At 36.0% G+C, this 144,179-nt stretch overlaps 2 protein-coding genes across 4 annotated transcripts; both read left to right on the top strand.

The window, feature by feature from the left end:
• Positions 1–47,039: 47,039 nt before the first annotated feature.
• On the top strand, positions 47,040–57,736 carry LOC129256784 (protein ENTREP2-like). The gene is made up of 2 exons (XM_054894947.2): positions 47,040–47,369; positions 55,887–57,736. Exons 1-2 carry the CDS (start codon positions 47,268–47,270, stop codon positions 56,298–56,300), a joined length of 516 nt encoding a protein of 171 aa, XP_054750922.1. The 5' UTR covers positions 47,040–47,267; the 3' UTR covers positions 56,301–57,736.
• A 1,992-nt stretch (positions 57,737–59,728) lies between these two features.
• Positions 59,729–124,064, top strand: LOC129256785 (uncharacterized). Of its 3 annotated transcripts, none has more exons than XM_064097627.1 (2): positions 59,729–60,600; positions 118,738–124,064. In XM_064097627.1, exon 2 carries the CDS (start codon positions 119,089–119,091, stop codon positions 120,865–120,867), a length of 1,779 nt encoding a protein of 592 aa, XP_063953697.1. In that variant the 5' UTR covers positions 59,729–60,600; positions 118,738–119,088; the 3' UTR covers positions 120,868–124,064. The 3 variants fall into 3 exon arrangements, with proteins under 3 accessions (XP_063953697.1, XP_063953696.1, XP_054750923.2); XM_064097626.1 differs by lacking the exon at positions 59,729–60,600 and adding an exon at positions 100,105–100,510; XM_054894948.2 differs by lacking the exon at positions 59,729–60,600 and having other exon boundaries at positions 118,669–124,064.
• Positions 124,065–144,179: the final 20,115 nt, after the last annotated feature.

Below are 144,179 nucleotides of genomic sequence, written 5' to 3'. Positions count from 1 at the left end.
AGTATAGAGTTTGTTTACCCCAGCTGTTTGACAGTGTTTACAAGTGTTTGCCACTTTCCAAAAAAGACAACACAACATCCTGTTTTCTCATCCTTTCTCTGAGAGGAGGAGAATAGCCTAAAGACTTTTAGTAAAAATGTGAGAAGATTGTTTTTGATGATGCATCTATAAAGCAAAAATTGTCTGCTCACAGTTTTTAGGCTCTTAAAGGGGAAGTTCACCCTGAAGAAAAGTCTGTTGTACAAACATCAGGAAAAATAAGAAAAAATATGAAGGTTCGGGGAAATTCTATTGAAGATTAGGAAAGTTATTGGAATTTTAAATTTTGGATTTGTGATGTCACACACACACGAGCAGCTGCCCCATATGTTATTGTAATGTACCATAAAATGCATAAATTTCAATTTCAAATTTTTAATTTTTCAATGGTTTGTTATGACTTATTTTTGTTTTCGTTTTAGAAACGGATGTGAAATGATTTGTCTATTGATATACTGAAGGTACAGTAAAAATCATTTTCAATTTTCTTATAAAATGATATTTCATTGATTTTTTACCATACGATATGTAGTAAAGCTGCTCACATTTGACGTAAAAAATTAAATAATCAAAATTCTAATAACTTTTTTTTTCTTTAATGGATTTTTTCTAAACCTTTGGCAATATTTTTTATCATTTTTTGTGCAAATTTTACAATGAACTTTTTGTCAGGGTGAACTTCCCCTTTAACTTCGAATGATGATATAAGATAGAAAGAAGTAAACATTTTCTTTACAAATAATTTGCATCTGACAAATTCTGTAAAGTTGTCCTTCAGCAGTAATTCCTATGAATTTCAGTCAATTTCATGATATGTTGAGATCATTTAGTGTACGATCTCTATAACGACAAAGGCGATGACTGTCTGGCATTGACTCACACTTGTCAAGTCACGTGATACTATACCATACAATTTTTTTCCGAGGGGTGGAGCTTAGTAAGCATGAGAACTGCAAAAACTGGCTAGTTTTCCATTTTTAGCTAAATTTAGATAATTTCTGGAAAAAAAATCAAGGCTGGAATAAGAGGTGTTTCAATTTTTTCAAAGCCTATGTTAGTTTAGTTACTTGGACCCTTTAACTCATCTGTTTAGGTATATAGCAAGATATTTGTCTTTAATAAAAAAAAAAAGAAAGAAAAGGAACTCATGTAGGGGAGACCGGGGTTAGTTGGAACATGGGGTAAGTTGAAACATTGTAATTTTCTTTAACATCTTTAAATAAATTTCTGCAATACTGCCCTCAATTTATTGTCATTATCAACAGCCATCCACCATATTACAGACAACACATGTGCAACAAGCCTGGTGAAGTTAGAAAGGAATTTTTGTTTTTTTTACCTTCTGAGTAATTTGTTTCTCTTTCAGAAATGTTTGATTATCTCAGAGTTTATAGATCAAGTTGGCCAGTTTGGGGGTATAATAGACACTTAATAGACACTGTATAATAGAAAACATAAAGTTCAACAAATCCATACTTTAAATTTTGAATTTTAAATAAAATACAGCAAATAGGCTAAAACCATGTAATATTACAGTTTTAAGTAGTTTTAGTATAATCAATAGCTCTATGGTATAATTCTTAATTGACCATGCAGTGTTCCAACTTACCCCATACCATTTTCCAACTTACCCCGTATTGGGGTAAGCAGTCAGTCCGCAAGCCCCTGTGTTAATGAGCAAATGAGCAAGATTTATCCAAGTCCTCTCGTGGCTGAATTCATGTCCCTGCAAAATCTCGTGAATTGTGAGACTTTCTTTCTCAAAGAATTTAACCACTTTCTCCCTGAGTAATATTGATTATTTTTGTACCATGGGCAAGAGTAAATGTTACCCTTTTATATTGGTCATTTCTTTTGAATGAAATATTTTGATAAATAAGTGAATTTTTTACCTGAAAAGATGCATCAAACAGAATTTTCTTCCTCTGTTTTCACTTGCAAACTGTGCAACATTTTGTGTTTTAGGCACCAACATTATTTATATCATCAGAAAGCTCAAACTCTATACTTTCTTACAATGTCACTCTTGATATGTGGCATCTTTTAGATGGGTCAGCAGCCAGTTATTTCCATCAAGATGCAAGACGAGATTTCTGAAATTTCTGAGTAACATAAAATCCAGAGTTCTGATTGGCTGAATACTGTTTTTAAAACGAACAGGCCGGGTAATTTGAAGAGATTACCACATGGTGAGTGTGACCTTGCAGAGGCCAAGTGTGGGGAACATTGGAATTTGCGTGGGCGTGTGGTCTCTATGACCAATCAGAGCGCAGTATTCTTGTTTTTGAGCTGCAAAATGTACTTGGCCTATGAAAAGCTGGCTGCTGACCCATCTAAAATACATCTTCTTATAAAAATTATATCATATTAAAGCTTAGATCTTCAGCTTTATCATGATCTAAGAATCATTTGTGCCCAAACAGAAATTAAGTGTGAAAACAACAACTTTTGTTGCATGAAAAAAAATATTTTGTTTCATGTTTTAGATCAAAAGTTTTTCCTATATTACAACATTCTTTTAAAAATCCAAACACATGACCTAAAAGAATGATTCTTCTTCTTTACAAAGATACCAAAAACATGAAATTTGGTCAATATTTAGAGCAGCAATGGCGGAATAAAAAGAGGTGTTTTGGTTCGCACCAAGCTCATTAACTATGCAAAAACCCTCTTGTCATGAATATCACTTGGATAAAAGAAGCTACTTTTTCAGGGCTTGCGGACTGACTCTGACTGTAAGTTGGAACGTTTGTGATGGTCTTGTTCAAGGTGGATTTTTTTCAGTAACCATAAGAGTTAAAAATTTTATGGGGTACATTTGAAGCCCTTAGATATATGCTTCAAGCTGATATATTGATTGTTTCTCGAATAAAATTTATTTAGATTTTATAGCCATATTTGTCAAAAATGTTCCAACTAACCCCGGCCTCCCCTACTATTTCACTGCATGCATTCTAGTGAATGATATATTTTGCAGACTGTTTTCAAGCTATCTTGTCTGGGTTTTAAAGCAAGAATGTAAGGTTGTTTTGATTGGACTATGCATGTCTATCATGATGTAAAGAATCAAATATGACCTATACCTTCCTGTTCCCACACCCTTCCTAGACCTTCACACACCCCTCTCCTTCCCCTTCCCCAAAAATACATTTATCAATAGTTCCTCATAACTCCCTTGATTTATCTCCCTTTCACTATTTTCCTTTTATATCCCTTGGCCTGAGTGTCCAGGGGCCATATAAGCTATCTGTAAAGTACACATGACTGGTGACTCTTTCAAGTTGTGCTAAATGACATGCCTTAAAGATAGCATAATATTAACACAAGTCAACTTTTCATAATTCTAATCAAATTCCTGAGTCCCTCCCTGCTCATGATAAGTAAAATATTGAGAAGGAATATCATGTTGCTAAATATTGAACAACTCTCCTTTAAACTTATATGTAGAGAAAAGATGTCTGGCATTGAAAGGTCATGTGTAACTTCATTATTTTACAGCAAGCTCAAAACAGGCCCTTCACACCATACTAAAATCTTAAAAATTAATAAATGTGGGATTATCAAGTACTTTTCAGTCCCAAATCCTAGGTATCAGCACCTATTTCTGAGGGCAAATTTGATATGATGACAGAGTGGACTTGGTTTTTGGTTCAGGTAAAGAGGAAACTGTTTCTTCGTACATTTTAGAATTGGCTTATTTCTTATTTCCCTCGCTTCTCTGAGAAGGGGATGCTTCCAATATTCCCTCACTATTATAGCCCCACTTTTCCTGCTTTGATTGTTGCATTCCTAGTATCAAGCAACAGAAGATTGTGAATGGGTCTTGATGTAATTTAGTTTGTGAGCAGGCTCTAGAGCCCCTTTCACAAGTGGTGGTGCGATTGCTTACAACTGTTGCGATTGTGTGCAACATATATTGGGATCAAATGATTGTAAATGATTGCACAAGCAATTGTGAAAGCCCCTTTAGGTAATGCTTCTTTTACAAAAGATATATTAGTGTACACATAGGTTGAGATGTGACTGAGAAATCTTAATTTTTAGTAAACATTTATGCAGATGAGAGCATCAGACGTATGACCCTTCATGCACCTCTAGCTATGTATGTACCTCACACAACAGTATCACCTAGGGATACATCTAAATTAGATTAGAGAGTATGGGAAATGAAAGGGTAGGAGGCCCTTGTTAGAGGCTTGACTGATATAGGTCCTACTTACAGAAAGGATTATCATAATGTAAAGTTTTGCTTTAATATAAGCCGAAAAGAATGGAAATTGTTAGTTATATTTTGAGTGAATCTTTAGCCATGACTGATACTAAGAAAATAATGTAATATTTGTGAAAAATAAAAACAAAAGCAACCCTGGATAAGTCATGATGCTATTTGTGCAATTGTGACCAACTGAAAGCTCAACTCGTGAATGATTAGAATATTTATGAAGTGCTAAAGGTGTGACCCATTATTTTCCTGGTGTATAACAAAGTTTGACATGTATTTCGAGTCTTCAATTCCATTGTGGGAAAACAACAAACTTTTATACCTACTGCTAAAAAATCTCTGTTTATAATAAGAATGTTTAAGTCTGCTTATTTTAACTTGAGGAAATGTGGCTGAAAATCATGAGAAATCTTTACAAATTGCCCAAAAGTTTTTAAGGCTTAAAGGGATGCTCCAGGCTGAAAATATTTTTATCTCAATAAATAGAGTAAGATTCACAGAGCAAAATGCTGAAAATTTGATCAAATTTGGATAACAAATAATTAAGTTATTGAATTTCAAAGATTTGCACTATTCTGGTGAAACAGTTCTAGGCATGTCTTGATGAATATTCATTAGGTGGGCTGATGATGTCATTCCCACAAATCTCTCTACCAAGAACTAAAACAATTGGATTGCCAACTGATTAAGTGCATTAGTTATTTATTGCTGCAACTTATATCACCATAATGGAGACACATCACTTACACATTTATGAAAACATTAGACAATTATGATTTCATGTAATAACATAAGAAAAAGGAGAGTAGGGATGTGCCGCACCGAGCCCTGCCGAGTGGAGCGTGGGAGCCGGTATGAAAAAATGGGGAAAATATGTATGTAGATTTGATGTTTGATGATAATTTTACACAAAGGGAAAAACAAGTCAGTTATATTTTAAACTTAATCCTTTATTGAATTTTATTCATATTTATTCTAACGTTATGGTTTTTATATGCTTGGTGTATGGAATCATGTGCGACTGTCAATAGTAATGTGCATCACGATAGAGGTATACAAAACATTATGATCACAAGTGATCTGATAGCCCCGTTCGTCGGATATCTATCACGTTTACAATTATTTCTACGGCTAGTAATTTCCCATTTCCAGATTATACATTGAAAATTGATGGAATTGCTCAGATGTAGCATTTGAAATGATGACAATAAATCCATGATTTAACACTCTTGTACTTGACAAACCATGCTTTTAATCAACAACTTGGACTCCTGGCAAAGCACATCAAATTCTCCATTCTTCTCATGATATATAATTATATAGATTTAATTATTTTTAATTATATTGATTATATTGATTTAAATTTGACATGCATGTTAACTTTTATTTGAATCACTTATTAAATATGTATATATATCATTTATTCAATGTTGACTTTTGTTCATGCTTTTATTTAAATTGAATTAATTTATTTTGTATTTATTTGTATTATGTTGAAGAATGAAAAAATAAATTGAATTGAATTGAATATCATATCGGAAAATGTGGTGACATAATATATACAGATATAAAATAAAGTTCTTAATTTGGGTATTAGTGTGGCATCACGAAAAGTAAGTCGGGTAAGTTTTAACCATCAAATAATGTTCACAGAAGTTAGAAGTTTTAGACATATTGAAAATCAGAAACTTTGTTTCCGAAGCCGATTATTTAAAATCCTAGGATGTGAAAGAGAAATGCTGCAATTATGGTATTGCCTGCTGTGATGTGTGCAAGCCCTCGTGAACTAGCGGTATCACTGGTATGCTGTGAAAAATCACTTATCATTTGAAAAATAATAAATTGTTTAGTTTGTTTGCATTTGTGTTTCTTGTGTTGATATTAATTAGATCCCCTCTTGGCCATTTAAAAAGCCTCATATTCCAAAGCTTCAAGGGGCTCCGCCCCCTCGAGCCCACCAGGGGCCCCTCAGCATTATTTCGGTCGTTAGCGCTAGTGGAGCAGTACAGATTCTCGACAAGAAATGTGGCGCTTCAACAAAAGTAATTGAGAATGACTGGTATAGACACAATTTGCTGGTCATATGTACTGTAATGGATTAACAGTCTTGAGATAGCTTCAAAATTTGTTATCCATGCTTATCAACTTATTTCCTTTTTTGAAATTCAAACCTGAGGTTATGTCTCCTTAAGTATTTGAAGCTCTCTCATCTGATTAATCTTTGAGCAAGCTAATTGGCTCTTCTTGAGGCCATCTGCATATCATTATCATAGAGGAAATTACCATCCATTATGAACACATATGCACAATAGATGAGCAGTGTGTAATTTGCAGTTAGCGTATATGGTTACTTCTTCCAATTTGATTCTCATTATGCAAACATCATGCAGTTAATCAGGTTGTTTATTAGTAGTGACCTGCTATAGGTTCATAACCATTCATTATATAACCATGGTTAGTGATAGATGAGAGTTATGATTGTGTACACTTTTAATCAAATTGTTTCTATACTCTTTAAAATTCACAGGTGTTGAGTTTTGTTAAAGTCAATATGAGGCTGTAAAGACATTCATCAAGCTTGATTCACAAGTACATAATAAACAAATTTATGGTAAATAATCTCTGCTCTAAATGTTTGTATATTTCAAACTGAAATTTTTTATGACAATCCTGGCTATCACCTTCTTCCCCATGAGGCAAAAATATTCATTTTACTCTAGCCATTTCAATATTACTGTAATTTCCCCTGGCTTATTTGGAGTCAGAGCTTTTTCTTAACCAAAGGTAAATTGAGCAGCTACTCTAATTTGCCTTTTCTGTTCAATCCTTCAAGAAACCTGAGAACTGTCTGTCATTGTTACCCCTTTAAGAGCCATTCAGCATCTGTCTTAACTCATTGATTAGATGTAGAGTGCTTTCAGGTACATAGTGTAATGAATGTTGATGTTAGTATGTCTGGAGAGTAATGAATGAGGCACTCACAGGCAGATGAGAATGATGCGCTCCATTATCTACCTCCAACTTAGTAACGAATATTCACTTTTAAAGGCCATAAAACATTTTTATTCTTTCCTGTACTGAATGGAATAGGAATAAGTTGCACAAATATTTCTGAAGCCTTTTTAAAATTATTTTGATAATCATGATAGTTAATCAACAAATTTGTAGTCTTGCCTTTGTTTGAATTTAGATCATTGGAACACATGTTTTGAAATTGTCAAAGTAAACTTCAGACATCACTTATTGCAGATAATCAGGTTGTTTATACATGTAAGTCATGTAGTAAGCACATCTTTATGAAATACCCCCTGATCCATGATACCATATTCAGGTTCACTAAGGTGTAAATGTGCTCGACACAAGTGGTTGCACTTTTACATGAAAATACTCTAAATTGTATTAACACATGTCTTTGCTCTTCATTAAATATCTCGAAGACATATTGTCAAAAATTGTTTTTTATTTCCTTGCAAATTGAATGATGTCATTACATTACCCCCTATATGGTAACATGTTGTGGTTGGGTACCCCATAGTAGCTACCTAATGTGTGTAAGCAAATCTTTGAAAATGTAATTGTACCTACCTCAATTTTGGTAGCCATAAAATAGAATTGAACGTTCATGTACTTCCTATAGTCCCTGCACATTCAAAAGGGATCAGATAAATGATATTAGATACCGATGTAGAGTGCATGCACTTTTAAGGGACATTCCTCCTGCCAGCTGAGTTGAGGAAGTAGTTATTGGTACAATATATGGGAATAACACTGAACTTGAATTTAGGGAAAGCAAAAAAAATGTTCACTGTTTCCTGCCAAGCTGGTCTAATGAGAAATTTATTTATAAACACATCTTTTCAAGAATTCTTGTCATTTAGGTTCTTATTTCTTTCATGTTTTTTAGTTTTACATTCATGTATGTATACACAGGTGTTCTTTATGATTGGCAATTCATTCATTCAAGCATGTAAAATAACAAATTTGCCATTGCATTTCTCACTAATATTAATTCTTCAGAATAAAATATGTCCTGGAATTATATCATTCAGCTTAACCACTGCTTGACTTCTTCAGAGTTTGTACTTATCGCTTTCATTCTGTTTTGTTTGAAGCTTTGAACTCTGTCAAATTAGACATTTTATTGTATTGAGAGGAAGACCAAGAGAAGTAAATTTTAGCATCTATTCCTTCAAGATATTTTTCATTACCTGCATGTATATTTAAAAAGCTTTAAAGTAGAAATATATTGAAAATCATAAAAATGAAGAATTATATATCAAATTAAAGGGGAAAATAAGAAGAACACGATGGTGTACATCATTTATCATGGAGACCGATGAAACTCACTTAATTGATAGTTTAAAGTTCTCTCTCTGAACGCTTCAAACACTCTCAATTACGTCCGCGAAATTGGGTTTTTTTGATGACGTGTATAAGTGTACGTGAGACGTGATTGGCTCTCCCACGTCAAGCTCCACTTGCATGCAAAACCTGTTGCGAGGGTTTGTTTTCTCAACACTGTCACTGAATACTTCGATCACGAAATGAAAGAAAACCCAGAAGTTTATCTAGATTTTGGATTTTCAATTTGATGATTTTGAAGATGAAGAGAATGATGATGAAGTTTCTAGCTCTAGTGACGTGGATGAGGTAAATTAGGGGAATTACGTCTATGATGAGTCAGACAATTCAACTTGCATGCTGGCCGATTCGCTACCAACTCATGCACCTGCTAGTGCTAGCTGCACGTATGCCTACCGTGGGCCAAAATAAATCCATGAAAATTCCAGCCTGACCATCCATACAGAGTCTCTTCCCTCTGTCAAGGCTCTAAAGAAGGAAAATAATGATATAACTGTACTTACAAACGTGAAGTGAATATATCCGAATCTGAAGGCAAATCAACTCAACGAATAGCAGCAGACGATATTCACCGACGATAAACTTCACGTGGCCGTGGCTGGGATAAATTGTCATTCGTTCTGTTAGATATAATTACTACCTCATTATTTTGACAAAAGTACGAAACTCAGGGAATTATTTATCTATATAAAGATATAGTAACACCTCGTACTATTTTCAAATTACAATAAAACCTTTTTTGAAGCAAAAAGTTGAGGTAAATTAAAATTAGATGTGAAAGATCATCCCCAACATGCGTAGCTCGTATGTGATTGTAAACAAACCATCCAAAATGCTGATTGAGAGCTGTGCAACACGTGCATCTACTCTCTCAGCCAAGGCGAGCAAGCAATGTGTGTTTGAAGGTTTGTTTACAATCACATACGAGCTATGCATGTTGGGGATGATCTTTTATATCTAATTCTAATTTACCTCACCTTTTTGCTTCAAAAAAGGTTTTATCGTAATTTAAAAATAGTACGAGGTGTTACTATATCTTTATATAGATAAATAAATAATTCCCCGAGTTTCGTAATTTTGTCAAAATAATGAGATAGAAATTATATCTAACAGAACGAGTGACAATTTATCCCAGCCACGGCCACGTGAAGTTTATCATCGGTGAATATCGTCTGCTGCTATTCGTTGAGTTGATTTGCCTTCAGATTCGGATATATGCACTTGTTTGTAAGTACAGATATATCATTATTTTCTTTCTTTAGAGCCTTGACAGAGGGAAGAGACTCTGTATGGATGGTCAGGCTGGAATTTTCATGGATTTATTTTAGCCCGCGGTAGGCATACGTGCAGCTAGCACCCTAGCACTAGCAGCTGCATGAGTTGGTAGCGAATCGGCCGGCATGCAAGTTGAATTGTCCGACTCATCATCATAGACGTAATTCCCCTAATTTACCTCCATCCATGTCACTAGAGCTAGAAACTTCATCATCATTCTCTTCATCTTCAAAATCATCTAATTGAAAATCCAAAATCTAGATAAACTTCTGGGTTTTCTTTCATTTCGTGATCGAAGTATTCAGTGACAGTGTTGAGAAAACATACCCTCGCAACAGGTTTTGCATGCAAGTGGAGCTTGACGTGGGAGAGCCAATCACGTCTCTCGTACACTCATACACGTCATCAAATTCGAGTCAATTTAGAGACCGATGGGAGGCGTATTTCGGAGAGGCATTTTAGCGCTTTTTAATTGGCGATTTCCACCTTATGTATTACTTTCGTTATTTTTGAATGACCAAATGATAATCCCCACATCATGACCTTTCCACTGATATATAATAAGGCCATATTCATAATCAATATATTACTCCTTTAAGAAATTTTCTTTCTAAATGAAAAATCAGCTGCCAGCAGAGTAGTCTATGTCACCTTGAAAGAAATGACAAGTTTCCTTGCAGGTTTATTTCCGATCAACATTTTGATGCAAGAAAAAAGATCTGTCTTTGGTATTCCATTGAGATTGCATTTTTAGAGGAAGCATAAAAACAGCAGGCCAAATGTTTGAAAATGTCCTGAGTGAAAGTCTCTAACCTGATTTCCATGTTTGCCAACCTAAGAGCCAAGGGAATTAATTCATTCTTCCAGCAAGTTGGTTAAATAACTTGAATCTAGGGGAGAGGGGAAGAAGTCTAACCAACAAGCTGATACATCATGCATGCTATAAGAAGAATTCTTTGCTTCGTGCTCACACATTCAATTCAGTAGAGTCTCATCTCATCTCCCTCTGTCTCAATACCTTGAGGGTGGGAGATGTTACGGTCAATTCAAGCATATGAAGACCTCTCTATACACTGTGCATTGCCATTGGCTATCTGTCTACATCTTTCACTCAATACAAGAGGCATTCTCTGGTAATGACAAAGGCAATGTTTAATCACATGTTGAATTAATCATTTTGAAATATGAATGCAGCTTGTGAAATTGAGAGACGATGATGTATGCAGGAAGAGAATGACTGAGAGAAGAAGTCAGTCAATAATGCAATGAGATTCATCCTTTTCTATATGAGATTATTCATTTCCTGCATGTTATACTGTTAGGATATGAATCTCACTGTTCATGTTGTGTAATTTAGTGAAGTTACATTGATTTAATGCTTAGATTGGTCTATTTTTAGCATACAAATTACTGTCAAGAAATCTGTAAGTTTGCCCAGGTTATTCAAGGAGATACAGCCCTACACTATGGAAGGATTCTGCCAAGAACTCAAACAAAATCTTTCCGATGAAGTGACATTCTAAAACTCTAACAAATATTCTGAAATTATTCTTTTTTTTAGAAGGTGTACTTTATAACAAAAATACCTATACATTTACGATAGATCCTAATTCCTGCTGCTTAGCTTTAGCAAAATATTCTCTAGAACCAGTAATGCATCCTGACTGAGACAAATCACAGCCTCTGGATCACAGCCTCAGGATAGAAAACCGTGGTAAGATTTTAGATGCCACCATGATTATTCAGAAAGGACTAGAGCAAAGCCACAACTCTGTGCCATGAAAGCCTGATGTATCAATGTTTCCAAGTTCAGTGAACTAGAGAGCAAGTACATGGGACTATATCAGGTGTCTTTGATTACATTCAAATTTATTCCAACTTTGCAACCCCTCAGAGGCAAGAATGCACTATTGACTTTCAAGGCAGTAAATGATTTCCTATATGTTTTACTCCCATCGATTATGTCACATGTAGTCAAGTTTGAGGTTGAATTCACTCCCCGCAGCAAATGTGTCTTCATGATCCTCATCCAGTCGTTCCTCAAACTCATCTTGCGCCTAGATTTGCTGTTGTGAATACATTATTGAAATGTGGTGCCTACATGCATGAATATTCTGACAGATTCCATAATATATCATCCACAATTGAGTTAACAGTAAATCAAAGAAAGACACATTACTGATCTTAAAAATTCAAATTTGGCAGTAATTCTGCATTGTATTACATGTATGCATGTAGAGATGAGGGAGATTAGAGTGCCTAATGAAATTAGTCACATATTCCAAAGAAAAATAACACATACTAATGAAGTTAAAAAAAAAAGAATTTTTCAATCACAAAATGGTATGATCTACTTGTATTAGAAAATTATGGCATGTGCATTTTGTTCCAAACCCTGACCAGGAACTAAAGTGAATCCGTCTTTCACATTTGCAATCCATCACAAACCTTTGTGATATGTGACTCAGGGCAAACTTTTCAGTGTAAAATGGGGGTAGGTTTCTACGGCAATAACCAATAGGCTACATCAATCCTTCAATGTCTCGTAGCCATGTGTTAGCAATACAAGACAGGCTATTAATATACCTCCTTTAGGGAGAGAGCGAGTGTTATCATCCTTTATTGCTTTCATCCTATATACCTCAGGTGAAAATTCATTATGGATACCCTTGCCTTTATTAACCTCATTGAACTTGGGGGCTAAGTATTCTTCACAGAAAGCAATATCCTATTGGTCAATGTCATTAGGTCTAAACATTTGCTAAAGGTTCAACGATTTGAATAATATTGGAGTATTCCTAATATGAGCACATTTATAGTTTAAAGGTCAAGTCCACCCCAGAAAAATGTTTATTTGAATAAATAGAGAAAAATCAATCTAGCAGAACACTGAAAATTTCATCAAAATCGGATGTAAAATAAGAAAGTTATGGCATTTCAAAGTTTCGATTATTTTTTCACAAAACGGTGATATGCACAACTCAGTGACATGCAAATGAGAGAGTCAATGATGTCACTATTTCTTTTGTTTTTTATTGTTTGAATTATACAATATTTCATTTTTTACAGATTTGACAATGAGGTTCAACTTGACTGAACCAAATAGTATTAAACAATCCTAATTCCACATGTTCAGGAGGAATTAATCTTTGTTTCACTTGACAATGAGGAGAAAATTAGAATATTTCATATTTCATATAATAATATACAAAAGAAATAGTGAGTGGATGACGTCATCAGTCTCCTCATTTGCATACTGACCAGGATGTGCATATAACTGTTATGTGAAATTAAGCGAAACTTTAAAATGTCATAACTTTCTTATTTTACATCTGATTTTGATGAAATTTTGTTCTGCTAGATTGATTTTGTTGGGGTGGACTTGTCCTTTAATAGGACTCACATAGTCATATAATGTATCAGTAAACTAGAATAGTGACAAAACACTTAAGGTAATTTATAAAGACTTGAGAAGCTTTAAGAGAATCATTTTATTTAAGACAAAATCACCTTCACCTGAGTATCTGAGTGGATTTGTAAACAAATTTTTGGCATTACTCCTATGTGTTTTAGATCGCATGCTCGATCTGTAATGAAAAAACACATAGGAGTAATGCCGAAAATTTGTTTACAGATTATAATTTCTCCTATTAAAGCCTCTTTGTTTACTATCTGAGTGGAGTAAAGATAGTCCATGAGATTTTAGATGATTTTTATTTACATATTTTCTGATTGGACCGCTTGTTTAATGTGAAAATGACTTAATCAAATATTAAAGACAATACACTTGAAGCAGAAACTTGGTATAATGATGATCTTTCAGATGCTTTCTATCCACCATCTAAACACATCTTCTGATAAGCCTGATATATTGCATACACTATAAGGTATGAAAGTTTCAATCTTCCATCCATGATTTCCCTCATCCTGTTGTAGAAAACGATTTGTCATCCAGTGTCTTGCTCAGAGCAACATTAGCCAGAAGACATGAACCTTAAGAGATATAGGTTAGATGATCTTTGTACATGCATGTATGTGGGTTTGTCTTGGATTTCTTGCTAGAATAGATGAAATAAATCTAGTTTGAATTGAGAGAGATTTGGGTTATGAGATCTTTGATATCATAGTGCATTCATATCTTATGATGATAAATATCACAAAGCTCTGCAGGATGTTTGTTTAAAAATTACACTAGAATATGATCTTTTTACAATCAAAGGAGAATTAAATTGTTAGTTTTGCATATTTTACCTACTTAAGCTCTGTTCTGTACTATTATGTACTTTCATGACCCCTCCCAATTTATTTTGTTTTTACTTTCAGATAGGTACCAGGTTGATAATACTTGTGGCAATTATTCTTTTGGCCAATTTCATATTTGACAATTAAGTTCTTGGATATTTTTCACGTTATGGCATGTAAAAAAGTTAAAATGACATTTGATTTGAAAATCCAGATCCAGACTTGTAATATAGTTACAATGTGTTGACATGCCCCCAAAAATGAAAAACTCTAATATTTTTTAAGTTATTGTATGCAGAAAAAGCAATTCAGCTGTGGAGTGATATAAGGACAACAAAGGGGTTTAATGCCACCTCTAGGCTTGGTCTGTATACTGGCACAACAAGTCTAAAAACATGAAATTTGAAAAGATTTTCAATAGTGTAATACAAGTAATGGAAATTTTACACCTTTTCAGCTAGTTAAGATTTTGCAGACATGCCAACCGTTCCCTTTTTTCCTATAAATACACCAATATTTTTTCTGTATGATTTGTTACTTTAATTTCTGATTATGGAGTATGTATTATTTATACACAGAGCGTGATACTAGCGCCGGTCCGACAGTCACATACTGGTTAAAATCACTGTCGGGCCAGTAACTTGTTGCATAAAAAGAAAAAGTAAATTCTTGCCAACGAGCACATGTTTAAAAGGGTGAATTATCAAGTTTTCAAGTATAGTCATTTCACATGTTTTTTCACCGATCTCACTACAACAGGCTGGGGATTGTTACATTGAGACAAACTTTTTAAAAATACTCTTTTTTTTTTTGGTCAAAAAATACCTTTTTTCCTGATAAGAATACTTTTTTTGGTTGTAGAAGGTTGGCAGGTCTGATTTTGATGTTTGTTCAGAAGTAATGCTGAGATCTGACATTGAATGAGTGATAAGACATAGAACATTTAAAGGTCAAGTCCACCTCAGAAAAATGTTGATTTGAATCAATAGAGAAAAATCAGACAAGCACAATGCTGAAAATTTCATCAAAATCGGATGTAAAATAAGAAAGTTATGACATTTCAAAGTTTCGCTTATTTTTAACAAAATAGTTATATGAACGAGCCAGTTACATCCAAATGAGAGAGTCGATGATGTCACTCACTCACAATTTCTTTTGTTTTTTATTGTTTGAATTATACAATATTTCAATTTTTACAAATTTGACGATTAGGACCTCCTTGCCTGAAACACAAAATGTTAAAATAATGGAATTCCACGTGTTCAGGGAGGAATGAAACTTCATTTCACATGACAATGACGAGAAAATAAAAATATTTCATATTTCATATAATGAAATACAAAAGAAATAGTGAGTGAGTGATGTCATCAGTTCCTCATTTGCATACCGACCGAGATGTGCATATAAATGTTTTCTGAAATTATGCGAAACTTTAAAATGCCATAACTTTCTTATTTTACATCCGATTTTGATGAAATTTTCAGTGTTATGCTTGTTGAATTTTTCTTTTTTTATTCAAATCAAGTTTTTGTTGGGGTGGACTTGTCCTTTAAGTTCAAATGTAATTGCATAGTAAAAGTGATTCAAGTAAACTTGTTACCTTTCTCTCCATGTTTTTTGGTGCCTCAATTGCATTGCAAATCTATGTCTTTCATTCCGGTTAGCAAGCTTATGTAACTAGGTCAGAGTGTATAAAGAGAGAGTCTCTCCCTTTGTTCTCTAGTAAGTCAGCTTTAAGGGACAAGTTGTCGACAGAATTCGGTTGTTGGAGAGCTTTGTAATATAATGGAATGAAGCAGAAACTGACCCTTAAGTCTCATCTGCATTTGCAACCATTTTGTAGATCATGAGCATTGAGAGTGGATGGAAGAATAGATTACCTTGGTTTGTAAGACAGGTTAGATGGGAATCCAATGATTGCTGCCTTCTCACTATACTTACAAGATAGCAAGAAGGCAGAATTAGCCCATCTTTGTAAATGTCAATTCCATCTTGTAAACTCTTTCTCTCTCTCTCTCCCTGTGTACTGTTTGTCCTTCACTGGGTGCCTTCACTTTAACCAGCTCTAGGTTGTTATTACATGATATTCCCCTGTGGAAAATATGATGTTTCCTTTCATTTTCCACTCGGTATTGATGGTGACATTTTAATATCACATGTATTTTAGGAAAATGTCAAGATATTGATGTTAAAGTGATTAAACCATGACTCTTGAGGGGAAAGTTGAGATCTGTTATTTTTATCGTTAAATAGTTCAACAATTCGTGGTCATCCGAACTGTAGTATTGCGATACGACAGTTTGAAACACATTTCAGAGAAAATCAACTTCATAGCACTCGTTCTCCAAAGCAGTACAAGATTTGTATTGCTAGAAAAATACATGGTAGAAAAGACCAAGACAAGTGCTTAACATTGATACATTTTATTTTTAAACATAACCAAGAGTTACATAAAAAGAGCTACATACTTGTAATGATACAACAACCCCGACCGCAATTTTAATGCGTGCGATCAGTCAAAACTTTGTATTGCTTTCTCACTTGCAAAGTCAATGCAGTGCCAATACGATGTGTGGAAGCGCCGTGGTGTAGCGGTTCTGACTCTCGCCTTGTAATCAGAGGGTCGTGTGTTCGAATCCCACCATGGTCTAGCGTCCTGTGGCAAGGCGTCAATCCACACTTTGCCACTCTCACCCAGGTGCTAATTGGGTACCGGTAGGAAACAACCGTCATTGTGGTTGGTTTAGCAAGTTTGCGCCTAACAGGCTGCTTGAAATGCTATGAATCCAGTGACCGGGTAATAATAACAGTCGTACATGTAGATTGATAAAGCGCTATATAAATGCCAATTATTATTATGATGCGATGGTTTGGCTGACCGCGCATTTGCATATTAAGCACACGCAGCCATTGTTTGCTTTGCTGTGCTACAGTACACGTTTCAATGGGATTTGTGCATTTTATCAACAATTTGTATGGCATTGCCTTGAAAATCCCCTCATATCTCAAACACTGAATTAAATTGCTGCCTAGAAATTTACTTATGTATAGAGTGGGATTTGTACTTTAAAAATCTCAAAATCGATTTCTATTTTTTTAACCAAAATTTACTGATATACGACCGTTCGGATGAACGCTGACAAAAGAGTTGGTTGAGAGTTGAAGAAAAATATTAGGATAAATGGTTCATACAAAGTTTGAATGCTCTGTTAGTAGTAAGCTATCCATCTTGCCTTCTCAGAGGGGGGGGGGTGTCCTGGTTCCACTGTAAGGGAATGTGAAGTAAACACATAAAAAAAGAAAGATAGATAAAAAGACAAACAGGACATCGAAAGTCTAATTTAATGAACAACGTGTTTCAGGATTTGGTTGTGTACACATTTAGCGTGATTTTAGCATTAGACCAGAAATGGGATGCTTGAAGAGGTGTCTGTACCAGCCCCATCTAAAACAAAACAATGGATGAGGTTCAGATTTTATTGCTTGTCCCGGTCATGAAAATGCCTCAGATATCTTCTTAAAGTTTCTTTGAGATTTGTATGTAACAAAAACAATTGTTATACCTAATTTCATTTAGCTTGTCTTAGTAACAGGTTGATGTTTCTAATTTATTCCCATGGCTACAAGGGTGTGGTGGCATTCGACTGTCAAAACTAATCATGTCAAACAAATACAAGCCTCACTCTAGGATGTGTGTTTGAGACGAACTTAAATCTAATTATTTCAGGTCTAAATGTCCCTGCTTCTTTTCGAACAATGTGTTCGAGATCAATTGTTTAAAGGTGAAAGAATCTTGACTTGAAAAAGTCCTGCTAGAAAGTGTTGGCAAATTGCCTTATGCACAAGTCTTTAAATTGCACTGAATTGTCTATAGTTTTGAGAGAATTCATTCAAATTAATGTTTTTTTCATTTTTGACATGACTGTGAGTCAATTGCCTTAAAAAATAATTTACAATGATAGATTTTTTAATCTTCTTATTGGTACTATCTTTCTCACTCGCTCACCCACCCACTCTTTATAGTTTCCATACATAAATTATCTTTCAGTTTCATGCTCTAACATTTCTTTTCCTATTGTCTCATGGTTATACGAAATCTAATGAAGATAGCTTTTCATGGTTGTGTCTACTCTTCTTACCTTTTATTAAGTCTTCTACTCATCTTTTTTCTTTATGATTTCAAAGAATTATTGTTGATTTATTAATATATTTTCCTCTTGAGCCCCTCCATCTGTCTCCCATCTCTTGGGTGCCTTCAAGAGAGAAATCCATAAGTCTGGCGCCAAACCTCACTCAAAAACTAATAACATTCCACTTCACAGGTCTTCCACCCAACCTTTACCAATATGATGAGGCCATTCTAAATACCTCTAATTTTTCTCTTGCTCTGCAAGATCATGATACGATTTAGAAAAGCATGAAAATCATTAACACTATCACTTGAGTTAAGATGAACATTGTTGTAACTCTTAAACTGTAATAATGTTTTCAGCTTTTATCGCATCTTGCAGCTTGTAAGTGACATTAGTATCGCTTTATGACATTCACAAATATCACTGTATAGTCTAGAGGATCTTGAGTTATTGGAGTCATTATCCTGGATGATTTAAATAAAATATATGACTGCTAATTGATTGTCCTGGAAAAGGAAATGATACAGTACTCCTGATTGATGAAGATTCCTGTATGAGAGGCATAGTAGAATTATACCCCCAAACAATAATAAAAAAGATAATAAACAAAATATGTGAATGAAATGATAAATATAAATATATTACTTATATAAAGAAACAAATAATTCATAAATGATATGAGTAAATAGTTTTTTCTAAAGTTAATGGGTAAGCATTATTGCATAAGAATTAATTGATGAATAAATGAAAATATGTTGAAATGAGACACGCACCTCTTATTTAGAATTTTGTTTTTGTGAGAAAATCCAATATTTTTTATCCTACTTCCTTGTGAAGATAATGGATGTATTTGAGTGCTATTTGACCATCTATTCTTAGAATACTGCATTATCTTAATGACCTCTTAACTCTCCTTTCACCCATGTGAAATTGATGGGAGGTTGGTTTACAAATGACCTTTACTTTAGAAAGAAGATTCGGATGTAGTTTGAGTTTGATGTCTGACAATAGATGTATAAAAATGGTCATTCTGAAAAAAAAATAGAATTGAATCTTTTCAAATAATGGACGGAAGAAAAATATTAGATTTAGTTTATCAGGGTACTTGAAGTTTTGAAAATTTGTTTTTATATTCTGAGATCCATAGTACTGAATTGATAATTCTAGGTGTGTTGAATTAGCTCTGTAAATTTCAAGTAAGAGTCTGCAATTAGAAATTTGGAACAGATCTCACCAAGAAAATATTAAAAAGGGTGAAGTCATCCTTGCCTATCCTATTACTGCAGTCAAAACTTTTTTCCTCCCAATTTAAAACAAAAATACTGACTTCTAATCCTACTCTCAAAAGGTTATTTTAGTAGCGCTAGCAATCAAAATATGCATTCATTGACAAATTAAATTACAGTGGAAATTGTTGTACTCTCTTTGAAAGGTCATAAACTCCTATTATGCTGTAATCCCATTCTATCATTTCATATACATAGCTTTCCTATTTGAGTAAATTATAATCAGATGGGTTTGCACTGGTTCAAGATATTAATGACTTCTGACCCTGCTGAAAAGGATATAGTGTTGCACTATAGTGTTTTCACAGTGTGTTTTCAGTGTGGACTATGTGAAGATGTGATCCACACACTACAATGCTCAAATCTGGCAGTGTGAATATCACTCTGGACATCTCAACAGTGTGAGTATTCACAGTACATGTATGTTCATATCGTCGGCGTTCATCCGAACCGTCGTATCAGTCAATTTCAGTCAAAATTGATTTTGAAATTTTTGCAGAAAATGAAAGTACAAGTCCTATTCCATTTATAACTTAATTTCTAGGCAGCAATTTATTTTAGTTTCTGAGATATGAGGGGATTTTCATGGCGATGACATACAGTTTTTTAATAAAATGCGCAAATCGCATTGGAAACGTGTACTGTAGCAGAGCGATACAGGTATACAACGTTTTGACTGACAGTGATTTCAATTCGCGCGGTCAGCCAAACCGTCGACACTGCATTGACTTTGCATGTGAAAAGCTATACGACGTTTTGACTGACCGCGCGCATCGAAATCGCGGTCAGGGTACAGGGGAAATCTAAACCGCTCAAACCGAAATTATAAACATGGAGCTCTTTGGCGATATTTTCTCTGATCCTTGGTTTTGAGTTAAAATGAGGATACCATTGTCAAGCAATTGTCTTGGTCTTTCCAACCATGTATTTTTCTAGCATTGAATATATTGTAAGGCTGGGGAACTAAGTGAAAATTATAGTTAACTTTGAAGTCGATTTTCTCTGAAATGGGTTTGCGCCGTTATATGTGTGATATGACGGTTCGGATGGCCACCGACTATATATGAAAATGTGATTCATGTTGTCAACAGTCTCAAATATAACATTGCGAATATGATTTCACATTTTGTTCCACACTGTGATTACACTGCTAACACATTGTGGCACACTGGGGAATGATACTGAATATATATTCACTGCTGCTGATATATGTTGCAATACAGGGATATATATACTTTTTAAAAACCTCTGCATAAAATTCCCTTTTATATTTAGAATGTAATATTGTGATCACAATTTATATTCTGATATTAACTTATTATTTTCCCTGGTTGTGAAAACACATTTGGTTTGTTTTATCATCTCTTCAAACTGATGGATTATCCACAAAAATAATCTTCTTTTAATTGATCATTTTGATTACTAGTAGCTCAGACCGGGTCAATACTTAGAAATCTGTATTGCTTGGATGTTTTAAACAGGCACTTTGCCAGGTCCTAATAGTGTGTTATTACCTGTGTATATAAATAGGAATCACTTTAATAGTATCATTAGAAATAAGGTGATTTAGACTGATCTAATCAGAGAGATACTCTATAAATAGAGCTCTTATACTTATCAAACCAAAACTTTGAATCTGCTGTAGACAATAATAGGTCAAGATTTTAGCTTTCTTTTGGCATTCAAGTTATTAGCTCTCAAAGAGTAAAGTATTAAATGTTTTCTTTGGATCATACTATTTTTTAAATCTTGCTAAAACCGAGTTGATCTCAGTTAAGAGAATAGTACCTGATCATGTTTAATTTACTTGAAATTTGTTTGCATCAAGGATAGAATTTATTTCAAGAGCAACTTATCACGATCATGCTCTCCTTTAAAAAAAAATGTATAGAAATGAAGGTAGGATATCTGTGATGCATGCATTGATTTAGTTACTGAGATTGAGAGTGACATCCATATACCTTCATGAGCACTGTTTCATTTCTTTGTATGACCTACTACTTGCTTGGTATGGAGATGGTAGATGCATAGGAATTCACTAAAATCAATTCAATTATGGGATGCTGTGAGGCGCTGTATGTAGCACCATGGTAGCTTTCCTAGATTCTCAATTGGCCCATGTGGTCTATACTACCTGTAGCAAGTCCTACTCTACAGAAATTGTACTGCATGTCTTATGTGTTTTTAACACTTTTCTTGCAAAAAATAGAATTAGATACAATACATTTTTTTTACTTGATCTATTTTGGATTCCTTCATCCAAATACTTGACAGATTCTGTTAAAGCTGGGATTGATTCCACATTTGGTTTTGATGATAGCAAATATGTCATCCTAGTATTCCAGTATTTTCTTGAGAATGCAAAGGATAAATACTTGTTGGAGCAATTGAAAGATGGATTAAAGATGTACATAATTATGAATCAGTTAAGGCATTATTTTATCAAGATTTTTGTTTGTTGAGGTATACATGTGGTGTTGCATCTATTCACTACTATCCGAAATAAGACCTTGCCTAGTAAAGGGTTGACATATAGAAATAATAACTTGAAAACTGACAAGAATTTAAAAAGTTTTGTAAAGTTTGAAATGGATATTCAAGCTTCACCCTCATTGTATACAACATTTTATTGAAGAGGTTCATGATCACCCTCCAATTTCCACTATCATGTCAAATGCTCCTCGGTCAGCCCACCATGATGAGTCTATCTTTATTCTTTTATTGATATAAGATTTGAAATATACTTCCATGGAGTCTATTATATTCCACAGAGAGTTTGGTACTTGGAAGTATTCCAGTGAAGAAAGGAAAGGAATTGAGGAAATGTGCATTTAGTATGACAGTCACAACTTCCATTTTATCATTGGGAATGAGAAGATAGCAGATTATACATCCTGAACATTCTGATTTCATCAAGATACTGAGACCTATCAGGCAGACTTTATTGATAGTCAGGCATTGATAAGATCAGTCAAGAGATGATAACATGTGATTATTAGTGGCGATAGTGATTAATGAAGCCTTCAAATTATTGCATGATGTTTGGAGGAAACATATATTCTTGACTGTTGGAAAGAACATTCTGAGTCTTAATTTTGAGTGCACAAATGGAATGAATCATAAAATTATAATCTTGTTATGGTTGGTAAAATGTTGGCACTTTGGGGTGTATTTAAAAAATTCTGAAGTCTCAATTCAAGGCAGTCATCTGCATTCAGTGGTTTGCTTGTAATTTGAGTTTGGCATATTTTAATCTTAATTTTATATAAGTATATTTTATAATCTATAAAATGCAGTAAGATTCACTATGGTTTGTGAGTCTCCAAGGAAAGTGACGAATGTGTTGTCTCAAAGCCAATGTATTTGTCATTTCCTTTTTCATTTGTCTGTGTCTCCTAGGCAAGTCTTGCTTGATCTACATTGGTGTGTCATGCTCACAATTTGATAATTCCACAGTCTGGTATTAGTTTGGCATCTTTAAGGTGCATTTATGCACCACTTTTTTAACCCTAGAATCATGAATTGAAAAAAAGTTTTTTGCAGAATCTTGATCTGGCACTGATTAGGCTATTTAGTGTCAAATTATTTGCCTAAAACATAAAGATATGAGAGTGAAATCAACTGATATTTCACTTAACATTTCCAGTGAATTTCAATATATTTCTGTAATCTTAGCAATTTGCAGTTAGTGCTCTTGACCTCCACCGCTGAATTTGCCCCTGAGATGATGGATGTAATGATGGTTTTAGTGATATTAGGCAAAGAGATATTCTGTTTGGCTGGCTATTCTGATAGTGCTATTAATTGTGATTGGCACCATGTCTGTAAAGTCACCAAAGGCGGTGCTGCACCATCCCGAGTATGCTCAATCTCGAGATTTTAGCCCGATCGGCCCACTTCGCGATTAATCTCGAGATTCAAGAAACCCCGTCTGCACCATCGCAAGACAGCGATTCCTGCTCGAGCGAGGCAACAAACCCGATATTCCGAGCATGCGCACTTTCGGATCTTGGAGTTTCAACGGCCCGCGCTTTTGAATAACTTCCCGCGATATATGCAAGCAATGTACTCATTTCACTAGCACTTTCGCCGAATTCGACTGGTGTTATGCAACAATCCTCTCAGCTCAGCGAGTGAAGAAGTGATGTATTCTTCGTTAAATATGATGGCGGAGTAGGAGGCAACGACAGAGAGAGAGAGAGAGGGAGAGAAGGAGGAAAGAAATGCTATTTGCTCACATTTTGCGAAGGAATAAGACGACACTGCTGTCAGTTGTTGTTATTGAATATGACCATCGTCGATGAGCGCCTCCCCCTTCGGTCTGGTCTCTCCCAAAATCCATTCACTAGTGGGACACCATCGTTGCTGATTAGGCAATTGATGAACGCTATTCGCGATAAATCTATTCGCATGTATAAAGTTGACTTTCGCACGTGTTTATGTTTTGACCAAGGCGGAAGTGGAACGTGAATTGCATTATGGACTGACGTCATGAATAAATTACCCTGAGTCCAATCTCGAGTGCGTCTGCACCTACGAATTAGCGGGATAATTCGTAAAATAGCGCGCTATTTTGCAAATAAACCCGAGTTGACTTGGGATTGCAATCTCGAGATTAATCCTACGAACTAGCGCGATAATTGCGTCTCCACTGCAAACTATCTCGAGATTTTTCAGATCGGGATAATTTGCCGGATCAGAAATAGCGCGCTAATTTGAAAACTCGGGATGGTGCAGACGGCCCTAAAGACTTCAAAAACTAATTTCATTCTTAAAGACTAATTATCTTGTAGTTTAAAGCTTGAAAATTTAAGAATATGAATTCATGTTTGAGTCATATGTATTCCTTTTTGCTTTAGAAACCTGTAAAGTAGGCCTACCTCATGATTTTTTTTTTAGTTCTTAGCTTGTAGATCCACTCTTAAATTGTGTTGCTTTTAACCATTCTGCTGGTGATGCTTCATTTGATAGTTTAAAGGAGAATGAAACTCTTGGAGCAAGTTAGCTTTTGTGAAAGCAGAAAAATCAAAGAATAAGATCAACAAAAGTTTGAGTAAAATAGGACTAGCAATAGAAGAGTTATGAGCATTTGAATGTCGAGATCACTAATGCTATGGAGATCCTCCCATTGGCAATGCGACCAAGATCTATGATGTCACAGATGAACAACTCTCCCCTTTTGGACACTGAAAATATACCCCAAAACATCTCTTTTTGCTCATTCTAATTATATGACAAACGATTCATCAATGATATAATGTTGTGAAACCTCTGTACTTGTCCTCTCATAAAGAGAACACCTCACCTTGTGATAGACTCTATAAAAGTGAGAATATAAGTGAAATAAGTACTAAAGTAATGAGGGAGTTGTTTGTGTGTGACATCACAGATCTTGGTCGCATTGCCAATGGGAGGATCTACATGGCATTAGTGATCTCAATATTCAAATGCTCATAACTTTCTTATTATTCATTCAATCTTCCTCAAACTTTCAACAATATGTTTCTTTTATTTTTCTCTTTGATATGGATTCAGCTGGTTTCAAGGGTTTCATTCTCCTTTAATGGTGAGAGAATAGATTATTTTCTCTGAAGTCAGCGTATTGCATGAATCCAAAATACTCTCTGAAAGAAACTTTTATACGTGATTATTTTCAAGATTCTTTAAAGGATTGATTGAGGTGTGAACAAAGCTTCGTTTGTCCATCGATTTCTTTTGTATGAATGTTGAATAGTTTTGAAAGCATATAAATTATTCTTGCTATCCTAAGGTCAAGGGTAAGAATCTTCTATCTAGATGTCTTCAGAGATTTTTATTGTCAGGAGTTGACAGTTGTGCCATGAGTGCTAACCATCAATTACTGCTTCATTCTTATATCCTCATCATCAAGATATGTCTGTTTCAAGTTCTGCAACTATTTAACATTGGCCCACTCTAGCAGCTGCATCCTTTTCAAGTATGTGGGACTACATAGATCAATCTTCATGGGTGAGCTTTGTGACAGTTCAACAGCTGTGTGCAATAGGAATTAGCATCTAAATTAAAACTGACGTAATTATTAAAGACATTCAATATAAAAGTGATTTAGAACTTATTTATGGTGATATATCATTAATTTGTTTGTTGTTACTATTACCTTTTGCTAATTTGTTAAACATCTAGTTTTGCCCTCCACTGATTTAGTGAATTCGATTAGCCGAATATGCATTCAAAGTATCAAATTTTCGCTTTTTAAGAGATTTAGAACAATTTTAAAAACATGTTTTCATAATAGAATTGTTGATTAATTTCATTGCATGTAGGCCAATAGCCAAATTATTATTTTTTTATTAAAGTTCAGAAGATGTTCAGAGACAGTTGAATTGAAAAGCCTTGAAATACTCTTTATCTCACTTACGTGCTATAAAGAAGTTGAGGGATCATGTTGAACGGCTTGTGTACTATTTGAGTTAATTAAGTAAATCTATTAGGACAAGAATATGGTTTAAGGCAGGAAGATACATGATATACCTCACCATGTTTATAATCATTAACTGACCAACTCTACTGGGAATTATATGTCAAGGGATATCTAATAAGTAATGCCCTGTTCACATTTCAAACCTAAGGCTAATAAACAATTCATTTTACATAAGCAAGTATATCAGTTTACATGTGTTCTGGCTCAGTGATCATGTCATCAAACAATTGCCTTTATGTTCTGCTTAAGCATTTACATCCACTTGCAAGAGATGAATCTCATGCTTTGTATATAAATAGTTTCAATGAATATTTGAAAATAAATTTAGTTCAGTTCAATATACATTTGCCCTCACCACATGCATAGTAATTACTTTCAGTGAGAAATTTTGAATGTAGAAAGCTCGGGAATTTTATGCAATAGAAATAAAAACTGAAAGTCTAGAATATATTCTTATATGTCTCAAAAATTTTAATTTCAAAATTCTCACCTTCACTAATAGAATTCAAGATTAATTTTGACTAATTCTCACAGTTTTCCAAATGTTAAATTCATTATTTGTACAACTGAAGTAATGTAATGAATATTTTATTGTGTCATACATGTAATTTTAAGGATGACACTTCTGGACTAATTTTTACTCTTTCTAGAATGTGTAAGGGTTGATTATTAACCATATTAATTTTCTAAAGTTCAGTGCTACCCTTAAAGATCTGCCATTGTAAAGCATGCCTCATATGAATTATATTTTTATTTATGATATCAAGTGTGTGTAGTAGAGAGTATTGTGAACAGATGATATTTGTTAGCAAGGGTTTGCTGTATTGTAATATCATATAGGTTTGATGTGGCTTGTTTGTCCAGCATGTAGAAACCTCTTAGCTATATAAGCTTCTCTTAGAATATCATCTTTCATGATCGATGTCAGTCTCTTCTGCCTCTCAATTTTAAAGATTCCTTACTGTAGCATAGATAGGCATATGAGTAGCTTTTCTCAACTTGGGCTTAATGCTAACATACTTGGGAAAATAACCATTTGTATGTACATGTTGAGGTATATGTAATGGATTTGTTTTCTAAGGTTGATTTAAGAAATTTGCACTTTTTCAATATTTTCTTTATTGTATGTTACTATAGTTATGTCAAACTAATTTATGTCATACATCATTTGTTACTAATTAATGAAATTGATATTGTTTAATTTTCTTTTACTAAGGACAAAAAAAATTAGGGTAGCAGCCTAGCAGGATATAAAATGAACTACTCCATTTCATAGAGATTGTAGCAAGACGTTGAAAAATAATGAAATAAGAGGGATGCTATGATGACAGAAGAGATTCTGGTTGTTTTACAGTCAAAGATGGACAGGACAGATACTTAAGTAATATCATCATGAATGAAAGAGAAGTTTATGACACATTTTTTTTTACCATTAAGTGTTTGGTTGGAGACATAATTGCATTAAAAGAAATGAGTTTATCTGATAGGACAATGACAAGTTTTCTTCAATAAACTCTTTACTTTCCCTGTCAGCATTTTGAATCCAATTATTTGAATTCTGGGTCATTAATACTGGAGGCCTGTAATGGGAGAAAATGATGAGCATAGAAAATCAATATAGAACTAAATCTCTGATCCTTTAAGTGTCTCATTATACCCACATCCCCATCAATCCAACATTAAACTCATCTAAGGACAGCTAAATCAATTTTCATGGCGCCAATCTATGATACTGTATGGCTTCTTATCATCATCAGAGCAATCGAAAATGGAGATTATTTTGCTGATGACTGACCGCTATTGTGCAAAAATTTACCATCCATATTTATACTTGTAAAAATGTTCACAATATATCTATGGTCTTTGTAGCATCTGGAATGATATTGAAAATACTTTGTTATTATCCTCCTCTTCATTTATTGAAAATTTATTATCTGATATGATAATGATAATTAGTAATAGTGCTTTGATTGTCTCAACCTGAATCTGGTCTTATTCTGCTGCAAATATTGATGCTTCACTTGGCACATCATCATCATCACCACTATACAGCATTGAATGACTGCTATTGTTTCCCATTCCTCATTTCAGAATGTTTTTTTGTCGCTTCATTTTAATATGTTAAAACTACATAAGATATAATTATATTATTATTATTAATCATTTGTTTCCACATAGACAAGTCCTTTCCACCATATGGTGTGAATGCTATCACTCAAGGTAGTAAAAGGTGATGACAGGTTATCTTGATGAATGACTGGCATCTTATGACTCATCTGAATAGAATCTCATCTCTATATCATCATCTTTCATTCATCCTACCTCTATATCATTCTCTTCTCTCCTCCATATGTACAAATTTAAATGGTTAGGAAGCCAAGAAGAAGCATGAGCTTGTGGGTATGGCTCTCTATATTATTTTTTAAATTCAAATTAACCTGACCGGCAATTCTCTTTCTTACCCCTTGAAGGCATGTTTGTTAAAAACTACCGCTGCTTAATGTTTATTCCCGAAATAAATTGCATTCTTTCAGTTATTATTCAGAATTCCATACAGTTTCAGCTCCACGAAAGAAACACTTGATACCAGTTTTATACTTCATTCAAGCTTGTTAGTTGATATCAAATGTGTTTATTATGACCCAATAGAACTACTCAGGGAATAGGGATATGATTTATTCATTTCTCACCTCTCAACAGTTGCCAGTGAGTAGTAATAACAAAATGGATATTGTTATAGTACCATATCATCATTTATATTGATTGATAGATGGATTGAATTGAGGGGTCAAAATGTCATTTCATTCAATGTATGGTTAAAGTTTTATTGGAGATAGACATGCCAAGTTGTCACACGAAGTTCAATTCTGTGTAAAAAATAACATAAGGTACAAGACTTAGTGATATCTTTATTTGGATTCTGTTAGGGTTGTCACTGATGATTTGTCATTTAATTATTGAGTTTCCAAGAATAATGGTTTCAATAAATGCATGATTACACTGTACTTGAGTTCACTCAGCAGTGTCATCCTCTGGTCAGCCAGAAATCCACACCCAAGTGTACTGTTTAATGTAATCCTTGAAGGATGCGAAAGCCTTTATGTCAAGAAATTGAGTTTGGAAATTCTTGTTGGAATCAGTCTCCACATGCAGGAGTATGGGGCAAGCCAGGATCAGATCACTCGGGTAATATGTAGGGCACTTTGAGATGTAATATGGGTTGTAGCAATTAATTATTTTTCAAATGTTTGAATAGAATATTTCCAAGGCATAAATGATATAATAGTTACAGTGAATTGAAAGTGCAAGCATATTAGTAAAGAGCTTACCAATTGCAGAATTGGACATTTGACATGAAAGCGGATAAGATAGCATTAAGCAGGGGTACTAATTATTCTCTATCCTTGACAATGTTAAATGACTTGAATAAGTGCAAGGAAATAAAGAGATCCAATATTTGTCTGTGACTATACATAATAATTGTAACAATTTCTTTGCTTCATAGCCATTGCAGCTTCTGTTGAGGTCAAACACTTCAAGAATTGCCATTGGGGATAGGGGTGACCTGTCATTAGCAGAGGGTATCTAATCCTTGCTCTAAGCCTCTTTAATCCAGCTAAAATCCATGCAAAGCATATATATGAAAGTATTCAAGGAAATGTAACAGTTAGTTTGACCAGGGTCCATGGTTTGACTAGGAAATTCTTAGTACATCATGGGTATTTTTAGGTACTTTCAGACCTACTCAATCATCAAAATTTATATGAATTGACGAGAACATGCTCAAGCCACAAAATACCTGATAATCAGAGGGGGGGGGGGGCAGTCAAATGTATTGCTGTACACTAAACAAGTTTTTCTCTGTGTGCAAAATAACCCCCTAAACAAGTTTTTCGCGGGACTTCATTTGCACAATTTGGCCCCAGAAAAAGTTGTTGCCAGAATATGACCCCTATAAACAAGTTTTGTCTTGGGCCTGAACACTTATCAGAAACGAGGAGGAAAAAGCCCTGGGGAAAAGGCTTGGGGAGAAAACATACCCTAAACACGTTTGGCTGGTCTTAAAAAAATACCCTAAATACGTTTGACCCCGCAATTGACCAGTCTTTCAAAACCACCCTTTTTTTGAAAATCTGTGCATGTGTGGCCCACGTCCAAAACTGAAAAAAAAAAACCCTTTAGATGCGTTTTTTTATATATATAAATATATAAAATATATTTGACTGCCCCCCCCCCCCCGGGCTGATAATTCTATTCTGCATTAATTCAGACCTTTCAGTGTAAGCTCCTAATGTAATGAACATTCTTCTTCTTCCAGAGTAAGTGCTGCTTCAAGGTGATGAAGATAAACGCACTGGTTGTGTATGTTTGGAACTTTTCACATACTGTTATTTCATAATAAATTGTAATCCAGGTGCGAATATATACATGTGTAAGTAAAAACATTCTTGTTTGTGGTGTTTACTTCTGCATTTGAGCAGCAGACAAGGCATGTAATTTCAAATGAATGTGAGAATATTCAGTACCTTGGAAAAATCGCTGTGAAAGTTCTTTGATGAGTACCTACTAAATTGTGGTATTTCTTCTTGGGGTAGTAATTTGCTTTCACTCTGGCAACCAGGTAATTTTGGTTTAGGATTGGGTGTGAAAGTACCTCTTGATTCTTGAATAAATCTGATTATGGTCTCATTTTATACAAAGAAAATATTTTTGGTTTTATATATTGCTTATTTGATGGTGCATCATGTGCATGTACTGCCATCTTTCAGGTGCAATTAACACGGGGGAAACGCCCGATATGTTTTGAATTTCTAACCGTCAACCACGCATGTATAGACAGAATTCATTTTTTCATGAAAAAATATTAACGCTGTATTTAAACGAAATTTTCTCAAATTTTCAGGACTTATCCAAAATGATATATCTTCTTTCCTGAAAAAATTATATCAAACAATCAATTTTTAATTTCTCGCTTACTTTCATTCTCATTGTCTCCAAATAGTACCCTTGAACTTTTTCCAGAGAACATATCTATACCCCGCATCAAGAATCGCTGTGCATATTCATGAGATATGTATGGTTTGCATGCCAAGTTTTTGCTATGCTGAAGACTTATTTCTTGAGAAATAACTGTATGAAAATGGGGTTCTGACACATTACAAGGAGTCTTTTACTTTATCAACATACGATGATCGTAATCGGTGATGAAATGAAGCTTACAAAAAGCTACATTTCAATGGTCAACTTGCTTATACCTGTGCTGCAAAACCAAATTCTTGTCAATTTGTTCGATTCATGAATAGGGATTTTGCACCCTCTGGCATGGCAGGTCAATGACTGTGCTTCACCGTCTTCAGAACAAACAAAAAAGTGAGTATACCGGACTGTAGTTGGGTGATGTCATCGTTTTCAGTGGGCTGACTCGGTGTGAAAACAAATTTCTTGGGTTGAAATTCACAGAGTTAGATTATTTCCAGACATATCCGTACCCCGTGTTTACAAGAACTGATTTTCACATAAAGTTATTTTGATAGTTACTTTCTGACATATCTCAATTTCAATTATGTTGAAGCTCTGATAATGTGAAATTTAAGCGAATTCTTTAACTAATTATTTTGATTTTTTAAGGGGAGTTGTGTGACATTTTTTCATATTTTTACTCCACAAACAGCAAAACTAATGAGATAAACAGGCAAAGTAATCATTCTTCTTTCCAATAATATAAATATCACTCAGATTCATGGTCATTAACAAAAGTTATGGCAGTTTTACTGTGACTCTTTCTCAGCGGTTTCAGGAAACCCTCTCGTTAACTTCTGAGCGTTTTCAAGGTCAACTCAAAACAAAATACGACCGATAATTGCACCTCTCCACTACGCCTGTATTGGTTAGGTTGTCATTGAGATTCATAAGTGTGATTCTACCTGGAGATTCTATACAATAATATACAAAATCATGCAGACATGAAACCAGACAGTTTGAGATCAGTGAACTTTCAATGCATGTATGGTCAGTCAGTCATCAATGGTCAATAGTATTGTTTACTCTATCACACTGTAAGACAGTCAACAAGTGGTACTGGATGGATATTGCTAAGGCCTAAAAAATATTTGTTTGCTATAACCATGGAGTTTTTAAAAATGGGTAGGATGGTTTTTGTCTCACCTGCATAGCAGTTTGAGACTATAGGCGCCGCTTTTCCGACAGCGGCGGCGGCGTCAACATCAAATCTTAACCTAAGGTTAAGTTTTTGAAATGACAGCATAACTTAGAAAGTATATGGACCTAGTTCATGAAACTTAGCCATAAGGTTAATCAAGTATTACTGAACATCCTGCCTGAGATTCATGTCACATGACCAAGGTCAAAGGTAATTTAGGGTCAATGAACTTAGACCATGTTGGGGGAATCAACATAAAAATCTTAACCTAAGGTTAAGTTTTTGAAATGTCATCATAACTTAGAAAATGTATGAACCTAGTTCATGAAACTTGGACATAAGGTTGATCAAGTATCACTGAACATCCTGCATGAGTTTCACGTCAAATGACCAAGGTCAAAGGTCATTTAGGGTCAATGAACTTTGGCCAAAATGGGGGTATTTGTTGAATTACCATCATAACTTTGAAAGTATATTGGTCTAGTTCATTAAACTTGGACATAAGAGTAATCAAGTATCACTGAACATCCTGTGCGCATTTCAGGTCACATGACCAAGGTCAAAGGGCAATGAACTTTGGCCGAATAGGGGTATCTGTTGAATTACCATCATAACTTTGAAAGTTAATGGATCTGACTCATGAAACTTGGGCATAAGAGTAATCAAGTATCACTGCACATCCTGTGCGAGTTTCAGGTCACATGATCAAGGTCAAAGGTCATATAAGGTCAATGAACTTTGGCCAAATTGGGGGTATTTGTTGAATTACCATCATATCTCTGTAAGTGTATTGGTCTAGTTCATAAAACGTGGACATAAGAGTAACCAAGTATCACTGAACATCTTGTGCGAGTTATAGTAGGTTTCAAAGTCAGCACTGCTGCTATATTGAATCGCGTGATGCAGGTGAGACTGCCAGAGGCATTCCACTTGTTTTTTTTATCCTTCCCATGTCATGGATGATGTTTAACTGCGTCATTCTCCAGTAACAGAAAGGTGGCAAAACAATGAAAATAAGGGTCGTTTGGCACATCCTTATTTTCTTTAGAGAGGTCAAATTTGAATGAAATGAAAATTAAAAGTCTGCAGGTATGATGACAAGGGTCAGTTGAGTTAATTACTGCAAATTTAAACAAACATGCCTTACCAATGAATTAATCATGAAAGATATGTCTAGAGAGTTCAGATTCGTATAGTTTTTTTAAAAGGTATATTATAAAACTACAAATTGTGACATTTTTTATTAAACTTTAAAGGAAAAAAGAGTTTTTTTATGCTAAAATGATATTTTAAGAGTTTGAAGTTAAAAATGCAGTAGATACATGAAAGGCAGAGTTTAGAATTTGTTTTGTAAGTAACTGAAGTTTGAAATAGGAATGTTTTAGACTATTCTGTGTGTAAGACATGAATGCCATTATCCTTTCAGTTTTATAGACAGATGTTACTATTAACAAGCAAGTGTCGTCTGTTCCAGTTTTAGACAATTAATGTAAAGAGACACAAGAGGGAGCTCTTCAATATTTGTTCTTTAAATCCGAGTGGTTGATTTTCACAGCCTTTGTTTATTCATGAATTTTACGGCTACATGTACATCAGTTTACTGTCTACATACTTGATTTCTGTTTGTGATAATATAAAGATAACGTATATTTGGAGGTTCTGTGGTTGAGTGGGTTAGGGTCCTGACTACATGATGATGATCCACAGTATATTGAGCCAAATTTCTGTTCAAAACATTCATATATATACAGTAATAATCAAAATATATTATAGCATCGATATTCTTTTTTGAATGAACACCAAATGCCAAACATCAACAACATATAAGTCCAGGCTTCAATTCCATGTGTGTGTGCGCCCTTGAGCAAGTCATTTGATCTAGTCATTGCTCTGTTGCCATTCAAGATATAGTTGAGAAACAAATCAATAATCAAATAAGTTTGACCAAAAAAGGATATAAGGATGGTAAACACATGTTTTTGTTTAGGGAAGTGTGCATGAATGTCTGATTTCATATCAAATGAATATAGGTAAATTATTCTGAAATTTTGCTTATGGAATTCATAGTAAAGGCACATGACGTATGATAGAGGAGCTCTTGATTGAAATCATGAAAACAAAAATGTACAAAAACTTATTTCTTTTCCGTTATATGTCTCTTATTTTCTATGTTTAATTGGAACCCACTTGACAAAGTTGATTTCATTCAAAACTTTGATCAGAAGGGACAGAAGAAGCTAATGGAAATGTCTATTTCTAATGTTCCCATGTTAACTGATTTTCTTCTCTAACAATTACACAATTTTTCTTTTACTCACTTCTCACAACTGAAAAATTGCAAAAGTTTCTTCATTTCGTCAGGATAATGCACTTTTATGTCATAAGACAATTTTCTTTCCCTCAAAAAAAAGTATCAAGAAAGTAGATTCTAATTTGCTTTATGTACCGAGATCATTGACCATTAGAACTGGATGTACTCTGTAACCATATAGTAGAAGATCTAAGAAGACGTATGTAATCACATATGAAAGCTTTTTGGTAATGCATGTGGCATTCACAAATGTAACTTATTTAGAAAGAGAATTATCAGGAAATGTATTTGACAGTTCTTGAGCAAATATTTGATAAGGATGGATAGCCTTGTAATTGTACCTCCTTATATTTTGGACATGTGCATTTGTGTCAATAGACTTAAACATCATGTTGGATTCATATTTATTTTACAGTTCATTAACTTTGAGCTTATAACTTGCTGATATTTTCTTGTTTTATTTCAAATTATATGTTTTAAACATCCCTCCTGCCTTACGTAGAGTCGGAAGGAGGATTTTGCTAGTTTTAGGAATTTTACATTTCTTTTTTCTTCCAGGCAATTCTGGAACTGGAGTGGAGGGATCTTTTTCATTCTGCATTACTTTGTAATCTCATCATTCTATGCTTTTCTCTTTGCTGTTTGAAATGCCAAATAAATAATGATAATTCAATTTATTAGTTCTGAGTTATCCATTGAAATTATTTTGTAAAATGTTCCCTGGTGTTTTTTTTTTATTATTTCATATTTGGTAGATTTGAAAATAATGATATAAAAAAAACCTGAGAGAAGTATATTGCTCTGGCTGGGATTTGAACCCAGGTCCTAGGCTTGCATGAGCTGAGCTCTACTTACTGGGCTATCAAGGGCAATGTAAATATATTTGTATAGTTAGCATGACCTGGTGAAATATACTGAAAATATGGCAAACAAAGTTGATTAACAATATTATTTTACTATAAACACACATTTTGTAGTACGGAGTGTATCATTTGCAACAATTATGAATGGAAGTTCTGAGATAATCCTGTATAAGCAAGTCAGGAAATACATAAGGTAAACCTTTTGATGCATTGAATTTAGCAAAATCATGTGTAACTATATGAAGATTGAAGAGCTTCATAAAAACACCATATAATATATGCATTGACATGTACATTGAAATAGATCAATGTAAGAGAAAGGAAAATAATTCTGAACTCTTTACCACCATGAAGGAAAAGAAAAGTTTAATCCACAAGGTCATTATCATTAGTATTACTAAATGCAAATATTGGAGCACTGCCCTCAATAAATGATTGTAACCACTTAATGGGCACTGAAAACATTTTATGAAAACATGCCTGATTGTTATGATGTGCAGTGATATGCTATGACAACCACAAATACATGAAATAAGGTTAATATCGATGACTCATGTTTAAATGGGTATTACCAAGGGAGGGATAATAACAAGTTTGTGTTTGGCATGTAAATTACATCTTGGACATACTTATGTATTTATGTAAGCCAATAGCTGAGGTCTTAACTCAAGAGTTTCGTCTCCTGGGGATGGTGGATGTATCATTAATAATGTGTCATTATAGACTTCCAGTTATTGACTGAAATGTATGAAGCACATTACAATCTCAATTCATCATGCAATGCCATTCTTATATCAGGTCATACCATCAAATAAATTATATTGATTTACAATAACATTTAATTATATTGATGAATGGTGATAATCATTGACATCAATGTAAAAACAAATTTAGATTAATTATTATACTTCTAAATAATTTTCATTGTCTCCTTTTTCTTTCTTTCTTTCTTTCCTTTCTCCCTCCTTTCTCTCAGCCTCTCCCCAACCATATTTTGGTTTTGTCTCTACCAATAGTTGCTTTCATGTTACCCAATCACAGAAAATATCTGGTATTTCCTGATCAGAATTCACAGATATTTTGCCTGAGTGAAATAAAAATAATTGTGATACTGGAAAGAAAAGTATGCAAATAAGTATATATGTTTTACAAAATTAAACTTTTGCGCGAATTCATCCAAAGCACAATAATGCAACCAAAAGAAATATGTGCAAATAGATACTTTTCAAAATTACATAGTAGTATTGCATTTTGTACCATTGATTTGATGAAATATCAAATTTGTCGCACCTTATCACTCACTGTTACCATGACAATAATCCAGACTTTTCCCTTGCTGCAATTGTAAAAAAAAGGTTGGACTATTTCTGAATTCATGAGTGCCATTGTTATTACCAGGTACGTACTATTCTGATCCGGACCAAGTCCAGATTATTTAAGGATGAATTCATGAATGGGGTATTAGATTGGTGTATGTTTTGTACTAGGCTGCGTTTATGCGACCTCAAGCCAGAATCATGATTTGAATCATGATTCAAAACACAAACATGAATCACAATACCACAGAATCAGCGTTTAGACAAACTTCATTTCAATGCTGTTTCTCCTCGGATTCGGGTCGATCCAGTGCGCATCACAGTGCGCAGTTTGCATGTGTTTCGACTTGAGAAAAATCAATCTGTTGCTTCCAGAATTCAGTCATACCTCATTTTGTTTACTTCTATTCGTCCAATCGGTTTATCGAAAATGGTGTTTGGAAGTGAATTTCAGCGTAGATCTAATTTAATATTGACACTGTTACTCAACAACAACTGAGATCATTGTCTGTCCTGTTAGTTCATTTACTAGAACTTGAAGTTGAAGACATGACAAAAAAATGAAAAGCAGTGGACGATGCGATGACCAACACAGAACTTAAACATGACAAGAAATGCATGTACATGTATAGCACATTATGTACATACACTGAGTATAGGGCGCGCATTGAGCTTGGCAAGGGTCAAACCGAAAGTAGCCTGACACAGTGATGTCATAGAATCATGATTCAAATCATGATTGCGTTTATACAACCTTTTTAGTTCGTGATTTTGTAGAAACGTCTTTCCAAATGCCCCTTTTTCTGTGTTTCATGTTTGTGGTTTGAAAGACGTTTATTTTCACTTTTGACTAAACGTATTCGTGATTCTGCAGAATCATGATTTGAATCATCATTAAAATCATGATTTTAGGGTAAAAAAGTAGCGCATAAACGCACCCCTAGAGTGCTTTGTTGATCAATTGCTGTTCGTGCAGAGGCAAAGGTAATGTAGATAGTCCAGATGGTATATAAACTAACAAATGACTGCTAGACCCATCACAGCTGAATTAGTCCAAAGGGAAATTAGTTCCACTAGCTCTCTCTTCACCATGCTCTAGCTAAATTGATATCATTAGATGGAGCTTATTTTGCCATACGAGGAGCATTAACTCATCGCATGTCACAGTTATAAATATTAATAACCACCAGGGTTATGATGGTTGCAAAAGAACTGATTGACTTCTTCAGTTCTACTTCAATCTTTAGAATTGCTTTTTTGATTCCATCTGTAAAGGTATATAAAAGCCATCAAGATACTATTCTAAAGTAATTGGGATTTGGGGGTTTAAAAAATTATTTTGAGTTTCAGTGTCATATTGGAAATGCTTGGCCTATTCCTTAGAGATGGAATTTTCAAGACTTGCTTTGGAAGTTATAGTAATATGACATTTCTAGCTTTCATCTATTAAAAGTATTCATTTTAATTTTATATTGGTGAATTGAACAAAACAAGGTTGTAATGTAAAATTAAGGTGATGATAGCAAAATGACAAGAAATGGTGATGATGATTATTATAATAATGATATTGGCACTGGAGATGTTCATGATTGTGATGGTGATAATGTTGATGATGATATCGGTTTATTCAAACTGAAAATTGATAGAAATCTTTTCAAGTTTGAAAAAATGGATTTACCTGTCTGGTCAAGACTGATAAAAAGAAAATAGAGCTCTGAAAGCATTGATGAATAGCCCCCTCTTGTGACCACCTAGCATTTGAGCTCTACTAATTCCCTCAATGAAGACAGAATGATGAAGTCGTGTACTGCCATCTAGTGCTAGAATATGATATTAGGGCAAAGTGTTTGCAACAGAAAAAATATATATTTAAATTACACTCACGCAGACAAAGATGTATCAATATGAGAATGATACACCTGTATTACTATTAAAATGTTATTGAAATTTTTCTATTTACTATCAATAAATGGGATATACTCATTTGATTTGCTAGTTCATTACGATTAACTTGCACGCCGAATAAAAGTACACAGTTTTTCCTGCGCGCGTGCAGCATCTCCCTACGCACGCACTATCCCAAGATCATCACGCAAATAGGCGTCCATTTCCTCTTATACTTTCGCCTGCCGCTGTGATCAGACGTATAGCTAAGTACACTCCCACTTTGCCCCTTTTAAAGTGTCCGTTGTTGACATATTTATCTATATTTTTACTACCTATTTCAATCCTTTGCCCTTCGGCTTCTGATTGATTTCATTTATATCTACTCTGCGTGGAGCTTTCGTGTTATTTATTCACGTTTTCTTTAATTAAATTGTGTGAGTTCTGAACCGTCAGTTTTGTTTTGCTCACAGACGGGTTGCTCTGCTTCCCTTTCCCATAGCTCCACGCTCTACTGCGTGCCGTGGGCATTAATGCGACGCTTCACCTTTCTTTATAATTCTTTTAATTCTTGACTTGCTCCTTCGCCTCGTCTTGAATTGAATTGATTTTAATTCCCTCTCCACAGCTTAGGCTATGCTGGACAGGTAGGAGCGTCGCCCTTTGTTTGTTCTCTTATGTTTCAATCAATCTTTTGTTCTTAATTAATTGATTAATTGATCATTTGTTTAATTAACCTTTTGGTTAATTGTTTAATTATTAATTAATTTTAATAATTATTTTGTATTGAATTTTTTGTTGTTGACTTTTTGTCTTAAAAAAAAAAAAAAAAAATATCTTAAATTTTTGGGAAGCCCTCCTGTTCTTTTTTAGCGTCTTTGTTTTTGCATATTAGTTTTCGGCTTCCAGTTTAAAGGAAGTAAGCCCTTACTTCTTCCTTTCAGATCAGCTTAGGGCGTCTTTTTTGCCGCCTATTACTTGTTTTCTTTTTCGACCTTTGTCAAAAAGAACCAAAAAAAAAAAAAATCCTTGTGTTTTTTTTTTCCTAGCTGATCCTGCTCTTCGTCTTGGACTTAGACGTTTTCTGTTTTTAATTAATTAACGTCATGTCGAGCCCTGCCCGCTCATGTAATTAATAAAAAAAATAAATAAATAAAAAAAAAAATTACCTGACTTATTAATTTTATTATTAATAATTTCTGGAAGGGACCTTGTTTTGTCACCTTTCTTGCCCACCCACCCCTCCACCCCCTCTCTGTTTTCGCCCCTACTTGTTCTTTCAGGTTAAGAACTTACCAGGTAGATGAGCTCTTCGACTCATCTCTTGATGACTCCAACCTGCCGCTGGGAGAGAACCAGACATGGTATTGTCCCTGTGATCAGCGGCTGTGAGTATGAGGGCAAGAGAGTGAGACCCTTTGCATAGGGCTCTATATAGGGTGGAACCGTGGTTTGCGTCCACGTGCCCTGGAAAAAGAAGGGTGGAACCGTGGAGTCGCGTCCACGTGCCCAAGAGGGTGGAACCGTGGAACCGCGCCCACGTGTCCGAGCGTTTTAGGGTGGAACCTTCGCGTGCCTGAAAGGTGATAGCCAAGGCTCCCTCGACGGGACCTGAACCTATTCGGGGAGTGTTGTACTAGTATAGAAAACCTCACTCCAGGGCTGCTTGACCCACCGGCTATTGGGTCCGACAAGTCCGGGTTAAGAGTGTGGGACTCTTTTCCCGGCACAGACTAGGCTCGATGCTTTGTCAGTCTCTGTCAGGGAGCATTAGCAAAGGGCTACCAGCCCCTAGTCACTAGAGACACGTGAGCTCGACCCCGTCAATCTCACGATTAACTGATCAGGGTGGAACCGTGGAATCGCGCCCTTAAAGGTGCATGGAACCATGAAATTGCGTTAATGTGCCTGAACGGCTTGATCAGATTTGGGTGACTTTTCTCATGCGAGATATCACGTCCCCCTCCCCGTCTCTTGTGCCCTCTTCTGCCCCCCCCCCCGGCGGGGGCCGCACAGAAGAGGAAGAAGAAGAAATTCTAGGTCGCTAATCCCGCTTTGCGGGCAGACCTTTCTTTCTGATTCTTGTGCCGATGGCCAGGTGTCGTAACTTCATGTTACAACAGAACACCCTCGAGTATCACAGATCTTTATCCTCATGCTCCCTGTCAGCTAAAACCGCCGTGTCGAGCACCGGGTAGGTCAAGCAGACATTCGCCATCTCACACCTCGGAGAGTCACCGGCAATATAATGATTCGCCGGCTCACGCACCTGCAAGGGAAATCCCCGCTAATACACAGGTGTTATCGACATATGGACGTAGCCCCCCATTATGTCACCAGACTCCCGATAATTGTGGGTCAGGCGTCGCAACTCTCATGTTGCTTCACACATCCACGAGCAGTGCGGGTAATTCCCCCACGTTTCATATCAGCTTCAGCCGCCGTGCTAAGCACTGTGCGGTTAAAGCAGTCACCTGCCCTCTCACGCCGGGCATTTATTGAAACGCTATTCACCTACACGGTGACCCCCGTTTCTATGCAGGTGCTTCCGAAATACGGCTTTCAAGCATCAACATGTCGGCAAGCTCTAGGTGACCGACGGCTGGACGTTGCATCCGTACAGGTTGCATCTATACGTCCCCGAGCATTACGGGTTCTTACCCTCGTGTTCTCCGTCATTATAAGACCGCCGCTACGCGACGGCCGAGCTTTATCAGCAGCCTCGCACCAACCGCCGGCTCTTTTTTATGAAATTGCCGGCCCTTTCACCCACACGTGTGAATTCTCGATATGTATAGGTGCTGCCGACGTATGGGTCTCACCCAGTAAGTCGGCAAGCTCCCGAAATCGTTGGTTGGACGCTGAAGCCGCTTTGCTGTTTTTTGTCGGTCTTATTGCCGGTGTCGGGTATTGAGCGGATTGAGATTTCTCCCGCCAACCCGCACCCCGGGGAGCCGTCGGCGAGTTCACCTGCATGGATATCCCCCATTAATATGCAGGTACTCCCGAATTCGCCCTCTACGTCAAGTTTCACTTACGGCGACGGCTCTTTCAGCGGTAACTCTCTCCATTCTACCCCCTAGGCGGGCCTGTAGATTGGAGGTAAGAATTTCTTACATACCGCATACCGTCCTTCTCTCGTGAGAATGTTTGGCTGCCTTTGAGAGGGCAACCTATCACGCCCGCGGACCGTCCGCCCAGGCGACGGGACCGTCAGCTTTTTGCCTGAACCTCACTTTCTATACGAAAGTAAGGGAGCCCTGTCTTTACCTTTAAATCCTACTCTTGTAAGGTTTGAGTCAGGGCTAGTACAGACACCAGTCCTCCAGCGATCGCCGCTGTAGAGAGGGCGACTCCGATATTAGCACCATCACCGCTCAGCGGTATGTCTCACTATCTCGTAGCTCTCCGAGCTTATGAGCATGAATATCGGATCTGAATGTCACGGCGATTAATAGTTCACCTATACTTAGTAATCGCTATGCCTTCACCACCCAGTGCATTATGGTTATTTTTAACCTATTTATCTCATATTCGGGCGGCTCGTACGAGCCCTGCCCGAGCTGCCATCATCGGTCGTCCCCCGGACCCCGCCGGCAGCACCCGCACCGAACACCTGGAGGGAATCGGCTATTTATATGCTAGATACCCCCTCCTATTGACATTCATAGCTTCTTCCCCCGAGTCTTTCCCGGTCGGGTAAGCATCATCTCGGAAGAAAGAAACAGCCGTATATCTCATTAGATTGTTGGCTGTGTACGTGCGTTCAGGCTTGTTTAAAGCCCCAGGCTTTTCTGTCGGCATTTCTATGCCTACTTCCTGGGCGCACCCACCGTGCCGGGTCGGCGAGTTTACACCAAACTGTCCGCCGCCAGGCCATCGGTCGAGCTCTAACAGTCTATCTTATAGACTGCCCTCTATGTGGGTCAAGCTTGCGGGCGTCTCCGCCGTCTCCTCCTTGTGTGGAGTGGGCTACGGTCGATGCATTTACCGTGCCCGTTTGTCGAGTCGTCTTCTTATTTAGAAGCTTTTTCACTCGGCACACTCAAGTCGCCTCGCAGGCTGCTTTCATCCTCCTTCCATGCAATGTATGTGGCCATGGTCACTGCGCGACCGAGGATGTTGTAAACGTGGATAGATGTTGCGTGCATGCATATGGATATACATTTATGTATAAAATGTATGCGTGTGTGTATGTTTACTTATACCTGTCTAACCACGATCACCATGACCCGCTTTCTCTCGGGCCGACTGTGGATGAGTCCCTCCATGAAAGTGATTTACTTCACTGGAGTTCTTCTTTTTAGAAGCTTAGATTCTCATCCCCCGCTGCTTAGGGCGTCATTTTTGCCGCCCCCCGCAGCTTCTCGGAACTCCTTATCTTACCGATATCGGACTGTTCCATGCTGTCGCAACTGGCGCCGGGGGTGCTTGCCCTTGCGATCACCAGAGAAACCAGGCCTTGTGGCTGTTTTCGTAAACAACTGGTTCTCATCGCAGACTGAGGGAAATATTGGTGATTATTTTCCTCAAGTCGCCTTTCTCCTCCGCTTGTTTCGTCAAGCGAGGACTTAGACACTCTTAGCCAGTTTCCGTCCCTAACCTTGATAGGACAGGGCCGTTGTAACCTCACTCGATTCCGTCGGGAACGTAACTGTTGAGGTATCATGTCTGGCGATGTCTGTTGGTTCGGAACATCTTGACCGACATCTCTTGATCATCGTTTACACGTAAGATCATGACAGAGACATTGTTCGCCAGCTCACCTCTGGCGTACGCTTGCTGCGGCTAGGGATTGCTCCGCTCAGCGGACATCCATCGCAGCCTAGCCTTACGGGCCCTCTCGGCGATGGTGGCTTCAGCCAAACCACCTCCCGCCGCGGGCACTGCACCCTCGGGCGGTTGTTTTATTTAGTACGGGAGAAAGGGGATCCGGGGTCCTCTCTCGATCGCTCTGTCTATCACACTTATTATGTCGTGATGCGTGCCACGTTTTTTCTCCGACACGCCCGTTTGAGCTGTTTTGACCAGACTGTTCTATTCTACATAGACAGCAGGTCCGTGGCATTTTCTTATTAACAGGATGGCACTCAGTCGCTTTTCTCGACACATTGACTGCCTTACGAGTGGTTTACTTCAACCTTACTCTCTGTCGTTCCATGTCCTTATCGGACCGCTGGAAACGTCCTGCCACAGCTCTCTATCAGAATTCTGCAGATGTTCTGCCCTCACGCATTTGAGACAGATATCGAATTCTGGGCGCTTTCTCCCACGCGGGGGCTTCTGAGATATCTCGCATTCCTTACGTTTGCATGGTTGCGGCTTGGCTTAAATTATTAAGCCGGTGACTTGACCGTGGCTTTTATTAGCCCCGCTGTTGCCTTCTCAGATTGATTGATTGATCACTTACTGAACCGTACAAGTTTCAGTCTTCCGATCACGATTCTTGTCAAAATTTTCAACAAAATCGGATCGTTTTTTTATCATCGGCAATTATCATCCCTCCGGTTACGGATGATTAATACCTTCAATCCAAATCTTACAACCTCTTGAGTTCTTCTCAAACGTTGATCTTGTATGGCTTAGTCCGTCATGGCACCTGTCGGTCGTTCTTGACGCTTGACTAACTCCTTCTTGGGTCGGTATTCAGGGTATCTTTTGTCTGTCTATCAGTCGAGATCCCTCCTGTATCTGTTTATATATAACCATTTACAGTACAAAGCTTTGCATACTTATGCATCGCTCCCGGACCGTTGCCGGGATTGGCTTAGATTAGGTGTGACTTCTAACCCTTGTCTTTGTTTGCCATTCTTCAGACAATTCCCAACTCTGTGCAGTTGGTTGTTTTGTCGCGCGAGCCGTTTGCGGCAGCTTCTCGAGACATCTTTTCACGCTGGATTGTTGAAACGATCAAGTCAGTTGGTGATGATGTTCTCCTTCTGACACTAGGCCGAGGGCCCATGATACTATAGTATCATTCTTCTTGGGCTCTTTCTATGGAATCGTCGTATACGACATCTTGAGGACCGCATTTTTGACGCTCTTCTATTCCTTCACTTCCTTGCTCTTAAGGACTTTACTTCGCATGAGGCCTTATTTGCCTCCTCTGTCCTTAAGGCAGCGGCCTTCGTGTCTTCATCTCCCTATTTTTTACGCACTTCTTAGTCTAGACATGCCTCCCTTCACGTTGAATCCGTGTTGGTCTAGCAAATCAAATGAGTATATCCCAGTTATTGATAGTAAATTATGAAAATACTTACCATGATATTCTTATGTACGAGATAACTGGATATACTCATTTGAACCCCCCCACCGACCCCTCGCCTTGCATGGCAACATGTCCTGCGTTCAGGCTCATAAGAGGAAATGGACGCCTATTTGCGTGATGATCTTGGGATAGTGCGTGCGTAGGGAGATGCTGCGCGCGCGCAGGAAAAACTGTGTACTTGTATTCGGCGTGCAAGTTAATCGTAATGAACTAGCAAATCAAATGAGTATATCCAGTTATCTCGTAAATAAGAAAATCATGGTAAGTATTTTCATATTTTGTGTCAGTTTTTATTTTGCAGTCATATTTTGTTTCTCATTTTCAACAGAACAGCATAAAAAATCCAAAGAAATACAATTAAAATAAAGAAGGGAAGTATAATACACATGAAACAACTTGGATGAGACCCCAGGATTGGTTTGTAGCACCTCATAGTGTTTAAATTGTTATATTTTTTTAATCCTAAAGAATATTGAGATGCAATATTTTTAAAAGATTATTGTTAACTTGCTAATTCCTATTTCTGTTTAAATTGTATTTTGACAAGTCTTCTGCAATTGCTACTGTGCAAGTGGTGTTATTCATCATCAGTACAATGAAGCAATCCAAAACTGTTATACCCATTTAAAACAAGATGAAACAGGACAAGGAAAAAGGAGAAAGTTTTCTTCTTTCCTGTTTACCCTGAGATGAGATTCAATTTCAGACCTGGTTTCTTTATTGACTTCTTGGGGAATGAACACATGTGCCAAGTCACATCTACTCCTTATGAACTCTTCCCTATTTGCTCAAGTTTCACCAAAGTGCGTCTGCTCCTGTTTAATCAGTCCATCTGCACCTTGTTTCCAATGTTCCCTTGCTCCTCGATCATGAAAGCAGCCGAGAAACAGCCAGAAGCACTCTCCTGTGATTGAATATCACTTCTATGATATACAGCCTTGCTTGGGAGTGAGGTGGGGAGGGTATGGAGGCCAAGCAAGATGGCCAAATCATATGCGGGTGCACATCTGATTATTTTAGACAAATTTTAAGGGTAAAGTTGAAGTGAATTGATGGTATTATGTTTGCGATGGGATTATAGAGGGACAGCAACCCTTGTAGTAAATGGCTAATTTTTTCATTGTCTCTTTAATTCAAATATTTTTTTATATAATGATGTTTGTAATACCTTTTATCACAGAAATTCAAGTTTGGTTTCATACATTGATATTGTGTCAAAATGTATCACAATAAAGTTAGATTGGGGTGTGTCATGGTCTTAGAAGTTCTCTTGTCTTTCAAATGAGGGTTGTGGGTGCGAATCCTAGCAGTGGTGTGTTTTCTTTCCGCAAGAAATTATCCACACTGTGTGCTGTTCTTCATCCAGGTGATGTGAATGAGTACCTGGTAGAATCAGTTCCTTGATTGCAAAGAGCTGATAAATTGGTCACTCAAGCTAATGTTTATGCTTTGTCTACTCTGGCAAAAAGTGTACAATCCAGCTAGTAGTAGTATATTATTGTTATTATAAGACACATGAATTTCATATGTATGTGCACACTGTAGGTGATTGCGGGAGGCATTATATATTTAGAGATCTTCATCCTTCCTAATTTCATTCTTGCGATAATTTCCATTTGCCGGATCAACCTCAAACTTTTTTTCTCAGGCAATAGGTGGTTTCAAACCGGATCATAAGAATCCCCGTTAAATTACGAGAACTTTTTTTAGGCTAAAAAATACCCATTAATTATTCCTGCATTCACACTGCCCCGAAACATACCCTTCGGGATAAGTTCCTGAAGTTACGAGCATGCGCAGTATGGTCTGATAAGCAGGCAAGGCGCGAGATTCAAAATCACTAGCTCAGCAGCCACCCACGGCGCCCGCGCCCAACTACACGCTGGCTAAAAGTTCCAGTCAATTGCTTTCACATTGTCAAAATACCTGCGACCTTGGAAAAATCCCAGCGTAAGTTCTCGTAATTTTGACAAGTACCTACTATTTAGTGGGTATTTTCTTTTGGGGAGATTACACGTAATTTGCTTTCACATTGCCAATATTACCAGGTATTTTCTGATCGGGGTAAATTTCCTGATCAGAAAATACCTGGAACTGACGAACTTCGAGGCGGTCTGAAACCACCTAATGTTCACTTGTACAACTGTTAATTTTTAATCGTGTTCTAAATTAACTTTATTTTAAATTATCTCTTTTTTCCATTTTATTACAGATAAGTTTCTTCACCTTCTTATCAGCATTATGTGTGGTTCTTCATCTTGTAGCAACGGCCCTGTCAGGTCTAAGCTGTGCAGAGCTTCAACTATTAACAGGATGTACAAAGCATCCTGGTACCTTAGTCTGTTACTGCTGTACCTCATCACTTCCATGTACCCCCACCGAAAACGCAATCTCGGTAGAGGGTGTCAAAGATTGTTCCATTATCTCATCTACAATACGACTTGTGATGTTCGTCATCTGTGTCGCAAATATAGTAGCATGTCTCATCTGTATAGCAGCTACTATTGTTGGATGTGCGTATATTGTCAAGAGGCATTCTAATAGAAGGGTAAGATAAGCTTGTCTGGTTGAGCTGTATGAAATTATTTTACTTTATCCCTTGAGTAGGCTGATTTATAATTGTCTTTATGATCCCGATCGGGGGGGGGGGGGGGCACTTCCATTGACGAGTGGATACCAGGTGTGACCAAAGAAACGTGTGAAGAGGATCTCTTTTTCAAGATTGGACACGTTTTATACGTAATGTAATAAGGGTGTCAAAAAAAATGTATGATGATGGACAAATTTGCGAGGGTATAAAAAAGACAAATGCTTTATAAGGTATGTACTTTTTGCCCCAACACTCCGTGTTTAGAGTTTGATTTGAGTGAGGTGTGAGAGTTTGGGCAGTCCTAAACCAAATTTAAGTATAGGTAAAGCCGACATCCTTGATCACGTCAGTGACATAATAATTAAAATATCACTGTACTTGTTTAGGGGGTCAATTCAGGGAATATTTGTCAAGGGTACCGTTTTGTTTCTGATACTTGTTAAGGATAGGGTTTCACATGCCACTACTTGTTAAGGGGTGTATTTTCAGAATATGGAAAATACTTGTTAAGAGTGCTTTTCGAAACCCTGTGGTCACGCCTGGTAGCCACTCATCAATGGAAGTAGCCCCCCCCCCTGGGTTTATGCCCGGGGGGGGGGGGGGGGGGCACTCCGTATATAATGCATAGTGGGTATGTGCCGCGGAGGGGACCCCCGTTTTTACACTCAAATTTCCGTTTCAAGGCATAGCATTTTTGTCTTATTGAGAAAAAGAACAAAGAAAGCCGCTCCAAAGCATAGAATTTTCTTCTTATCGAGAAAAAAGAAAAAAGAAATCCGCTCCAAAGCTTCGCATATTTTCCGTTACGCTCTTCCGGCCGCGTTGATCTGCTGCAATGAGCCGCAATTTTGGTAAAAAGCGGCCGCAGAGCGCTGTCCGACCATCGCCTCTGCGCTAGCGCACCCGGCGGCCGTGCTGCCAGGCAAGCTGCATGTACGTTCCATAGGGATGCATACGCACTCACACGCAGGCGACCCGTTCCAAGGACCCCCGTTTTCACAAACATTTGTAGTTCCGAAGCCCATTCCGAGGACCCTCCTCTTTACAATAAGCCCGCTCCAAGGCCCCCGTTTTTTGTCTCACCCGCGGCACAGACCTACTCCTTTTTTTGGTCGAGTACCCCCCCCCCCCCCGGGGGTTTATGATACACACCTTCACACATTTGATATAATAATGTGAAGAAAAAAATCATAAGAATAGTCTGTCTGTTCCCATTTTCTCTCTCCTGCTGCAATCTTTGTTCATTGTTTTTGTGTTTTTTTTTTCATCTCTGTCTTTGCCTCTCTTTTCATTTATTCATTATGCATATCTTATACTAGTAGTCTTATTTGTAAGTTATTAATATCATATATCATTAAATCAAGATGCTACCTAGTTATCTTGACATCCTTTGATCTCCATTAAAGGTCACCCCGAAACCATTTGTTCATAAAGAGGAAAAACAAAACAAGTATGAATGTTAAAATTTCTTCAAAAGTGATTATTGAAATAAGTGAGGGAAGTTTGACTTTAAAAAAGACCCAACATTGTGATATGCTTAAACTGATCAGTTTGCAAATGAGAGAATTGATGATCCACGTTCATTTCTTCTTCTGTATTTTGTAACATTAAATTCAAATGTTTCAAATTGTTCCCCCAATAATGCAATTTGTGCTTTTACTCCACATCAGTAAAGATATTTTTTAAATAAATAATCCTGGTTAGATTATATCCTTTTTCATCTGAAAACTCTGTGAATTAATATAATTGCATATCCATAGGGGAAATTAACACAAGTACTTACTTTTATATAAAAGGCAAAGAAACTTCTCTCACGTTCCTGTTGTGAATGTGATTAGGCAGGAGGAATGATAATTGGTACTTACAGATTGTGCAAATATTCATGTGGATGTAATTCCGCCATTAGAAGATAATGGGCTATCATTGATATTCCCCCAGTAGTGCCATCTTTATATATATCTTTTGGTAATTTTCAACTTTTTCCAATGAATACTAATCACCATAAATTGACAATGTGCTTGAGGCACGTCTTTACTCCAGATTCTATATGCTGCTCTTTGAAATGCCTTGTAATTTGCAGCCCATTGACATTCCATTCCTTTTCTCATGTTCATCTTTTATCATATTACACCTTCATCTTTTCCTTTATCACTTCTCACCAATCATCATTCAATGACAGCAACACTCCTCTCTCATATTGCAACAGGGTTTTGACAATACCCCCATTTGAAATCGTCACAAAAGATTATTATTTTGATGTTATTGAATGCTCCTACGTATGCTTTTGAATATCCCGGACGTTTTCATGAAAGGAAGATGATTTAGTAAAATTAGGTCATTTTTGTAATCATCTCTTTCGTTCTAAGAAATATGAATATGTCCTTGAACTATGTCATGTCATGAACTTGACTTCATTGATAACTAGGTTAAGTTAATGATTCATTTAAAGTTTGCGTGATATCTTCAGTCCTTTTTTTTATTAACATGAAAATTTCTCAGTCGTGTCAGTATAATCATGCAACAGAGAGTATGCTTGCAAATAGAATTTTCAAAACATTTTATGTGGGAAAGTTTTACCATCTGCAAAAAATGTAAGTATATCACATATGAAATTTTAACAGGATAGAAATTGTGCCCCATCCCAATGAACCAATATGCACCTGATTTTCAGTAGACACCCCATATCATTCTACAAGTCCAGTGATGATATTTCAGACAAGTTAAATGTCACAAAATACTGCAGCTTACCTGGTGGGTGTTTCATAAAGCTGTTCGTAAGTTAAGAGCGACTTTAAGAACGACTGGTGATCCTTTCTTGTGGTAAATGGTATATTCATTGGCGACGGTTTAGCGCATAAGAAATGATCACCAGTCGTTCTTAAAGTCGCTCTTATCTTACGATCAGCTTTATGAAACACCCGCCTGGAAATGTACTGTAGACATCCTTGTTTCTTCCCTCTCTGTACTTGTAACTTCATCTTGTTGAAATGGCAAAAGAAATGATAATAGAAAGAATGAATACTTGTTAGTAATTAGCCAAGAGGAGCATTTTATGAAAGGACTTCTTTGATGTTTTAAGCGACAAACTTGTTTTATATAACAATATCCATAGAAACTCTGTTTCTCAGCCAATTAAATCAACTTGCCAGATAATAGTTGATAATGAAACACTTTCATGATGATAAACTGCTTTAGGCCATTTTTAGGGGATGTGGTAATGAGGATTGATACCTTATGAATAGGAACTAGAACATTAACTGAGTTTTGAACCTGGGTCCCTACATCATAATTCTCTGGCACACTGATACCCTTTTTACACACGCTAAAATTTCCTTAACCCCGTACTATAGGTGGGGCTAAATTGCCATTTAGCCCCACCTATAGTACGGGGTTAAAGATAAATTCCAGTTTTGGTAACGATCTAAAAATGACTTTTTACAGAATCTAATATAATGACCACCTAAGTGTCTGTTTGTATGAATAAAAAATATGTGCCAAAGGATTCTGGAAGAAATTGTGTGATTGCTGAGAAATAAGCAAAATAAGCGCGGATTCGGTCACTTCCGTCGGGTCTTTATTTTAGCAATAATAATACACTGTCCCACGTGTGCCTATCTGTGTTGGTGATCTTCAGTGTGAACATTTTTCAGCGTAGATTTCAAGATTTCACAAAGTTCAGTTTATGTAACTGTACCAGATCTAGATCCTCGATGATATACTGACAATTAAGCCTTGTTTTACAGACTTTCTCATGAAATCAGTGTTTACTGCAAATACTGGAATTTCTCTTTAAGCTTAGCCCACTTTCTTTTTACACAGCATTTTTGCAAAGTGGGCTAACCCCACCTTTAGTACGGGATTATTTGGCCCTGCAAAAAAGCAGGGTTATCCCAGCAATTGCGGTGCTAAGAGCGATAGTATGGGGTTAAGATCGCTAGTGTAAAACGAAAGTGGGCTAAGCGCTCCCATTTATGCCCCGCAACAGAGCCGGCCCTGTTGTCCAATCAGAGGTAAGCATAATGAATATTCATGAACAGCGAACACGGCGATGAGAAATTCCGAGTGAAGTATTTGTACTACGATCGAATGATCGACAAATGTATTTAAAGCGCGCGCGATTTTGGATATGACCTGAATGACCACTCAGTGCGCTCGTGAATATTCATGAGCTACCACTAGTCCGGGGTTAGCGAGTTTCGTGTGTGAAAAGCAAGCATTCCTTATCCGGGGTTAGCAATAACAATTTGGCATGTGTGAAAAGGAAAAAATATAGTACGGGGTTAAGGATAGTACGGGGTTAGCAATAGTCCGGGGTTAAGAAAATCCTGTGTAAAAAGGGTATGACTGAACTATAACACATCCTCTTACAATTCCAAGAAAAGAGGAAGTTCCATTCATCTGATGCATTTTTTTAAGAATTGGACTATTCAATGTTCTATCAAAGGTTAGGAGAATGAAAGGGCACCATATGTTCTATAATGACCCACTTGATCACATTTGAAGGTTGAACAAGATCCAAATCTGTTTAAACCTTGAACAAAAAAATTTGGTTTTGCTTAATCTTTTGTGTGCACTTCGGCTTGGCATCATAATATGACAATATGTCTGGAATGTACAAAGTAGCTTCTGCAAACAGAATATGGGTAGGTGAATGATGTCAATTGTAGGATAGATTTATAATACTCATGCAACCTACAATGTGACGTCACTTACCCCATGCCAAAGCTATTTCAGTATCTTTGTATAGACTTCTATTATGATGGTTCTTTGAAAAGACATTTAGGTTTATAAGAGGGTGTAGCACTTCAAAAGAAGAATGATGGTATGAATAGAATAGAGTGAAAAATGATGGATCTTCTCCTTTCTTATAGTATCCTGCTGAGATAATGAAGGGATTGATCCTAGATGAATTTGAAAGGCTTTGTTCTGCTTGATCAGTAGACCTTTATTCCATGTGCGCTAAATGATTACTAAACTGGGTAAAATTCTAATTCTTAGATGCATCTATAGGTGGTTTTAGACCGCCTCGAAGTTCGTCAGTTCCAGGTATTCTCTGATCGGGAAATTTACCCCGATCAGAAAATACCAGGTATTTTGGTAATGTGAAAGCAAACTACGCGTAATATCCCCGAAAGAAAATATGCGCTAAATAGTAGGTACTTGGCGAAATTACGATAACTTTCGTGGGGATTTTTCCAAGGTCGTGGGTATTTTGGTAATCTGAAAGCAAACTACGGGAACTTGTATCCCATCGATCACCATGATAAGTGAATTTCCGGTTCATAGCCCGCGCTGTTTGACATGCATGGATATGCGAGGCTAGCTGATGCGAGGCCTACCGAGTGAGCAAGCCAGCGCCAGTGCATGCAGCGATAAACATACGTACACTTTTCATGCGACGTGACTCGGGGTTCGACTTTGACTAGGCGGTTGATTCTTCTTCTTAAAAAGATAGTTTTAAGAATTAAGGGTGATATTTACCGGTATTCTAAATTTTCATACCAGATGACTTCGCACTGGAATGAGGAGGCCACCAAGGCCTTAATTTCAATGTGGAGAGAAATCTAGTGCAATTGCAGATGATCAAGGGAACAAATGATTTGCGCATAAAATTGAGTATAGTTTGTACGTGCTAGAGCTAGGCCGGCCACAGGTGGATTTCCCTCCCCGGCCGTCCCCCTATCGTACCGCTAAAAGCGCGCGCTTCTTCGTCTGCTACCAGACAGTACTGCGCATGCTCATAACTTCGAGAAATTTCCCCAAAGAGTGTGTTTCGGGGCGGTCTGAATGTGGGAATAATTATCTGGTATTTTTTAGCATGTAAATGTTCTCGTAATTTAACGGGGATTCTTGTGATCAAGGCGGTTTGAAACCATCTATTGAAGTACAATCACAATGGCTTTACACCAAGGTTGCCTTCATAAGGGATTTTTTAAAGTAAGGTGTATGGTATAGTTTGATGTGAGCAAGTTCAGATTGAGAGACAATAGGTGGTTTCAGACCGCCTCGAAGTTCGTCAGTTCCAGGTATTCTCTGATTGGGAAATTTACCCCGATCAGAAAATACCAGGTATTTTGGTAATGTGAAAGCAAACTACGCGTAATTTCCCCGAAAGAAAATACCCGCTAAATAGTAGGTACTTGGCGAAATTACGAGAACTTTCGCGGGGATTTTTCCAAGGTCGCAGGTATTTTGGCAATGTGAAAGCAATTTACGGGAACTTTTAGCCCATCGTGTCGTTGGGCGCGGGCGCCGTGGGTGGCTGCTGGGCTAGTGGTTTTGAATCTCGCGGCTTGCCTGGTTATTAGACCATACAGGGCATGCTCCTAACTTCAGGAATTTATCCCGAAGGGTATGTTTCGGGGCGGTGTGAATGCAGGAATAATTAATGGGTATTTTTTAGCCTAAAAATGTTCTCGTAATTTAACGGGGATTCTTGTGATCGAGGCGGTTTGAAACCGCCTAATAAGTCAATAAGTACAAGATTTGAGGAAATTGACCTCTAGAAGATCAGATTCTTCTTGGTTTATATATACATCACAAATTATTATTTTTGCATTATAAGTACATTGAAAGCTTAATGACACACAATGATTTTTATTGCTTTCAAATTTCATTATGTAAATAAATTGATTTTGTGATATCTTTTTGACATGTGAGTTAAGGACTGTACTAAGAATAGAAAATTAAGGACAGTAAGCCTTTAAAACATATGCCCTTGACCTTTTCTTTTACATCATTTACCAATATCAATGATTATAGGGCTATCATGATACATTTATCATACTTGACCTTTGCCCAAGAATTTGTTTTGGTTTTATTAATGACACCATCTTGGCACGGTATATACATTCCATTAAACATCCCTGTTCTGACATTGGGCCACCTGTTTTACTCTATTTATACTAACAAAAAGTTCAAAGTTTCAACAGATAAAACCAGAATGGAAAAGAGAAAGAAAGACAAATCAGTGTCATACATGAACACCCAAGTTCAATGACAGTTAGGAATGCGGAATGAATGGAAGATGTGGTTTCATTTCATAAATCAAAGGATTGCGGTTTATAAACCCACCATCTGATGTTGCGCAATCTTGAAACAAGGAATTTTAAGATTTTCCCTCAAAGTGAATAAAAATGCCATGTTTCACTATTTTTTTTTAAATGTCATCAATAGGCATACTTTCTTTGGTATCCAAATCCATAATGATGAATTATTAATGCAGTGAATAACACTGGTTTGAAATCCACATGCTGTGATCCTTTAATATCTAAAAATAAGAGATTAAAGTATTGATTGATTATGTTCCTCATCCAATGTAAGCTACTTTCATAGAAACTGAATCTATTGTAACATGACATGGCAGCTGTTTATTCTAATAAATGAACTACCTTTCGATAACATGGTTTTATCCTTATTCATGTGGATGTTTCATTTTGTGAATTTGTGATATGCCCAGTCCTTATCCACCTGCTGTTTTTTTTTTTAAAGATTGGTGGATTAGAACAGGAATATTGCGTTACTGCTGAACATTGAATTGTATAAATTCTGGAAGAATTTCCTTGTAGAATGATATACTGTAGACCTATCAATGTTTTTATGACATTCTTTTCTAGAGTTTGCATTCTTTACTATATGATTTTTTTGGTCTTATTTCATGAAACCAGGATATATTTGTTCTTAAGTAGAAAGAAATTCACAGAATGGTCTTGAAATGTGGCATTTATTCACTGTGGGATACATTTTTGAAATTCTTTATGATCCCAAGACATTCCTCCCACTTATGCTATTTATGAAATCAAGAATCTCAAAATATTTAGAGAGAGAGTTTTAGTTTTATTCATGGTAAAAAAAACCCCACAGACATCTTGACAAAAGGATGGATGGTCTGATATTAGGAATGCCTGATATATCATTCAAGATTGGTAAAGCAGTGAAATTAATCATCACTACATTTGATTCCATGAAATAAAACCGTGTAGAATTGAAAAGAAATGGTTTAAGTATTAACAGATTTGTTATTTTAAGAATTTTTCTTGTTTGCTGTTAACATCACACCTATAGTTTGGTTTCCACACAGGCTTGAGGAGTGATGGATAGAGATTATTGAAATGCATTATGGTTCCCAATTATTTCAATATGAAATAGCCATAAATCACTTCAATTTTTATTTATATAAAAAAAATGCCTCACTCATTTTTTCTTTTAATGCACTAGTGGGTATTCTGTTTAGATTGAGGGAATAATGTTAGCATGGAATCAATATGAATTAATGTACATAATAAATGTGCTCTATACTAGCTAGTCTGTTGTATTTTTCCCCTTTTAATATTTTATATCTCAATTGCAGTAAATTTGGATATGATTGTTCAAATTTCTTTTCAGAGAATATTTCTATTTTCAGACCATTGTATAGGACAAAGTCCCCAGTTTCATTCTTTATTTCATTTTTCTTTTCATGTTTATAATTCACAGATGGTATTACGAAGGCCTCACCACACAGGCAGTATAGCAAGAGATTCTTATATAAGTGACATAGGGGGTGTAATAGACCCTGTGTTTACCCCTCCTTTGGTACCACCACCCCCATACTCCCCACCTGAATACACAGAGATCTCAAATGATCCCATCATCATAGAAGGTCCAGATTTCTTAGATGATCTCTCAACACCCACACCGGTCCTACCTGTAGCGCCTCATGAGATGCCCCCTCCGTATTCAACAATCAACATCCTTCCTGGTACAACAATAGAATGTTCCGTTGCTCAGGAATTTCAGGTGACAAATGAAGAGGTAGGCAATCACTTTCACTTTCTTTCAATTTTCTTATTGTCACAGTTTTGGTTCCTGAATAAACTTTCAACATTCTTTTTTTTTCATGAATGGTAATTTAGCATCATAAAGGCCTGATATTTGTTCTCCCACTTAAAGGACAAGTCCACCCCAACAAAAAGTTGATTTGAATCAAAAGAGAAAAATCAAACTAGCATAACACTGAAAACTTCATCAAAATCGGATGTAAAATAAGAAAGTTATGACATTTTAAAGTTTCGCTTAAAGGGGTGGTCCAGGCCAGGTTTAATTTATATCCACTAGATAGACAAAAACCTTCTCTTTCCTATACTATATTTTTTTTAAGAAATAAGAGGCACAGTTATTTTTTATTGAATTTTCAATTTTGCCAAAATCATATTCTGGCACGAGTCTGTACGATCCCAGAATGCAATGCGCAGCTTTTTCTGTGACGTAGCATCTCCACTTTGGCTTCGCTGGCTGCTGCTACGAGCGCGAGCGAGCTAGCTAGCTAGCTAGCTATCGCTCGCACGTATGCGTATTGATCATCAGCGCCGGCTGCATACGTACGGTATTAGCTACATGTAGTTTTCGACTTGCATTGATTGTGGCCACCGTCGACCCTGTAATTCACAATTTGTTTGTTTCTCGCCGTTTATTTCATAATTTGAACAATTAATATGTCGGGTCCTGCGGGATATGCATTCCAACCAAGGTGGAATGCGGAAGAGTTGGAGAACCGTCGAAGAATAGAAGAAGAAGAGGTCGAGTGGGGAGAAATGACTGATGTCGGTGCGGGAACTGCCCGGTGATGCCGACGGCCAGAGAGAGCATTTGGTCCTCGCAAACGACTCTACTCGCGTTATATTTGTATGTTTTTATGTCAAACTTGTCAGTCCCAATAATTTTATTGTGAAGCCACTGGGCACATCTCTCTCGATCTCGGATCGGATTTGGTATAGAAAACGCACTTTTATGGTTATTTTCTCCCGGCCGAACCGAGCAGCCGTATGCCTGACACATAGGCATATTGCAGCTGTGCAGTGAGACGTCGCGCGCTGGATTGTTGCGAAACCAAAGTGGATATGGTACGTCACAGTCACGTGACCGATCTCGCTACATGTGCGCGAAATTTAATTCTTTTTGCCCCAAATAACCGTTACAAGAAATGCTCTTAAAAATCTTCAAAGTCGAGTAAGGAGATAATACTTTTTGAAATGGCTCCTGTAAATATTTACTACGGGCTAAATATTTTTTGGAGCTGGCCTGGACCACCCCTTTAATTTCACAAAACAGTTATATGCACACCCTGGCTGGTATGCAAATGAGGAGACTATGACGTCATCCACTCACTATTTCTTTTGTATTTCATTATATGAAATATGAAATATTCTAATTTTCTCCTCATTGTCAAGTGATACAAAGATTAATTTCTCCCTGAACATGTGGAATTAGCATTGTTTAATACTATATGGTTCAGTCAAGTTGGTCCTTATTGTCAAATCTATAAAACATGAAATATTGTATAATTCAAACAATAAAAAACAAAAGAAATAGTGAGTGATGGACATCATCGACTGACTCACCTAGTTATGCATATCATTGTTTTGTGAAAAATAAGCTAAACTTTAAAATGTCATAACTTTCTTATTTTACATCCGATTTTAATGAAATTTTCAGCACTATGCTAGTTTGATTTTTCTCTATTTATTCAAGTCAGCATTTTCCTGGGGTGGACTTGACCTTTAAATACTCCCCCAAGGAAGGAAAACAGTTTGTGAATTCACTTTTATATCTCACTTATGCATATCCAGGAGGGTAAAATATTATCATTGTCCGAAAGGATAATATGATGTAAATATATTTTTTCTGTTCAAGTGCATTCTTGTAAAAAAAATACTCCTGTCTCTGTAAATGGAACTGTAGACAAAAAGACACAAAGTATAAGTTTGGCCCATAACAACATTTCCAGGGCAAAGATTAAAGTGGCAAACAACTGAAGTTTAATACTTTGTGTAATTAAGGTCATTACAAAGTCATTTATTTTTCAATATTGATATTGTTGATACAGTAGCAGAAGTTATTTGCTTGTTTTTTTCAAAAACCCTCATATAGCAGATATATAGGTCAGTTTAGGTCAACAGACTTCAGCTGTATTCGTGGCTTATTGTCTATTCATAGTTATCAAGCATGTTAAGGGCTTTTATGGCCGAGTGCTTTTGCATGTAAATAAAACAGCAGGTGCAAAATAGATTTTCTTTCTGTACCTACTATATAAATGTTGAAATATTCAGGTTTTACACCCCCACCCACCTTTAATCAATGAAAGTAATTTTAAACTAAGTTTCCCCTAAATCAAAATTATATGGATTTTAACCAAGATGTTTGAACAGAAGATCTGAAGTTTTCCAGCACTATAGTCATGTATTTATACTGGATTTTAAATTGAGACTGCTGTGGAATGGCCATCCTAGTGGGCAATAATACAATGCATCAATGCCACATCGAATAGCCGTGGTGTATTTATACTGGATTTTAACTAAGTGTTTCAGCTTGGTGGTATTACTCCAAAGTAGTTTGATGGGGGATGCCATATTTATACTGACTATCATCTTGCAAGCAACTTCAGAGCAACTGTGGAGTTGCTTTTAGTCAAGACCTTAGCATGAATGAGCTTAATGTTTTGCATAAGTAAACACACATTAAATGCAAAATTGTCACTTTTTAAATTTTACAGGAGACAGTATTTTTAGCATTATTGTTCATTCACCTCAATGTTTGCTCAATTTTTTCTGGTAGCAAAATTTGATATGACTTTTTTTGCTACCAGAAAAATTGAGCAAACATTGAGATGAATGATAAGTTATGCCAAAAAAATATGATAATTGTTTGAATATACTGTATGTTAGTGGGTCTCGCAATGAATGATAAACATTAAACAACTGCTTTTCTTGAAAATTCACTGTAAGAAGAATTTGTCAAAATGAATTCTGAAAATATCTCGTATTAAATTCAAAGTGACAATTTCACCAAAAATTTGTGCTACCTCAATTCCTCAATTTGACTTTTAAACAGAAGTTGAGCAATGAGTGAAGAAATACATCTTTCAAGTTTTTTTTTACTAAATTTTTTCCATTATAAAGTTATACCCATTTTGATTTGGGGGACCTTCCTTTTTGTGTTATGTTTAGATATCTCATTATAGGAGAAACTTTACCAGTCTTGTTGCCACTAAGACTAAGAGCCAGATATTTTATTGTTTCCAGATTTTATTTCTCATTTAAACTAGTTATACTTTTCATCTTTCATTCTACCTGTATTCCTGTATGTGTAACATATCTCAATGAAAAGTGGGTAGTTCTTAATAAAATTCTATTATTTCTAAAGTAAGATGCCGTAACTGCAAACTTTGTGAACATATTAAAACTGCACACATTCTCATCGGTATTCGGTGATCAGTCAATCAATTTAAAACTGGGATTTCAGCCTCTCTACCTACACCAGGTGCACTCTGAATAGAGTTCACAAACAGTCGACTGTCACGCGGCGTGTCGGTATATGTTACTTTCTCTCTCTTCCCACTCTGTCACACCCTTGGCAGGGAGTCTGTCAGAATCCTTTGTCATCGAGGTACATTACTCACCTACCTTCATACCCTGGGTTTTAGACCAAATACAATATATACCCCTATGGTATCATCTATAGGCAGATTTTTATTTGGATTCTTCTTGGCTGCAGATATTCAAATGCTGTTCCAAATTGCAGATGTCAAGGTTCTGCCATTTTATTTGATTGTGAGAAACACATTTGACAAACTGCTTTAACAGCCCTCCAAGACTGCAGTGGGAGGTTTTTTGTACAATATAAAGTAAGGAAGCTTATATATTTCTATTTGAGGATCTACAAGATAGAATTGAATCAGAACAGTTTGTGAAGTATGTTGATTAAAGATACCATCCTATAAGTGTAATACGAAACTTGATCATCTTGAATCCGCCTTCAGCATCGGAAGAGTAGCTACATAAGACACCTTGGAAAAATCTTGAAACGAGCAGACAATTGAATAATCTCATGAAATGGTATCAGCAGGATAGCTCACACTTTGCTTAGGGGACTTGATATTGAATATCTCATTACATATTCTGTACTTCTTGAAAGAATCATCTGACATCTAATCCCATCCCAAGTCATGGACATTGAGGCTATGGTGGGTGCGAGTGGGAGACAGCAAGCTATCACATGAACTTCCAACATGAGATATTTTATTGAGGAACTGAGAAAAGAGAAAGTTTACTTCGTGTCTGGATCGCTCACAGTAATGTGAAAATTACTTAGCTGTCTCACGCTTTTGTCATTCACGGCTAATTTGAAGGCCTGATGATCTCCCGCTTCCCAAGTAAGTACACATAAAGACCCTGCATTTGGTCTATTGTTGAAGTAAACTCTTCTATCAGATAGTACTCTGATATTTGCAGAACATGGCCATAGACAGGTTGCTAAGGCATCATCACCCGTTACTAAGGGCAATTTATAAGTGAGGGGATGCATTGTCCTGTATTTCATCTCATTTATATCAATTTACATTGTATTCATTCTGCTGGTTGTACTTTATGAGATATTTACCAAGTGACACTCTGACTGTAAACCTTTGGTCAAATAATTTGCACAGGACTGCTTGTCAACAGACTGATGGTGTGAAGAGGCCTTTTAATCAATTTATTCAACAGGTACTCTACTTAAAATGTAGAGTGTGTACATTTACAGAACAGAATGTAAAGAGTCACAGAAAAATGGTGACAATCACTCTTTGTTCCTTTTTATTGGATTAATTTTTGTCTCACCTGCATAGCAGAGTGATACTATAGGCGCCGCTTTTCCGACGGCGGCGGCAGCGGCGTCAACACCAAATCTTAACCTAAGGTTAAGTTTTTGAAATGACAGCATAACTTAGAAAGTATATGGACCTAGTTCATGAAACTTGACCATAAGGTTAATCAAGTATTACTGAAAATTCTGCCTGAGTTTCAGATCACATGACCAAAGTGAAAGGTCATTTATGGTCAATGAACTTAGACCATGTTGGGGGAATCAACATCAAAATCTTAACCTAAGGTTAAGTTTTTGAAATGTCATCATAACTTAGAAAATATATGGACCTAGTTCATGAAACTTAGACATAAGGTTAATCAAGTATTACTGAACATCCTGCTTGAGTTTCACGTCACATGACCAAGGTCAAAGGTCATTTAGGGTCAATGAACTTTGGCCAAATTGGGGGTATTTGTTGAATTACCATCATAACTTTGAAAGTTTATTGGTCTAGTTTATTAAACTTGGACATAAGAGTAATCAAGTATCGCTGAACATCCTGTGCGAATTTCAGGTCACATGACCAACGTAAAAGGTCAATGAACTTTTGCCATAATGGGGTATTTGTTGAATTGCCATCATAACTTTGAAAGTTTATGGATCTGATTCATGAAACTTGGCCATAAGAGTAATCAAGTATCTTTGAACATCCCGTCCGAGTTTCAGGTCAAATGACTAAGGTCAAAGGTCATTTAAGGTCAATGAACTTTGGCCATGTTGGGGGTATTTGTTGAATTACCATCATATCTCTGTAAGTGTATTGGTCTAGTTCATAAAACGTGGACATAAGAGTAACCAAGTATCACTGAACATCTTGTGCGAGTTTCAGGTCACATGACCAAGGTCAAAGGTCAATGGACTTTGGCCATGTTGGGGGTATTTGTTGAATTACCATCATAACTCTGTAAGTATATTGGTCTAGTTCATAAAACTTGGACATAAGAGTCATCAAGTATCACTGAACATCTCATGCGAGTTTTAGGTCACATGACCAAAGTCAAGGTCATTGAACTTTGGCCATTTTGGAGGTAATTATTAGATTGCTGTCATAACTTTCAAAGTTTATAGATATAGTGTATAAAATGTGGATATAGGAGTAATCAAGTATCACTGACAAGTTTTAGGTCACATGATCAAGGTCAAATGTCAATGAACGTAGTATTGTATCATTATATGAATGGTGTATTTTGTGAAAAATTATTTTATAGTAGTTTTCAAAGTCAGCACTGCTGCTATATTGAATCGCGTGATGCAGGTGAGACAGCCAGAGGCATTCCACTTGTTTTAAACTTCTAGTTCTTTCTTGAGATGCATTGTGATTTATATAATTTTAATGTTACTGATAATTCTTTTGATACATGCTAATGAAAGATTTCGCTATTAATTAATTTCATATAGACAGCTAGCACACAGTAAAAGAGCAATCTCTTCAAAGAAAAAAATTAGAAAGGTTTGAGGTTAAAAAAATCAACCTCAATCTCATTATAATAAATCTAATGTCTAAAAGTGAACCATTTTGGGTTTTAAATAATTTGCTAATACCATCTCTTACATCTTTCTCACTTTATTTTTTATGCTTAGTTGCTATCATCAGTAAATACCCCCTTTATTGTAGAGGGACATTGATCATCTTGCATTTAAAAGAGGGGAAATAATCTCTCAGTCTATACAAATATTGATCTTATTTTTTTTTTATAGATAAATTTAGTTAGTATCTTGAAATAAGCTCATCTTCCAAGTGAAGAGGGAACAGACTTGTATACACCATAGAATATTTCAAATCAGATTGGTAACACATGATTTAAGATAAGATGGAAAGATCATAATTTGTATTGATTTAGCACTGTTTATAAATTGGTTGTCACTTATAACATGATTGTTTATTCTTTCTGAAGTTCCAATGTGAATCCTCGTGGCTGTTCATAGCAGAAGTAAGGGTCTTCTATCTACCTTAATGGCAACCTACTCTTTGGAATAAGTTGATCAATGCAATTTATATTTAGGATGTTGATGTTGATGATGATGATGATGATGATGATGATGATGATGATGATGATGATGATGATAATGATGATAAAAATGATTAAATGATGATGATGATGATGGTGATGGTGATGATGATGATGATGATGGTGGTGGTGGTGTTTGTGTTTGTGATGTTTGTGATAAGGGATACTTGATTAAAATGCTGATCTTTATTAGAATCATCAATATTATCTGTGGTAGAAATACATTTCTTCACCCAGGCTTTCTTATGATACTGTCCGCTGTCTGACCTTGTCTGACAACTCCAAGTATTCAGCACAGAAAACTTAGCTGTGAGAATATGAGGCACATGTGTTCTCAGGATGCAGTGAGGCCCTGTTATACCTGTCAAATGATTCGATAATTAGAATCTTCTAGGGGCTGTTCCGAAAGCTCAGTTCACTATTTTTTTTCGGTGAGATTTATTTATTATCTCTGCCTACTATGTATCTCATATTACTAAAGATAAGAAGTATCATATATTTCTATATTATTGAATATATACAAAATTATACTATAGCAAGAGCACCCCCCCCCCCTAAAAAATAAAAATCAGACAAAAATTACCCCTACTTAATTATGGAAACGTTCATGTCTGGTGTTGGGGAATTCGAAAGTTTTGGACTGCTGGTCTCCATCTATTTATTTTTGACTGTCTTATTTTTCTTCCCTATATTTGATTTCCATGGTTATCATTTTGATAATGATGATGGTAGTGAAGATAATTATGAAAGTGATGATATGATGCTTAAAGGGTCTAGAATTTGATATTGACACCCCTTATGATTTATGTTTAAAAAAAGCAGACTACTAAAAACTCAAATTTTGTGTATTCTAGTATCATCCTTCTCATCCATCTTGATCATTTCAACTGATTCCCTTAAATAATTCATGACAGGGCAAACAAATGAAAATATTTCCTTTTCCCTCAGGTGAAGTATGAAAGTAAGTTGTTACAGTCGCCCATAAATTTGATATTTACTAGCATATTTGGTGGATGAGATAGTAGTTGGTTTTAATCTAAACTAATGTACAGTCTTACCCTGCTAGGCTCATGGATTGTGACACAGGGTTAGAAAAAATATAGGGGTGAAGGGGGGGGGGTAGAGAAGAAGAGAAACCGAAACAAGAAACCGACTGATGCAGTGATAAAGATGATTGAATTGAAATACAAAGAAAATCATGCTTTCCAGTTGGGAGAGAAAACAAGAGATAAAACAGTGAACTAGAGAATTATAGGGGGTGGGCAAGAGAGGGAGTGTAACTTTCTGGAAGTCATCATGTGATGTGACAGATATCCCCTGACCTCATGGGGACAAGGTCATAGTTTCGTTGTGAAGGGGGTAAAGATAAATGGACCTATTTATCACACCCCAGGGACCTGCAGTGGTAGAACTTGAAGATGACAAGCCTGACATACTTTATGTTACAATACAACACAAGAGGAAATTTAATTCTTTACTCTGTGGACAACCCATGATTGTGAAACTGAATTGTGAGAGTGTGATTATTTTTGTATTTTTTGGAAGTACTGGATCCTGTCAATAGTTATCTCAAGTTTAAAGAGGTGATGTGTTAGTAGACATAGGCCGTGTTTATGCTTCCACTTTTCAGGTCAGAATCAGCGTTTCCATACGTGATTAGTCCAAAACTCGGTAGTGTCCTTGCTTACTTTCATTTAAACGACGTTTCAAAACGATCGTAAACTCACAAAAAAGGTGCGTTTGTATACGTCGTTTGACCAGAATCAGGCTTTCTGGGGAAGTATAAACAGAACCAAGATCGTAAATGTGTTTAAATGACGTCATTTGGTACATGCTTCCAGTGAGATGAAAATCCGCGGGCAAATACAGTCGCATTGCTCCATGGTCGCATGTCCACGGAATTACCTCTCATCTCCCTTGTTACATTCGCATTTGTGATAATTGATTTAAGTACTATCACTAGTATTACGCTTCCAATTTGTCATCATGATGAATGTTGAGGGATTTACACCCAAAAAAATGAGGAGACATCGCCAGATGCCCCAGTAGCATAAACAAATATATGTTTTATTATTTTATTATGTATACTTTAATATTCTTTATTTTTTCTCACAATTATCCTCACCAAGGTGGAAATTATATGGCTATGTCAAGTAGCTCCATGCAATGACTAAAATATCGGAAATTGTTCGATGTTTGAATAACAGTCGACCTACCCTCCCCATAACAAAACACCCAAAAAAAAATTTTGAAAAAGGGCGCGCCCAATTTGACCTCGCTTTCCTGCTCAACGAAAATTACGATGCGAAGCCAGCTGGAGTTTGTGATTTCGCCTCTGAAAAGTTAAGCATAAACAGCACTCCCAGAACCATGTTTACGATCGGCGTTTTGAAACGATGTTTGAAAACGCTGATTCTGCCCTCGCAATGGAAGCATAAACACACCCATAGACATTCCCAACTATATATAGGCCTATCATTTTGTTGAAACACTTTTATAGGCACACCTGTAACTTCTTTTAGTACCTTAGTTGGTTGCTTGATTCTTGGGGAGCTGGATTGGGTCAGATTGATTAATTGAACATTCATGTGCATGTGCACTCATGAAACCCCATGAACTCCAAGCTAACTCTTCAAGTTTTGGTGAAACTTGATCTTAATAAATTATGGGACATAAAGAGAGTGATGACATGTCATTCTTCACACCTCTTCCAGGGTTACCCATTAGTGTTCCCAAACCTTATGACCCAGAGATTATAATGCTCCCACTCTCTAAAACATTTCTTTTCTTTCTATTCACCTTCCTATTCAAAGGTAACTTAAAGGTAGGCTCATTTAGAAAATGCATACATGTATGCTTAGAACAAATAGAAGAAACTACCATTAGGCCTATTCATTTTATTAGACTGCTTGGAAGTTATAGGCAAGTATTTCTTAGAAATTTACTTTATACAAGAAAGATTGTATGAAGTGGAATGATTCCAAATTTCCATCCTCGTCTCGATTTCTGATTTCTCTTGCATGATTTGTAAATGTGACATTATTGATAGATTTACAACTATGAAATATCAGCTCATGATTTTTTTCGTCGTCCGTTATTCATTAGAACCAACATCATTTTCCTCTGTTCATGTTGATTAATAGGCAAATTAATTTCACCTTTGATTATACCTTTAATATGTGTATCAAAACCACATGATATCCCCCAGACTATGTATTGTTATGTCTCGGGATGTGATAAAGGTTCTCATGCTGCGATGTTTTCAACAGCTCCCAGGGTGCACTAGGGGCACAGCAGCTATTCACCAGGAATGAGAGAATTAACAGTTTCATGAGAAAAACAGCCTTTGTCTGATAATGTAAAAGAGCTAAAGGGGGAGCTTTTGAATGCAACCGGAGACTTGTTTGTGGATTAAAGCTCATGAAAGCATGGTCCAATTCAGTCCAGTCAATCATTCTGTATAATAGCATGGATGATTTGTATACAAGAATGAACCATCAATTTGTATTGATCATATTCTCACCTTCCAAAACAGTTTTATACAATGAGAGAAAAATAGTATTTCTCCTGAGAGAAATTGAATGTTGTGATGGTTATTGCAATATCTTCAAAAGTTCTAAATATAATGTTTGCTTTGAAATCAGACAGTCTATCTCCTTTTGATATTGTACATCTCTCATGTTGACTTGTAGCATGCATGAGACACGTATAAACAAGATATTCTCCAAGCAATCATTCTAAAAGGCCTTAGGTGATTCAATGTTTGCTGCTAAACATGAGTTCTTCTGTTTATTCACATGTTAGGGTTCCATTGTTGTCTCAGTGTGAATTCAACTCCCTACTTTACCCACTCATTTGGCAATCTGGAATGAAACTTATATCAAATACAGATTCTCAACATATGAATTTTTCACTTGGATATAAATTTTAATTCATAAACATTATTTGGATCAGCAAGTTTAGCAAAATAGAAAAGGGTAAATCAGTGTACTGACAGTAACAGGCATAGCTCACTAAATAATGTCTGTTTCTGTTGGATAAATCCTAGCACATTTCATTGCAATTTTTTTTCAAATCTTACTATTCATTAGATACCCCATGGGCGGAAAATCCCAGGGGGGACAGGGGGTACGTGTCCCCCCTTCTAAAAAAAGTAGGGGGACAAATGTCCCCCCCTACTATTTTTGGTCTTTGATGATGGTAAGAAATACATCACTCAAAATCGAAAAAAAAAATGTATTTTGGGACGAGATGACCTTACTTTTGGGATGACAACCTTTTTTTCCCCCTTTTTTTTTTACTTGTAAAATTTATTTTCGTCAAAATGACCTTAAATTTGGGGTGATAACTTTTTTTTTTTTTTGCTTGTCAAATTCCCCCCCCCTACCTTTGGGAGAGATTTCCGCCCCTGAGATACCCATAGAAATCGTGTAAAATCAGTGGTAATGTTTGAATTGCATGATATTACCAGAATGAATAGAATAGTTTGTAAAGTTAGAAGATGTGATTGATTGTATATCCGAGTGAGTTATTGTGTTATAACCAAGTTAGCTGTTCTTTGTCTTCACAAAATATCTGTCCCCCCCCCCCCCCCCCCGCATAACGACATGATTTATTGTCTCATACTTTCCCAGCATTCTATTCAGTCAGAAATGGAGCCACATTTTAGTGTTGAAAGATGGCCTTTGGCTTGGCTCTCTTATTCATGCAAAAAATATGCCTGGTTTCCATTCTCTTAAGATTACAACCCCTGGCTTGAATTTCACAAAAATATTGACATCTCAGCTCTGAGCTTTACACATAATCCCCCTTCATGTTCCTTCTCTTTCTTACCTTCTATGCCTTTACTTTCTTACCTTCTATGCCTTTACTTTCTTACCTTCTATGCCTTTACTTTCCATCTTTTTTCCAGCTCTATAAGAATTTGTTGAATTCCATCATGTCTTATGATAATTATCAGAACCTTTGAGGGTCTTGGCTGCTTCCCTTGATTCTTAAATCAGAAAACTGTTTGCAGATGTGATTGCGCTGTTGGGACAAAATACATGCACGATAAGTTATCATCTCCCCCCCCCCCCCCCCATATTCTGATTTTTTTTTTTTTTTAATTGTCTGCTCCTACTTTTAAGCAGATACTTTTATCACCTGGTCTGGATTACAATATATTGTAAAATGTAAGTTTGTGTTTTTTTATATTAATAACATGTATTGTTTGTAGACATCTTTTATATCTATACCCCAACATACCTCATTTCACTTTATCCATGATTTTATTGACTCAACATAAAACTTAATTAGTCTTTTTAATTCAGTCAAATTCTGGTACAAATGAAAGTCAGTGTGGGTACTGCTTTGTTCTAATGATAACTGAGTGGTTTTAGGGGACCTGATAAAGCTTGCATTCATACAATCTTTAATCTCATCTGAAGACTAGCATCAATCTTACCACTCAATGATGATGAGGTTGAAATGAAAACTGGTCAGAATTCTTATCACCTAGGAAACAGATGAGATAACAAGAAAGAGTAGGTATCATTCATCTCTTGTTTCGAGAAAAGAAGGAAAGATGATGTTCATTTGGATTCTCTTCTGTATTTAAAGGTCAAGTCCACCCCAGCAGTATATTGATTTGAATAAATAGAGAAAAATAAAACTAGCATAACACTGAAAATTTCATCAAAATCGGAAAATAAGAAAGTTATGGCATTTTAAATTTTCGCTTATTTTTCTCAAAACAGTGATATGCACAACTCAGTGACATGCAAATGAGTGAGTTGATGATGTCCATCACTCACTATTTCTTTTGTTTTTTATTGTTTGAATTAGATAGAAAGATAGATAGATAAATGGTTTTATTGATAAAAATCACATATGAAAATACATTCAGGCATGGTAGTGTAAAAAAAAAAACTAAATTGCGTCATGAATTTACAATAAAGGTAAACATTGTATATTATTTGATGGAATATTAATTATCACAAAAAAATCATTTAAAAGAAAATACAAAATAATTCACAAGGACACACTCATTAAACATTCATACCCAAGCATGCACACACCCTCTCACTCACCCCGCATCCAGACACACACACACACACACTATACAAACAAAAGTGCATACTCAAATTTACATGGGGTGCATAAAACCAAATCATTAGTACGGTTATTAGGCTGCGTTTATGCGACCTCAAGCCAGAATCATGATTTGAATCATGATTCAAAACACAAACATGAATCACAATATCACAGAATCAGCGTTTAGACGACCTTCATTCCAATGCTGTTTCTCCTCAGATTCTGGCCAATCCAGTGCGCATCACTAGTGCGCAGTTTGACAGAGGAAGTTTTTCGCACGTGTTTCGGCTCTCGAAAATTATTTTGCTTCCATCAGAATTCAGTCTATACCTCATTTTGTTTACTTCTATCATAAAGGGTCCATATGCTTCTATTCATCTTGTTAGTTTATCCAAAATGGTGTTCGGAAGTGAATTTCAGCGTAGATCCAATTTGATATTGATACTGTATACTCAACAACAACTGAGATCATTGTCTGTCCAGTTAATTCATTTACTAGAACTTGAAGTACGTTGAAGACATGACCAAAAAATGAAAAGTAGTGGACGATGCGATGACCAACACAGAACTTGAACATGACAAGAAATGAATTCATAGTACATAGTCATGTACATATAATGAGCATATAGAGCGCCTTGAGCTTGGCAAGAGTCAAACCGAAAGTAGCCCGACACAACAGTGAGGTCATATAATCATGATTGTAATCACGATATCGTTTATTCGAACATTTTCGTACGTGATTCTGCAGAAACGTCTTTCCAAACGCCCCTTTTTTCGTGTTTCATGTTTGTGATTCTAATCATGATTATATTCAATTTCGACTAAACGCAATCGTGATTCTGCAGAATCATGATTTGAATCATGATTCAAATCATGATTCTAGGGTAAAAAAGTGGCGGATAAACGCACCCTTAAACAGATGGGGGGGAACACTGCATTGCTAGAATAATACCCCTTTCATAAACCTATCCTCCAATTAGCCGCCTAATAGTAATTCGGATAATTCAATAAAAATTGCGTTCACAAACTCCGAAAATTATCCGCATTATTTTTACGAGCGCCCGTCCTGAAAAAGGCGGATAATCGTCACGACAACTGGACACGCCCCCTCCGATGCAGTTGTGTTGGAAAAGGGTGACCTTGTGACCGCACCATGGCAATTATCCGCATTATTTGGAAATACGTTCATAAATTCAAAATCTTGTCCCGATGCTGCTATTATGCGGATAATTGCAGCATCAAAATAATGCGGATAACTCTGGTCCTCCTCCGATTTTACGACCAAATTATGCTGCTATTAGCCACATAATTGGGTTTATGAAAGGGGTATAAGATTCAAAGGAACAGATGTCAAGATATTAAATTTAAAGCGTATGATGAAAAACAGAAAGATATGTAACAAATTTATGAAGGTTGGGTAGGGAGACATATGAAGGTCTCCAGATTTCAAGTGTATGTGTGTATACAATATTTCATTTTTTTACAGATTTGACCATAGGGACCGACATGACTGAATCATATAGTATTAAACAATGCTAATTCCACATGTTCAGGGAGGAATTAATCACTGTTTCACTTGACAATGAGGAGAAAAATTCATATAATAAAATACAAAAGAAATAGTGAGTGGATGACATCATCAGTCCCCTCATTTGCATACCAATCAGGAAGTGCATATAACTGTTTTGTGAAATTACGCAAAAGTTTTAAAACGTCATAACTTTTTTATTTTACATCCCATTTTGATGAAATTTTAAGTGTTATGTTTGTTGGATTTTTCTCCTTTTATTCAAATCAACTTTTTGTTGAAATGGACTTCTCCTTTAATAAGAATAAAAGTAAAAGTATTTGGACATTGGAAATAACATTCTACTTACCCCCTTTGAGATAAGGAAACTTGTTTATGACATTGCACTATTCAGAATAGTTTTAAATAGATAATGTAAAGAAGAAATATGATATGGATGTAGTTAAGGAAGTTTTTTTTCCAGAGAGTTGTTATGGGGAAGGTACGTTGACTGTTATTTAAACATCGAACAATTTCCGATATTTTAGTCATTGCATGGAGCTACTTGACATAGCCATATATTTTCCACCATGGTGAGGATAATAGTGAGTAAAGTATACATAATAAAATAATAAAACATCTATTTGTTTATGGGCATCTGGCGATGTCTCCTCATTATAACTCATGTTCCAGGTTTTTTTTGTAAATCCCTCAACATTCATCGTGATGACAAATACTAGTGAAGTAGTGATAGTACTTAAATCAATTATCACACATGCAAATGTAACAAGGGAGATGAGAGGTAATTCCGTGGAGGTAACATGCGACCATGGAGCAATGCGACTGTATTTGCCCGCGGATTTTCATCTCACCGGAAGCATGCACCAAATGATGTAATTTAAACACGTTTACGATCGTGGTTCTGTTTATACTTCCCCAGAAAGCCTGATTCTGGTCAAACGGCGTTTACAAACGCACCTTTTTGTGAGTTTATGATCGGCGTTTTGAAACAGCATTTAAATGAAAGTAGGCATGGACGCAACCGTGTTTTGGACTAATCATGTTTGGAAACGCTGATTCTGGCCTGGAAAGTGGAAGCATAAACACGGCCTTAGAGGGTTATCATGTCAGCCATTCCAAGGACACATGCCTTTATTAATTTCCATGGAAGAGTAATTTGCTATAGGAGATGTTATCAAAGAAAATCTGCCTGCAGGAATGGTATTAAATGTGGTCTCAATAGGTGGTTTCAAACCGCCTCGATCACACGAATCCCCGTTAAATTACGAGAACATTTTTAGGCTAAAAAATGCCCATTAATTATTCCTGCATTCACACCGCCCCAAAACATATCCTTCGGGATAAATTCCTGAAGTTAGGAGCATGCGCAGTATGGTCTAATAAGCAGGCAAGGCGCGAGATTCAAAACCACTAGCCCAGCAGCCACCCACGGCACCCGCGCCTAACGACACGCTGGGCTAAAAGTTCCCGTAAATTGCTTTCACATTGCCAAAATACCTGCGACCTTGGAAAAATCCCCACGAAAGTTCTCGTAATTTCGCCAAGTACCTACTATTTAGCGGGTATTTTCTTTCGGGGAAATTACGCGTAGTTTGCTTTCACATTACCAAAATACCTGGTATTTTCTGATCGGGGTAAATTTCCCGATCAGAGAATACCTGGAACTGACAAACCTCGAGGCAGTCTGAAACCACCTACTGACACTACAATTATTGTATAATGATTGGGATGGATTTACCATGGACCTACTAGTAGGTCCATGGATGTACTGAGAAAAAAAACACCAAATCTTTATCTTGTGATGATTCATGATGTGGCCTAACTTTTTGAATCTTTAAGATGAGTTCTCTAGTAAAAATTGAAATCATAGATTCAGATCTTTGATAAATTATTTTTTAACAAAAGGAACACTGCATATTGTTGCTGATTTTACCTACCGCCACTAATTTTCTGTCATTTTTTTTTAATTTGAGACTTTGGCATAGTCGGAATGCCTGTTTATGACTATTGATTTATCAAATTAAAAAATATGCACATGGTATGTATGGTTTTACGATGTGACCTAGACTACCTGTTTTTAGCTCATCCGGCCCAAAGGGCAAGATGAGCTTATGCCGTGGCATCCGTCCACAATTTCAAAATGCTTCTTCTTATTCGCCATTTCAAGTCCGATTTCAATTCTGTTTGCTTTATATGATAGCACTAGGTGGGGGATTTAAAACTTCTACACAGAATTTTGAAACTCATTAAATATGCTAATTTATGCGCATTTTTCAAAATTCACAAAAAATGCTTCTTCTTCTTTATTTATCGACTGATTTTGAATTGTTTGCTTCCATCTGGTAGAGCTTTATAAGGTTCAGCAAACTTGTACACAGAATTTTGAAATTTTGACTAGAACAATTTTTATGCTAATTTATGCGAAATTAATTTATGCATATTTTTAAAAATTCACATAAAATGCTTCTTCTTCTTTATTTGTTGACCGATTTTGATTTTTTTTTTCCGTCTGGTAGAGCTTCATGAGGTTCACAAAGCTTGTACACAGAATTTTTAAATTTGGAGTAGAAATTTATTTATGCTAATTTATGCGAAATTATAAATAACAGAAAATGCCTCTTCTTTATTTGTTGACTGAATTTCAAAATTCCTCTTCTTTGTTATTTCAAGTCTGATTTCAATTCTGTTTGCTTTATATGATGATAGCATTAGGTGGGAGATTCAAAACTTCTACACAGAATTTTGAAAGTCATTAAATATGCTAATTTATGCGTATTTTCAAAAATTCACATAAAATGCTTCTTCTTCTTTAATTGTTGACCGATTTTGATTTTTTTTCTTCCATTTGGTCGAACTTCATGAGGTTCACCAAACAATTACACAGAATTTTGAAATTTTCAGTAGAAAATTATATATGCTAATTTATGCAAAATGTATTCACAAATCACAGAAAATGCCTCTTCTTTATTTGTTGACCGATTTTGATTTTTTTTTCTTCCATCTGGTAGAGCTTTATGAGGCTCACCAAACTTGCACTCAAAATTTTGAAATTTTGTCTAGAAAATTATTTATGCTAACTTATGCAAAGTTTATTCATAAATCACAAAAAACGTTTTTTCTTTTTCACTTATTGATAAATTTCAACTTTGTTTGCTTTATATGATAGCTTGAGGTGAAGATACAAAATTTCAATACAGAATTTTGAAACTCATTAAATATGCTAATTTAATCATATATTTTCAAAACTCACAAAAAATACTTATTTATTTGTTGATTGATTTTGATTATTTTTGTTCCATCTGAGAGCTACATGAGCTTCACCAAGGAGTTTAGAAATTTTGACTAGAAAATTATTTATGCTTAATTTATATGAAATTTATTCATAGATCACAAAAAATGCTTCTATGTCATTTCTTCATCAATTTCAATTCTATACATGTATCCTCAATTTATGTCACCAATGTAATTCACTACAGTGTCAACTGGGCTGAAATTAAAATTGTGTTAAATTTCGTTGCGAGATGCCGGATGAGCTCCACATCATTGATGTGCGAGTTAAGTAAGAATAAACAGTTTCTGAAATATAGTCTACCTGGGCTTCATTTGAAATGTTGACAAAATACTAAATTTGAATTATGAACAAAATTTTGCTTATTATGTATTGATGGAATATGCTGTAAATTTGTATAAATAATTTCTCTGGTTTCCTTCAAAGCACGAAGATAGGACCGTTTGAAAAACATCAAAATTGAGGATAAGACTATCTGAAAGAACATCCAAACTTTTAACATGATTTTTTCAAAATTGAGTTTTTTGGAGACTAGCCAAAGTTTAGGCAGGTTCCACAAAATCACTGAATATATTTGAGGAAACCAAACTACTAGTGAGTTTAAAATTGAGATATTGGTCTGTTGTCATTCAGACCGACAAAGCTCTTTGAAAGGTGGTAGTGTAAGCTTGAAAAATATCTTTTCACAAGGGTTTTAGATGAAATACATGTGTATTGGAATCTGGCATATGACATAAGTTCAGCCTGATGAATGATCATCCAATGAAAGGAAAATATGGATGACTCAGAATCTAGGAATGTTTCTTTACATGGCCTTTGCCTTCTTCTCTCTTTCTCTCACTTTCAAATTTGACATCTATTTCTTCTCCTTTATGTTTTCCATGTTTTTATCCTCTATTTCTCAGTGGAAAGAAGTCACCAGGCATCCATTACCATCCAAGGGTAATTCCTTCCAATTTAGCATGTAGACCTACTTGAATTTTGAAATTGGATGTGCTGTAGGATGCTCTAATGTTTGACATGTGTCAATATCCTAGGTTTTGCTGCAAAGTTTGCAACCATTATTTCATGGCTTTGCCTTGGAGTGGATGGTTTAGGTCATTATCATGAAATTCCAACTTTGCTGCACATGTATTAATTTAACAGAAGCAAATGTCCTACACTGTTTCTGTGCTCCTATATACAATTGGATGTGGTAATATAATATCATCCAGTTATCAGCTAGAACTGCTGTTACTCTCCGACCCGTTCTCATTACACTTTCTAAAACTAGTACTGGAAACCGGTTCAGGAAACCAGTTTGGAAGATCGCTTTGCTCCCATTTGATCATCCAAAAATGGTTTTCAAAGTCACTTCACGTAAAGCGATCTTGTTGCTACGGGAACGCTCTCAGTGGGTCGACACGTTTCGCGCAAAATTTGAAACCGCAGCACAGGCATTCTACGCACATTGTGTGAACAGTGTGTGGAGAAGCTCGCTCAAAATGTGCAAAGATTGCTTCCCGAAGAATGGTTGTGTCCTCACACTAAATCCAGTTTAACGAGGCAATGCGATCTTGAAAACAAGCACATGAACCACTATTTTTAATGTTTGCAAATTTTAGGTATACCTTCCTCTACTGCAAAGTTTGGTGAAAATGACATGGGTTTAGGATAAAGTGCAGCATTTATTGTACTTCACAAGTTTGTGATTGAAATTTCACATTTTTGAGATTGAGTTTTTGTTATGTTTCACACCATTTTTAATAACTGACAGTGATGCTAGACAAGAACAAACAAATAGCAATATAAATAGATTCTCCATATTAAGGATACAATAACTATATTGCAAAATTTGATTAAATTTTCATGAATTTTGACTGAGTAATAAAGATTTAGACTTATAGTTGTGATCATGTTAGGTCTAAAAATGCAAAATTCTTTTGAATGCACAATTCTTAAGAACATCCATTTCTGTGAATTTTGCAGCTCTATAGCAAAAAATCAAGCACATGGACACGTTAATTTTTGCATATTTGGAATATTCAGGTGCTAAACTATCTATGCAAAGTTTGGTGAAAATGACATGGATTTCGCTTTAACTGTAGAACGTCTTTAAATCTTCATATCCAAGTAAATTTTTAAGTCGTGCATAGCTTTATGAACACCCCTCCAAAAAGCATGCAAGAGAAGAAAAACTCAGGACAACTTACTATGCAACTACATGGAGTACCGGTAATGAAGAGAATGGATGGAGAATCTTTTTTAAAGAGACAATAAACATTGGTCAAATCCCGAGTAAGTGATGGTGGTATTTTGTATCTTGGTCAGGATGCATTAGTATGATAGAGGTGAGAGAAGTCGTGCAGCGGAAAGCAAGAAGATTGTGAATCAATGTTAATTGCATTGCTGGATTACTAGATTTCATGGTCTGACTAGGTTTGGTCTTCTCTGTCATCATCCTATCTCAGTCATCATCTTACATCTGTCTTGCTATGTAAGGAGGTATCTTTTTATGTCTTCTTATTTTCTAGATGTCTTTCTAATGAAAGTTTTTGGAGTTGCAACAATGATGTTGTGCTATTTAGCTTATTTGAGTTCTATTCTGGAATTCTAATTAATTTGTGAAGTACATTTAGGAAATATATCCATAATTGAATTTGTGAAACATTGAGTTTGAAGTATAGAACAAGTGCCCATATTCCTTTGCAACCTTGAAAAATGAAGATATGCATTTGATCATATAGAATTGTCTTCTAGATTTTTAAATAGCCAGCAGTACACAATAAGAATTTATCTCAGTTTATTCTAAATGACACCATACTATGATTGAGTAATACGTTCATTTCATATTGAGAAACCCAAACATCATTTATTCTTTACCTGTAAATGTCATATTGTACATGCAGGGAAAAAATAATGAATTCATATTAATTTCATGAAATAAATGGGTTATGGTAAACACCTTGCACTATTTTGCACTATCAACAATGTGTGAAAGAAATGGAATCACTGATGTGACTGTAACCATGGCGATGCTGTACATTGACAAAATGAGATATGAATGCTCTCTCTAGACAGAGTCTATTTATTTCTGTATCAGTCAATGGATGATTTATTTATCTTCCAGGACAAATTGTCAATTTGTGATGTTCTTTGTCATGGATAGAATTGACAGCAGAGTGCTAGAGAAAGGTAATCATCTAGAGTGTCCTGGTGTAGCCACCGAAGCATTTCATCTTTAATTTCTTTAGATATTATTCATGATGCTCACATTGATGGTCTTATTTTGATAATGAAATTGTATTGTGAATGTTTAAAGGGATATTGATCATCTAGCTTGGTCTGAAAATAGAGTGTAAGATAGTATGCACATGAAGAAGTGATTAAAATTATGTTGAATATTATACATAGACGTTCATATGATGAACATTGGAAAGTTTATTTAATTGAAGGAAAACAAATATTTGATAGAGTTATTAGAAGAACAATCCAAAATTGTCTATAATCCAAATCTTCAGAGTAATTGTCTAAAGTTATACAAATATAAAAGAAGAATAGTAAGCCATTATTTGAACTGTGTATTCAATGAGTCAAATGCTTGGCAGACATTTATTTTCCCATTGTCAACAAGAGTTAAAAGCAAACCTTTAAATCGAATGAACAATAACCCATCGATAGTCATTCAATCAGAGATATAGATCATAATGACCTGAGGATATTATACTTGTATGAATTACCTTTGATATTGATCTCATTTCATCCCCCCCCCACCCTTAAGAAACAGGGTTTTTATCACCTATTTCCTTGCTGATATCTCTTGTCATATCTTTACTTCTAGGCAATATACCTGTCATGAATAATTTCAGTTGCAAATGCTTCTTGATTATTTTTATTCAATTTCAGATACATCATATCACAGTGTAATAGTGTCCTGTATGTCTAAAGCTTTCCCAATGATCATAGCATTGTGTTTGAGAATGAAGGATAAGAAATTCACCATTCAAACATCATTTTATACATGTGTTAAGGCCTACATTGTACTATATCATTTTCATCATAACCACAATGATGGAATAACATTGCATGAATCTTTATTTTAATGTTTTACGTTTTTAATATGCAGTTGCTTTAGAGATATGAAATCATTCCTTGTATGATATATTTTGCTCAACTTGCACTTAATCAGATTCCAGGATATTTTGTGCAACAGAAATTGATGTATTTTTGCCATTCTGCTATTTTGCTATTCAATTCAGGTTCAATTGTTCTATGTAGGATGAGCAATTGGGCTTTGCTTTTAACATCAGCATAATTTACATTCCTTACTGTTATGTTGAAAATAACATCAATTGATTCATGAAGAGAATGTATCGTGCTATAATTTGTAAGACATTGAGAGAAAAAAACTTGTTTTAGAGAAATGAAAACGAAATTATTTTCAATATTTTTTAAATGGTATGAATTGTTTCATTTAAAATTTATGGTTTCTATGAATAAAAGTTGAAATTACTCAGATAGATTAGATATTTTCTTGATATTCCCCAAGTAGCTGGTCTATTTAGCCCAATTTCAAATTTCATGCTCCATTGTCACTGTCAATAGACTTCTATGTCAAGGGGATTCATTGATCAGATCGAGTGAAACTTGGAGCTTTAAAGAGCACCTTTGGGTGCTATCCTTTGCCTTTTCTCCCCACCCCCTCATTCTGTTTTGGGCCCAATTCCTTCTTGGCCTTTTCCCTGAGTTTAGTCTGCTTTATATAACAGCAGTTAATAGTCAGGGGCAATTCTATAACCCCCATTTTTATGATTTCCTTTTTCAAATCATATGTGTCAGTCATCACAAGACAGACGGAGGAATTTAAGTTTCACCATCGTTTTATTTTCTCAAAGTTCTTCCAGCTCCCCTTTCTAGTCCTGTACAGATGAATTTTTAGGATGTATTTTAATGGATAATCTAAATACTTCAAATAAAGAAGAATCTTATCCCAATCATATTCCTTTTTTTTGTATGTAGGCCTACTTAGTGATTTCATGTAGATTTGGGAAAATTTATCATTTTTGTTTTGAGTGAAGTCAAAACGTTTTACCTTTCCACATGTTCAGAATTATTTGCACTCATCGCAGAAAATACCAAAGACTCAAAGTCGCTCAAATATGGTAAGTGAAAGGTTTGTTGATAATGAAATATAATGAAGAAACCACCCAAAAGTCTCTGATCCCTTTCCCTCTGCAAGAAGTATTCTTTGATATTGTATTTTCTGATGGACATATATAGACACCATTCTCACTACCATCCTAAAACTAGTTTAGTGGAAACTAGGAAAGCGTGATGAGAATGGTCAAAGCGGTCTGGGAAGCGATCTTCCAAATCGGTTCAGAAAACCACCTCGCGATGCAGTTTTGACGATCGCTTTGCCTCGTTAAACTGGTTTTAGCGTGAGGACACAATCGCTCTTCGGGAAGCGATCTTTGCACATTTTGAGTGCTACTCCACACACTGTGTGTAGAATGCCTATGCTGCGGTTTCAAATTTCACGCAAAACGTGTCACCCCATTGTGAGTGTTCCCATAGCAACAAGACCACTTTTGTTTTTGTTGTTATGAAAACCACTTTCGGGTGATGAAATGGGAACGCTAGCAAAGCGAGCTTCCAAACTGGTTTCCTGAACCGGTTTCCAGTAAACTAGTTTAGAAAGTATACTGAGAACGGTGTCATAGAAACTTTATCTTGACATAGTAGGTCTCAGCATTGAGAGAAGCAGTAACTGAAGATGATGCTTTTATCATATTCATTCATTCATCGTGATGACAAATTGGAAGAGTAATACTAGTGATAGTACTTATATCAATTATCACACATGCAAATTTAACAAGGGAGATGAGAGGCAATTCCGTGGAGGTAACATGCGACCATGGAGCAATGCGACTGTATTTGCCCGCGGATTTTCATCTCACCGGAAACATGCACCAAATGACGTCATTTAAACACGTTTACGATCGTGGTTCTGTTTATACTTCCCCAGATAGCCTGATTCTGGTCAAACGACGTTTACAAACGCACCTTTTTGTGAGTTTACGATCGGCGTTTTGAAACAGCGTTTAAATGAAAGTAAGCATGGACGCAACCGTGTTTTGGACTAACCACGTTTGGAAACGCTGATTCTGGCCTGAAAAGTGGATGCATAAACACGGCCTAAGAGGATTAAACCTAACTGAGGACAAATTGGACAAGCACTTGTATTTTTAATATACAGTCATAGATAATCCCAACCTTTATTGGCACTGTAATACTGTTCATTTTGAACTCTTTCATCTACTAATTGGATGTATAAATATATTTGATGTTGCAGGTAAACAACATAAGTTTCTCTTTTGATGGTATGTGTAATGCTTGCGATCTCCACACTAATGCACCTTTAAAATCCATTCATTCAAAATAGATTGTAATGCTATAGTAGGCTGATCCATCACCTAAGATGCTACATGAAGCAATATGATCAGACGATCAAATGATGAGAGCTCTGACAACCTCTGCCCCAGTGTGTCACTCACTTACATGAAATATGATGCACCTAAAATCCTTCTGGATTTGAGGTAGACATACCTGTGAATATCAATCCTAGATATCAAATTTTAACAGTCTGCCTAAGTGTGAAACTTACAAGATTATTTTCTGAATTTATTACCATTTGTTTATAATGTATATCTTATGCTGTCAGTATTTCAGTTACACTCGCTGTGAAATATGAGGAATAGTAAACTGAAAATTGTCAAGAGTGTAAAAAAGGCTTACTTGCAGAAATAAGATTGGCCTAAGGCTCCTGCTAGACATTTGAAAGTCTGGGATTCGATTCCCGGCCACGGCACCTATGCCCTTGAACAAGGCATTTCATCAACAGTGCCCTTTTATCCTAGATGGAAATGCTGTATGCATTCTTGGTAACTATATAGTTGTGCACTTGTTTAAAAAAAAATGTGCTCCCTAAGTAATACCCAATACTTAAAAGAAAAACAGATATGTAATAATGACAAGAAATTTACAAATTTTGTGTATTGAATTTCATTGTAATTTTATTAAGGCCTATTTATGTTTTTTTATTGTACTAATTTCTGCCTTCCATCTGTTATCATATAGCGTATAACCATTTTGGTGATATTCATAACTCATTAATAAATAGTAGTAGGACTTGGAAATGGAATGAACTGAAGTAAAGAACACTCAACCTTCGATGAAGAATGATCCCATAGTGTAAAAGCCTCAAAAGGTCAGTGTTGTTGGACTTGTTTGTTCTGATTTCTGATTTCATTTCAGTTGTGTCTCCAACAACTTGTATGCCATGGGGCTTAACAGGTGTGAACTTGTTACTTATCAAGGTGGGTTTTATATGAACTTTGATCATTACCATGAGACATGGAATAATACCCCTTTAGGGGTGCTTCAATACTACTTTATTTGTTCCAATATCCATAGTGATATCTTGATGAAGGAGGAGGGTTTGGAGTCGGGAAGAAGGCGTCAAGTAGGTAAGAAAAAGGTCAATATTGCAACCGGCTACTGCATTGCAATCAAAAAGGCGGGTGCTGAATTTCAAGCATCATTGTGCCTGCTAGTATGTAGGTTTATCTGATAAACATGGCAGGAAGGTGTGTGGCCTTTGCATCTATTTCCTTTGCTGATATAGACAGTGTTTAAATCTCATTATTACTATCATTTCATTTCTTTGTGTCTCATACCTTTTTATTTAGAATTAACTAAATACTACATGACATGTTTCATACATTCATTATAGATATAATTGCACAAGATACAGATCATGTGTAATAATATGTTTATATTTAAATAGCACAGTAGATTATATTAATTAAAGGTTAAAAACCAGTAGTTGCAGCAAACAATTTTTTTCCATGAGAAAGTCTTTTAAATCAAGGTTAATTGTCAAAATATTATCATACATCTATTTCTGGTACATTGATGTAAACTTATCTCTGTAAAATCATGAAATCTTAGCTCAAAATCGATTATTCTGATGATCACTTACACAGAAAAGCATATGAGGGACGGTGTATTAATATTGCTTCGAAAAATACCCGATATTTGATGGAAATCTGTGCTTATTTTGCTCATTTCTCAGCAATTACACATTTTCTTCCAGAGATATTTGGCACATATTTTTTATTAATACATACAAAAAACTTTGGTTGTAATTTCATAGGATTCTATTCAAACTCATTTTGAGATTGTTATCACTGCTGGTATTTATCTTTAAGGTGGGTGCATGGATGGAGGAAGCATATCTTTTCAGAACCATTTGTGGGTCATGGAAAATGTAATTAAATTGCTACCATTTTGTAGAACAGGCAATGGGTTGAAAAGGAATGATTAAATCATCAAATAATGGATGGTTTCTATGGAGACTAGTATACATACAAACCTTTGAATAACATAAAGTGTTTTTAGTACCATGCAGGTCAATGTTAATTGTTTTCATAGCTGCCCAGTATCAAGTACAAGGAGTTTGATTTGATGTCTTTAAAGCTCTTGTTTAGTTAGTCATGATATATCTGAAGGTTATTAATGATAAACAATACATATAGGTGTCAGATCAAGGACAGTTAACAACAATTAAACATCACTAAAGAGAAGACCTCAAACTATGTGACCCACAACAGCGATTTCTGGGGGAAAAGAGAGCTACCAGAAATATACAAGGATAAAAGAATTGTAAATATGTCAAAATCAAATATCAGCGGACATATAGAAAAATATGCCCACTTGCAAGAGTTGCAAGACTTCTTGTATATACTAGCCTTAAGAACAAAAATACAATCACTACATGTAGACTAACAACAGGTGCGGATCCAGGGGGGGGGGCACGTCCCCCCCCCCCCCTTTGAGAAGCAAAATCTGAAATTTGTAATGTAAAAATGCCATGAAAACAGAGGTGTGTCCCCTCTTTTGAACTTGAAGACCTTTTTTTTTTTTTTTTTGCTTGTCAAATTTTTTTCAAAAAAATATGCCCCCCCCTTTTGGAAAATCCTGGATCCGCCCCTGAGTAACAGCTATGACTTTCAAGAGATTATTTGCTTTAATGGTATTGAAAAAGATCACAGAAATGTTAACATGAAATTGAAGCAATAGCTTTAATAGTAGCTGTGTAAAAGTAAGTATGAGTGCTTAGATAATAGATTATGATATCTTACATGTATGACTTGCCTAGGCATACAATTACAAAATATTATGTCAGTTTTAATTTCATAAACAGGATGTCTCGGTCTTCCTCATATCCCCTGTCTCTCTGTCTATCTCTCTCTATGTTAATTAGGAGTAAGATAACATGTGATGATAATAATTAATAACCAGGCTGTTATCATGTTCAATTATTTAAGTGCTTCATACTTAACATGTTTGTTCTTTATCATAATACATGTCGGTGAATCTACTTCAGAAGACATTACCATCATCACATCAGGATCTATTAGTGGGCTTTCATTGATTTCACTACATCTCTTACATAATACTGACAATGCGTGATGAAGGACTAGTTAAAATCACAAACTGGGTCTAATGCCCACTTATTAGTGTTCCCATTATGTTTACCAGTTTGTACAAAGGTCATGGGAGGTATTTTCATTCATTACGAAGCTCCTCTCTGGGTGGTTTCAGACCGCCTCGAAGTTCGTCAGTTCCAGGTATTCTCTGATCGGGAAATTTACCCCGATCAGAAAATACCAGGTATTTTGGTAATGTGAAAGCAAACTACGCGTAATTTCCCCGAAAGAAAATACCCGCTAAATAGTAGGTACTTGGCAAAATTACGAGAACTTTCGCGGGGATTTTTCCAAGGTCGCAGGTATTTTGGTAATGTGAAAGCAATTTACGGGAACTTTTAGCCCAGCGTGTCGTTGGGCGTGGGCGCCGTGGGTGGCTGCTGGGCTAGTGGTTTTGAATCTCGCGCCTTGCCTGCTTATTAGACCATACTGCGCATGCTCCTAACTTCAGGAATTTATTCCGAAGGGTATGTTTCGGGGCGGTGTGAATGCAGGAATAATTAATGGGTATTTTTTAGCCTAAAAATGTTCTCGTAATTGAACAGGGATTCGTGTGATCGAGGCGGTTTGAAACCGCCTTCTGTCTGTCTTGATTTCAACTCAAATAAATATACTGCCAAACATTAAAGGAACAGAGCATGGATGACTGTTTATCATTGCAGGTCTATCATGATCATGTTTGATGTAAGACTCATAGGTAACAGAAATGAAATGGTAGTTTCTTTTAATTTAGGGGAAGGGAGCAATGTGATAATGAACTCTGGTATACATGAACCTTCATAAATCGAATTCATAGTGGTTTAAATCAACAAAAGCTCCTGATTGTGGTTAGATATAATAAATCTTAATTGTCTGGAGCTGTCTCATAAAATGTTTTACCTGGTTTTTGGAGGAGGTCAACCACCTTCCTATTTTTTGTTAATATAGCTTATTGCCAAGAATGAAAGAATTAGGGAAATGTGAATGGGTCTATTAATTTAGTGTAGTAGAGTTTTATCCCAACTAGGCTGTACCTTGGTGCCAAAATGCTAACCATCTCAAGCTATATGATAACCACAGATACTAATATATTTCCCAGTTCTGTTTGAATTTATTTTCTTTGCTTCACTATTACCATTATCTACAATATATTCATGATTTTCTCATAGATCGTCTTGCAAATTTCATTTAAAAACTTTTCATAGTTAATCTTTATATTTCCTATGTCTTATAATCACCTCATCCTTACAGTAGCCAAAGATTTAGCAGTCTACTCCATATTCTTCCAGACTGTACCTTCTTAAGGGCCATCTGCACCATCCCGAGTTTTCAAATTAGCGCGCTATTTCTGATCCGGCAAATTATTCCGATCTGAACAATCTCGAGATTATTTGTAATGGAGACGCAATTATCGCGCTAGTTCATAGGATTAATCTTGAGATTGCAATCCCAAGTCAGCTTGGGATTATTTGCAAAATAGCGTGCTATTTTACGAATTATCCAGCTAATTCGCAGGTGCAGACGTACTCGGGATTATTTATCCACGGCATCAGACCATAACGCATCGATGCCTCGCTCGAGCAGGAATCGCTCTCCTTGGGATGGTGGAAACAGGGTTTCTTGAATCTCAAGATTAATCGCGAAGAGGGCCGATCGGGCTAAAATCTCGAGATCGAGCAAACCCGGGCTGGTGCAGCACCGCCTTTAGGGTGGAAGAAAAGTGTGCTTATGCGGTTACATCTACCTGGCTTTTTTGGTTTACACATTAAAACCACAGACTGCATTTTGGATTTAGGTCTCTTCGGTAATAGTCACCCAAGTTCTATAGATTATACAGTTTTTGGTGTGGTATCTTAAGTCTAAATTCTGTGAAAACCCATCCTAATCAAGTCATGAAATTCAATGACTTCTATTACATCCAGTTGATTTGTGGCATATTCTAAGAATGATTTCCTTGGATAAATAACCCACCTTATAATTAAGTTGTTAGAATGCTGGCATATGATTGAACTTCATCTCACTGATCACACAAACGTCTACACCACATCCCTATCCAAACACTCATTTTCAATACTAGTCTACTTCTCAAATATGATCTTATCATCAGCGGTATGATTTCATCATAACCACTGGCTTCATGCACTTCCTTCATGCGCATGTCAAATGTCATAGCAATTATCTCAAATTTCTTGTCTGCTGTTTTTTGAGAAATGATGCCTTTCAGTTTCAGTTTTCTTTGTTGTTATATTAATATTTGCAAAATAAATAAAACATTGACTCTTTTTTTGTTTATTTTTTATGTTACAGAGGTACAAGATCTCTTTGCATTACTGATATAATAAAGCATAAATTATCTTATATGTAATAAAAAAAAGACATCACTGATAATCTAACAAACACAAATTGTCCTCTTTTTTTTTGCAGGTATGTTTAGTTTTAAACATACCCTGTTGGTTTTGCCATCCATTTTAAGGTTTGATGACAGTGAAATACTATATACATGGGAAATTTCACATCTATCACCAAGTATTACTCCAGAGCTATGGTGTATACCAAGGAGGAGGAGTTGATGATAGAAGAGGAGAAGAAAAGAGGGTGATGAAGAAGGATGTAGGGGGAAGGATGTGAGAAGCTATGGAGGAGGGAAAGAGGCTGATGGAGAAAGGAAAGGGAAATAGAAGATGAGAAATCTGTAGAGGAGTGATCCAGTTTGCATGTCAGGGTTCATGTCTCTTGTGAAACCATCTATAGTTTCGCTATTTTCTGATAGATTTCCCAGGGTGATGTATCTGAGTGTTTACATGATGCTCTTGTGATTTAGATTACAGAAATGATAACAAAACACAACTTGGATTATATTCCTGCATTGATGTATTTAGACCAGGTTTAAATCCCAGGTTTCTTTTCTTTAAATAGGCAATTGTGAATTTAAACAAAACTAATTTTATGTTACTGAAAGATGTTGATTCAAGTCTCCTTTCTCAGATGACATGGAATAGCCATGTCATGTGTAATAACTTTGGTTTTGACATGAGAACTTGACATGACATTTTTACCTAAACAAAATACCCCCAAAGAAGTAGACTCGTCAAATAGACATGCCAGTCTTTCATCTAAGAAGAAAAATCAAAATTCATTATTTTCATGTCAATAATTGCCCAAAAAGCAATATCTTCCAGCAAATGAGTATTTCTTCACTCTCCTCTGCCCTTTTTTCAAAGTCATATTCATGGAAAGACTCTTCTTAAAGGTGAAGTCCACCACAGAAAAATGTTTATTTGAATAAATAGAGAAAAATCAATCTAGCAGAACACTGAAAATTTCATCAAAATCGGATGTAAAATAAGAAAGTTATGGCATTTTAAAGTTTCGCTTATTTTTTCACAAAAAAGTAATATGTACAACTCAGGGTGCGTTTATCCGCCACTTTTTTACCCTAGAATCATGATCTGAATCATGATTCAAATCATGATTCTGCAGAATCACGATTGCGTTTAGTCGAAATTGAATATAATCATGATTAGAATCACAAACATGAAACACGAAAAAAGGGGCGTTTGGAAAGACGTTTCTGCAGAATCACGTACGAAAATGTTCGAATAAACGATATCGTGATTTGAATCATGATTATATGACCTCACTGTTGTGTCGGGCTACTTTCGGTTTGACTCTTGCCTAGCTCAAGGCGCTGTATGTACATGAATATGTACTATTTCTTGTCATGTTCAAGCTCTGTGTTGGTCATCGCATCGTCCACTACTTTTCATTTTTTGGTCATGTCTTCAACTTCAAGTTCTAGTAAATGAATTAACTGGACAGACAATGATCTCAGTTGTTGAGTATACAGTATCAATACTAAATTGGATCTACGCTGAAATTCACTTCCGAACACCATTTTGGATAAACTAACAAGATGAATAGAAGCATATGGACCCTATATGATAGAAGTAAACAAAATAGACTGAATTCTGGAAGCAAAAGATTTTTCGAGAGCCGAAACACGTGCGAAAAACTTCCTCTGTCAAACTGCGCACTAGTGATGCGCACTGGATTGGCCCGAATCTGAGGAGAAACAGCATTGGAATGAAGGTCGTCTAAACGCTGATTCTGTGATATTGTGATTCATGTTTGTGTTTTGAATCATGATTCAAATCATGATTCAAATCATGATTCTGGCTTGAGGTCGCATAAACGCAGCCTCAGTGACATGCAAATGAGAGAGTCGATGATGTCACTCACTCACTATTTCTTTTGTTTTTTATTGTTTGAATTATACAATATTTCATTTTTTACAGATTTGACAATAAGGACCAAGTTGACTGAACCATAGAGTATTAAACAATGCTAATTCCACATGTTCAGGAGGAATTAATCGTTGTCTCACTTGACAATGGGGAGAAAATCAGAATATTTCACATTTCTATAAAATACAAAAGAAATAGTGAGTGGATGACGTCATCAGTCTCCTCATTTGTATACTGACCAGGATGTGCATATAACTGTTTTGTGAAATTAAGCGAAACTTTAAAATGTCATAACTTTCTTATTTTACATCCGATTTTGATGAAATTTTCAGTGTTATGCTTGTTGGATTTTTCTCTTTATTCAAATCAACTTTTTGTTGGGGTGGACTTGTCCTTTAAAAGGTTGATAATTCAATCAAAATCTTATTCATTATCTAGTCATTTTCATGTGTGGGGGAGGGGGGGGGGTAATTACACATTGATAATTCTCAGCTGAGCAAAAAAAAATTAAATATTGATACATAATTGTAACATAATCATCAATGAATGCAAAGAGCCACTTATTTAATTCAGGGCACTCAATTCAGATTGCTCCTTTTATCGAGGGAATTTCCATCATTTTGGCAAAATTTTGTGACATCCTAGACAAGAAAATTGTCAGTGTTTGCTCAAGTATGAATGAATATTTGTATTTTTGGTTTGTCTCATCTGAGAGAATACTCTTTTAAGCATTTATCAACACTAAACACTTTTCTTTTACTTGATAATATTAATGGACAGTTTGCTTACTATAACAGAAATATATATCCTCTAAAAGAAGTTTGATTTCTTCAATTTTGAAGTAAGTCTTAATTATTCTTGACTTTAATGCATTGTGCTGTCCCAATGAATATGCGCTCCCTCTTTATTCATCCTGAATGTTCTTATTTCATGATGTGTCTTTTCTTGATCTTCAGCAGCAGATTGGTATTGTTAACAGAAAGACTTGGTGTGTCTTGATTTACTAGGCATAATGATACAAGAAAGAGAATTGATTTAATAAATGAGCAGACAAATAAGTTTCGACATGTTATTCTAGTTGTGAGTTTCTCCTGGTTTGCAAATAGAATCAAGGTTTTTAAAACATGACTGCATTGACTGGTGTCAAAGTCAATCTTTCTGTGTAGGATTTTGTTTCCTTTACATCTGTCTCTTTATGTGGGTTCTGATTCTAAAAGGGCATCATTGAGATGCTCCTCTAATATTTGAGCTGTAAAAAAGTATTTGTCATAAGGACTTTTTCATGTTATTTCTTTATACATTTCTATACAAAACAAAGTGAAATAAGTGGCATGTACACACATGGAGTGTTTCTCGCTCTGCTTTATATTTTTATTGTTTCTTTTATTTCAGATATATTTGATAAAAAATTCCCTGTCAATGAGTTTAACATAATGTATTTTAGTGTGATTAGTGTTCTATAATGCATTATCTATTCTGATGCCAAGAAGATAGGTTCAAACAACTAATCTTTTTGCCTAACCTTGAAAACATCTATGGCAATTCAAATCATTCCTAGAATTGTTTGAATCATCAAGTATATATATCCTACAGGGCAGAGATCAACTTTCACTTCTACTTCATTCTTCACAATGTGACGTACCGCAAGTATGAAAATATTGTTATGTTGTGTGAGACAAAGCTATAGTTTCTCAGCTGGTGATTGGTATTTTGGAATGTTGGACATGAAAATAGAAGAAGGCAAAACTTGACAGGTACCAACTGTGTGTGTCTTTCATACCTATGATACATTTCTAAACTGATTCCATCAACCAGACCCCAAATGTTTCATGGGTAATAATATTGTTTGATCCATCTACTGTTGCTCCTGTTGTGTGGCTAAGATATGACTTTTAAAGCTGGTGCAAATACAAATTTTGCTTCTGTACAGTTGCTGGATTTGATGGAAGAATACATGTATGTATCGGTTATTGTGATTACTCTGTATTTCTTTCTAAGAATGGGCTCAGTTCAGTAGTAAAATACTTTGTTTATGCGTACCTAAAGATAATTTCTCTCATGGTGAAGGTAAGATTTGAAATAATTTTATTTTGGTTGCATTAAGTGTGGAGAACATTTTATCTCTGTTATTTTGTTTCAATCCTTAACACTTGCTCATGAAGAAATATGTTCATTACATCAAACTGTTACATAAACCCAAAATCTGCAAACCTATAAACGAATGCTAATTGTAAGTTGGAATTTAAATATCCTATTACAAACCTAACCCCTAACCTCATTTTTGTATTCTGGGAAGTTTAGGCAAGCTCATTCTGAAGTGCCTTTGTATGTTCATCAGATAATTAAAATAATACTTTTACAAATTATCTTTGTATATTATCACATTGTGAACATACATACATGAACGAATGAATAAAATCAATAGAATCTGGAGCAAAAGTCACAATTTTGTCAATTTACCTATTAAACTTTGATAATGATATGGTAATAATTCGTCGGCGTTCATCCGAACGGTCGTATCAGTCAATTTATTTATTTTTTTCTTTTTCCCCTCCTCAGGGATTTTATTGGCAATCAAAAGTCAATAGATACAGAGTACAATGAATAATACAATCACTGATATAAACAATGAACTGACAAGTGTAACAAAACAATTTTGGTCAAAAAAGTGATTTTGAGATTTTTGCAGAAAATGAAAGTACAAGTCCTATTCTATTCATAACTAAGTTTCCATGCAGCAATTTATTTGATTTTTTTAGATATGTGGGGATTTTCACGGCGATGTCATACAAAGTTTTAATAAAATGCGCAAATCCCATTGGAAATGTGTACTGTAACAGAGAGATACAACGTTTTGACTGACCGTGATTTCAATGCGCGCGGTCAGCCAAACCGTCGTATCGGCACTGGGCACTGCGTTGACTTTGGACGTGAAAAGCGATACAATGTTTTGACTGATCGCGCACATTGGAATCGCGGTCAGTCAAAACGTATCGCTTTTTCCTATGGCGTTTTTGTTCAGGGAAAATCTTAGCCGCTCAAACCGAAATTACAAGCATGTAGCTCATTTTCGATATTTTCTCTGATCCTTAGTTTTGTGTAAAAATAAGGATACCAATGTCAAGCAATTGTCTTGGTCTTTCCAACCATGTATTTTTCTAGCAAGTAATATATTGTAAGTCTGGGGAACTAACTGTGAAAATTATGGTAAACTTTGAAGTCAATTTCTCTGAAATGGGTTTGCACCATCGTACGTGTGATACAACAGTTCGGATGACCGCTGACGAATTCACTGGAGCAACTGATTTTAGATATACCTTGTTTGAACATTATCACATTTTATATGCTTGTGGAGTGAGCTGTGAGATGAGTCCATCTTCTGGATACAGTCTTTGTCCAAGTGTTTTTAATTTGTCTAAAAGTCGTCTTCAATCTATTACTCTAAAGCAAGTGTGTTTATCTGTCTCAGGTCTGTTTCTCAACCTGTAACATTGATTAGGACTGTTTGCTTCCTCTCAACAAATAAACAATCATATAATGTCTTCATCAATAACAAAAACAAATGGTGGAGGCCGGGGTGAAATTGAAATCATCTCTTGATTTGCATAAAACATTTCCCCCAATCCCTTTTAAAGTTTAAATTTGAAGTGATGTTTTGATCAAATGAGTACTGCCAGTATGCACTCACATGTAGTATTAAGTAACTGAATCTTATGATGGCTTAGTTGTAAAGCAGATAAAATAAAGTAGTTATTGCTGAAGAGATGGAAAGATTATATTTACATATGATTTTCATTATTGGTTGATTTCAAATTTCAAGTTACTCAGATAAATTTCACTGTGGAGAACTTATCATTCATTTAACTGTCCATGATTATTTCCTTCTTGGTAGATTTGCTTCTATATTTCGTCAGTGATTTTACGAACTGGCTCAAAACTAATTTTTGGTCAAACTTTAAAAAAAAAATTTGCATATTCTGAAAGCCTGTGATTCACTTTATTGTTTTGCAAAATTTCATACAAAGTTTGAATTATTTAAAAAATAAGAGCGTATTTAAATTTCTTACGAACCGGCTCATCCCCTTACTTTGATATTAAAATCTGGCTCAAACTATTCTTTGTGTACTATGAAGTCTCTGGAACAGCGCGCACAGGTCAAAGACTTGACCTAGATGCAGTGCGTATGTGGTTTGTGCCTCTTAAAAAACATGCGCATCGCATGAATGATTTTACGAACTAGCTCAAACCGTTGTTTGCGCAGGGTTTGTGTCGCTACAAAAACTGCGCATGGTGCGCCATGCGCATGATTTTATAAACTGGCTCTAACCCCCTGATTTTGTCTCGCCTGCATAGCAGAGCGAGACTATAGGCGCCGCTTTTCCAACGGCGGCGTCAACATCAAATCTTAACCTAAGGTTAAGTTTTTTAAATGACATCATAACTTAGAAAGTATATGGACCTAGTTCATGAAACTTGGACATGAGGTTAATCAAGTATTACTGAACATTCTGTCTGAGTTTCAGGTCACATGACCAAAGTCAAAGGTCATTTAGGGTCAATGAACTTAGACCATGTTGGGAGAATTATTTTCAAAATCTTAACCGAAGGTTAAGTTTTTGAAATGACATCCTGCCTGAGTTTCAGGTCACATGACCAAGGTCAAAGGTCATTTAGGGTCAATGAACTTTGGCCAAGTTGGGGGTATTTGTTGAATTACCATCATAACTTTAAAAATTTATGGATCTAGTTCATGAAACTTGGACATTAGGTTAATCAAGTACCACTGAATATCCTGTGCGAGTTTCAGGTCACATGACCATGGTCAATGGTAATTTAAGGTCAATGAACTTTGGCCGTGTTGGGGTATTTGTTAAATTACCATCCTTACTCTGAAAGTTTATGGACCTAGTTCATAAAACTTGGAAATAAGAGTAATCAAGTATCACTAAACATCCTGTACGAGTTTCAGGTCACATGACCATGGTCAAAGGTCATTTAAGGTCAATGAACTTTGGCCGTGTTGAGGGTATTTGTTGAATTACCATCCTAATTCTGAAAGTTTATGGATCTAGTTCATAAAACTTGGGATATAAGAGTAATCAAGTATCACTGAACGTCATCTGTGAGTTTCAGGTTACAAAACCAAGGTCAAATGTCAGTTAAGGTCAATAAACTTAGGCCATGTAGGGGTAGTTGTTGAATTGCCATCATATCTTTGAAAGTTTATGGATAGAGTGAATGAAATGTGGACATGGGTGTAGTTGACAAGTCTTAAGTCACCGTTCAAATGTCATTTATGGTCAATGAACGTGGTATTATGTCATTATATGAATGGTGTTTTTGAGGCCGTTCTCATTACGCTTTCTAAAACTAGTTTACTGGAAACCGATTCAGGAAATCACTTTGGAAGATCGCTTTGCGAGCGTTCCCACTTGATCACACGAAAGTGGTTTTCAAAATCACTTCACGTAAAGCGCTCTGGTTGCTATGGAAACGCTCTCAGTGGGGTGACACGTTTCGCGCGAAATTCGAAACCGCAGCATAGGCATTCTACACCTGTCGTGTGGAGTAGCGCGCTCAAAATGTGCGAAGATCGCTTCCCGAAGAACGGTTGTGTCCTCACTTACGCGAAAACCAGTTTAACGAGGCAAAGCGATCTTGAAAACTACATCGCGAGGTGGTTTTCCAAACTGGTTTGGAAGATCGCTTCCAAGACTGCTTCGACCGTTCTCACTACGCGTTAAGCTAGTTTCCACTAAACTAGTTTCCAGTAAACTAGTTTGAGGAACGTAGTGAGAACAGCCTCTTTGTGAATGATTATTTTATAGTAGTTTTCAAAGTTAGCACTGCTGCTATATTAAATCGCGTAATGCAGGCGAGACTGCCAGAGGCGTTCCACTTGTCAAAATAAGCAGCTTCTAAAACCCATACATGCGCTTTATTTCAAATATTGAAAAAATGAATTCGAATTACGGACAGAATTTTGTATATTGTAAAACAATAGAATGTATGCTTTAAATTGGTATGAATTATTTATCTGGTTTCTCTCGAAGTACAAAGTTATGAGCGTCTGAAAAACATCCAAACTTTGAATGCGATTATCTCAAAATCATGTTTTGGAGACCAGCCAAGGTTTGAGCCAGTTCGTAAAATCACTGACCATTTATCAGATTGTAATTAAATTTGAATAAGAATAAAAGGGTGTGTACACACTTTTCTGCGTACTAAGCATTCTTATATTTTACACCATTGAGAAATATGAAAATTATACTTATTTGAAAATTATTCAAATATGCGTTAAAAGAGAAATCTTTGCTTCATCCTAACAAATGAAGATGTAGCATTCAGTGAAAAATTACTTAGCTTAAAATCAAGGAATAAAATGTAAAAATTTACAGTAAAGCCATTGTTCTGACATACCAACCTTTCTCATCCCACATCATAAGAAAATTAATGATTTTCCTATCAATTTTGTTATTCAAAATTGTTTTGATGAATTTCCCTTAAGGTGCTGGCTTTCTTGTAATCAACTTCATTTTAGTTAAAATTTTCCTTTAAGAGTGAACTAGAAGAGTAGGTTAATCTACAAGCCACATGTACGCAAACATGGAAAGTACATTACGCAAAGTTGCTGAGAATGATTGTCTGGAGAACAAGAGAAAACAAAAATGTCTCCCTCCCACGTCTCTTCTTCCGGATTTGTATCTCCAGTCTATGTTAAATGGTTTAAGATGATCTGTTTATAATTTAAAATTTTTATTGAGGGAACAAAATAATGATATTCCATGGTCTAAAGGCCTGGTCCCATTAGCAGACGGACACAAAACGTACTCATAACGGATACAGCAAACTTTTGGGGTGGCTCCATCCGTTTTCATCTGCTCTAGACAATGGACAAAATGGGTGAACAATAAAATCACAGTGGACGGATGATCGATGGATATAGAGCATATGAAACACGTACATATTCAAAGAGTACACAATGGATACATAACGTTTTCCAGCGGATGGCAAGATTCTTTTCCGTTTTACATCCTCTCTGCATCCGTCAGTGCAGTGGGACCAAGCCTTAAGAACAACCATCAGTTGAAATGAAATAAATTTTAATTCAAGCTTAAACTTTTTTCTAATTCATCTATGTTTGTTGTGAGACATCCTTCTCTCGCTTGCTCATGTACTCCTGAAAACTATAATTCTTATAGGCCTACTTATCTTAAATATTTCTTGTTGTTTTAAGAGATGTATCTGTTTAGTCTCCATTTCCTGCACACTGTTTTTTCTTCTGTCTCTTCTGCTCGGATCAACATGATCAAAGTCTTCCTACATCCTGTTAATAATTCAAATCTATTCTCATATCTCTACCTGCATAAGTGACACATCTAATTTGATTTTTAGGATGACACGTAGTCTGATAGCACTGATTCCATTTGGTATATTTGATTTGAAATAGCATTAAGCATGTTGAGTACCTACAGTGTAACATGATAAGGGACAGCCGTGTATGTGACTTGCATTTTTTTAGAAGAAAAACGTGCCTTTCCTGTCCATGCCGGAATAGACCGATCCTATCTCTTCACACCCCCCCCCCCTTCCACGACATCATCAATAATTCAATAATATGGAAGGAATTATACATTCTCCACTGTATTATATTGTAGCTTGCTATCGGGGCTAGCTATTTAGGTGAATGCCCTTCTATGTAGTACCAAGTAGGTATACCCCAGGCAATTCTTTCACATGCAGTCTCAAAGGATTATATTTAATTACATTCTCTGTCATATTGTGGATAAAGTAGGCTTACATTTCCATATATTCCAAACTCATGATGTATCTTAAGGTCACATCAATATTGCTTTAATATTATTGCTTGCTTCTACCATGTTCTGTATTATCAGCTTTCATCTCTATATTCAGCAAGTTCATAAACCAATTTTCTATGATAACAACATTTCATGGAAATACGATCATCCATCATTGCAGTTTCATATATTGGCATAGAATTTTAGATCAGCAACTTCTATGCTATTTGATTCCTCTTCCAAATTGATGTATGATGTCAATGTGAACTTCAAACTTATAACAATATTGAGATACTACAGAGAATCCTAATTTATAAAGGTCAGATTATCATTTAATGAAAACTTTTGTCTGCCAATTTGTTTTCTAGAACATTACAAAATGTGATTTCAAAAGAAATGTAATATTTTTGTCTAAGCTGGCAACAGATGGATTCTGTATTCTGTCATCAGGTTTCAATTTATGTTCCTCAAATCAATCCAAGAATTAGGACAAGAACAGACATTTAAACAAGAACAAATATTATAGACTAATGAAGGTATACAGAAAGCTTGGGATAACCATAATATTTTGTTTATTTGAAAAGTAAATCTTATTGCTTCTTGTTGAAGAATCATCTAATCTTTTCATTACAAAAATTGAATCTACTTCTTTCTTTTTATAACGACAGATGTACATGTACATGTATTATTATTTCCTCACTCACTCATTCACTCACTCTCTCTCTCTCTCTTTCTTTCTCTTTCTCTCTCTCTCTCTTCTATGATTTGAGTTTTAACATATTAAATGAGGTCAATGTGTTTTTGTTCATCAGTATTTAATCAAGGAAAAAATTATAATTGGCTACATATTGTAAGAACATCAGACATCTACAAGACAATTTGTGCGAGTATTATTTTTACTCATTCTTACCTAAATTATTAAAGGGGTACTCCAGGCTGAAAATAAATTGATTCGAGCAGATTAAGAAAAATCAGACAAACAAAACACTGAAAATTTGATTAAAATCGCACAAGGAATAACAAAGTTATGGCATTTTAAAGATTTGCATTATTCCATTGACACAGTTCTAGGCATGTCTTTATGAATATTCAGTGAGCAAAATGATGATGTCATATCCCCACTTGCTCTTTTGTATTTTATTATATGAAATTAGGTTTATTCAATTTTTTTCCTTCAAGAACCAAAAATATTGGAATAACGATTGAATTGCTTGAGATATTTAATGGTGCAACTTATTAGGACCTGTATGGCAATATTTAGGCAAGATTTTAGAATATGAGAAAAGAAAAGGAAATTATTTTTGTTTGCAAAGCAATTGCAGATACCATTCATATTATCCATTATTTCATGACAGCCTATAAATTTAATGTTTATTCATGGCATATACTGCTAATACTTCTTTCTTATTCACCCATGACCCATTGAGATTGAACCACAAGGGTTCAGTAAGATAGACATAATATAAAAAGAAAATTATGGGTTAATATAACATTAATGTATCATACTTTCTCTTGTAGAGTTCCTCCTTATCGTCATCATTTTATTTCCAGTCTGCAGGCAATAAATTGAAGGATGGGTAATATCAGCAGTAAATGGAGCATCAAATGACAGTGAAAGCAGAGATATTGTTAAGTCAAACGACTCACTAAGTCATTTTAACATTACCCCCAGTGTGGATATATATATACAGCAGCAAAGTCACTGTTATTCCTTTAACCTAAAGATATGCCCTGGAAGATTTCTCAGGTTTTCTTGAGAATACTATTTTATTGTACTGTACTTTGGTATATATTACCTTTTAATTGAAAATTTCAAGTAATTATGTTATTCATATGCATGTAATATTTTATATTAAAGTGGATATTTTAATCTATATGCTAATAGCATTCTCTTATGAATTTTTTCTTTGCAGTGCATGATTTAGATTTGAATTTAATTTTTGGGGCTGCTTGTGAAAACATCATATTATAACAATAATAACAATGTATAGCATTTTTGAGGTACCGGTTATCTAGATGCCTATTCAATGGCACTCTCTATATTACCCTTGATTTAGCTCCAGCTGCTAAAGGTGCTTGTTGCATTCAAAAAATAATCTTGCCTGTTACCCATTTACCTTACCTGGGCTGAATGCGGCTTTAATAATATGGATCAATTTCTTGCTGAAGGAAATAACATCATGGCTAGGATTTGAACCCATGCGTGAACCTCTGTTTCAGAGTCTGTAGACTAATCCACTGGGCCATAATACTCCACAAATTCACCTTTTTTCACATGTAATTTCTCTAGCATCATAATCAGCCTCTAATAGATATTAATGCAGCTATATAATTTTTTAATGGCTATGAACAGCTGAGGTATCCGACACAGCTGTTAAGTACAATTATTGACTTGATTTTACCTTGACGTAATATTTAGAGATGCATGAAATCTAAGATTCCATTATTTCAAACAAACTTAATTGTGGCATCCATCTTTTTGTTGTTGCTGGTTTTAATGGATGGTTGTCTCTTCTCAAGTACGTCATTGAACCAACTGGAGTGAAATAAATGAAGATCCCTCTACCAAATTACCTTGACAAACTTTCCAAGCAGAAGAATAATCATTTAGCTGCCCCATTTTAGCATGTAGTCTCACTTGGTCTAATGATTCAGACCCATACTCAAGAATATTACAAGACATTTCATGCCGGGTCTGAGTTTTAAAAAGAAAACTATGAAGTTTTCATCTAACTATCTTTATCAATTTTTAGAAAAATGAGTTTGGATGGAATCTTCAAATAAATACAATATAAAAAAACAGAAAATATATCGTCGGCTTCCTGCAAGAAAGAACTTATCAACATTTTCTTAATTTTTTTTTTTATTTGCTGAAATGGAAAAATCATGTCATGAACTTTCTTCTGGTACCATTCTCAAACCTAAATGTGATGTAATTATGACATGATAAGTAAAAATATTCCAACGTGCTTTACGCACATAGACGCGTCCTTTCTGTGGGAACTGGATCGCACATTTCGTTCCCAGAAAAAAGAAAATTTTTTGTTCAACATGCTTACACGCATAGACCGATTCGCACTAGCGGCCTTTCTCTGGGAACTGGATTGCGCATTCGCGTTAGAGTCTTTTCTCCAGGAAATTGATCAGTGGATTGCATATTTTTGTTTTCGAGAAAAGGGTGTATGGTATTCATGCTTAAGATTAGAAAGCGTTTAGAGTGTTTTAAATAGAATCACAAAATATGGATGAAGAAAAAATCTTGCTTTGTCAGAAAGTTTGAGAGTTAGGACAGAAAATTATACACTAGCTGCTAAAAGCACAAAAATAAGGTAAAAACATAGTTTTCTCATAAATGTATGTTTTGCGCATGTGCGCGCTAGGTTCCTTGTTGGGGGAAGCCGACGATTGTGAACATTTTACAAATAACAAACACTATTGTTAAAAGAGCATTATTTTCTTTTTAATATTCATTATTCATTCATTATTATTGCTCGTCTATATAAATGTGTCACCTGATTTAGTAAAAAAAAAAATTTTCTAGTTGTCAACTGAATTTAAATGAGCAATGTGGATAGGATATATTACCCTACAGTCTGATAATCAACATACTGGTTGCATTTTTTTGTTTGTTTCAATTACAATCTAGTAGCTCCATGATCTAACCTTGAGGTTACATGATGAACATTGCCTCTGACTCATAGGGGGCTTTCACACCTCTCAGATCATTAAATACCTTGTTTCTTTTCATTGAAACTCTATACTTGATATATTGTGAGGAATGGTGAATGCCCAATTAGTTCAGGAATGTTCAAGTATTATCACTATTTAATAACCATAGAAACTTTATCTGATCAGAAGGGTGTGGATGCACACAATAAATTATCTTTTGTTTTGTTGTTTGTCTGAACAATTACTTTAAAAATGGGTATACTTTGTGATCTGACTGGTGATTGTGAATATATACATTGTCCCCTTATGATTCTGAAGAAAAAAAAACACTGCTAAGCGCTCACATTAAAACATGAAAATGTTATGCTGTGGGAATCATTTTCAGTTGCTCTTCTGCCACAATGTTTTGTTCTTCTTTTTATGAATAATAATTGATGAATATTTGTTTATTGTGATTTGAATTTTACATGCATTAGAATATTGCATGAGAAAAGGGAAAGGGACGGACATGCTGATCTACTTATTCTGTAGTAAATACATATTATCTGTAGCATCCCTACCCTTGCAGTCCTTCCTCCTGCCACACATTCCCACTTTCTTTAATCAATCTGCATACACAAGTAAAGTTTTGCAGGTATCTGTGTAGACCTACTAATGTTTTTAAGACTACCAGCATGTTTAACATGCTTATTTTAATTATCTTTGTTTTCTAAAATTTGCTCTTTCTTGGACTAAGTATTTTTGCAATACATTTCTTCTCTTTAACTTTACTTTCCATTAGAGACTTTTATTAGTTCACTCTGTTGTGTCTTTGATGTTACCGCTACATTATTAATAAATGCTGCATTATTAAATATTTGGAATGCATGCATGAGAGCACTTACAGCAGCCTACCTGTTATCAGTCAGACACGCACACTCCACCAAACACACAAAAGCACAATGGGGAGGTTAAACAATTCTATTACGTGGTTGTCTGGCCTGCCAGCCTGCCTGCCTGCCCAGCCTTCTCGGTGCTGCTAGTGCGGTTAGGGGCTGCTGAACTTTAATCATTCAATGGTTGGAGCTCCTACCAACAGGTCACGCATCATCTTCTCTCTCAATTTTCCTGGTTTGTAGAGATTCTCTTATTGGCAATGACTGACTGTCAAATTATTTGATCTATCTGTTATAATCTTCGCTCTTTCATCAAGCTCACATGATATAGGCATTTATTGAGGATTGCCTATTTAATGCTGTCAATAACCAGAGATTTATAATTGATGGATGGTATTAACTATTATTAATGGATTCTGCTGTTATCTTCAATTAATGTGAGTATTCTTTCAGTGATCTCACTAAAGGGGCTCATATATTTTCATATTACTAGAGTGACTGGAATAAAATCCCCAAATTTTATTTTCCTTTGAGGTTATGGTCACCTTTCAGCTTGATTATCTTCACATTTTTGAAGAAATAAATGTCATTCTTCTCATATTTGATATAGTAAAGATTTTTTTTTTGTACAAACTATAATCCTGCGTATGTTTAGAAGGGTATGAATGCCATAAGCATATTCTTCAGCTGATCTATGACAAGCTATGCTGTAAATAGATTTTTATTATATTTTTAACACTAAATTTAATAGTTTATGGCTTTTGAAACACAATTGATACTGATACGTTTACTTTATGACAGTAATTTTTTATGATTTCCTCAACCCTGAAGATATCTTGTCTCAGAAATAGTATTAAAGTTTAGTCATGTATACAATTACTGATGGAGAAAAATAAATATTTGTAATGAAAAAAACAAGTTTGTTTTCACTCATAAATGTGGTTTTAGCATGAAGGTCCTGGTTGTGTTGTGTTTTAATTGAAGTATTGAACGATTGCTGTCACCTATTTAATTTCACCGGAGTGACGATGGTGCAATTTGTAAGCTAGCCATTCCTTGTGATGTATTAGATGTCACTATATGGTAAGAGGAGGATTAAATGAAAACTATCATATGTCATCATGATGGATGTGATGAAGTCTTCATTAAGAATATGTCCAGTTAACCTTCCTGTCTGGATAGTAAATACCTGAGCTCAATAAGGGGATTGATAAACGGATTAATGCAGTAGTATGTTGTTAAGTCCCGGGGGGGGCACTCAGTATATAATGCATAGTGGGTATGTGCCGCGGAGGGGACCCCCATTTTTACACTCAAATTTCCGTTCCGAGGCATAGCATTTTTGTCTTGTTGAGAAAAAGAACAAAGAAAGCCGCTCCAGAGCATAGCATTTTCTTCTTCTCGAGAAAAAAGAAGAAAAAAAATCCGCTCCAGGGCTTCGCATATTTTCCGTTACGCCGTTCCGGTCGCAATTTTGGTGAAAAGCGGCCGCAGCTCGCTGTCCGACCATCGCCTCTGTGCTAGCGCGCCCGTCAGTCGTGCCGCCGGGCTAGCTGCAAGTACGTTCCATAGGGATGCATACGCACTCGCACGCAGGAGACCCGTTCCAAGGACCCCCGTTTTCACAAACATTTTTAGTTCCGAAGCCCGTTCCGAGGACCCTCCTTTTTACAATGAGCCCGCTCCAAGGCCCCCGTTTTTTGTCTCGCCCACGGCACACCCCTACCACTTTTTTGGTCGAGTGCCCCCCCCGGGTGTTAAGTTCAGGGGAGTTCAGTGTACATGGATAAATAGTTAAAATAGGGTTGTTTATGTCACACCATCACAGAGCGTTGTTGTTTCTGCCTTCTATTACTTGAAGAATTCAATTTTATTAGTGCAAATCTTCATTTTTTTTAATTTGTTTCCTCAGAAAAATTAAACGTTGATTAGAAACAATTGTCATCAAGTTACTTAGTTGATAATGTATAATTGAGAATGGGTAATTTAATTACCTCCAAGAGTGTAGGCCTATATTTAATTAACCTCTTTTTTTGCCTTGTGTAATTTACAGTCATCACATTTTGGTCACTGTATTGTTTTTTCAACAGATTGGAGATAAAAATAACTAATTGCTGTTGGTCTGTATTGACAAGCTCCCCCCCCCCCTTCTGCTTCACAAATCTCATATTTACTTCTTGATGGTATATATATTTTTTTATTTAGTGCATGTGGTTTTATCAATACATGTCAGTGCATCTCAACTTGCAGTGATCTTTTGTAAGCAGCAGACTCTATTCTCCTAACAAAGCCTTGTGGCACCCTTATATGATAATGCGTATTGATGTTTCAATCCCACGATGAAAATGCCTTTTGTGTATTGATGAATTTAGTTTATGTAGACAACCTCCTTTCAACTTTGAAATATTGATGTTTCTATTCAGAGAAAACATTATATCCAAACAGACGAATGAAACTGGGTCTAACAGACATAAAGATACTCCATGCTTTGGTGTTATGGTGGATGACATGAATGAGATTGGAAACAATGTTCCCCTCCCTTGTTTAGTCTACAGCGAACATGGTTTTCACCCCATCCCACCCACTCCCCCCCCCCCCCCAGTGTTAACCCTACTGCACATCTGAGAAGAAACAAAATATTTAAAAAAAATCTTTGTTTCATTCTTTAAAAGATTGATATTAAGCCCCAACCTCATGGGATAAGTAGATACTTAGGATAAACCTGAGGCAATTACCAGTCATTTCTTTACACCAGAGTATCCCAGGCTTTTGAGGTTTCTTTGTTAACCATGCTTTTCTATCTTCTTGCAAGCTTTCTATGGTACTTCAAATTAACTGTTGTGAAGGGTTGTTTACTAAATTGAAGGAGATGGATTCCTTTGTGATTTCTATCTCACAAACTATTCTCGAGTTGAATAGTTCAACAAGATAGCTCAATAATCAATAATACCTCAAAGTTGGGTTTGATGGGATGTCACTGTAAAGATACTAGTTTAGAAGCTTTGACACACTTTCTGATAATTCTGATGTTCATTATATATATGATTTTATTTTCCCATCATTCATCACTGGAATGGAGTGGGTGGTTATTGTCTATTTACCTATCTGATTAGGGATTTAATTATTTTCTTTGTCTTAGACAATGTTTGATGGTCTATGAACCAGCTGAAACCGAGTAATCATTCACTGAATTAATGCATGGTATCCTGCTAACTGTGGAATGCTGTTTTATTTTTTGTCAGCTTGACACTTTTTATGTAGGGTGTATGATTTTTGGTTTAGTTTTAAAGTGAATTATTCTGATCTGCCTCCTTTATTATAGGCTAATGTTTCATACACGACAAGGGGAGCATATTGTGAAACAGATTTTTTTCACTGACCATTGTAATAAGCTACTGCGAATCCTTGTATTGGCTCAGAGCAACTTTAACATAAAATGAAGTATGTTGTATTTGTAGCATCTTGCCACCATGAGATTGATGAAATTTGTTTATCATGTATGTAGTCATGTTCTGACCTCTTCCTGCTGAACAAAAAAAAATGAGCTGACTTGCATAATTTGGTTTATATGTAGATCACACTTGGTGCACAATATTTTACTTTAAATGAACTCAAAATGAATGTAGAAGGCATCCTCTTTTGATGATAAAGGTGGAAGAGAGACTTTTTCTTATTCCTCTTTCTTCATTCTTTTACCAAAGGAAATAGTTTTATATTTCTGTAATATATCCCACTTCCTATGATCAAAGTGCTATATTTAATGGTGAATGCGATCAGTTTAGGACCAATAAATACAGGCATGAATACCCACAGAGAGAACGATTGCTAGGTGAAATTGAAACTTTGAGTGCTTTATTCTGGGCATCATCCTTGTCTATCTCTAGAGGACTAGATATGTAAAGGTCATTGGTATAAAGTTAGCTCCATAATGACCACTTCACGACCTAGGCAATGTCTGCCCAATACTAGCTACTGTGATATGATTTGACACCATAGACTTAGATGGATAGTTTAGAGTTATTGAAGTTTATTGAATCTAGAAATAATGAAAATGAAGCAATATTGAAGTAGAGACATCCTGGCAGTGGCAATAGAAACAAACTTGACAGACATCTCAGGTAGATTTGAAAGCTGGCAGTTATTGGACAGTCAGACCGCAGGTCCCTGTGCTAAGGAGCAAAAAGGCTAGATTCATCCAAATCATCTCGTGGCTGAATCCTCCTCATTGCAAAATCTCGTGATTCGTGAGATTTTCTTTCTCTAAGAATTTACCTGTTTTAACCTCAAGTTAAATGAAATATTATTGCACCATCAGATAGAGTAAAAGTTACTCTTTCATATTGGTCATTTATTTTGAATACAATATTTTGTTAAATAAGTAAATTTCTGGCCTGAAAATGTGCCTCAAAACTGAATTTTCTTCCTCTGTTTTATTTTGCAAATTGTGCAAAACTTTTTATTTTGAGCCTCAATGATATCTATATCACCATAAAGCTGAACTTCTGTACTTTCTCACAATGCCACTCTTGATATGCGGCACCTTTTAATCGGGTCAAGATCACACTTTTCCCACCAAGGTACAAGATGAGATTTCTGAAATTTTGTACTTGCATGAAATCCAGAGTTCTGATTGGCTGGATAAGGTTCACAGAACAACAGGCGCGGGGTATTTGAGGAGATTACCACATGGGAAGTGTGACCTTCCCACGAACCCAGGCACTGGGACCGTTGGAATTTGCCATTATGTGGTCTCTTTGACCAATCAGAGTGTAGTATTCTTGTTTTCAAACTGCTTTATGTACTTGGCAAATGAAAAGTGTGATCTTGACCCGATTAAACCAATTCTTATTTTGAAACCTATATCATTTCAAAGCATACATATTCAGCTTTATCATGATATAAAAATCATTTGGGCTCAAACAAAAATAAAGTGTGAAAATAGCAGCTTTTGTCAGGTAAAAATATTTATTTTGTAGCATATTTTAGATCAAAATTTTAACCTATATTACAAAATTTTTGAATAAATCAAAACACACGACCTGAAAGAATGATTCTTCTTCTTTACAATGGTACCAAATTAATGAAATTCGATGCACAATTAGAGCAGCAATGACCAAATGAAAAGAGGTGTTTTGGTCCGCATCAAGCTCATTAAATATGCAAAACATCTGAAATCATGAATATCACTTGGATGAAAGAAGCCACTTTCTTGGGACCTGCAGTCTGACTGTGGAGTTGTAAGAGATATGTTTCCAGCTATGTACATGTAATGTTCTTTGGACCGTTATAGTAGAGAAAAGGAGCGTTTCAGTTACAGCTTATTTCTTGTATTTGTAGCAAATAAATATTAGTTTGAAACTGACTAAATATGGGGTCAGATTATCCATCTTTATTATTGTATGTTGTGTGAACTTATCTTTGGTCAATGCTCACAGCAGACAATGTCCCATGAAAAGAGATGAAAATGTGAATTACACCCTGACCATAGTGTGTCCATTTACTTATGACAAGCCCAGCATACTTTTGATAAGCAAACCTACAAATGATATTTGAATAGGTTTTATCTAAATTGATATCATGAGTTATAGAGTAAGGTTTGAATTAAGTATCATAAATTGACACTCCTGTAAGATACCAACAGGAGTGGTCTTTATTATCAGAATAAAAGAAGTATCATGTTGATAAACTTATAAAGAGATGTTTGTTGGACTCAGATGATTTCCTTGTCTCCTCTCTCCACTCCCTGTTCTCCTTCAAACTTGAACTCTTCTTTTAGATCCTCAACCAACCAGGGTAGCTAGTAGCTTCTAGGTGTCTGATAAGAGACATGTGATACCACCTTAAAACCACTAGCATTTCAAGTTCATGAATAATCTGTACCCTCGAAAAACAATGATGACAGATCTAACTCCCGATAGATATGAAGAAAATCTTTTACACTTAATCGTTTTATTCATTTGAATGATCACATGTCCAGTTATTTAATGATATCAAAATGAATTTCCTACAAATTTATAAGATTGATGAGGTTGTCAAAGTGAGTCCCGCTCATAGCATACTCATAGTAATGGGTACCATGGCCCATTTCATGTTTATTGAATGGAAAGATGAAAAGTGGGGTAGATCCCAGGGTTTAGGGGTATTCTGTGTCACCTCAGCTCACTGAATCTAACGAATCCCTTGGTGGAGAGACCTGGTGGTGGGGTCAGGTCTATTGTAAGTTCATGAGGCAAACCAGAGATTACTATTGACAAATAAGGTTGGACAGGCCCTTTTCAACCAGCTGTGAAGTTTGCACTTCATGTAACCTTTGCACCACTTTTAGTCAGGTGAATTAATGTGCTGGTTCAAAACTTGTACAAGTTCTGAATTTGTAGAGCTTTGGTTAGTTAATGTATTTTTCAATTCTTTTGTAATATGAAAACAGATTAAAATTAGTTCTCTCATGAGTCATGGGATTTGTTACCCCCACTATATAGGCCCTATTCTACTGATTACAGTTGATCTTTGTTACAATGTATCTTTGTTATTTGTTCAAGATTATTTGCCATTATTCATTAATCATTTCAACTCTCACTTCTGGAAATTTCTAGGGGATGGGACAGTGGTAAAAGATAGGACAGTGTGGGATTAAACTTTGGAAAGGACCATTCATTAATCCATTCTGATTGATCCTTTAATATGATACACTTGATTGATTATGCCATAATACCTCCATGATTACACTTGGCACATATAAAGATACAATGAAACCAGTGAGGCATGATCAATTAATCACATTATCTAAGAAATTAAATCCCTCTTAATATGAGTCACCCAAGAATATAATGAGTTGAGTTCAAGGTCCCTGCTAGTGGGTGGTCACCTTACCATCTGGGGTCTAGCTCCTGCTTGTTTCCCCTATTGTCTGGCTTGAGTCTAGGGAGTGCTTGCATCTGGTGGGTGTGTTCCAATACATGTTCTCCTTTCATAAGTGTATACTCAATAATTTTGAGTCAATATTTTAGTCAGAGATTCCTTGTTTGCAGTGTGAGCTTTTTGACATTATATCGAGGAGAGGTGGGGTGGAATATAGTAGGTCTTGTATGATATCCTGGTGTGTGAGTCTTCAAACAAGTCTTGAGGTAAGATGATATTAGTTGTGTGATTAATCATTCAGAGGTTATTATTGGAAGTGCACCATAATGATTCATTACTTCAGATTTCATGTTTGCAATTCTTTATCTGCATTTATTTATTTCTTTAATCCTTGTTGTTTTTTATGGGAGAACATTAAAAGGACCCTGGGAGATTCAAATTGATGACAATTTCATTACACCCAAAGCTGCCAACTGCCTAGCATATCTGATTTTGGGGATTGATATGAATTGAATGTGATTACCACTGGACTAGTGAATGGTTTTCAAGAGCCTTTGGTGATCTATTCCATTTTAACATAGTCCTTCAGGGAAGAACGAGACATTATTACACTTTGTTGAGAGACCCCTTTGACAGCCAGCTAGACATTAATTAATATTTTCTGTGATGGAAGAGAAGCGTTGTCTGTCTAAACCTGAATCCCAACTCATTATTTCTTGCATTCATTTCATCAAAACATTCTCCTCCTCCCCTCCAAAGAAAACTTTAAAGGAGAAATATATTGAAAATCGTAAAAATGGAGAATCATATATCAAATCAAAGTAGAAAATAAGGAGAACACGATGGTGTTCATCATTTATCATGGAGATCGATGGAACTCACTTAATTGATAGTTTAAAGTTCTCTCTCTGAATGCTTCAAACACGCAGAATTACGTCTGCGAAATTGGGTTTTTTTTATGACGTCGTTTTCTGTACGAGAGGCGTGATTGGCTCTCCCACGTGAAGCTCCACTTGCATGCAAAACCTGTTGCGAGGGTACGTTTTCTCCACATTGTCACTGAATACTTCGATCACGAAATGAAAGAAAACCCAGAATTTTATCTAGATTTTGATTTTCAAATTGATGATTTTGAAGATGAAGAGAATGATGATGAAGTGAACAACAAAGTGACGTAGTTGGGGGTAAATTGGGGGAATCGATGATGAGGAGTCGGACAATTCAACTTGCAACACGATCACATGCCGATTCGCTACCAACTCATGCAGCTGCTAAGTGCTAGCTACACCGCGCGTGCCAAATTGAATTCACGAAAATGACTTACCACACTGTCCAGACAGAGTCTCTTACTTCTTTGACTATGAAGAAGGAAAATAATGAAAAAACTGTACTTACAAATAAGTGAATGTAATCCGAACCTGAAGGCAAATCAACTCAACGAATAGCAGCAGACGATATGCACCGATGATAAACTTCATGTGGCTGGGATAGATTGTCACTCGTTCTGTTAGATGTAATTTTTATCTCATTAATTTGACAAAATTACGAAACTCGGGGAATTATTTATCAATATAAAAATATAGTAACATCTCGTATAATTTTTAAATTACGATAAAACGTTTTTTGAAGGAAAACGTTGAGGTAAATTAAAATTAGATGTAAAAGATCCCCAACATGCGTAGCTTGATTGAGAGCTGTGCAACACGTGCATAGATCTACTCTCTCAGCCAAGGCGAGCAAGCAATATACGGCATGTTTGTGATTTTGATTACGATCACATATACGAGCTTTTAAAAGGTTTTATCGTAATTTAAAAAATAATACGAGATGTTACTATATTTTTATATAGATAAATAATTCCCCGAGTTTCGTAATTTTGTCAAATTAATGAGATAAAAATTACATCTAACAGAACGAGTGACAATCTATCCCAGCCACATGAAGTTTATCGTCGTGCATATCGTCTGCTGCTATTCGTTGAGTTGCCTTCAGGTTCGGATTACATTCTCTTGTTTGTAAGTATAGTTTTATCATTATTTTCCTTCTTCATAGTCACAGAGCTAAGGTAAGAGACTCTGTCTGGACAGTGTGGTAATTCATTTTCATGAATTCAATTTGGCCCGCGCGGTGTAGCTAGCACTTAGCAGCTGCATGAGTTAGGTAGCGAATCGGCATGTGATCGTGTTGCAAGTTGAATTGTCCGACTCATCATCATCATCGGCGTAATTCCCCCAATTTACCTCCAACTACGTCACTTTGTTGTTCATTTCATCATCATTCTCTTCATCTTCAAAATCATCAATTTGAAAATCCAAATCTAGATAAAATTCTGGGTTTTTTTTCATTTCGTGATCGAAGTATTCAGTGACAGTGTGGAGAAAACGTACCCTCGCAACAGGTTTTGCATGCAAGTGGAGCTTCACGTGGGAGAGCCAATCACGCATCTCGTACAGAAAGTGACGTCATCAAATTCAAGTCGATTCAGAGACCGATGCGAGGCATATTTCGGAGAGGCATTTTGAGCGTTTTTTAATCGGCGACTTTCACCTTATGTATTATTTTCGTTATTTTTTAATGACCCACTGATAATCCCCACATCATTACCTTTCCATTGACATATAATAAGACCACATTCATAATCAATATAGTTCTCCTTTAAAAAGAACAAAAGAAAAAGCATTAATTTTTCCTTGAGATTAAGTAAATTCATTGTAAATTGAGTATCGATTTCTAGAAAGATTTGTACATTAAAAACTAGTATTCATTACTGAAAATTGATGAGTCTGGCTTTTCCTTTTTTGGTCATTCCAGATTTCTTGAAATACGTGGTTTCGCATAAAGATAATCAGTAGGCGTAAATGTGGAGTATATGGGTCAAAAAGATCATTGAGAACTTGTTTGATTTCCTCAATCAGTAGCTAAACTTGCCTACAAATAGAACATTAAAAAGTATTGTTGAACATAATGGTTAGTCGCGTGCATTTGAGTGTCCGAAAGTCCACACACACAGCTTCAACACAGGGAACAGTGGTTTTCATGAACGTAATATTGCAGAAATTCGGGTATATCTTAATAACTATTAATAATCTCACACCAGATTGATAATAATGTGAAAATGTTATCCAATTCCATTAATTTGATGTAAATATTATTACAATTAATTCACTATTTACGTCTCGCTGTTCATTTGAAAGTGTCCATGTTCACAACTCTTGCTATGGCAACGGTCTGAAACCACCCATATTTTCGAGACACTGGCAACTTCGTTTTCCCACTGGAATATCCCTAAGGGTAAAAAAGGTTGAGATTGATTGTTATCTCAATGCTAAATAGATTACCTACAGTTTGATGTATAGTACTTTATGACTGGTATAATGGTTATATCTCATTTTTCTCCCAAACTTTGAGATAGAGCAGGCAGAACATGGCATATTTCTGTGTACAACGTCACACGTGACTTACGTATGATAGTTTCCGTTCCTAGACCCTTTTCATTTGAAACAATTCATACAGTCCAAACAAACTTAATTAATGCATTCAATGTTGAAAGTAACAATGTTCTTGTACTATAACGATTTGCCAACTGATATTTATAATGTAGCTACAGTTTGAGGAAGCAAATATCGAGTCCGGAATTGATTTGCAATAGGGTCTGCGTAAGTATACTACATGCTAACAGGCTAGCATCGTCTGCTATGTAAACCAAATGAGCGAACATGACCGAAACTAACCATTATGTATACATGTATAAAAGAGATTATATGTGCTCACTACCTGTAATATGCTTTTCACACTGCACTTGTTTCCCTTAACCCCAGGAAATTGGTGGGGCTAAGGGGGGGGGGGGGGGTCTTAGCCCCACCAATTTTCCGGGGTTAAGCTTAGCCCACTTCGTTTCACACTACGTTTTAGCAAAGTGGGCTAGCACGGTAAATAGTACAGCACTATCTGGCCCTGCAAAAAAGCAGGGTTAGCCGGCTTATTGTGGTGCTAGCACCACAATTGCGTGGTGCTAAGAGATGCAGTGTGAAACGAAACAGGGCGAAGGAAAAGTAGGGCTAAGCATTAGCCAATCACAGAAGTCGAAATTGCACGTTAATTGCGCTCTGTATGGTAAAATCATCAATATTCATGACCTGTGTGATTGCCCGGGGTTAAGGCGTTAACCCCGGCTAAGCAAATAGTATGGGGTTAAGAAAGACAGTGTGAATCGAAAAAAAGATAGTATGGGGTTAAGGATAGTCAGGGGTTAAGGATAGTATGGGGTTAAGGAAATGCAGTGTGAAAAGCATATAATATGACTATATTATTTTTCAGTTGTTACATATGAAGATGAAGACATAACCTCATTAGTAGTTGGGTGGCTTGCACTGTCTGCTGGAGATATAATGAGCTTTACACAATTCTTGATCTAATTGTTGTCTGGTACAAGCAGTAGCTGTCAAGAACAACCATATCAATTTGATCCTGGACAATAATAACAAACTATCTGATACGGAACCTGCCAGTCTGTTCTCCATCTGTCTGTCTGTCTTTAGATTGGTAAAGAAAGAAGATGGTGATGAGAGATAATGTCCTCAAAAAGGGTGTTAGAATCAATTTTCCAGTCATAACCCCAACCCATTAAGTTTTACCATGAATGTCTAACATTCTGTAAACCAATGGTAGATGCTCTTGGTAAAATAACCAGTTTTTTTTTTTTTTTTTTTTTTTGGGGGGGGGGGGGCTTTTTAGCCATGTTTTAGCCATTAAATGGAATAGAAAGCTGGTGAAAGTGATCATGAAAACCCATTAGAGGTAGAAGTTAATTATATCAGAGTTGCCAAAATGAATTAATTTATCTATGAAGCAAAGGTAATGTAACAAAGTGCATTGTATTCACTATTTCTAAAGTTAATATTTATTAATCTATGAGGGCTAGGCCTATGTACATCAACTTAGAATTCAAATTTGTGTTTATCCTTGTCATTTCATAGAAATGATATGAGCAAAGTTTCAAATGCAATGAGTTGAGACCAATTTCACATTTTTTCATTCTACCACTCTTTTCATAATTGCAAACAAACATTTATAGAATTGTATAAATATATCCTTTAAAGGTCAAGTCCACCCCAGAAAATTGTTGATTTAAATGAATAGAGAAAAATAAAACTAGCATAATGCGAAAAATTTCATCAAGATCAGATGTAAAATAAGAAAGATATGACATTTTACTATTTCGCTTATTTTTCACAAAACAGTGATATGGACAATTCAGTGACATGCAAATGAGACAGACGATGATGTCCCTCACTCACTATTTCTTTTTTTTTAATTGTTTGCATTATACAATATTTCATTTTTTACATATTTGACAATAAGGACCAACTTGACTGAACCATATAGTATTAAACAATGCTAATTCCACAGATTGAGGGAGGAATTAATTGTTTCACTTTACAATGAGGAGAAAATGAAATACAAAAGAAGTAGTGAGTGGATGACTTCATCAGTCTTCTCATTTGCATACTGACCAGGATGCACATATAACTGTTTTGTGAAATTAAGCAAAAAACACAAATTTAAAAATGTCACAACTATCTTATTTTACAACCGATTTTGATGGAAGTTTCAGTGTTATGCTTGTTAGATATTTCTCTTTTTATTCAAGTTAACATTTTGTTGGGGTGGACTTGTCCTTTAATTATGTAGGTTGATATTGTATATGACTGAGTAGACATCTCAAGTTGTTATCTAGTACCTGGTAGAACTTGAACTCATCAATAATAGAATCCTTGCCTGGCTGAAGACTGGAGACACCTTAAAAAAAATGCTTTCACACCCACATGATCACAAAAAACATCTGGTATTCTGTCAGTATAATGTGAAGGCAGAGTACTTGTAAGATTTCATTAAGAAAATAGAACAGATTAGCAGTGTTTCTTGAAGCAAATAGTCAATGACTAATTTGTTATGAACCAATCAGATTCAAGGATTTGGTAGCTTTTAATATGTTTCTGTGAAAAATTATCCTGTTTGTTTCATAAAAATGCTCCATAGTACGCAGCCTACTTTTCAAAATTACAAGGACTTTGCAGGGATATCTGCAAAGTCACTTGGACAGTAAGGAGCTTTCGATTGTCTGCGACTGCAACGTAGTCCTAGTTCACCGGAAGTGGTGACACTGCTCGTTCAGTATCACGTTCGTATATTGATGAAAACAGTTTCGATTTAAGTCAACGTACCCGTACCAGGCCACAGCATATACCAGTGTGATAGCGAGCGGGCCGTGGGCCGATGCTCGGCCGGAGAATCAGGCGTATAGCATCACGCTACGAACCAGTGGGGCGACTGTGGGTGCAACATTTGCACTCTTGCGCAAAAAGTAGAAAAAAACACAGTTGTTTGGAAATAGAACATCAATTACCTATCGGATATGTAGTGTCTGAAAACAGGACACACTAAATGTAATGGAAAAGCTGGTAACAAGCAGTAATTGGCAGTTTACCAGCCCTGCTGAATCAACGAAACTCGAATGTTGATGCGGCTTCATTCATTTTTGCTAAGCTTGGATGACGTCATCATGTACGAACTAGCGCTCGTTCGAGCACTATGACACCGAACGTCAAAACCCTCAAATACGAGTCACAGATTTGGGCAGTGAACGTGAAGGCTCGTCACAGATTACTTCGCGCATGCGCAGCGCTCCCAAAATTCCTTAATCTCGTACGTCCACATGGCTCGTCACAGAAAACGAAAGGTCTCCATTCACAGTCTGTGACATAAGCAAGGGTCATTTGCTGCAGCCAGCTGATAACTATTTATCTGTTTTAGGCAGGTGAGAAGGGGGATTATTATCTAGAATTTTCAGGCCTGACCATGGACATAAAATTGTGGTTATTTTGTGATTGTTTTTATAGGGTGGTGTAAAATCACCAATAGTTATGACATCATTGAAGGACATCAAAGAGGCAAGCCCCTGGAGAAACCCTAGCTCCCAAACTTCGGGCACATGTCTTGTGTTGCTTCATCATGATGAATATTTTGGCTTGTCTAAACCATGGAGCTACTATTGTGTTTTCCAGAATGAATCTGTGGGTTTGAATTACAGATAAGCTCCTATGATAAATTACAAATTAAAAATTACATATTCTTGCTGTTGGATGTGAAATCATTTAGGTTTTATCAGTCAAATTATTTATACATACTAATTTACAACAGACTTGAAATTTTATATGCCTTCACAATATTTCAAATCAATATTCTTGTATTTTCCCTTTTTTTAACTTCCGGTGTTTGCTAGTAATATCTGTCTCTTCTTTTATATGCCTAATTGCCTATACATTGCTATGCCTCCATCATTTATAGGCATCTACCCAATCCTATTCACAATTATAAAAGCTTAATTTCTTCCAAGGAAGGCACAATGTCATCCATAATAGTACATAGTGCATAATGACCCTTTCAATAACAATTCTTGCCATAACCATTTTCATTGAAGCATACACAGCTATAGGTTGGTAATGGGAGGGGGGGGGTCGTAACTAGTTATTAAAGGGAACTCATAAACATTTCTCAAGCTACTGTATCTTAAATATAATTTCAGTTTCAATGCTTCTCTTCTACCCTCCAGGCTATATTACTCACCAAGCCTGCTCTGTCAATTTCTGCTTTTGATTTCAAGCCTTTTCTGTCAACATGAAGAGAGAGAGAAACCAATTTTGTTGATGCATATGCGGTGTTTCAGACTCCTTCTTCTACTTCTTTCAATTCCTGTCCAATATTAGACCACTGTTCTAAACATAGCCGATGGCTTGCACTGACTCATCCTTCTCAATATCAACATCATACCCCTATGATGATGAGATATTGATTAGAAGGTTATTTCTAAATAGCATTTCTAAATAACAGTGAATAGTTACTTTCTAAGTGACCCTTATTCCTTAGGTCTAATGTGTGAAGACACAAAGCAACTCTAATTTCCAAAATTCCTTTATAATTGATTGTGCCTACTTGTTGAAATTCAGGCTTAATGAATGATGTCATAGTCTTCTCCAAGTCTTTAAATGTTATCATTAGCAAGACAATTTCATTTAAACTTCTAATGTGAAACAAAGCTAAATAAAACCTCTTTAAAAATTGTTTTCTCTGAATGACTCATCAATTTAGTGCATTTTTGCATAAAATGTATTTTATTTGTCAATACATGGATCTACTATTTCAAATCATGTGAATAATGATAATGATTTAAGATACTTTCTCTCTGTGTCGGGTAGTACCCATCTTAGCCCATGGGCATTGCTGTGACCCTCAGTAGAGATCACCATCCATCTCCGCGGTCTAGCGTCCTTTGGCAAGGCGTTAATCCACACTTTGCCACTCTCGACCCAGGTGCTAAATGGGTACCCGGTAGGATGCGAAAGATATTGTATGTTTGATTTTGCCAGCGCCATAATGAGGCTGCGATGAATGCAAGGAATGCTCCCCAGGGAGTGGAAATTGTGCACTTTTCGTGCGGGATTGAAATGAATCCAATAACCGGGGTAATAATATGCTGTAACGCGCTTTGAGCCATTCTGGGAAAAGCGCTCTATAAAAATTGGCTATTATTATTATTATTATTTCTCTTGTTTAATATTTAGCGCAAACTAAACTTCCCACTTCTATAAAGTTTTATTAACCTTTCCACATCAAAATAAATCACAAGGAAGATAATTCAAGATTTAAGATGAATGCACAGAACTTTTCCTTGTGCATTTATATGGAATACCAACCTTTAAGATTTATTCTTTTTTCTAATGGCTTCACATAGTCTTCAATAAAGTATGATACTCAATGCCCACCATTCTCAATGGATTAGGTATATTACAGAGGTATATGATCTTGACCCCCATCAAGTTAGTGATGATGACCCTTGTCTTATTAAAGAGCTTCTAGATTCAAGAAATGAAATAGTGTACCTCAGGGAGAGTCTCCTACTCAAAGTCACCCGAGACTCTTCCCGTCAGCATTTTATTAATTTCCACCAATCTTCAAGCGCCATCCACGTGTAGCAGCGTGGTTGGATGATGATGATTCCTGCTTCAGATTGGCTGTGTGATGTGGAGGAAGTTTACTATCTCATCGTGAATGAAGCATGAGTTTGTACAGAAAACATCAGGTGTCATTCATTTGCATATTCACAAAATTTGGGGGCAGGTTTTGTGTGAGAGAGAGAGAATGAATATGGCTGTGGTTACACTCTGCGAGTTGCATGTGCAGTGTGTTATCCCATTTCAGAGCAGTTGACCTAGATACATCTCAGATTTATTTTTATTTTCTCCACTCTTTTTTCTTTTTTCATTTCTATCACTCATTCATTGAGGAAGTTATTTATTTTGTGAATGACAGCAGGAAGGTATGAGGAAAGAAACTCTGCCAGATTGCTGGAAGAAATGGAAGTCTTTTTCTCCCATTAAGCTCTCTATAGTCCATGGTTACAAGATATATCCTATACATGTAGTTAATAGTTGCGAGCTTTACGAAAGATATTTTTTTCCTTCAAGATTGCAAAGATATTTGCAACCTGAAAGCAAATCAGAAGAAATTCTGGGAAGAGGCAAGAAGAATATATGTACATTGCTTTAGGAATGTGAAATCTTGGTTCATAATATAGGCCCTGTTGCATAAAAGTTACCTGTATGTATGGTAATTTTGGCATTCAGTGCTGTCTTTCATGGAATCCTAGATTTTGATTGGCTGTTGAGCATTGTTACCATGGTAGTTAACATTGGATGGCAAAGATACCAAAATAGTAACTTTTATGCTTCTGGGCCTTGGTTTGGTGAGATGTAAATGTGTCAGGCCTCTTGGGTATATTTCAAAATGACAAACCATTCATGATTTACACAAAACAGTAAATCATTCCTCTCTGTTATTGACCAAGAGAGGTTTTAATATATTGTATGATATGTTGTCAGGAGAACTTTGGACTTGAATGCACCAGTTGAATTTAAGCAAGCTATTGGATTGATGCACAGTATCAAATTTCTTTCTTCAGCCGGCTCTACTAGTTTATTTTGTATTATATATACTTGACATTGGAAAGTATCTTATTTTGATTAGTGCTTGAACCATCTCCATTGGGTTTGTCAAATCAAAGATTTGTTTTCTCTCTCCAAGTCTATACATTGTAACAAGAAGCAGTCTTGTGTTGCATCGATCACCACTGTCTCTGTGGCTTGCAGATGCCGAAACCTGAACTCTTGTTTTATTCAATCTCGTTAGCTACAGTGTCCTCTGAATTCTTTTCTCCCCTCTCTACATGCCTCTTTAGAATAACACAGCTGACAGTGAGGAATTATTCTAAATCCGTCTTTGCTTCAACATGTTAACATGTGACTGGCAGGGGAGAATGTTACACTCAAAAATTAATTTACTTAATTTGATTGCAGTTATTCATTCTTGTCTAAGATAAGTGGGTTGAATAATCAAGTCAGAAGAAAGTAAACATTCACTTTATTCAACCCCTTGTTCCTGTATTTTTCTTCTTATAGTCCTCCTTTTCTCCCTTTTATCTTAATTGTATGCCATTCCCCCAACATCCATACATAAATTTCAGAATTTGAACTCTTTCGGTCTAATTGTAGTCGGAAAATATTTCAAAATGTTTGCTTTTTGTGCTTAAGGGTTGAAATTGAGAAAAAATTATTATTTTCTCAAAAAAAGGACATGTTTCGCTGGCATATTCACTTGTATTTAGGGTATCTGTCACAATATGGGTCTGAATTGTCAGATGATCTATTAATAATGGGCGTGTTTTATAGGGTCCTTTTTTTTAAATACCTCTCTCTCTCTCTACACACACCCATTTCACACACACACAGACACCTAAACACATGGAAATCACAGAATTTTAATTTAAAAAAAATAATCAACAAAATAGACTACAGATTTTAACCAGAATTATTTTTACCAACAATTTAATTTCATTATTCTTTTGAGAAAAAAAACTTGGCTTGCTGTAATTGGTTTGGATCTGAGTATTTGTCCATGCTTACTCTGTTTGCAAATAATTTAATTTGACAAAGAACAACCTACATGTAGTATGCTGCTTTAGGGTCAACTGACACATTTACAAATAGCAGTTTAGTTTCTCTCTCTTTTCTTGTTCCAGACTTAAGACATTCCATCAATTTCAACAGCTCTTTACCAAAGCAATTGCACCCTGTAAGATAGTTAAAATCTCTGCTTTACTCAGATAAAGAAGATCTCACAAGTAGAAATTTGTTTGGTTTGTTTCTTCTATCTCTCAGGATTCCTATTGATAGCTTCCTCTCAGAAGCCTTTTCACTGCTCTTCACAATTAACAACTATCTCTCCCCACTGCTATGCAATGGTGACGTTTCCCTTTGAAATGTTGTATTGTATGCTTGTAGCAGAGAGCTAGCCAGATGGTTATAGATCATAATTATGGTTGAAGCATCAGTTGTAATTACATTTGTTGATGTTAAGCAGCAACATTCTTCATTCATGGATGACTTGTACAGGGTTACATGGCTCCATACTGCTGTCTATCATTGGCTCTACATTTATGTTATGATTGCTTGTGGCGACAGAAATTGAAAATTGAATTTATGATGCATGCACCAGCTTTTCTTTTTAATATATACCATTTTCCTTTCATTTCCTGCTGGTGGAAAATTAATATAGTTACTTTTTTATCTTTGGAGGGGTGGAGGTAAAATAAAAGAAGTTTGGAACTGAAATTAATATAACAGAATCATATTGACCAATGCATTATTCATTCTATAATTTGTATATCTCTTTTTCACATTTGTTTTTACAGATCTCAAATCATCCTGACAATAGACTGGAAGAGAATGGTTGCCTAGGAGAAGGGTATATCCCAACACACCAACATAGAGAGCATCATGTACCCCTGCCACCAATCAGATGGGATAGTCACACTCTTACCTTAGACTTTTCTAGAACTCCCAGATTCACAAACGGGGCTCTTTGTCGTCGAAGCGAGGACACTTATATATCATTATCATCTTGCGAGAGGAGAAGGAGGAGAAGCAACCGAAGACGTCGTTCACCAGGAGACGGAAGATCTGGAGATAGTGATCAGTCAGGAAGGAGGAGGAATAGAATCCGGGGTAACTCCCACACTCTACCACTACCAGGTCGGACAGCTATGGGCATGCAGGCCCCTTTAAGAACTAGTGCTTGCTTAGATGATAGACGAGGAATGATCGAAGAGCGCGTTGTTACAGGGGCTAGTTGTGAAGCTATTCTACCAGATACAGTTGAAAATATGTGGGCTCGCATTGAAAATACTAGGAGTACCAATGTACAATCAGTTGGTAACCATACTAATGGGATTGTGAACAGAAATGAAGAGACAATTATGGATAGGCACTATCCTGAAGAAAATACTGTGTTAGTCAACAATAATGAGCAGACAGAGGATAGCCATAAAACAAGCAGTAGCTCAACCAGTCCACTGCAGAACCACTCTCCTCCTAGTGAGAGAAGTCCTTCAGGTAGCAGTGAGAGGCTTACAGGAGGTACTGCCAGCAGTAGCAGTCGTAATACACGCACATCATCCAGCAACCAAAGACGTCAACGCCGACGTAGGTCCTCTGACCGTCGTATGAGGACCTCTTCAAGCAATTACAGCACGTCTTCCACTGACCACAGCTCTAAGAGCAATGGAGGAATCAGACAAACTGCTAGAGCAAGACAGCAACAACTGTTTAGTACAAGCTCATCAAGCGATAGTGAGGATAACACTCCTCAACGACCCCGCAGACTGATTGCACGCATGGGAAATGGAGGCATAACACATGAGGTAGATAAACAGGGTCAAAGTGGACAGTCAAATGGACCAAGTCGTTCAAGGAGACACACCCGTGGGACAAGAAACAGGCAGAGACCTTTAAGTGCTCAACCTACGGTAGGAAGACAGTCTATTCCTCAGTCGCAGATTATCACTAATGCTAAACCAAATCCTAGACCCGGTACAGGTCATGAAAGACATAATACAACTCATGGATTGAGTCCATCTAGTATTCAGTTCAATCAACATGGTAGGGTCAAGCAAAAGAGACCAGATTCATTGGACTTAAAGCTCATATGGAGCTCACATAGGGGTTACATTGGTCATCAAAGTTCATTATCCACTAGTTCTTCCGCGGATTCTTATGATCCCTGGATTCCCCGGGATGGTGTGACCATTGCACCAAACAATGAAAAGTTAACTGTCAATATGGCTTCTAGTGAATCTAAGGTTCCACATAAAGCACCATCATGCAGTAAAAAGAAACAACTGCATCGCATGTCAGAGGGCAAGAACTACCCGAGGAACAATCTACCAGCATCCCTCCAAAAACCTGATAACAATGCTCATATCAGGGTTAATCCTACTTGCAATGACAATGGACCAATGGCTGAAATGGGGCTTCCATGTAGCAATATTGAGAGGGAACATGCAACACCTGAAAAAGACATTGACACCACTGAGTGTTGTGATGTGACAGAAAATACAATGAAGGACCGTCCAAAATCTATGGTGGAGTTTAACAAGGATACCAGTATTCTGGTCTCTGAAATTTTAAGCCATGCTGATGGTGATATCTCACCTGCTGTCAAGACTGTTCTTCAAGATATCCACAGTGTAATTGAGAATGATGATAGGTATCTAAGTGAACTATGGCAGAGTGCTTGCATTCTTGATAAGTTTGCCAATAAATGTACGCACCAGAGAAATTCCTTGCAGAATGGTATCGTGCGCTTCAAGGATAACAGAGAACAAGACCGCATGGAGGCCACAGTCTCCAAGTCTGAACAGATGAAGTTCCGTCATAGTTGTCCTGATGCTGATGATATGCAAAGGCAAGCAGAGAAGATGCTGAATGTATCCAGAGCAGAACTTGTTAAAAGCCTGGAAGATGCTCGAGAAACTATTTTGTAATGGACAGGTGCATACAGATATCGCTTTCAAATGTGATCAATCTATCCAATGAGTAAAGACTCTTCCACTTCATCAAAGATTATCCATGCTTCCTTACCTTTGCAATCATTTCCTAAGGAAGAGACTTGATTTATATACTTTGAATTGTTGTAGTATTAAAGAATGTAATCATGTGGTGGAAAGATTATTTCCTACATGAGAGTGACTTGGTAAAGTAGTAGATTGTAGATACCAAAGAGAACAGAATGTTATCAATTGATTTCTCTTGTAACTAGTCTGTTTATTGTAGGTTTTATTCCAAATATCATTTGACTTGACATTATTTATGAAACATACTCAATATCAAAGAAACATGCTAGGACAAAAAAACTCTTTTTTTATGGTATCATTGATTTCCTGTCATTTTCTCTGTAAGATATTTATGATTGAAAAAGATATCAAATTTTGTGCTTCAGTTGATGCAGGTGTTTAAGTATTCTGTTCCTATTGTCACCCATTGAACTCATTCTAGAGGCTAATATTCAACTCAATAGCTATGCAATTTGGTTAGATTGATGGTGGTTTTTACATTTGCAAGGTAATTGAATCTTGTGATGCATGAATGTTATTGAAAATAGGAAAACCAAACACTTAGCTTATTATGATCCTCATGAAAATGTTGAGGTTTTACATGACCAGATTCCTGTTGCATAAGAGATGCAATCAATAAATATAACTGCAAGTATGTAACAAGATACATACAATGTTACAATCAATCATAAACATTGATTGTATCCCTTGACATGTATGTTACACTCCCCACAAAAGGTCATTGTATCATACTGTCTTTAAAAAATTCTTAATATATATCTAGTTTTCTCTTTCTATCTCTCTCTCTGTCTCTGTTTTCTCATTTGTCTCTGTCTGTCTGTCTGTCTGTCTGTCTCCCCCCCCCCCTACTTTCATTTCCTTTCCTCTTCTCTTCTTTGGCTTTTCCTCTCATGTCCAGATATCATGTTTTCTTACCCCTTTTTCCTCCAATTCCCTTGTATCTGTTCCCATTTCAGAACTGTATAGTATTCATCTCTATCCCCTCTCTTCTTGATTATTCCTCTCAAGCTAGTTTTGTTTTGTTCTCTATACGTATTATAATGGTTTTTCTAAATCTGATAGATGGCATATAGATATTGGGATTTCAATTCCCTTTTTATTTTTATGACAATGCTTGCAAGTTGTTAGCTCTTTAAAGCAACCTTTCTCAAAGGTAAATTGCATTTTTATTTCTTTCTTTTGCTGCAGTGACTAGACTGAATAGGAAGGAAAGCTCTGTGCAATGTTCTTGATTTTTGTATTTTTGTATTGTTTCCTACAAATCCTTTTGTATTTGTACAAATTTGTGTGTTTATTTATTTTTGTGGCATTGTATAACAATGCATTGGTGCTAGGAAGTTGAAATGTGAGTGTGAGAATAATAAATGCTTCTTTTTATTTATCTCCTAATTTCCTTCATCTTAAATGATAGAGACGAAAGTCAAACTTTTGGTTACTGTACATCACCAATGGAAAGAAATACATGATAAATGATATCGTAGTCGCAAGATAAAAGTTAAGCTGTTTAACTTTAGGTACAGTGTATGTTTTATTGTAATTCACTGATTATACATAATTAGTGCTACATTTTCTTCATGCATTCCATTCAGATATATTATGTGGTTATTACTTGATTACAACTGAATTTCTTTGATTTGCTGGATTCATTTCAATCATTGATAGGAAACTGAAAGGTGTAAATGATATTGTTCATTAAAAAAAAGAGTAGTGTAAGTGCTTCCTCATGAAAACAATAGTTTAGTTGTGTTGGTTTTTTTTTAAGTTTTTATACTTATTGGCTAGGTTGTCTAAATCTCAGATATCAGTTTTTATATTATTTTGGTCAGTTGCATACATTATGAGAAAGAGAAAATTTCTCCTATTTCAGTCTATGCAGCTCATACAAAAGCGTAAAAAGTATTTGTGTCTGCTTTCATTTGTTGTACTTATTGTTACATATCAGGCAGATTCATATTAACATAGATTAGATTATTGGAATACTTTTTCATGTGAAAGAATTAATATGATTAAAGCTGTGAGAAATATGATGTACACATGCTGCCAGAAAATACTGCTTTAATACAAAGCTTCTTTTGTTTTAATGCTTTGCTGATCATGAAATTGACTGTTCTTAATGTTCTTTTGTAAAGTAAAATTGATACTTGAGGGGAAAATAAAACCACACTATTTGTTATGGTTTTGTGAGTATTTTCAGGAAATGAGAAATAAAGGACACCATGTTCATTTCAAATGGGTCATGAAGTGGCTTTGATTCATACTCAGAAAGCAAGGGGCCATAGAAATAGAAGAAAGTTTGGGGATTTCCCACAACATAGAAACCACATTTTTGTCTCATTAAATAATAGTTGTTCCTAATGACTGACTTTATAGAAGCTTGAATCGATTCCAAAATGTGAAGCTTTTTATTACGAATTCTTTGTTCATGGTCCATTTTTCTTTTCTCTGAGCTATCTTTAGTATATGCTTTTGCTTCTTTTGTATCCCCCATCACCATGTGTGGATCAGGGAGCCAACTATTCTCTATGTCATGTTTTTTTGTTGTTGATCTGTTTGATTTCAACATAGTTTTGCACTAAGACAGTGTAACACAACATCATTTACACAACATTTCATTCATCAGGGCATAAGAAAACAATTGATCACTATTTCCATCAGTGCTTGACAAAAAGTTTGTTGGTAAGAAAGAAACTTAATATCTTAGGTCTGAACTAAGATGTAATATCTGTTCATATCTAAGCAATGCAAGCAGTCTGGTTTGGCTGTTAAGCCAATTAAGCAATTCAAACATCATTGACACTGATACTGATTTTAATGTTTTATTTATGAGTGCCTTTTACTTCATGTTGATCTTTTTTCTGTATTAAAATTCTTCTAGATCAATGTGAATAATGCCATTGATGTGTTAAGGTTTTTTTTTCTTTCTGTTCTTATAATCAGTAAAGAAAAACAATTTGGACACTGGTTAACTTATTCAACCAGCCACCTTTATTTCCTTTCCTCTCCCTCTCCAGCCAGTGTTTTCTATAATATTTACATCATGTTTATGTGATGAGTTCTTGTGCATGTTTTGCAAATAAAGAATATAATATGATAATGTATTAATTATATTTCAGCATTACATGTTTTCTATATTTTGTATTTCATGTTAATGCTGCTGCTGCTTACAGTGATGATGATGTTGGTTGGTGGTGAAGACCATGAAGAGGTTGTGGTGTTGGCAGCTGTGATGAAAATGATGATGAAATCAACCAATGATGATTGTGATGGTGGTGGTAGTGCTAGTAGTGATATACAAATAATGCACGTAAACGCATGCATGCAGAGCCAAATAATGAACGATGTGTGAGAAGAGCCAATGGATATACTGCGGAACGAGAGCGGTATATCCATTTGGCGAGTGGAGCACAGAGTTCATTATTTAGGTCCTCTATGCACAAGAATGTGTGCATTGTTTGTTTCATACACCCCTCCCCTCAGGCGCGTAGCCAGGGGGGGGCGGTCGCCCCCCCCCCAAAACGTCCCCAAAAAGAAAAAAAGAAGGGAAAAAGAGAGGGGAAAAGGAAAAGCGAAGGAAGGAAAGGGAAGAAAGGTAGCTTTGTGGGGGTTTTTTCTCAAAAAAGAAACTTCCCTCTTGCTTAAAATTTGTATATACATGTATGAATTTTGCTTCCGCGCTGTGCGCGGTTAAATGACAATATTGCAGTTCTCCTTTGTTTCCCTCACCCTTTCTCTAACCCTGTTTTTCCACCTCAGCTATATGTGTTTCTTGCCAGTTAAAGTTCAAATATATACATTAGGGCATGACATTAGAGTAAGGATAGGCCGAAGTATATAAAGGTTATCTTTGTTTTTTTTTATTGATCGCGCAACTTCTGGTCGGGTCGTCTCCGGATAAGTAAAATCTTTATATCAATTTCTGCCGGCACCTCCATATAGGCAACTTCTCCCGCTTTTCAGCTCATTACTAAACAACCATAATTTGGGGGCAAATAGGTTCCTGATTTAAAAAGAGGAAGGTATAAAATTCATGTCGTATTGAATAAAAAAAGTGCAATATTTTTTTTCAAATTCTACTAAACTTCTTGTCATTTCCCTGCACTTTCATCTCCTGTCCTGTTTTGCGCCCTCAGTTTGAAATTTTGAATGACACTTAAATTTCCTTATCACTCAAAATGAAGCGCATCAGGATAAGTCAAAGAAATTATACATTATCCTGTTTTATATAATTTGAATAAATCACAGAAGTTTCAACTTTTTGCGCACTATTTTCCTTGTAATGAAGTTCAATAATCTTAGAAAATCAAATGAATTAGAGCCGATGGGGGTATTAAAGATATCTTCATTATTTTGACGAAACGTCCGCCCTTTGAAATTTCAAAGTTTCATTACTCTGCACGGGGGGGAATATCTTCCTCCCAGCATACATCCTTCTTCTCCTCTGTTTTGCGAGTTAAGATATGCACTATCGCTAAATTGTTTGTAATCAAATCTGATCTTTCCCAGGGAAGTATTCAATATAACTTAGAAAATACCCTTTTCTCCGGACCCTTTTCTTTTCCAAAAAAATGACAAAACGCTTTAGCTTCCGCGCTTCGCGCGGGGTTAATGCTATTTTATTTTCCTCCATTTTATCCCTTTGTGTGCGTTCACATGTCACTTTCGAAAACAAGGTTCAAAATCACAATATAGTCAACTGAATTGGGGCTAATATAGATACTAGAGACGAGAGAGACGGCTCCTTTTCATTTTAATTTATGAAACTCCGAAAGCTTCAACTCCCCCTCCCTGCACCCACCCCCTAGGGAGCGCGCTTTGCGCGCTCTGTAAGTGTTGGCACGCTTCGCGTGCATTTACCGCCCCCTCCAAAATGAAATCCTGGCTACGCGGTTGCCTCCCCTCCCCATGTTACTGAGTTGCCCTGAATGCTATATTTGATCTAAATTCTAGATAATTCCAGACTTCGTCAGAGTGCACGATAGTACATTTGATATGACATCAGAGTGCAGGATAGTGCATTTTGGATGCCATAGTGCAATTTGCTGAAAATCATGTGATCCGATTTGGACCAATCAGATTACAGAACATTCTTAGGAGTTGTATGATAAGTAGTTTTGACTGTTACAATGATGAAAATATATCAATCAGCATGGTGTAAACGGTATTGACAGGACTTATTGATCATGATGATGATGGTGATGATGACTGGTGTGGTTGTAGTGGAAGTAATGATTTGAAGATGATGATGATGATGGTGATGTTGATTAAAGAAATAGATAGCAAGTTGGGGTGGAATGAGAGAGTAAAACTTGTATTGTAAAGGGGTGGGGTTCCAATGTTTACAATCTTATTTCCTTTTCTTTACTTAAACTTTCACCTCACTTATTCAAATATATGGAGCAATCTAAAAACATTGGTCAGACCCCCCCCCCCATGAAAAACGAGGGGGAAAACACACAAACACATACAGGCACAGGTCACATCAACACCACTAAAGAAATTATCTTAATAATTTTTACACCTATAAATGAAACATAATTATAGTATATTGTTAGATGTTTAGAGACCATATAACCATCACAACAGTTAACATTCCTGTTATTTCTTTCGGTGACACAACAGATGCTCCTGCGAAATTTGCTCTGGTCTGAATATCCCAGATGGAATAGGGTTAGAGTTACAACAGTATAGAGTTTTGGGGTCAGAGTAATGTGAAGATTAGGATTAAGGTTGATATAGTTTTGGAGGCTAGGTTTTAGGTTTTCCTTAACATGCATATTTCACATCGGAGCAATTGTCGCCGGAGCAAATGTCATGGAACCATTTCTTTCATCTTTTCTTCTCTCATATTGTGTAAGTCTTAATCTATCCTTGACACCCCCTCCCACTATCTCTGTTTCACTTTTTAACACTTTCTGTCTTTTTCCACCCTGTTTGACCTTGATTCAGCTCTTACATATTTGGTATCTTCCTAATACATTTTAATTAGAATTGTCTTCATCTTGGTTATCTCCTATATAGTTTCATTATTTGACCTGCCTTCAAAAATACAAACATTAAGTAAATATGCTTGTATACGAATCTAATTACAAATTTAGTGACAAACCAATAACTACACTCCTGCGCCAGTGGTAAAGGTCTATCTAGGGTATTATGACCCCATGGGCAAACTTTTTGCCCCCCCCTTCCCTACTCAAGCAATTGATTGAAGGGACCAAGCATTGAAAATCCATTCAAATTTCATTCCATAAGCACATTTTTTTTTGCATTTGGCCCATGAAACTAAAAACAACACACAAAATAAAATTGAACCATAGTGGCTTATAGAGAATATAAAAAAAACTTGACCTGAGCAGTTTTCTGAGTTTTTTTCTCGTTTTGATAACTGAAATTTCTTTTGGAAGTGATGTTAATCAAATCCTTGACAAATACTCGAGGCTTAATTTTATATGTATTGGTAAAAATGGTTACAGAATCAAAGGACAAGTCCACCCCAACAAATTTAAATGAGCAAAACAACTAAAGTTCCACTTTATTTGAAACCTCAAAATTTAAATTTCTGTTACATTTACCTTATTTATGTTAAAGATTATGGTATTTTGTTTTAATTCTAATTTTGACTTTTCTACATGCTCATGTATCGCCACCCTCAGAGGTTACATTTCTTGTTATACATGCTGCAAAATAAAGACCCTCATAACGCCTATAAAATGGAAATATGATGTTTCATAACTATTACTAGGGTGCTGTATTGAAAGACCTTAAACACCCTCAAAACTAAAAAATAAATAAAAAGATTTTTAAAATGCCCTTAATTCTTAAATACGGTAATGACTTGAAAAACTAAACCTACTTTTCATCCATTCACCTTCAAATAGGGGGGGGGGGTGAATCCTGAATATTTATATTTTTCTTTCATATTCATTTTTTCTCTTTTTTAAATTCTACCACCCCCTCTAAGTGCTGGTCTTTGGACTGGCACCCTGTCCCGTTAGATACACCACTCAAAACTAACCATATCTCCCTCAAAGCAATAGGTCCATGCTCACTGGCACTTTGCAGTTGTAATGTTTTTTTTCTCTCTCTCCCCCGTCCCCCCCCCCCCCCCGCGCCGGCCGGCCCCCTCTCTCTCTCCAAGTTAACGACTATACAACAAGCTGTCACTAAATTTGTTTTCCATTACCTCTCCGCCTGCATCTCTTCCTTATAATTTCTTTTCTTATTTATGAATGACATCTGTATCCTGTATCACATTTACATTTTTTATGATTATTCTCGCTGAAAAAATGTGTGGTTGAAAATTGAAATCCCCACAGAGAGCTTCCAGGGCCTTGTCTTACGTAAAAGAGCGCCATCTTGTGGTAACGTATCGTACAAAATGTCTTCTACGTTTCCATCCTTACTCCCCCAGCTGTCGAATCCGTTATGGTTTGATGTGGAAAAACCGTTTGAAGATGAGGCAGAATTGGCAGAAGAGGAAAGAAAGCATCAGAGTTGGGTGAGTCTTGAGAGGCTGCAATTTTCCTTGCGATAGTCATAGTGAAGATATAATCTAGGTTCTAACGGGTTCTAACTTTTTAAAAATTACAGTCCCACATGTTGAATTTAGTGATAGTAATAGTATTTGCCAGTATTTCAAATCTGCTTGAAAACCACTCACACAACATGCGAGGTTAGTATACTAACCTCGCACAACACATGTGATTTCATAGTGCATTTTGACGTTTTCATTCATCACACGAATGTGAGGGACTAAACTACGCCAAACCTTTCAATATTTGTCCGCTATGTTAATCTTGATCGTATGATCAATTTATTTGAAAAAGCAATTATAAATTATTTATTAAAGTGTTTTTATCGCTTACCTCCAAATCTCAACCAGGATACTTCGCTCGGTCCGTCCTTAGTCATCCTTCGTACTGCGGTGGAAATTACGCAAACAACAATCGAAATGCGAAATTTTCCTATCGAACATTCTCGATTCAAGTCGTCGGCGCATAATAGGAAATTGTACCAAAAATCAACATAGTTCTCTATTTATTCAAACAATTTTTTCTGGGGTGCACTTGACCTTTAAGAGATTTTCCAATGAAAATATTACATGGAACTTGGAAATACAAATCATAATTTGGTTGAACAAAATGTTTTCTGTTAAAGTATAAAACAGAAGAGGAACATATCCTTCACGTATTTTTATATCCAAAATATGTTGCCTTAGTATGGAATAATCACAATGACATAAAAAGAAAATGGGTAAAGTACCTTTTTAATGATCATTGAGATTTCGCCTGTGGAATCATTGTTTGATAATTTTCAAAGCTTTAAATAGATGAAAATGTTCATTGAGAAAATATACATAATATATGTATGAACAAAATGATAATGTCCCGATTGTTTCGCATTACGTGTGTTAGATTGCGGGCGTTTGTGTGTGTGTGTAGGAAGCAAGATGTTCGTGTTAATGTTTGCACAAAAAAGGAGAGGGAAAGGGAAAGGAAAAGGGAGGGGGAAAGGTAGAGGAGAGAGAGGGAAAAGGAGACCATAAAATAGAAAGAAAACAAAGGAAAGGAAGAGGGGAAGGGAGAGGGAAAGAAAAATGGAAAGAGCGAGAAAAGAGTAGGGGAGGGAGAAAGGAAAGAAAAGAAGGGAAAGGAAAAGCGAAAAAGGGAAGGGAAAGGGAGAGAAGAAAAGAAGGGAGAACGAAAATGGGGAAAGGGAGAAGGAGAGGGGATAATGAAGGGGATAGGAAAATGTCAAGTTTGAAGATCTGAATATTAACACTAAAACAAAATTAGACTCCCATGTTTTATTTATAAAAATACCATCTTTTTCATGATTATAAAGGTTCAACGTCCCTGTTCTAGGTCTAAACTTCAACATAAATCTACTGGCGCTTCGCGCTTGAATTCTGGAGGTCATTCCTCTTTTAAAAGTATAGGTAATCTGTCGGACTTTTCAAATCCCAAATTTAAATCTTAAGCGCAAATGCCCTCGCATTATTTTTCATTTAGATACAGTCCTGTCATCAATATCAAAAACTCTAAGCGCGAGCTTCGCGCTGGCATCATTTTTGTAAGTGACATTTATGATGTTGTTCATATTTAAAAAATGTCCATTTGTTGAGGTTTAAATGTCCAAAAGTTCAGCGCTCGCATAATTTGTAAGGTAAATAGACCTACCCTTTTAATTGTTATACAAAGGCGCTTATACAACGTCCAGAATGCAGTTCGGAATATTGAAAATAACTATTGGTCCCGCTATTTCTGCCCGTGCGACAAGCATTTATCATTTTGAATCATGAGATTCACCTTTAAAATATGATGAAAAAGTATCGTTAAGACTGAATTAAGAAAAAAAGAAGCTCACGTTTCACGCTCGCATTTTAATTGATCCGTTAGCTTGTGATAATAATGGTGACTTCGTTAATATATCTTAGCGGACATGTCCACCTTTTGGTGCTTCAAGAAAAATAAACACAACACACAAATAATAATAGAAAACAAACAAGAATAGAATAGATAGTTACCTATCCCACTCATGAATTCTTATTTAACAGTCCCCAAAACGTATTTTTTTCGTGTTAGCTTATTTCATATACATATATATATATATAAATATATATATATATATATATATATATATATAGGCGTAAATAAATCAAGCATTTTATATATATATATAATATATATATATATCTTTCACACAATATTTAAATAAAAGAGTTGCCAAAGCTGTAGTACATGTATAACTTCACACACACATATATATATATATATATATATATAGGTCTCCTCATCATGGTTATAAAAAGTGCTCAGAATGTTTTATTTTCAAGTCCTTGTATCAGAATTTTCAGCTCGGGCAGCTCTATCGCATTTTGATTACTATCCTGTTGATTTATTTACTTGAACAAAGTATTTAAAATGTCCAGCTTTTAGAACAGATATCAAAAAAAGGTATTCACCTTTGATCATAGATGAGGAAGAAGAAAAAAGTGAAAAAAAAATAGGAAACAAACTAACGAATTAATGTGACATAATTTTTCTTCATTTCAAGGCGACTCTTTACATTTCATCATCGCTGATGGCGCTACAATAGAAAATACCGCTTGACAGCAAAAAAAAACAGAAAGAGGAAAATAATGCTGAGCGTCTAAAATGCAGCTAGCAGTACAAGCTGCAGAACCGTCGTAAACAAACATCTTGATCTTGTGAATAATATCGCGCGCCCTCTTTAAGCAAAAGTTTACAACCACAATTACCCTGCGGTATCTACGTGAAGATCACGAGAAAATGCATTTTTTTTCTTAAAAACACACCAAAGAGAAGACAAGAAACGATCCATATGGTTCGGTAAGTGTCATAGCACAATTAGAAACATTATTTTAAAAGGAATGGCTTAGTTATTTTAGTAAAAAGGGTGTGAAAAATTCGCGTGCACCATGTGCATATGAATCCTTCGCACGCGAGATGCATTGATCCCATGAGTGCTTGAAAACTTATTCTTTTTGTCGTGCAGGGTTGAAATTACTTTTTATTTCTAACATTTTTAGAGAGTCATTTTTAATTTTTTTAAATTATGAAGTCGATTTTTAATCAAACATTTCTCACACAGTTCACGCGAAATTAGAGTAATTTTAGACCCTAATAGTAATATTTTAATAATGTCAAATGAATCAAAATCATAAGTTTAACGTTAAACCAAACGGAAGGCCACTCACACAACATGCGAGGTTAGTATACTAACCTCGCACAACGCATGTGATTTCATAGTGCATTTTGACGTTTTCATTCATCACACGAATGTGAGGGACTATGAAACGCCAAACCTTTCAATATCTTTCCACTATGTTATTGTTAATCTTGATCCACTCACACTAATACGAGGTTCGTATCACTCTAGGCGACACCCCAATACTTACCCGTGTTAATAAACTGGGACTCCACTCACGCGCATTTGGGCCGCCCTAGCTTAGAACTAAGCTTTGTTTTACTAAAAAATAAATATTCTTATGATTCAATAAATGTTACTTAATAAATTAGTACTGTTAAATCGGTACTCACCGGTTCTTTTCTTGAATTTTCTGGCAATTTCCCACGCTTCTGGCTTCAATTCTGCGACTGTTCCTGTCGCGTTAGACAGCTACATATGCAACTTTATTTATAAATGGAGCGCCCTTTACGAGAGTTGTTAATGCCGCGGAGAAATCGTTAGGCATTTTTGCCTGTGTTCAAGGCGTAGCTGTTCTATTTTTGTTTATAGGTATGAGATCGAAATCACAGCGAACTCGTATTTACACTCTTCCATAATGATTCCGAAAGAGAGGTGCATCACCCCCACCCACATGGGCGCAAATCCCAGGGGGACATGTCCCCCTCACCCAAAATAGTCGGGGGCACATTATGAAATGCCCCTTTACTATTTTTGGTCTTTTAATTCAAAATCGAAATAAAACATGTATTTTGGAAGAGACGATCTTACTTTTGGGGTGCCCTTTTTTTTTTTGGGGGGGGGGCTTGTTTGCTTGTCAAATTTCTTTTGGTCAAGATGACCTTCTTTTAATTGGGGTGATTAACCTTTTTTTTTTTTTTTGCTTGTCAAATTTTCCAGCCCCTAGTCCCCCTACCTTTGGGGAGAGATTTCCGCCCTTGCCTAACACTACTCTTGATATTGTTTGTGAATCTGCACGGGCGTCGGGGGCTGGGGGATGAGGAAAAGCGGTGAGACGAGAAAAAAATAGAAGGGAAAAGAGGACAGAAATAAAGTGAACGAAAGATAAATTAATGGAAAATAAAAGGGAGGAGAAAATAGTGAGAAAAGTGATGGGTAAGTCGAGATTTTATGTGCCCGTGCAAAAAGAAATGAGCAGAGGTTGAGATGTTGTCCGTTTGGGCAAATGTTTGTCTGTTTGTTGGACTGGCGCCTGTTGCAAAAATTATTAAGCTGATTGAATCAGGACTAAATGTTCCAACTACTTCATGAGGATTTAGCGGTTGTAGGTATAAATCCGTATAAATCGCGCTCTAACGCTCTAAAACTATGTTCCGGGCTGTGTTCTTAAAAGTTGTCCTTCATATTCATTTTCGCAAAAGAATATGAAGTTTTCAATCAATTGTCTATAGTTATCCCGTTTTGATAAAAAAATACTTAGAAATTGGGTTAGGTTAGGGTTAAAAATTATCAGGGCACAAAATATATTTTTTCAGCTCGAGCGTCGAGCTGGCATTATTTGATCTGTGAGATTATGTTTTTAATGACATTCATTCTATTCACAGCAATATATTATTAAACATTGCCGCACGCGCTGCGCGCCGCATGAATTATAGATAGGTCTATACTTATCAGGTGAATGCTTTACCGCTTCACACTGATCATGCTGATACTGTTTTGTAAATTAAAGGGGAATTTCACCTTGATAAAAATATTGTGATAATAAGAAAAATAATTTCAAAATATCGGTGAAGGTGTTATTATTTTTTTTTAAATTGGAGTTAATAGAATTTTGAATGCTTGATTTGTGACGCCATAAACAAGCAGTTGCTCTATATTCTATGTAATATAAAATGCAAAAATTTCCCATTTTTAATGGTCCGTAATGACCCACTTTTTTCTTTTTGGAACGAGTAGGGGTATAAAGTTATCTATTGAAATACTGAATGTACAATAAAAGTCATTATCATGCATTTCTTGACATTTCATTTACTTTTTTTACCATAATTATATCCTAAAGCTGCTCGCATAGGCCTACGCCGTCACAAATAATTTTTTTTTTTAATCTCACCTTTAATTTTTTTTTTTGGGTGGGGGATGGATTTTCCTCGAACGCATACTAATTTTTCAAATTATTTTTTTTCTGCTATTTTCATTATAAACTTTAAATGAATTCACCTTTGCACTACTTAATTTTTTCAAAGACAAATTACATCTAGTCATCATCATCATCACCAACTTCATTCTCATCTTCATCACCACTACCACCATCATCATCATCACCGCCACCATCACCACCACCATCATCTTTACCAAGATAATTTTCATCATCATAATCTTTGCCATCATCGTCTTTCTTTTTTTCTTATTTTTTCCCCTTCCAGTTCTTTTTTTCCCTTCATATTTTCCTCCTTTTTTTAGAGGGACACACCACCACGCCCCCTCACTGGATATCCGCCTCTAAATGTGTTTGATGTTATATATAAGTTGGCGGATGCCTCATGAATTGAAATAACAGAGAAAATAAGGAATTTGTAAAAAGTAAGAAGAAAAAGAAGGATGAGGAGAAGAAAAAAAGAAAGCCAAACAAACAAGAAAAAACAATATCAAAATTTCGTAATAAAGTCTTCTACGCAGTGGCGTACCTAGGATTTTCCACAGGGGGGGCAAAACCGTCCGCCAAAAAATTTGACAAGCAAAAAAAAAAAAAAAAAAAAAAAAGGTCTTCGAGCACAAATAAAGGATTTCGTACCAGAAAAAAATTGACAAGCAAAAAAAAAATAATAAATAAATAAATAAATAAATAAAGGATTTCGTACCAGAAAAAAATTGACAAGTAAAAAAAAAAATAATAAAAAAAAAAATAAAGGATTTCGTACCAGAAAAAAATTGACAAGCAAGAAAAAAAAAAAAAAAAGGTCTTCAAGCTCGTCAGGGGGGCATTAAAGGTCTTAAAGCTCGTCAGGGGGGGCAAAAAAGGTTTTTCAAGCCCGTCAGGGGGGGGCAAAGATACGTTTATGCATGGGTTGTGACTCGTCCCCCCCCCCCCCCCCGTAGGTACGCTAGTGCTTCTACGTCAGTTTAATAAAAAGAATTGAAACATGTAAAAAGGGCTACATCATAGTTAAGAGAAATAGAGGGAAGCTCCGAGACAATAAAAGAGGGTAAAAAAATAAGAAAAGACTTTGAAACACTCACAACACGAGCATAATACAAAAATTGGGAATAAGCGAGGACAAGACGCTGAGGGACCCCCCCCCCCCCACTCTCTCTAGTTATTTATCTATCAAACTCGCATTTACAAGAGCTTCTTACTAATCAAAATGTTGCGAGCTAAAAGCACGAGCTAGCATTTTTTTTTAAATATTCAAAACTGATAGAGAGACACCTTTTAAACAATTCATGAAACATAATAATCATTCATTAGCTTAATCGAATCATTCGATTGCGAAAGGATCTGAGAATTTAGTGTTTTTAGGAATTCATTAGAAACATAAAATTGTATCACAACATTAAAATAAGACGGGCGCAACGCATGAGCTAAAGCTTTATATACCAATACAAAATTTGGACATTTAAAATATTTTCGTAGTTATGAAAAAGATTGATATTTTATGAAAGCTCGAATCCCGAGGAGGAATATTTTTTATTAATTGACTTTTAAAAAGGCTGTTCTAAGCCCCATTTAATATTTGATTATAAGTCGAATAAAACAGTAAAAGCTGAAAAAATAAATTATTTTTTATTCCATCATTATTCTCTTTCTCTTTAACCCTGGTTCCTTTTTTCTGGGGGGAGTATTTTGGTTTAAAAAAAGAGAGAAAAAAAGATAATGCTGGCTTGTGGACGGTAGTGGAAGGGACACCCCCCCCCCCCCCGCCCGTAGTTATGCGTTACGCCAATATTGGACCAAATGATCCTACATGTCCAAGGCGAAACTTGTGCAATCAATTAAACGTTATTTAAAAAAAAAATTAAAGCTTGCGCTGTTTAACTTCAATCTCTTTCACCCAAATTTATGATGAATGCTAGCGTTATGAAATATATAACTATCAACGTCTGGCGAAAAGAATAACCAACCGATCACCTGACGAGAACGCGTATCACGTGATCTGCATATCGGCTCCGATCGCGAGTCAGAAGTGAAGAGCAACTGCCAAGAAAATTAAGAAAAGGTCGTCAAAATGTAAGTTTCCCTTAATTTCTTTCATTTTTTGTTGTTGCTAACAATGCATTTACACACTAAAATTTAAATTTCAATAAAAGAAACGAATTATAGCTTCTACTTGTGATATAAATATAGAAATATCCTGTTCTCAAAGATTTCTAACACAAAATACTACTGATGTCGCCTATGAGGTCCATACATGTAATGTTTGGACCTCATTGGTACTAGGAGTGGTTCGTATATATATATACGAACCTCATACACCGGACCATGTTTGACCGTAGATTTCGAAGTAGTCGGCAAACATTGCTTCATTGCTGAAGTAATATTTGCCGAAACTCCTTCTCGCTACGCACCGGGCTCTTTCCGGTAAGTAGCAATACATAACAAAATTATACATATGATATTTAACTCATTTCATTTAAAAAGATCAAATTTCGCTTACCTCGGCCTAGCAAGTGACTTTGTTTGTCTCTTCTACGGAAATATAAGGAAGCCCGTTGGTGGCGCTAATAAATTTCACAACCTTGAATCAGCTCCTCGGTAATTTTATAACTGTGTCTAAATTCTTTGAATGCGCAATTCTTATGATTAATTTACTAATTATGGGCACCAATAAATAAAATACCTTCAAAAACATAATTCAGGATTACTATTGGCGATGATAACACTTTTGTTGCAATTAATTTAAAACGATGACTAATATAATTTTTTTTTTTTAAATACACATGCCTGGAACGAAACCAGCAGTACAAGCAGTATTAACGAACGTCACGGTATACCAAAGTCTATACAATGAAAAGATTGGACACTTCACGGACTTCGCGTAATGCCTTGCGTCGATTTGCGTGTAAAATAGTGTAGGTTCCTAATCTTTCCCTTGTCGTGTCTTTGATATGAATATAAATCGCGCGCCCTCGCTGACCAAATTTTATCTCCGTGAAATCTTCACTAAAGATCAAGAAAATATGTACATATTTTTAAGAAAAAACTTCAAGGAGAAGTCACGGAAGGATCTAAATGATTCGGTAAGTGTCATAGCAGAATGTGAAATACCAGATTATTGGTGATATTTTATGTGGGCAGCCCACTATCTTTTTGACTTGTCGTGTGTGTCGCGTGCATATGACTGATATTCCTTCGCACGCGAGATGATATGAACCCATGGGTGATCTTGATCGTATGATTTAGTTCATTTTAAAAAGGAATAGGAACTTATTTATAAAAGTGCTTTTATCGCTTACATCCAAATCTCAACCAGGATACTTCGCTCGGTCCGTCCTTAGTCATCCTTCGTACTGCGGTGGAAATTACGCAAACAACAATCGAAATGCGAATTTTTCCTATCGAACATTCTCGATTCAAGTCGTCGGCGCATAATAGGAAATTGTACCAAAAATCAACAGGTTGCATCTCATGTATATACTTAAAGAGGGTCCTATTTGGTCCAAGTGTTGAGAATTGAAATATTGTATAATTCGAACAATAAAAGAGAAATAGTGAGTGACATTATTGACTCTCTCATTTAGATATCAATGAATTGTGCATGTAACTGTTTTGTGATAAATAAGCGAAACTTTATGTCATAACTTTCTTATTTTACATCCGATTTTGATGAAGTTTTCAGCGTTTGTTTCATAATTCTCTATTTATTCAAACATTTTTTTCTGGGATGCACTTGACCTTTAAGAGATTTTCCAATGAAAACAAAATGTTTTCTGTTAAAGTATAAAACCAGTGGCGTACCTAGGATTTTCCACAGGGGGGGGGGGGCAAAATCGGCCGCCAAAAAATATGACAAGCAAAAAAAAAAATTGACAAGCAAAAAAACCAAAAAAAAGGTCTTCAATAAAAAATAAACGTTTTCTTACCAGAAAAAAAAAATTGACAAGCAAAAAAAAAAAGGGGGGGGGGGACAATAAAGGTCTTCAAGCTCGTCGGGGGGGGGGGGGGGGGCAAAAAAGGTCTTTCAAGCTCCTCAGGGGGGCAGGGATATGTCTTTTGTATGGGTTGTGGCTCGTCAGGGGGGGGGGGTGCAGACTCCCCCATCCCCGTAGGTTCGCTAGTGTATAAAACAGAAGAGGAACATTTCCTTCACATATTTTTATATCCAAAATATGTTGCCTTAGTATGGAATAATCACAATGACATAAAATGAAAATGGGTACCTTCTTAATGATCATTGAGATTTCGCCTATGGAATCATTGTTTAATAATTTTCAAAGCTTTAAATAGATGAAAATGTTCATTGAGAAAATATACATATATATATATATATATATATGAACAAAATGATAATGTCCCGATTGTTTCGCATTACGTGTGTTAGATTGTGGGCGTTTGTGTGTGTGTGTAGGAAGCAAGATGTTCGTGTTAATGTTTGCACAAAAAAGGAGAGGGAAAGGGAAAGGAAAAGGGGAGGGGGAAAGGTAGAGGAGAGAGAGGGAAAAGGAGACAATAAAATAGAAAGAAAACAAGGAAAGAAAGAGGGGAAGGGAGAGGGAAAGAAAAATGGAAAGAGCGAGAAAAGAGTAGGGAAGGGAGAAAGGAAAGAAAACTTTAAGGGAAAGGAAAAGCGAAAAGAGGAAGGGAAAGGGAGAGAAGAAAAGAAGGGAGAACGAAAATGGGGAAAGGGAGAGAATGATGAAGGGGATAGGAAAATGTCAAGTTTGAAGATCTAAATATTAACACTAAAACAAAATTGGACTTCCATATTTTATTCATAAAAATACCGTCTTTTTCATGATTATAAAGGTTCAACGTCCCTGTTCTAGGTCTATACTTCAACATAAATCTACTGGCGCTTCGCGCTTGAATTCTGGAGGTCATTCCTTTTTTAAAAGTATAGGTAATCTGTCTGACTTTTCATAAAGTCCGAAATTCAAATCTTAAGCGCAAATGCGCTCGCATTATTTTTCATTTAGATACAGTCCTGTCATCAATATCAAAAATTATAAGCACGAGCTTCGCGCTGGCATCATTTTTGTAAGCGACATTTATGATGTTGTTCATATTTATAAAATGCTTAGAATGTCCATTTGTTGAGGTTTAAATGTCCAAAAATTCAGCGCTCGCATAATTTGTAAGGTAAAAAGGCCCACCATTTTAATTGTTATACAAATGTGCTTATACAACGTCCAGAATGCATTTCGGAATATTGAAAATAACTGTTGGTCTCGCTATTTCTGCCCGTGCGACAAGCATTTATCATTTTGAATCATGAGATTCACCTTTAAAATATGATGAAAAAGTATCGTTAAGACTGAATTAAGCTCACGTTTCACGCTTGCATTTTGATCCGTTAGCTTATTATGATAATAATGGTGACTTCATTAATATATTTTAGCGGACATGTCCACCTTTTGGTGCTTCAAGAAAAATAAACACAACACACAAATAATAATAGAAAACGAACAAGAATACAATAGATAGTTACCTATCCCACTCATGAATTCTTATTCAACAGTCCCCAAAACGTCTTTTTTTCGTGTTAGCTTATTTCACATATATATATATATGTCTCCTCATTATGGTTATAAAAAGTGCTCAGAATGTTTTATTTTCAAGTCCTTGTATCATCAGAATTTTCAGCTCGGGCAGCTATATCGCATTTTGATTACTATCCTGTTGATTTATTTACTTGAACAAAATATTTAAAATGTCCAGCTTTTAGAACAGATATCAAAAAAAGGTATTCACCTTTGATCATAAATGAGGAAGAAGAAAAAAGTGGAAAAAAAATAGGAAACAAACGAATTAATGTGACACAATTTTTCTTAATTTCAAGGCGACTCTTTACATTTCATCATCGCTGATGGCACTACAATCGAAAATACCGCTTGACAGCAAAAAAAAAAAAAACAGAAAGAGGAAAATAATGCTGAGCGTCTAAAATGCAGCTAGCAGTACAAGCTGCAGATCGTAAACAAACATAGAGATATATACTAATAACGCGTAATTAGTATACATCTCTATGTAAACAAACGTCTTGTGAATAATATCGCGCGCCCTCTTTAGGCAAAAGTTGATATCCACGATCATACTGCGGCATCTACGTGAAGATCACGAGAAAATGCTTTTATTTTATTAAAAAACACACCAAAGAGAAGTCAAGAAACGATCCATATGGTTCGGTAAGTGTCATAGCACAATTAGAAACATTATTTAAAAAGGAATGGCATAGTTATTTTAGTAAAAAGTGTGTATAGGTTCGTGTGCACCATGTGCATATGAATCCTTCGCACGCGAGATGCATTGATCCCATGAGTGACGGAAGGCAAGATCCCAAAGTGAAAGTCAAATTCGCTTAACGGAATTTTAAAGTAGGTCACGGGTTTCGTTGGTATCGCGATCTCAAAATTCCATGACGATCGACTAGTGCGCGTGCGCTCGGCTCATTTTGCAAAGATTTAGAAAAGAAATCAACAGACAAAGGTCACTCATTCTTAGACAGCTGGCAGCCATCATTCCCAGTCCTAGTCCTAGTATACCCAGTTGTTGTGTGTCCGGACAGGTTGTGTGTCCGGACGATCAATTTAAGAAAGTGAAGTTTCATCAATTTTTAGTACAAAATGTTAGGAAATATTATAAAGAACAAAATAGAAGATGATTACAAGTATTGAATTAATATTTTTAGTGTAATCCAAAGACAAAAAAGAAGGCTTCAAAAATATAAAGTGTCCGGACACCCGACCCCCCATCCTACCTATGAGGTCCAAACATTACATGTATGGACCTCATAGGCGACATAAGTGATAAAACCGGTTAGACATTGCCGTTTTTATTTGCAACCAAGGACTTTGGCAAATGTACGCCTTAATACAAATTGGATGGTAACAATTTTGGTATAAATTAGTTCTAAACATCATAAGTAAACTTCGACGACATTTGAAATTTAATGGATTGAGGTTAAACTTACATTTTCAGTCTTTTTTCTTGAATTCTTGGTGAGCGTTCCAAACACTGTGAGGACTGATCAACTCCGATGTGATTCGCGTACTAGTCAGCTGATCGGTCAGGTGATCGGTTGGTTATCTTTTTGTCAGACGTTCATAATTTGTATTACAATATATCAATCTTCATTATCTTGATTTCAAAGCATCAGTATATTGCAGAGAAAAGTCATTAAAGATTGGAATCAGTGGCGGTTCCTTTTGAGATTCATAGTCGATATTTTGGATGTACAAAAAAATATGTCGTTCATACAAAGTTATGTGCCCCCCCCCCCTCCCTTATGAGAATCACAGCAATATTTTGTTCATATTCTTTGCACTTTTTGGGCCTTTTTTTTTGCTTCTCAAATTTATTTTACTCTGAACAATATGACTTTCTATATATCATTTTTAGTGACAAACTTTTTTATGGGGGGGGGGTGGGTGGGGGCTTGCCAAATATAACGCAGGACAAGATGACCTTCTTTTTTTAGTGACAACTTTTTTTTTTATTTGTCAAATTTTACGCGAGACAAAATGACCTTCGATCATTTTAAGTTAAACCTTTTTGTCTCGCCGGCGGCGGCGGCGTCAACATCAAATCTTAACCTAAGGTTAAGTTTTTGAAATGACATCATAACTTAGAAAGTATATGGACCTAGTTCATGAAACTTGGACATAAGGTTAATCAAGTATTACTGAACATCCTGCCTGAGTTTCAGGTCACATGACCAAGGTCAAAGGTCATTTAGGGTCTATGAACTTAGACCATGTTGGGAAAATTATTTTCAAAATCTTAACCAAAGGTTAAGTTTTTGAAATGACATCATAACTTAGAAAGTCTATGGACCTAGTTCATGAAACTTGGGCATAAGGTTAATCAAGTATTAGTGAACATCCTGTCTGAGTTTCAGGTCACATGACCAAGGTCAAAGGTCATTTAGGGTCAATGAACTTTGGTCAAGTTGGGGGTATTTTTTTAATTACTATCATAACTTTAAAAATGTATGGATCTAGTTCATGAAACTTGGACATAAGGTTAATCAAGTATTAGTGAACATCCTGCTCGAGTTTCAGGTCACATGACCAAGGTCAAAGGTCATTTAGGGTCAATGAACTGTGGTCAAGTTGGGGGTATTTGTTCTATCATAACTTTGAAAATTTATGGATCTAGTTCATGAAACTTGGACATTAGGTTAATCAAGTACCTCTAAATATCCTGTGCGAGTTTCAGGTCACATGACCATGGTCAATGGTCATTTAAGGTCAATGAACTTTGGCCGTGTTGGGGGTATTTGTTGAATTACTATCCTAACTCTGAAAGTTTATGGATCTATTTCATAAAACTTGGGATATAAGAGTAATCAAGTATCACTGAACATCCTGTACGAGTTTCAGGTCACAAAACCAAGGTCAAAGGTCAGTTAAGGTCAATAAACTTAGGCCATGTTTGGGGTAATTGTTGAATTGCCATCATAACTTTGAAAGTTTATGGATAGAGTGAATGAAATGTGGGCATGGGTGTAGTTGACAAGTCTTAAGTCACCGTTCAAATGTCATCTATGGGGGGTAGGGGGGCTTGCCAAATAGTGACAATTTTTTTTGTCAAATTTACGCAAGAAAAAATGATCTTCAATCATTATTAGTTAAAACCTTTTTTTTCATTTTTTTTTTTTTGGGGGGGGGGGGGGGCTTGCCAAAATTTATGTGGGACAAATGACCTTCATTTTTTAGTGACAATTTTTTTTTAATACTTGACAAATTTTAAGGGAAACAAAATGGCCTTCGATCATTTTTAGTTAAAACCTTTTTTTTTTGGGGGGGGGGGGCTTGCCAAATATTACACAGACAAAATGAACTTCAATTTTAGTGACCATCTTTTTATTACTTGTAAAATTTCACGCAGGACAAAATGACCTTCATATTTTAATGTTAACCTTTTGGGGAGGGGCTTGCCAAATATTACATGGACAAAATGACAGTCTTTCATTTTTAGTGACCATCTTTTTTTTTTTTACTTGTCAAATCTTATGCGGGACAAAATGACAATTTTTTTGTGTGTGATAACCTTTTTTGGGGGGTTGTCAAATTTTACTTGAGAAAATGCACCCCCCCTACTTTGGAAAATCGAAGATTAAGATCATGAATATACTATAGCTCACATCTCAGAGGCGTAAACAGGCGGGGGCATGGCTGGCCCTCCCCCGAGTGGATTTCACCGGAAAAAAAAGATGGATAAGAGAAAAGGAAGGAAGAAAGAAAAAATTAAAGGAAGAAAGAAAGGAAGGAAGAAACGGAAAAGTGAAAAGAAAGTGATAAAAAGTGAGAACATAAAAAAGGAAAACGAAAGGAAAGTCATGTGAGAAAGAACAAAAAATCCCGGGGGGGGGGGGGGGGGCTACTCAGATAATAAAAAAAATCTGCCATCTGTAATTAAATTGGATTAATTAATATCCAGAGGTCCCAGGGCTACCAACACATGTAGCGCAGGGGTAACAAGGGTTTGGACCATGGCGCCGAAATGTACTCGGAGGAAACGAAAAAAATGTAAGATCATTGTCAAAATCTATCTCAAAGTTAGATTCTCATAAGTCTTTTTCTTGCTCGCTTTGCTCACTCTGGACTTACATTACGTAACTTTTATTTTCCACACGCGACATGTGCTGTGCCCCCTCTTATATACCCCTGCACAGACTCGTCTACATTGATTTCGATATATAAGCGTCATTATAAAATTATAACAAAAAGAACGCCTTGAATAAAGGCCAAAAAGCCTAGAGACTCGCGAGCGTCATGTGACAACTCGCCCTGGATTTGCATGTACAGGATCCTATGGCGACAACAGCTGTCGCAAGAGTTGGCCAGAAGAGGGGATGAAAACACAAAATTTGGAAAGAAAAGAACCTGTGAGTACCCATTTTACATTATAATTAGTCAATTAGTATATAATAAATAAGTTAGACCTAAATTTAGGCCGTAATTTAGAGTAATGGGCCGGAAATTCATGGCCAAAATGTACTCGTTTGGAGTCGCCTTTTTTAACACGGCTTTGAATAGGGGTGTCGCCTAGAGTGGCAGCCGTCTATTTCGAGGAGTTTTTTAACATTTTTATTTATTTTTTTATTTCTCCTCGTACACAGACGGCTCGCTAGCGTGCAGCCACCATTAGGGGGTTAACAATGCAAAATCCCCCCGACGGGGCTCATCAATTTTTGTCTTTATTTCATAAAAATATAGTTCAGCGGAACAACCAACATAACAGAGACCGAAGCTTTTGGTCTAACTCATTCTATGAACAAGCCTTGTTTTCTGTTACTACTCCCTGTGTGGTGAAATAAGGTTGGCAATGTTTGGCATATTTTCTCTTTTCTTTGGGACAAATGCTTGATTTTTTTACACTGTCACTGTCAATTTCC

Source organism: Lytechinus pictus, chromosome 3 (genome assembly GCF_037042905.1).
Source record: "Lytechinus pictus isolate F3 Inbred chromosome 3, Lp3.0, whole genome shotgun sequence".
In the NCBI taxonomy this organism is placed as follows: Eukaryota; Metazoa; Echinodermata; class Echinoidea; order Temnopleuroida; family Toxopneustidae; genus Lytechinus; species Lytechinus pictus.
The sequence above is the reverse complement of the archived record's forward strand: the minus strand, read 5'-3'. Positions and strand labels throughout refer to the sequence as shown.

What these genes read in the sequence shown, in the direction of transcription:
- LOC129256784 (XM_054894947.2), top strand. Translation starts at nt 47,268, where the DNA reads ATGTTCGTCATCTGTGTCGCAAATATAGTAGCATGTCTCATCTGTATA. An exon ending in AGAGGCATTCTAATAGAAGG is followed by an intron (nt 47,370 to 55,886) that starts GTAAGATAAGCT and finishes TATAATTCACAG; the next exon opens with ATGGTATTACGAAGGCCTCA.
- LOC129256785 (XM_054894948.2), top strand. Translation starts at nt 118,684, where the DNA reads ATGCATTATTCATTCTATAATTTGTATATCTCTTTTTCACATTTGTTT.